At 41.4% G+C, this 112,743-nt stretch overlaps 4 protein-coding genes across 9 annotated transcripts in view; 3 read left to right on the top strand and 1 right to left on the bottom strand.

Annotated features, from left to right (window-relative positions):
* LOC133388895 (lipase member M-like) overlaps positions 1-3,462 on the top strand; it is a 26,072-nt gene extending 22,610 nt beyond the window's left edge. For 5 of the 6 annotated variants that reach the window (XM_061635408.1, XM_061635411.1, XM_061635409.1 and 2 more), the window contains 2 exons: positions 1,205-1,270; positions 3,021-3,462. In XM_061635408.1, coding sequence (XP_061491392.1) covers positions 1,205-1,270; positions 3,021-3,254 — 300 coding nt within the window. In that variant the 3' untranslated portion in view covers positions 3,255-3,462. Of the gene's footprint in view, positions 1,159-1,204; positions 1,271-3,020 lie in introns of those variants that run through there. The other variant, XM_061635413.1, reaches the window with a different exon arrangement.
* An 11,951-nt stretch (positions 3,463-15,413) lies between these two features.
* Positions 15,414-40,304, top strand: LOC133388370 (lipase member M-like). Its single transcript, XM_061634342.1, has 9 exons — positions 15,414-15,527; positions 17,110-17,227; positions 18,596-18,794; positions 20,050-20,159; positions 21,900-22,036; positions 22,284-22,430; positions 33,885-33,956; positions 36,443-36,514; positions 39,953-40,304. The coding sequence occupies exons 1-9, from the start codon at positions 15,423-15,425 to the stop codon at positions 40,184-40,186; spliced, it is 1,194 nt and encodes a 397-aa protein (XP_061490326.1). The 5' UTR covers positions 15,414-15,422; the 3' UTR covers positions 40,187-40,304.
* A 1,810-nt stretch (positions 40,305-42,114) lies between these two features.
* Positions 42,115-81,541, top strand: LOC133388896 (lysosomal acid lipase/cholesteryl ester hydrolase-like). Its single transcript, XM_061635414.1, has 10 exons — positions 42,115-42,319; positions 46,195-46,321; positions 51,483-51,600; positions 53,773-53,971; positions 56,766-56,875; positions 58,283-58,419; positions 62,286-62,426; positions 65,917-65,988; positions 66,232-66,303; positions 81,083-81,541. Exons 2-10 carry the CDS (start codon positions 46,202-46,204, stop codon positions 81,314-81,316), a joined length of 1,203 nt encoding a protein of 400 aa, XP_061491398.1. The 5' UTR covers positions 42,115-42,319; positions 46,195-46,201; the 3' UTR covers positions 81,317-81,541.
* On the bottom strand, positions 80,875-111,417 carry ANKRD22 (ankyrin repeat domain 22). The gene is made up of 6 exons (XM_061635415.1): positions 111,178-111,417; positions 88,049-88,240; positions 86,300-86,407; positions 85,234-85,311; positions 83,812-83,910; positions 80,875-82,582 (listed from the first exon to the last, which is right to left on the bottom strand). The coding sequence occupies exons 1-6, from the start codon at positions 111,196-111,198 to the stop codon at positions 82,505-82,507; spliced, it is 576 nt and encodes a 191-aa protein (XP_061491399.1). The 5' UTR covers positions 111,199-111,417; the 3' UTR covers positions 80,875-82,504.
* Positions 111,418-112,743: the final 1,326 nt, after the last annotated feature.

Below are 112,743 nucleotides of genomic sequence, written 5' to 3' on the forward strand. Positions count from 1 at the left end.
TTTTTTTTTGCAGGTCTTGTTTTTATGATAGCCACAATTCCCCCCCCCCATGCCCTTTGAAGTGTGACATTCTGGGAAATTTGATAGGGCAGCCACTAACTGAACAAACTTTGCAGGATTGCACTGGGCATGCCCAAGTCTCTGGAATGGCTACAGTAATTCTTTGAATCCTGTTATCCTTTTTACAGCAGTGGACCTCGTAGTGGGATTGCACTCCCCTGACCTCCCTCCAGCTGAGTTGCTGCTGCATACCAGGACAGAGGGGGGGAGGCAGCGGCATGGTCGGCACCTTGCAAATGCATCTGTGAAGCCAATCTGGTGCTCTTGCCAGTGTATTTGCACCATGCTGCCATTGCTGCTGCCTCCTCCTCCCCCTCTCCATCCTGCTATGCAGCAGCGAGGGAGGTCAGGTGAGCAGCATAGCCTGGCCCTGTTGCCCACCACTAGCTTTTCAATAAGTTAGGTATGTTTTTACCCATGTACGTTCATTCTGTGGTATGCACTCATGTATGCTCTTCCTTTGTAAGAGGCCATTAATGCCTCCTGTCAAACTTTTAAACATAAACTTTTTACCTTTTCTTTTGTAAACTACCTTTACATTTCTACACTATTGTCTATTTAGCTTTCTCAAAGTACACCAGTCATTAATTCTCTGCATGTAATATGGATCAATTGTCAATGGTTTGAGTGAATGGTAAGCTTAGAAAAGAATGTCCTGCTATCTGGAAAGAAGGAGCAGGCAATGCTAGTTTCATCACAAAGCTTGATTCACAAAACAGAACTGGCCAAAGATGCAGTTCAAAGTGTGAGATGCCTGATCTCCTTGGAACTACAAAGAACAGTGCCTGGCCAGCCAGGTCTTTGTAAGTGTGACTTCACTCCGAAGCAGCATCCCAAGATCTCCTGGTCACCAGTGTTACAGGACCATATGCTGACAGTCTATGGTCAAGGTAACAGAATGTGAAAGCAAGTCTGAGCAATTGATCCCCAGATAGCCAGGGAAAAAAACCAGAGCCTGGGCAGAAGATAGCCTGGGAGATATCTCTGCATTCACCTGGAACATCATAGCTTTTAAAAAATATTTTCAGTTTGCATTAAATTGAACTTGGTGTGATAATACCAGTAGTAAAGAGGTTTTCACAATGCTCAGTAAAATATGTATCATGCAATATGTAATACTATGGTTTTCTCATTCTTGTGATAGACAGGAGAATCAGGATTATTCAGATATTTTGACTATGGGAATGAGAATCTAGCAAAATATAACCAGGTAAGAGAGAGCAATTTTTATACAATTAACATGGTGAAAATAGACATTTACATCAAGAACACTTATTTACAGTGAAATGACATTTTCTGTCTCTGGGCACAATCCAAATAATATCAACAACTTTGATTTCTCATCAGTTTCAGTACAAATGGGCCAAAGCCTTTCAAGCTCTTAAAGTAGTGCTAAGTCTCTCATTCTGTTAGCACAAGGATCTACACTTGCACAATGGAACTCCCCCCTTTCCTCCGCAAGGGTGTATACATGGTCCTCCCCCTCCCCATTTCATTCTCATAACAACCCTGTGAGGTTAGGCTTAGAGACAGTGACTGACTGGCCCAACATCACCCAGGTCCGGATAGACAGATCTGTAGCGGGGCAGGTAGACCCCTGGTCAGGACAAGACAGATCTACCCACCCTGGGACCCACAGATAAGAGCCTTGGGGCAGATTTTTGGGGGGACTACTTCCATATTCAAAGAGAGTATATTTTTAACTACCAGTTACTAGGGATAACAAATGGCTATCATCACAGCTTGTAGCTGTTCTGGATATAATCAGCTGGCCACTGTGGAAGCCAGAATGCTTGAGCTTGGTCTGATCTGGCAGACAAAACCTTCTTAAGCAAGTGTGCAAACTCAGGATCACTTAGCACCAATTATTTATTTATTTATTTATTTATTTATTTATCAAACTTCTATCCCACCCTTCCTCCCAGAAGGAGCCCAGGGTGGCATTCATTAAAGATTAGGCATTCTTGAAGTATGGCATGTTCCACGAGATGTTCTTTTGCTTTGTAAATCTTGTAAGTAGGGGTGTGGTGGAAGCCTGGCTTGAAAACAATTCCAAGGTAAGGCAGACCCTCATAGGAATGCCTTACAGAGACTCAAACCATTGGTCCATCTAGCTCAGTCTTCTCACACTGACTGGCAGCAACTCTCCAACATTTCAGGCAGAGTCTTTCCCAGCTTCAGCTGCAGCTGCCAGGGTTTGAACCTGGGGCCTTCTGCATGCAAAGCAGATGCTGTATCACCTCCTCAAAATGTAAGGTGAATCTCCCAATTCCCAAACTCCTCACTCAGATCACGTTCCAAGTACTTGGAGAGAATGTTCTGCACACTCCTGCCTTTTTGGTCCCCCAAGCCATTCCCATCACCCAAAACCTCTCCCTTCCCTTTCCGGAGCAGTGGTGAGAGCAAATGAAAAAAAGGAGGGGAGAACTCTTCTCTTTCTTCCTCCCTGCCTGACATCATCCCATCTAAATGATAAACCACAATCTATTATGTGGAGTGTAGATCTTTCAGGGGAGCTTGCAATTGCCATTCAGATTCCTCTCCCCCACATTATTATTTATTTACACATTTTACAAATGTATAAACCCCTTTCAAAGCCTGAGGTCATCAAAGTGATGTACAAGATAAAAATAAGATAAAATACAAAATGAAATTTCTGAAAAGTAGGGCAAAACCATTCATAAACTCTAAAAACAACTCAAGCCATACCTACAGACGTGCATTCCTACATTAAAGTAATTCTTTCTGTGGTTTGGGGTGGAAAACTTGGAAAAATCAGGAGCCTCAGAGGATTCACCCATCCCTATGTAAAACATGTGAGGAGACCACGAGTGTTTGGGGGGGGGGAGGAATACTCTCTATATAAGCCTGTGAACCGCCTGTAAGTGGTTTACATTTTATCATTTTATTTATTTATTTGTTTGTTTATTTAAAATGATTCACTGTCTCCTACTTTCTAGACTTCTCCTCCTTCATATAAAGTAGAAGACATGACTGTACCAACTGTAGCATGGTCTGGTGGGAACGACTTGATTGCAAGTCCAGGAAATGTAGCCATCTTACTTCCTCATATCACTAACCTAGTTCATCACCACTATGTCTCGGACTGGAACCACTGGGATTTCATCTGGGGCCTCAATGGCCCTGAACGCATGTACTACAAAATCATAGAGTTGATGAGGACATCTGTGTAAATCAGCATTTTGCTATGACCAATTTCATTTCATTTCTTGCTGTTTCTTTCTTTTACACCTGTCACAACAAACATTGTGAAGTAAGCTAGGCTGGCATGGATGGTGATTTCTGTTTGAGGCTTTCTAGAGCTCTGAAATCCACAGTGTTTAAAAGTACTTCATTGTCATTGGATTGTGTCCAGGAATAATTACTGGGAATGGCCTTTTACTTCTTTTGCTGTTTCTTTTCCTTTCCCGATACAAGCAAAAGAGAACTTTGATGGCTCACCTCTGAATGGGGATGGGGGAGAAATTAGATTCTGTACTCATTTAAAGCCAAATTTATCAAATTTGCCCTTTCCAAACCAATATGAGAACTAAAACATAACCATTCTTCAAAATCCAAATTCAAATTTTACAGTGAAGTTCTCCAACCAATGTCTTCAGAAATGCATATATTAGATGGAAATATGTGTAAAAATGAATATATTAGTGAAAATAACATGGAAAGATGCATTACATCAGGAGAAATTGCTTGCAAAAATATGTAAATTAGTCAAAACTGTATATAAAAATGGCTTTGTCAGGAAAACGTAGCACTAAAATATTGAAGAATTTTCATGAGGATTTTTTTTTCAAAAAAATCACAGATTGTTGCAAAAATGTGGAGAACTGAATTTCAAATTGGAAAAAAATGAGAGAACTGAAATTGATGGATCTTTCCATCCCTACCCCAGATTCACTCTGTCCACTGGCTTCTTCTGTTTGCTGAGCAGGGAGTCATATCCACATGCTTCCTGCTCATCCACCACAAAAGCTCAGGATGAGTACTCTAATGCTGCTCTTGGCTGCTAGGGATGATCCTCAGTGGCTTGAGGGAAGTGAGCATGAGGAATTCTCCTCAAGAGGCATTCCTACCCTTACAGGGAAGCAAAGGTCTACATTCCCTAATGTTCTGTGCTCAGAGTGAGCATCAGACAGGAGCCTGATCTCAGTGGGATGAGTACATGTGCATGAGCTCAGCAACATAAAAAAAAAGCCACTGGGTATAATCATGGAAGCCCCCATGACATCCTAACGGTCCTATAGTACTGGATGTATTAGTTGCTTGCTTTCAGGGTCTCCAAGCAGCTTACATTTCAAAACACAAACCTAAATACATTGTACCATTACAAATTCATATAAAACAACATATTCATACAACATACAATTCACACACAACAGCCACAGGAAGCTTTGGCAGCACACTATCACCAGAGGAGATATGGCCTCTTTTCCTCACCAAAATGATCCCGACAGGACTGAATTTGGATTCTGGATTTGGATTTGGAGATTTTTAGCCTATATCTATAGATAGAGATATTGATAGATTTAGATTTCCATGATACAGGGTTTATTCTAACATGCAGCTGGACACATTTTTGGGCAGTTACAAAAAATTGTGCAGTGTGAAATAAATTTTTGTGCAGTTGAGCATATGGAAACTAGGTGGTTTCTAAATGCAAATAGATGAACAAAGATAAAAAGAAATAGAAAATGAAGATAAATACTGACCTTTCAAATCTTCATAGCCTTATGCTGATAGTCAGTGCTTTTTTGGTAAAAAATGAGGTGCAGTACTCATATCTTGATAAAAGTACTGTAGGTGCCAGCACAAAATGGTTGATATGGATAGCAAAAAAAAAAGTGCTTGTACTCTGTACTGGTAAGTAATGTCACAAAAAAGACCTGCTAATAGTATATTATGGGACAAATTACTTGACTAATTTGGGGGCAGGCAGTGTGCTGACTGCTTGTGCAATGGGGGGAGAAGCTTAGAATAAACCCTGCAATGATATCATAAGCAATGTGTTAGTGTATTGCACAGAGGGTGTGACGTCAATTTCTCAAAACCTATTAGTCAATAAATAAGCTGCAAGTTGTTCTGTTTTGGAACAGACATTTGCAAGAAACAAAATGATATTCCACCCACTAATTCTAAGAATGATAATTAACTCTGCTGGAACAATTTAGAACAATACCTGCTGAAGCCAGCAATCCAATATCTTTCTACCTTCAACCTCAAGGTAGGTGATTGTAATGGCCAAATGGCCATACCTTTTCTTCTTCTAAGTGCGACCAATTGGAGGCAATGAAGTGGGCTTTGGAACAAGCACAAGAAACTCCAAAGACACAGTTGCTAATGCTGCCAGGCCCAAATTCTACTAATTTAAACTGAGAACAGGCCTATCATAAAATAAATAAATAAATAAAAATCCTAGCATTTGATGGGCTCTAAAGAGATCTGCTTCTACTTTTTAATTTACTGGTGGATATTTTTTATCTTCATTGAATTGGAGGAAATATCTTTCAAGCTATCTGAAGAAACATTGGTTAATCTTTGGTCATTTATTGCATTTATTTCCCCCCTTTTCTTCCATCATGGATTTCCAAGCAGTCTCCCATCCAGGCACTGACCAAACCCAGACCTGTTTAGCTTTAGCCAAGTGGCTACCACATGTGCATTCACACCATACTCTGGAGCATAAATAAGTACATCACCATAATGTTCTGTATAGGGCTGTTTTTATTAGTGTTTTGATTTTATTATTAATTATAGTTGAAATTAGTGAAATGTACAGAATGTTCCATTTTTAAGCTTGTCACCTATTGTGTAAGCCATTTTGTGGGTTCTCTGGTATTGGCTGAAAGGCAGAGTATTAAATAAGCAAATAGCGCATTCCCTTCAACTGAGGTTTTTGGGGGTATACATTAAAATATATAAAAATCCAGATCTCCCCCAAATATAACACAGTCTCACTCGTGATATGGATCTTTAAATGCTAAAGATTACAAAAATCACCTTCCTTAAGTCATTTTCTCCTCTTTGCCTTTTCTAAATGAATAAAAACTCTCACAGCGCTGGCGTTTGTTTTTTCTCCGGGTCCAAAGTGTTAAGAAATATGTTTATGGATCTTCTGTCTCTTGCCCTTCAGCTGATGACGCAAGTATTTGTTCAAGAATGCACCTTAGGAACCAATGAAGGGTGATGACTAACTTCTTAGGACGCTTAAGTGTTCTTTTTCTTACATATAAGATATGAAAGGCCATGACAGAACAGATTCATTTTTATGGGTGCAGTTTGTCTCATGAAGGTCAGATGATGCCAATTCACATTCCCATTTTCTAGATCCTCTCTAAGAAATGACTACAATGCTAAAAATAACTAGCAAGATTCAGGGGCAAAACAACACCCCGTTTTCCATCAGTCAAGCAAAATGATAACCATGCAGCTAGAGCAATTTTTTCTTCATCAAGGTATTGCAATAGGAGGGGACAGGGGAGCAGGGAAGAGTCAGAGATAGGCTGGATATATATAGTCTAGAGGTAAGAATTTGAAACCAGGGTACATGAGTCTGGCTAGTAGTAATTTATATTTCAGCCAAAGACCAGCAAATGAGGGTACATGACTGTGCAAACACTTCTGCCCTTATTCCTACAGGCCAAATTGAGATGAGCACAACCGTCTGTGAGCAGTTTCGTCATCCATCTCTATTCTGTTACCACCCCCAGGGCACTCACTAGCAGCTCCTCCTTCTGTCCCTTGATCTTTCCCGAGAGAAGAGGTAAGGGGAGGTAGAGACAGGTGGTCCCATTAATGACTGAATCATTACTTTTTTCATACCTGGAGATCTGACTGCAAGTTACAGGATACCCAGTAGAAAAAGAAGTTCTATGCAAATATTGATCAGAGTATCAGTTCCCAACATTGTGGGACCAAATTGTCCTATACATCAGGCAGAAAAAAGTATTTTCCAAAAATTTCTGCTTTGAAAAAAGGAGAATGGGAAGGGAAATGGCACTTCAGATTATACACAGAAGGTGCATGACCCCAATTAAAATAACACAAGTTTCTGGATCATCCTCTCGGTCCTATTGGAGAGGCTGGGAGGGGCCCTTGGCTTTTGCCATCATATGTGGTGGGACTGTGGGACTGTCCAGAAATTCTGAGATGTGCAAGGTGAAATAAGCAAAATAATTGAACAAACAGTATGACTTAGATTGGAATTGGCTTTATTAAATCTTTTTGTTGGCAATAATTCAGATTTATTGTATAAAAAATGAGTTGGGTTTATGTTAGTAGCCGCTCATCATTCAGTTGCTTGCTGCTGAAGACTGTGGAGGGACTGTCATTGGACGATGGGATAGAAGGTTATGGGAATTTGCTCTGCTGAAGAAATTCACAAAATTTGAAATTAGCAGCCAGTACAAAGAAAAAAGGCACTTTTGTGAAGCATTGAATGTCTTCTACTGTATTTACATCTAGAGAGGAAAATTGTCAACAAGTGCCCAAACCATTTACCAGACTATGGATGGCTTGATGGATTCTTATGTTTGACTGTAAATCTCGTGGTAGCTCTTCTGCAGAATTGGGGGAGGTCGCCTGGGGTTTGGGGGCAGGGTGGGGGGTTCGTTGTCACTACTATTCTTGTATTTGAAAATGAAAATAAATATTTTTAAAAATATTTAAGTATTTAAATATGGCACAGGTGGGCCCAGTGACCTGAATTACCATCCCTCCCATACCATCCTGCCTCCGTTGACTTGAGATTTGCTGGAGTGTCCTCTTGGTAGCTCCATCTCTGATTAAATCTTGGGGGTCTGTGACCTGCCAAGGGGCATTCTCAGCAATAGCACCTTCATTATGGAATGCACTCTCCCTAGAGGTTTGCGGGATGCCAACACTGCAGATTTCAGCCTGCCTCTGAATGTTAAAGTTTGACCATTTATTGTCTCATCTTATATGTTTTATTGCTGGGATCTTTTGACAAAGGTTGGGATATAAATGTTTAAAATAAAATAAATAAAATATAAGCTCTGAGTTATTAAAGGGGGGTTAATGGGGAAGCAGAGCAGGTAGCAGGGACTCTGTAGGGCTTTTTGAGTGCTTTCAAACACTCAGAAAGACCAAGAACTTTCAGGGCAAGCAGGAGGGTCATTGTTCATCTCTAAACTAGTCTGCATTATCTTGGCACTGCTCTGCCTTTTCCAGTACTAATAGAAGCACAGCACATCTGTCATCCTAGAATTCACAAGGATAAAGAAACTGACTCCCTGGCAATTATTATGTATTTATTTTGTTGTTTTGTGCCTTCAAGTCGATAAATCCTCCTCTAGGATGCACACCTTACATGTTAATTTGTTTTCTTTTATTTATAAGAGTACTACTAAAGCACCAAACTGATTAAAAATATCATGATGGTGTACAATAAAACATAATAAAATCATAAAACCATAAAAAACAGAATAACCAACACTGAATCAAATTTATTCTCTAAAAATGCCTGACAACACAAAAACATTTTCAGCAGGTGATAAAATATCAAGAATGGTTGGTGCCTGTTTTATTTCAATGAGAACAGTGTTCTGAAGTACTGGTTCCACTATGCTAAAAGTCTTAGTTTGCTTAGAAACTAAATAAATATGTGGTAAGTGTGGAACCAGGAAGACTGTGGAGTCAAGAAGACTTCTCCAGGTGATCACAGCAATCTGAATGATGTATAAGAGACAAGGTAACCCGGTCCTAGGATGCATAGGCTTTACCAAGACCTGTACCACTGTGATCAAGCTATCCCTGCCCAGGAACAGCTGTAGTTGGTGTACTAACCAGAGCTGGAAGAAAGTACTCCTAGCTGCTGAGGACATCTCTGCCTCCAGTAACAGTGATGGATCTAAGAGTGCTTACAAGGAAGCTATGTACCTGCTCTTTCAAGGAGCATGCAACCCCATCAAAAATAGGCAACCTGCCAGTTTCCTGAACTAGGAACCACTCATCCCAAGGGCTTCTGTCTTATCTACACCCTAAGTTTATTGGTCCTCATTCAGCACATCACCTTTTCCAGACAGATTCAGATCTTATGGAGAAGTAGAACTGAGTGTCATTAGCATACTTGTGACACCTTGCTCCATATCTCCTAATGGCCACTGTCAAAGGCTTCAAGTAGATGTTATAAAGTATTGGGGAAAAGATTATACCCTGAGGAACCCCACAGCCACTCTCTGTGAATGGCCCTGCAGGTAGGAACAGAACCACTGGAGTACAGTGCCACCAGTTCTCATCCCACAGAGCTGGTCCAGGAAGCTACCATGGTCAATGGTACTGAAAGCCACTGAAACATTGTGTAACAGCAGCAGGTTCACACTGCTCTATCGCCTCTCATGATAAAGGTAATCCATCAAGGTGACCAAGGCTGATTCAGTCCAGAAAGCAGGCCCGAGGCCAGACTAAAATGGTTCAAGTTAATCAGTATCTTCCAAAAATATCTGTAGTTGCATCACTACTACTCTTACCCATTATTTTCTCTAACAGATTAAAGAACATTTGCCTTTTGTTTTTTTAACAAAGAAGGAAAAGATCAAGGAGAACCTTCCAGGTATAAAGGCCACCTCAGAAGACTCATTGAAAATACATTTTTAAGACAATTGGGGCTTGTTAGGCAAACTACTTTCCAGAAGGAATGTCCCATACCTGAGAACAATATAGGTAGACATATCTAAATTTACAGGGGCCTTGTTTGTTTGGTTTGCTTATCTATTTCTTTTAATGTGTTCCTTGCATGGCCATTAGAATATATCTTCCCTGGACAGAACAAAGCTGACTTTTGTCAGAGGCATTGAACCTCCTTCTCTTTGACAGCTAAGACATTTAGTTTAGAGACAAACTTACTGTTCTGCTGGTTCCAGTGCATCTCCACCTCCCTTTTCTGAAAACGGGCACACTACGCTAGTCAAATCCCACTCCTTTTTATTGTAAAACCTGGTGGGATGAGTTTAGTGTTGTTTTTTAATTTGCTTCAAAGAGATTTTGCAACTGATTGGCAGATTAACCTATTCGCCCTCCAGGTGTGGCCAATGGAAACACTTTTCTGTAGGCGACTAGTGTGCTCACAGCCTTACATTCATGGTATTTCAAGCTGAATACATATCTCAACACACACACCCCATCTGCTCCAAGGTTTGATCTTGCACTTTGGATCAGCCAGGGGTCTTTCTGGGCCAATCCAAACCAGATCTGGGTCCCAAATTGATTCAGAAGTCATCCCAAATTTTAATTAAACTTGCAGTCAAGGGAGAGGGGGAAGGAGGAGATGCTTTGTCTCCTTCCCCCATCTCCAGACCACACTGCTGAGAGCAAGACTGAACCTTCCACTCACCAGCTGGTGAACTGAGATTTCAGTCCTGCTGGGTGCTGCTTCCGCAGTGTGTTCCTTGTAGGGAACATGCTGGTGAAGCAGACCCTTTAGAGACTGCTTGACTCTTCTTCTCCCCGCTCCCCACCACACATCTGCCTTGCCTTTTTACAGCCTCAGATCACTCTGGTGTGCCAAACTGACCAGGGCGATCCAGGTCTGTCTCAACCCGATATGGTCAAAGCCTGGATCTGCCCGAATTGGCTCAATTTGGTTTGGGATCCTGGCTCTGGCCGGATCCAGTGCACAGCCCTATTCTGTAACATTTGGCTCTCAAAGATATGGATTAATCTAGAGAGATCAGTTTCTTAAGGATAATGAGATTTTGCCAGTGCATGCAGATGCACCATGAAACAAGGCTCACTGAGTCGTAGTTTATTTGTTTTCATCCATGGAGTGAGCTTAGATTCTCCACACTTTTGCTCTGCATTTTAAAGACATCTGAATCAAGCAATCATGATAATTCATTTATTTACTTGTTTCCCAAACACAACAGGGCATATTAGCTAAATTCTCAACACTGAAATTCAACCATTCTTTGACTTCAAACATAAATGGGAATACCTTTCAGATGCCTGCTGACAACATAATTCTTTGGCCCTTTCAAATCTTTCAGCAATGAGCCCAAATCTCTAGATCTCATGCTGGAAGCCTTACACAGATGGTTCTTGTGCAATGCAGTTGAGCAAAAGACATTCTTCAGGTTACAGGTCTGTCAGGTGAGACAAGATATTTGCATTTGAAATCCCTTCACCTTAACACCCCTCCTCATGTGAAGAGGCTTGAACTTTCCCCTAAAGTTACAAGAGCATTTGAGAGTATTACTGATTCTGGGTCTAGTTTTCAGTGGTTATCTTTCAAAGTCGGCAAACTGGAGTGGTAGCTGAAAGGCTAAAGAGATGGGATAGGATATGGATGTTCACTGCTAATACAGCTAAAATTTACAAGAAAGAGGTCATACATGATTAGTGCCACTTATCTATCACTTTTATCATATGCTTCTGATATAAATATTAAGCCAAGAATTTCCATCATCCCAGCATCTGAACCTCTCTGTGAAGCAAGTGAACTTCTTATAAGGTTAGTGTGACCTTTATTTTAGAATTGCATAGAGAAGCATGCAGAGATTAATGATATTAAACATATGGCCAGAGATTCCTCTCTTTTACACTGAAAACATTTGCATCTATTCTTGCAAGAATTTTTGAGATGAAAGAATTGCTGCTAGCTATACAAGAAATGTTATAACTTCTTTCCTTTGCTCTATATTTCTCTTTAAGGGAGTGTGAGAAAAGAATGAAAAGATGCTTCAGAATGAAATGTTAAGGGTATTCTGAATCCAAAGCAAAACAGATTAGAACAGAATACTGTTTGTGTGTATTTATAGATTGAAGATGGAAATCTTTTCTAAGGTGTATATTTATAAGTTGGATATAGAGGGTTATATTCAACTAAATCCTACTAAGAGTTAGGGATGCTGTAGAATATTCGCAAAATCGAATTTGGTATTGAATTCTGGGATAATCCACAAATTTGTCTCATCACTGAACATGCTTCCACTCTTTGCATGCATTTGTAGCTGTTAGCAATACTGTAATTTTTTTAAAACAGTCTGCAGTAAGAATTACATAGTTATTTACGTAATTATTTTGTAACCTGCTGCTATATACATTATATAAATATACAGCAGCATAAGGAAAAACAGAGAAAATTACATAATTTTTCAGAAAAAATAATGAAGAAAGAGGAAGAACCAGGAATTGTGATAACTAGCAGGACACAATTTATAGCAAATTGGAACTGTCAGCCTATTTGTCAAACTGAAAAATGGAACAGAATCAAATAGTGAACCCCATCCCTAAGAGTAGACCCATTGAAGTTAATGCAGCTAAGTTACTCGTGTGTATTAACATAAATGGTTCTGCTCTGAGTAGGACTAGCATTTAATACCACCCAGAGGAAATTAGTCACTCAGTCATAACTAATTTAAGTCCCATTGAATCACTGGATTTAAAGTGTGACTGACTACCTTAATTTTCTCTACTGTTGCTAGGAGTTTATTATCCTATGGGTTCATCACCATAGGTATGGACATCTGTATTCACTTGGAATTCTGTTTTGAGAATAAGTAGTTTTTACTTAAGCTCAAAATAGTTGGAAAGAATTAAACTAGTTTTAGTGAGATCCTTGCTGCGTTGTACACAAACAATCCAGATTCACATACAATCTGAGAGCTCTGTTTTTTGCATCTTCCTTTCTGGGTCTATAAATGCTCCTTGTTGGATGCACAAATTATCTGCTCATATAAGTTATAAGTTGAGCCACTATCAGTAGCATGTGCTCTCACAACCTCACATTCAGATTATTGCAATGCGCTTTATGCGGGGCTACCCTTGAAAGTGGTTTGGAGGTTGCAGCTAGTGCAGAATGCAGCTGCGAGGCTGATATCTTGGGCAGCAATGGGATCATGGAACACAAACTCTAAAAGCACTGCAATGGCTACCTGTGTGCTCCTGGGCCCAATTCAAGATATTAATATGATTTACAAAACCTTAAATGGCTTGAGATTTAAATATCTGCAGAAGCACCTCATTTATTACCAGCAAACTTGACCCTTAAGATAGGCCAAGGGGTGGGGGCCTTCTTGCAGTCTCCATCACAATTTGCAGGGATGGGATTCATAGAAGGGGCTTATCTGTTGTGGTGCCACAACTCTGGAATGATCTCCCCCTAGACAGAGGTATGTCTGTTATTCTCATTGCTGGTCATCAGATGCCATTTGGAAAACACTTTTCTTTATCTGGGCTTTTGCACTTTGATAATTAGATGGCTAATCTTCAGCAGAAAGATTTGAATCAGTTTTTGATGAGTTCTTAATATTTCTTTTTAGCACTATGTTTTTACTGTTTATGTTATGATGTTTATATGTTTATTCACAATGCCCTGAGAGCCTTTGGAAGAAGGGTGGTTTAGAAATATTTCAAATAAATAAATAAATACAAAGGTCTGTGCTCAGATCCAAGTATATCACAGGAACACAAGCATGGCTGCACCAGTGTGAAACTTTCTCATTCCCCCAATTTTTCATTCATTCGCTGGGCCTCTGAAATGCCTTTTGCTGCATGTTTTAAACCAGAGGTTCCCAAACGGTGGTCCATGGACTATCAGTGATTCATGAGCTTCACGCTGATGGTACACAGTATGACTTTGTAGAAGAGCAGGAGCAGGAGCTTCTCCATCATAACCTAAGCCTGGGCTTTGTCCTGTATGTTGCTTCCCCTGTGGCTAACAAAGTAATCAGCATTCCTCTTGTCCCTTTCCCCATCTTTTACCCAACCCTAGCTGCAGTAGCTGCAAAAAGCAGGCAGGTGGCTTTCCTGTGAGGATTGCTGTCAGTTCTGGTGGCCCTTCCAGTGCTTTCTCTCTTTTGCTGTTTATATGTGTGTGCCAAGGGTCTGTCCAGGCACAGGCAGACAAGTGAGGGCTTGACAAAGGTCATTTCTTACCTTACCGCAACTGCTGCCGTTCCTGTCTTATGCTCTTCATGCTCCTTCCTCCCCCTTTAATGCCTCACTTGAAACAGAAGTCTTCTCAACAGTCTGGATGTTCTTAGTATGACTGGTAATTTTGAGAGAGACAGGCTAAGGAGGGGTAAAACCAGTAAGGGTGTCCAGGCTGTGAACCATGATGCTTACTTGCAAGTAAGCGCCATATAGAATGCAGGCTTCCTGTTGAGTAAAGGTGTACGCGACCAAGCTTCTAAGGCTGCAGTCCTATGCGGATTTACCACTTATCTTGGTGAGGCTTATTTCTGAGTAAATGTGCAAGGGATAGGCTGCATGATTAAGATTGGGGAGAAAAAGAGACAAAACTGCAATTATGTTTGGGAGGGATAACAGAGGGCTCGTCCAAACTGACCTTGATAATCTATGTTTTCCATATGCGCTTTGTCATCTGACAGTCCCCACTATCCTGTTTGTTCACTCTTTGCTGATATAAAAACAACACTTTTTTTGTGCCCGCACACACAGTGGGGAGGACCCGTACTTCTTCTCGCTTTTTCCCAGCTCCACTCCTGATTGGTTCACTTTTCCCGGGCTTCTTCCCCCAGACATTCGCGCACATGCGCAAAAGTGATTGGACAGGAATGACGGAAGGGGTGTGGGGAAATGGCCAAGGACCGCCCATGAACCGCCTACATCGCTAAAGTCCGGGATATTGCATCCTAGCCCTATGTTGGAGTGGGTGATTCCCGGTTTAAAAAAAGGAAATCGCATTTTTTGCGATACTGCAGAAGCAGATTTAAACACTATAATATCTGCGAAAACAGGCAACATCATATGGACCATGGAAAATTAATGAAGACACAAAGCGATCATATCGCTGATTAAACAGTCGTTTGGACGAGCCCTAAGATTATAGCTGTGCAATCGTTTGAGTACAAGCCTTTTCAGCCCTTTCCCACGTCTTAAACCAGGAGTTCTGAAACTGTGGTCCATGGACCACCAGTGGTCCACAGGCTTCATTCAAGTGGTCTGCGCCAAGTCTGTGGATTTGTGGTTGAAGACACATTAAATGTTCATATTGATTTTTGCTTGTATTTTAAATGCTTCTTTCATTTATTATATTGTATTTTATTGTACTACGATTTGAATTCTAAGGAATACCTAAAAGACAGTATATCAGAAATAAAAGAAGCAGTCGAAATACAATTAGATGCCATAAGGCATCTAGCGCAGCGCATTACAATTGCTACAACAGGCAGAAAAATCTTTTAAGTGGTTCACCATGGCCCTTGGCAATTTTCAAGTGATCTGTGGGGGAAAAAGTTGGGGATCCACTAGCCATGAAAATTATCCTTTTCAGTACAATGTGCGAATAAGCAAATTACACTTCATTATGTTGCTTAGGCAGAACACCATTATTAATGCATCTGTGGTCTGTGTTACCTAGGGATAGGATGTGGACTTTTATCGCTTTGATATGCTTGTCCCAAGGACTTGTGCATTCAAAAGAACAAATGAGGACTAAGAGAGCTACTGATCCAGAAGCTTTTATGAGTATTGTAAGTAACCTAGTGGTATTTGTTCAAAATTAAAAGGATACATTTTCATTGCCACTTCTCCAACTCAAGCCCCCCCTCTAAATTCATTCTGTCTCCTAGACCATCCAAACCAAATATCAACCATCCATTTCAAGGGAAAGTGGGAAATGTCATGCACCAAGGTGCATTGGCATCTGCCAATAAAAGTGCAAGAATATTAAAGTTTTTCCTGACAGATGATGACCATGATGACTAAAATGTATATTCTGCCCTTCCTTCCAAAATGAGCCCAGAGTAGCAATGAAGTTGTACCCCTCTTCCCCCTGTCTTCTTTAGCTCACGCTTTCTCTCCTGGCTCCAGTCTTATTCATTTATCCACCTAGTCCAACCTGAAAGAGAAGGGTGAGTTGGGTTGGCAGTAATGCCAGATGAGGAGCTACCAGGCTAGCAGTGCATTTCTCCATTCAGTCACCTGCATGGTAAGTGGGAGGATAAAGGGGAAATCTGTCACTGTAACGCAGCCTTTGGCAACCTGGTACCCTCCAGATGTTTTGGACAGCAACTCCCATCAGTCCCAGCCAGCACGGCCAATGGTCAGGGACAATGGGAGATGCAGGCCACAACACCTAGAGGGCACCAAGTTGGCTGAGGCTGCTGTAATGAATATGCACATACCAAGCTTTGCTCTTTACAAATTTGATGATTAAATCTAGATTGCACTCGTCCTGGCAGTCAGGTCCTGTGGGGCTGGGAAAGAAGTCAGAAAAGTGCCTGGCTGCTGTAGTTAGTGACCGGAAGGCTGAGAAAGGAGTGGCTCCATCCACCAGTCCCAGCTTGTGGAAATCCTGTTCAAGGATCTGGCAAGCCTTCACATGTGCAACCCCCCCCATCCAAAGAGTCTCTCCTAAAATGCACCCATGCCGTTTGGGAACCTAGGTCCTACCTAATAAACTCATTGTTGTGGGGCCTCAGGCAGCCACATCTACTAATTGATCCAGAGCAACCAATACCTCTCATAGTCTAGTCAGAGTGTGCAGGGGTCAGGGATGATGGGAGTTATAGCCCAACAACATCTGGAGGGCACCACATTAGCTACCCTTCCATCAGAAATAGCCACCAATGATTAGTACTGCCCATCTTTGGTTCTATCTAAGCCAAATCATTCCGAATTGTGGAGCAAGCTGTATTTATGGCAAAACAATGTGTTACCATAATTGGGTGGCCCCTGCTGACTCATGTCTCTCCCTTTGTGATTAATGCTTAGTTTAAAAAGATGCTTGATCACTGACATGATGTTATAATTTCACTCAGCATTAAACTACAGTGGGTGGTGAACTGTTAGGTATGATGATTTCACGTCATGTATTCTCTTTTGCTAAACATTACTGAGGGGCTCCAGGTGGGCATAGATATGCATTTATAATAAAACACTAACATGCAGTGCAGTTCTTATTACAGCTTATCAGTCTCTGAAAAAAAAAACTTCACTGTTCAATACACTGTTGCAGGCAGAACTGTGATATCACTTCAGAAATCTAGATGAGATGCGTTGCAATATAAATCCTTCAAGAGGAAAAAAAAAATCACATTTTCCCCTTTGCAGAATGAACTTATTATCCACAAAGGCTACCCCAGTGAGGAGCATGAAGTGGTGACAGAAGATGGCTATATTCTTAGCATTAACAGAATACCATTTGGTGTTAAGAATCAGGGGAATTCAGGTACGATTAATTTATATGCTGTAAAGTAAGGCAGAAGATAGATGTAATATAAAAAGTGAGCTCAGTGCAACTTCTTCAGCCACATTCCAAGGCAAGCTTGCCTTCACAACTGAATGGGTAGACAAGCATACAATGCAGCAGATCTAATGGTGGTCAAAGCCGGGCACCCTTGGCCCTTTCTAGGGCAGTGTCAGCACTTGACACTCTTGGGCAACTTCTAGATAAAGCCTGCTGGCGCTGGCACTTGTCCTGATATCTGTGACTGTGATCCACCATTTTAATTTCACAACATAGTGACACTTCAAGGGATGCAATTTTCTGAAAATCTTGAACTTTTAAAAAATTCTAGTTTCACTCCCAAATCTCAAAGAAAAGTGTGGTTGTTGTTTTTCCTGGTTCTGTTAAAAATGCAAACTATTCTCACGTATTTTACACATTGTTGTATAATATTATACACATATACTCTCCTAAGTAACCAGCACATAAACAGATAACATACATCAAGGCATACCAGCGCTTGGAAAAGTTACTTTTTTGAACTACAACTCCCATCAGCCTCAGAGAGCATGGACACTGGATTGGGCTGATGGGAGTTGTAGTTCAAAAAAGTAACTTTTCCAAGCTCTGCATATAACTGTGTGTAAATATTTTTGTATGAATATACATATACTAGGGGCTGCCGCCTCTGTTCGCCAACTCTGCCTACCATCATCAAAGCTCCCCCTTCCCCCCCACAGGTCGCCAAAGCTCCCCCTTCCACCCACAGGTTGCCAAAGGCTCTAAATATCAGGCAGATAATGGCATTTGATATTTCAGGGTTGTTGTTTTTTTAAAATGACATGTTGGTGATGAGACCCACATTACTTTACTTTGAATAGTGTCACACATCCATGTTGCTTGGGGGGCAGGGATGGAGTTATGACATATATTTTGAAATTAATTCTTAGAACTTGAATTACTTTAACTCAGACCTCCCCCCCATGTGTAGAGTACATTAGCAGCTGGTGGGGCAGACCAGTAGGGCAGAGCAGCAGCAGCAGCAGGACCCTCCTGGCAGTGGCAGTGCTGTACTTGCTGGGACAGGGATGGAGTGGGTCAAGGCAGTGATGAGGTCAGGGGAATGCTGGATGGATGGCAACAGCAGCCCTGCAAGTGCATGCACACCTGTGGGCTACCGCCAACCCTAGCTTCCCCAACCTTACAACGTCATTGCCCCTCCTCATTCTGACCTCACAGCTACTGCTGGAAGAGCACCACTGCCACTCCACACCCTCATACACTGCTGCTGGAGTAGGTAAAACCCTAGCTACCTCTTGTTAATACCACACAGACTTAATAACTAAGGCAAATATTATGTTCCTACTGCAGTTTTGAAACCGGTGGTGTTTCTCCAGCATGGTTTGCTGGGAGATGGAAGCAACTGGGTCATAAACTTTGCCCACAACAGTCTGGGCTTCATCCTTGCAGATGCTGGCTATGACGTTTGGCTTGGAAACAGCAGAGGAAGCACTGAGTCCAGAAGTCACCAAAATCTGACTGTAGGTCAAGAAGAATTTTGGGCTTTTAGGTGTGTTTGTTTGTTTAAGCATTTTTACTCCATTTTTCAGTTGAAAAGGTTCTCAGGGTGGCTTACAGATCAATAAAAAACAAGACAATGCTTGTCCTCAGATATTCTAGGCCCACTTGCCTGTGAAAAAGCCCCATTGAACTTAGTAGGAGCTACTTCTGAGTTGACAGTTACAAGACTGCACTATTTATTAGGCACTGGTGCCAGACACGACTGTGCCCTTGGGCACCAGCCTGTCCCGGGCCCATGGCACGATAGCCCAACACACACATCATACAGGGGGTGTGGAACTAATAAGCCCACCTGTGTGCCCCACCTACCTCTTGTGTCATGTGATGGCAGTGGGGGCATCAGACCCTTAGGGAAGCCCCCACCACCATCTTGTGTGCCATTCATACTGACAGGAGAGGTAGGTGGGGTGTGCATGAGGGCTTATTGAAACCCACGCTGGGGAGAGAGCCTGGGAGCTCCTTCTCTGTGATCCGCGGCAGAGTCAGGTTGTAGGACCCGATGCTGCTGCAGATCACAGAACAGGAACACTACCCTCCCCCTCTGGGCCACAGGGACCATCGGCCAGGGCCCAACCTGACCACCCTCTGGCGCTGACCCTGTTGACCAATATAAAAGTGGCCCAAAGTTCACTGGTGGGCACTTCTGGTCCACTGATTGAGAAATAATGGCTTACAAGGTAGGAGGGGGGAAGGCAATTGGCACAGTGCAAACACGCTAGCAGAAGTGCCAGATTGGCTCTGCCAGTACATTTATACCATGGTAACCTCTCTGCTTCCTCCCCTCCCTCCTCCCTTTTGGTAAGCAACAGCAAACCACCTGTGAGGAAGGAGCAGCTCTGCCCAAACCGATGAGCCGTTTCTAATAAATAAGTACGGAAAGCCGTGCCCTAACCATACCAATATCTCTAGCTAAAGACATCTGGACTGCCCTTTCCCCTTTTTTCTGACTCATCACAGCGTCAACAGAGAGATTAGCTATAAGCAAAAGGAAAAAGAGCCAAGAGCTCAGTCTGTTTTCAGGATGGAAGTTGGAAGCAACAGGTGGGTTAGCTTTCTGGAGTAGCAGCAGAGAACAAGCCCAGCATAAGCCTGCAAATCAATAGCAGAACACTGCTTAGCCTTGACACCAACTCAGGTTCATAGTGTCATGGCTCAATCTAACTTCACTGTGTATTCCCATCTGTGGGACCAATTTCCTATTTTCATCGCTTTGTGAGTCTGTGTGTGTTCCCTTCCCTCTCTAGTTTTGATGAGATGGCCAAGTATGATCTTCCAGCTGTGCTCACCTTCATTCTGAAGACAACTAGACAACAGCAATTATACTACATTGGCTATTCACAAGGTGCTGCAGTTGGTATGTTACTTGGACTAAGGATTCACACATAACAATGACACCTTTGTAACACTGAGCAATGTACAATTAAAGGACTTTAAATAACTTTTATTTTGAAACATTAAACATCTAAATCATTTTTTAATTTTTTTAAAAATGACACTAAGTTAAAATCAGCAAGGGTACAGTACATAGTTATTAATGATTGACTCTTGGCTGAAAAGTTTGAAAGCTTTCGTTTGGGGATCTCCAGGCTCAGAAATAAAGCATACATTGCATAAAATGGATAAGGCGAAGTATTAAAGCATAAAATAAGAGAAAGCTCATTAGATCTTGCTTGAATGAGAACACACCTTACCAAGTCATGCCTCTAAGTCTGGGTAATCAGCCATGCCACCTTGCCCCTCCCCCTTCTGGTAAGTGGCAGAGACTTTGCTCCCAGGGCCAGGTACAGGATGCAGCCTCATCAACTGCTCCCGATTTCAAAGTCAGTCCCCAGTATCTAGATGTTCTGGATGCTCTACAGCAGGTGTGGCAAACCTTTACTCCCATCAGCCCCAGCAAGCATGGACAATGGACAAGGATGATGGGAGTTGTAATTCACCAACATCTGGAGGGCCAGTGGTTCCCTGCACGGGCTCTACAGTCATTTTTCACTCTTCCTTCAGCCTCTGCAGCTGCTTCATGTGAAACCCTTCTTCTGGTGACATCCACCTCAAAAAATAGACCTGTGTTGGACCAAAAAACAGACTTCTATGTTGGATTCCCCCCCCCAAAAAAAGTGTCAACGAGGATGTATGCAGGACAGTGTCAGTAAAGGTGCTTCAGGGACAGAGGAAGTAAAAAAGGATGGCCATTAATTTGAAAAATCTTACGCTAGGGAGGGTTCAGAGTTGATCATGTGGGGAGCCAAAAGGGCTTTTACATGATGTGATTTTTTATGAGTCAAAAAAACAATTTCTAGAATGGTGAGATTTGATACAATGCTCACTTATTGATAAAACCACTGGAAATTAGAGAGCCTAATTTGGTGTGTGGGTCTTTCGAGAAAAGAAAGCTCATAGTGAGCGTCAATGAAGACGGCGTCATGTCAGATAAAATGTGTTGGGATGCAAAAGTGCTTCCTTGATAAACAACAAGTTAAATTAATTATAAGTTGGTAGCCAATATTTAGACTGCAGTCCCATGCATGCTTATCAGACAGCAAGTCTCACTGAACTCAGTGGAAATTACTTGGGTAGATATGTCTAGGATTGCACTGTTATTGTTTGAAACATTGCTATGTAAGCTAAAGGTTTACAGTATGCCTGTCCATGGGCCCTCTAATCTGATTCGGGGCCTGATCCAGCACTTCAGAGCGACCCTGATTTGACCCAGGGCTGACCCAACCTGGATCCATGTCTTGAACTAATTCAGGGGCCCTGCATAGTCATGCAGTTAGAAGGGAAAGGGGAAAAGGAGATGCAGGCAGGCTGCCTGCATGTCTCCTTGCCCCCCCTTTTCTGAACACCAGACCCCCCCTTTGACAGCCCTGGATCACTGTGGGTGGTCCTGATCCAAACTAGTGTGACCTGGGGCTGCCTCAAACCAATCTGGCTGAATCCTGGGTCAACCAAAATCAGCCCAGTTTGGTTCAGGATCCAGGATTTGTCCATATATGTATAATCCTGGTTTAAAGAGATACTTTTGTTCTGTTCTGTTCTATGGACTTTGCTCAACCTCTTTCTTAGTCATTCTTTTTGTCTCTTTAATTTCTCTCAGCATTTATAGCATTTTCAACAATGCCAGAGTTGGCTCAAAAGGTCAAAATGTTTTTTGCCTTAGCTCCTGTGACTAGAATTAAGTATGCCAGAAGCCCTGCAATAAATGTTCTTCGCCTTCCAGAAAGACTCCTCAAGGTATGTTCTGTCTCTTCTTTCCAATACCTGCTCATCCACGTGGTCATAAAGCAAACTTGCTAAACCCTCTCCATTTCACTGGGTTTGTGAAGGCATCTGGCTGTGTGTCATACAGGGCAGTTTAAAGGTTATTGAGGAAAAGTACCGTATAGAGAGGATTGTGATAGTCTGCTTTTGTATGGCAACAGAAGACATCTAATAAAGGAGAAGGTCAAATTATTTTGAACATTCTCTTTGTATTTTACAGGCTGTGCTTGGGAAAAGAGAATTCCTTACCCAGAATGGATTGCTCAAAAAGATAGTTAGTGCCTTCTGTAGCCGGAGATTATTGAACAGTCTTTGTGGAAATGTCTTCTTCCTTTTCAGTGGATATAACACAGAAAATTTAAATATGGTAAGTGTGATCCATTATGTTGGTAACTAGGATTCTAGCTCCCAATTGTCTTTTTAATATTATTTCATATAAAAAGAAATAATAACTGTTATTCATAACTATTTATTCATAAAACACATTTTAAAAATACTATGCACACATAAAAACTAAGTATCACATCTGGAATGTTGTATTCATTTGTAATCTAATTTTTTTTAAAGAAACCTTAGTAAAACTATCTTTGTGAATTCTAATATGATATAACCAAATCTACACTTTCTATACTAGTTTACAGACTAGAACTTAGTTATCCAATAGCTTTCACACTTCCAGAATGTTCCAACACAGTTTGTGGCTGAAAAATATATCAGAATACATTTGAAATGATTATTTTGAGAGAAAATTGAATTAGAAATGTGTATTTCTGAGAGAAAAAATAATTTTAAGAATCAGATTTAAATGCAAATTATTGTGAGGATTTTTAAAAAGTGATATACTAATACATGAGGGGAGAGAGACTCTGTTGCCATCAGGGGAGGCTGCTTCCACCTGCCTTGCCCCACCTTCCAGCCTTCAAAAGGGAGCTGCCTCAAGAGAAGGACTATGAGGGGAGAGAGACTCTGTTGGCATCAGGGGAGGCTGCTTCCACCTGCCTTGCCCCACCCTCCAGCCTTCAAAAGGGAGCTGCCTCAAGAGAAGGACTATGAGGGGAGAGAGACTCTGTTGCCATCAGGGGAGGCTGCTTCCACCTGCCTTGCCCCACCCTCCAGCCTTCAAAAGGGAGCTCCTTTAGGAGGACTTTCTGATCTTTGGGTTGGGCTGTGTGGGTTGGGGGATAGCTTCTACTTTGTTGTTTAGTTTTATTGCTTCTTTTTTGATGTTTATATACTTTTATGTCTGATGTTTATATGCCTTTATTTTGTATGTCGCTCAGAGTGGCTGGGTTTCCAGCCAGATGAGCGACTAATAAATCGAATAAAATAAAATAAATAAATAAAAATAAATACAGATATAGGATGGAATTAATCTATGCCTAAACACACATGAAAGAGACTGATATAAAATAGTCTGATTTGTCCATCCCAGTATTCCTTGCAATACAGAGCTTGATTCCAAAACACCAACACCACCCTCTAGTGTTCAGTTGTCTGCATAGGATAACTATCCCAATTTCTCAAGTAACAATTAATTGTCCTACCAAGTAACAGCCCAAATCAAAGAGTCCCCACCTGGGAGGCCAAGGGCTGTATTACAAGTTCCAGGAAAATACAGAAATCTTTCTCCCAGTCTTGGTATCCAATTCCCAATGAGTTCATGGCTGCACTGATATTTCAGCTGGAGACCTTTTCAATTGAAGTTTTATATAAAACAACCAAAAAGAGTTATATATTTGTTTGTTTATGCTAACATTTATATCCCACCATTCCCGACAAAATGCCCACTCAAAGCAGCTTACAATATCATCATTTAAGACGACAATAACAACCACAACAGCCATACAATAAAAATACAATCAACAATCAAAATAAACAAGAATGATAACAAACCCCTCATAAAAACATCTCAGTTACCACTCTGGGATTTCTTATAGTTAAGAGTAGGCCAGAAATGACCAAGTTGCTATTTACCTGGCTTCCCAATGCAGATGTTGTTGCCAGTAACTTAGAGGGGGGAGAGGCGAGGCAGTGAGGAAGCTGACGAGGTGTGAGCACAATGGTGTGAGCACCACAGGCCTAACCACAAGTGTCAAAGACACTTGAAGAGAGACACTGCTTACAAGTGCCTGTACGCTAATGCTAGGAGCCTCCGAACCAAGATGGGAGAACTGGAGTGCTTGGTCTTAGAGAAGAGCATTGATATAGTGAGCATAACCGAGACCTGGTGGAATGGAGAAAACCAGTGGGATACGGTTATCCCTGGATATAAACTATATCGGAAGGACAGGGAAGGACGTATTGGTGGCGGAGTCGCTCTATACGTGAAAGAAGGCATTGAATCCAGCAAGCTCGAAACCCCAAAAGAGGCAGACTCCTCCACAGAATCGTTGTGGGTGGTGATACCGTGCCCCAGGAGGGACTTAATACTGGGAACGATCTATCGTCCCCCTGATCAAAATGCTCAGGGAGACCTTGAGATGAGATATGAAATTGAGGAAGCATCCAAACTAGGAAATGTGGTAGTAATGGGTGACTTCAACTACCCGGACATAGACTGGCTGCATATGTGTTCCAGTCATGACAAAGAAGCAAAGTTTCTAGATATTCTAAATGACTATTCCCTAGACCAGTTGGTCACGGAACCGACCAGAGGGACGGCAACCCTGGACTTAATCCTCAGTGGGGACCGGGACCTGGTGCGAGATGTAAGTGTTGTTGAACCGATTGGGAGCAGTGACCACAGTGCTATTAAATTAAACATACATGTAACTGGCCAATTGCCAAGAAAATCCAACACGGTCACTTTTGACTTCAAAAGAGGAAACTTCACAAAAATGAGGGGATTGGTAAAAAGAAAGCTGAAAAACAAAGTCCAGAGGGTCACATCACTCGAAAATGCTTGGAAGTTGTTTAAAAACACTATATTAGAAGCTCAACTGGAGTGCATACCACAGATCAGAAAAGGTACCGCCAGGGCCAAGAAGATGCCAGCATGGTTAACGAGCAAAGTCAAGGAAGCTCTTAGAGGCAAAAAGTCTTCCTTCAGAAAATGGAAGTCTTGTCCGAATGAAGAAAATAAAAAAGAACACAAACTCTGGCAAAAGAAATGCAAGAAGACAATAAGGGATGCTAAAAAAGAATTTGAGGAGCACATTGCTAAGAACATAAAAACCAACAACAAAAAATTCTATAAATACATTCAAAGCAGGAGACCATCTAGGGAGACAATTGGACCCTTGGATGATAAGGTGTACTAAAGAACGATAAGGAGATTGCAGAGAAGCTAAATAAATTCTTTGCATCTGTCTTCACAGTGGAAGATATAGGGCAGATCCCTGAACCTGAACTAACATTTGCAGGAAGGGATTCTGAGGAACTAAGACAAATAGTGGTAACGAGAGAGGAAGTTCTAAGCTTAATGGACAATATAAAAACTGACAAATCACCGGGCCCGGATGGCATCCACCCGAGAGTTCTCAAAGAACTCAAATGTGAAATTGCTGATCTGCTAACTAAAATATGTAACTTGTCCCTTGGGTCCTCCTCCGTGCCTGAGGACTGGAAAGTGGCAAATGTAACGCCAATCTTCAAAAAGGGATCCAGAGGGGATCCCGGAAATTACAGGCCAGTTAGCTTAACTTCTGTCCCTGGAAAACTGGTAGAAAGTATTATTAAAGCTAGATTAACTAAGCACATAGAAGAACAAGCCTTGCTGAAGCAGAGCTAGCATGGCTTCTGCAAGGGAAAGTCCTGTCTCAGTAACCTATTAGAATTCTTTGAGAGTGTCAACAAGCGTATAGATAGAGGTGATTCAGTGGACATAGTTTACTTAGACTTTCAAAAAGCGTTTGACAAGGTACCTCACCAAAGGCTTCTGAGGAAGCTTAGCAGTCATGGAATAAGAGGAGAGGTCCTCTTGTGGATAAGGAATTGGTTAAGAAGCAGAAAGCAGAGAGTAGGAATAAACGGACAGTTCTCCCAATGGAGGGCTGTAGAAAGTGGAGTCCCTCAAGGATCGGTATTGGGACCTGTACTTTTCAACTTGTTCATTAATGACCTAGAATTAGGAGTGAGCAGTGAAGTGGCCAAGTTTGCTGACGACACTAAATTGTTCAGGGTTGTTAAAACAAAAAGGGATTGCGAAGAGCTCCAAAAAGACCTCTCCAAACTGAGTGAATGGGCAGAAAAATGGCAAATGCAATTCAATATAAACAAGTGTAAAATTATGCATATTGGAGCAAACAATCTTAATTTCACATATACGCTCATGGGGTCTGAACTGGCGGTGACCGACCAGGAGAGAGACCTCAGGGTTGTAGTGGACAGCACGATGAAAATGTCGACCCAGTGTGCGGCAGCTGTGAAAAAGGCAAATTCCATGCTAGCAATAATTAGGAAAGGTATTGAAAATAAAACAGCCGATATCATAATGCCGTTGTATAAATCTATGGTGCGGCCGCATTTGGAATACTGTGTACAGTTCTGGTCGCCTCATCTCAAAAAGGACATTCTAGAGTTGGAAAAGGTTCAGAAGAGGGCAACCAGAATGATCAAGGGGATGGAGCGACTCCCTTACGAGGAAAGGTTGCAGCATTTGGGGCTTTTTAGTTTAGAGAAAAGGCGGGTCAGAGGAGACATGATAGAAGTGTATAAAATTATGCATGGCATTGAGAAAGTGGATAGAGAAAAGTTCTTCTCCCTCTCTCATAATACTAGAACTCATGGACATTCAAAGAAACTGAATGTTGGAAGATTCAGGACAGACAAAAGGAAGTACTTCTTTACTCAGCGCATAGTTAAACTATGGAATTTGCTCCCACAAGATGCAGTAATGGCCACCAGCTTGGATGGCTTTAAAAGAAGATTAGACAAATTCATGGAGGACAGGGCTATCAATGGCTACTAGCCATGATGGCTGTGCTGTGCCACCCTAGTCAGAGGCAGCATGCTTCTGAAAACCAGTTGCCGGAAGCCTCAGGAGGGGAGAGTGTTCTTGCACTCGGGTCCTGCTTGCGGGCTTCCCCCAGGCACCTGGTTGGCCACTGTGAGAACAGGATGCTGGACTAGATGGGCCACTGGCCTGATCCAGCAGGCTCTTCTTATGTTCTTATGTTCTTATGGTGAAGCCAAACTGCCACTCCTGTCACTGCGCCTGCACTGCACTGACCTCTCCACCACCTTCCCCCACCTCAGTTGGCCTGCTTGCATTGGCTGCCTGTATGTTTCCGAGCTCAATCCAAGGTGCTGGTTTTGACCTATAAAGCCTTACACAGCTTGGGACCACAATACCTGATGGAACGCCTCTCCTGATACAAACCCACCCGTACACTACATTCAAGATCAAAGGCCCTCCTCCAGGTGCCTACTCCAAGGGAAGCTCGGAGGGTGGCAACAAGGGAGAGGGCCTTCTCGGTGGTGGCCCCCAAATTATGGAATGATGTCTTTGATGAGGTGCGCCTGGCGCCAATACTGTTATCTTTTCAGTGCCAGGTCAAGACTTTCCCCTTCTCCCAGGCACTTTAGCATGTATTTTAAAATTATTTTTATATTGTTTTAAATTTTAAAATTGTGTTTTAAATTGTTTTTAAAATATGTGTTTTAAAATGTATATTTGTTTTAATGTTTTTGATTACTGTAAACTGCCCAGAGAGCTTTGGCTATGGGGCAGTATACAAGTGCAATAAATAGATAAATAAATAAATAAAAATAAACATTCCACAGAAATGGTAGCCGTTTCTGCCGCCCAGGTTTGGTTTTGTGCGGTGTCCTCGATTTTCCAAGCTTGTAGTATGGTTTTAGCAATGCTATATCCTCGGACCATGGCAATGCTCATCCTGTTGAAGTTTTTTCAAAAAGCAAATTATTACATTTGTGAATTCAAAGAAACAAGTGTTTGTGGTAAAATTAATATGCTTAGCAACTTTAGAGTTGTAGCGAACGTTTGACCAGGGGAGCTCATCGCTGTTCGAATGCTTGCAAGCAATATCAAAGGTGAGCACAGCACTGCTCTGCAAACAGGGTGAGCAGAGCTGTGCTTGCCTCAATCCTATACACCAGTTCTCCCACTGCTGCCTCCCCCTTCCCCAACCTGAGCAACTTATTGGAGTTTCATTCAAGAGAACACTGGATTCAGTAGGCGGCTGGATGGCCGCCTGTCGGATATGCATTAACTTGGATTCCTGCATTGAGCAGGGGGTTGGACTCGATGGCCTTCTGGTCCCTTCCAACTCTACTATGCTATGATTCTTTAATTAGCTTTTGATTAAGAGGGAGCCAGTAGTTGCAGAGCCCTGGCAGAGCAAGTTTTCTTGCCTGGGGTCAGACTTGGACGAGTATTAGCATCATTTGTACCAGCAAGAGCCTTCTCCCCATTAGAAATTGTTTTAATAGTGTTACTTTCTTGCCAGAGATGCTGGGACAGGGAATGCCTGTTCCGCCTCCAGAAAGAAAACATGCACTGCCAGGGCGGCCTCTGCCACCTTTTTTCTCTTCGCAAAAAAGCTTGAGTTGCTCAGGTTGAGGAAAGAGAAGGGTTGTGGCAGAAATGAACACCCTGGCTTTTGCAAACAGCTCAAACCAAGCACTTGCAAAAGGGCAATCAATTGGATGCTCATATATCTCTAAGCCACTTCTAACAAAAAAGTTGCCAAAACTTTACACGTTCATAAAAGTGAAATGAGCTTTGCTGCCACATCACCAGTACTATAATCTGAATGGGGGGGGGGAGGGAATCACCATATCACCACCTTGAATGAATGGGGGTGGGGGTGGATTAGCATAAAAGAGCCATGACTGTAAAAAAAAAAGAGCCAAGACAGAACTAATGGATACATACAGGATTGATATTTATTTATTTATTTATTGTATAAGTCTTATGTGTACCTTTAGTAAGAATTTAGATTTTTTTGCAGTACTTGGATCTGAAGTGAAGACTTGATTGCCTAGTGCGATTCTGAGCTCCAAATACACTTTGGTTGGTGAATCTCTGGCCTGTTAGGCCTCTCAGCCTAACCTGCTAAACTCTCTAACCTGCTAAACTCTCTCCCTTCTCCCCATGCTACAACCCTCACCGGCCCCCCACTGTGCTCTGCTAACTTTGTATCATATCTACATCCAGGCCTACCTTTTTCATTACATTATGAAATAGAGGGAAGACAATGCTGGATAAGGTGTTTGGCACAGTAGTGTAGTGACAAATTCAGAAGTGCAGGTTCCCTTCAAAATAGTCACAGCCACACACCCTCACAGCCACACACCCTTCTAGGATTATACATCCTTCTAATATTATAGAACAATCTGGCCAAGTTTGAATACTGCTTTCTGCTTCTCTATCACTGTCCCTAAAAAGTATTCTGAAGGAAAACGCCACACCAAGGATATACAATAAGAACTTTACTATCACTGATAATATGAAGAAAACAAGGCCCACAGCTTGGTGATACTTGTAGGCCAAAACTGCAACTCAGAACTGAAACAAAACTGCCACACCCCTGAGCAGACTCCGCAGTTCCTGGTATGGCAAGCCTGGAGGGCTAATACATAACAGTCCCCATTTGACTATCCTTTCTCATTGTCAGAGATATTGCTTGAATTACTGAATTCATTGTCTACACATTTATTTCCTGCTGCTATCCAACGACTTGATGGGATGCTATCATCAGGATTCACTGTCTCTTCTTCTGCAGTTACAGAATTCTCACTCAGCACAACTTGGCTTTTTGAAGTAGGAGTAAATAAGACCTCTTTTCACTCTGATTGGCTCCAATCAGCAGGAAACAACAAAGAAGCAAGTTAGATTACTCTTCTCAGTGGCTAACACACTCCCCTTTCATGCTGATTGGATCATAGGATGTTGGAGACATAGGAACCCTACTTGTCCTGGTTCCCAAAAAAGTAAGGAGTCTAAGACCGCACCCCCACCCTGAGACCCTGGACGACTACAGCACTGGTTTGGCATCTTCGTGAAAACAGTAATTGTGGAGCTCGTCTGAAACTGATCGGGTGTCCAGTGTACCACGGTGGTTAGTAATACATGAAACAACTAAATTTAATTATCAGGGAAGCCACTTCCATTTTATATCCCAGAAAGATGCTAGGGGATCTTGCAACATGATTATGATTGTGAGATCAAACCTCTCTGCGGAGGACTTTTGGGTTGTGTGGACAACGGAGGAGGGGTATGGTTGATTTCATGTGGAGTACATGTGAAATATCATTAAGGTTCAGGGCTGCTCACCCCTTTGAAGAAGCTGCCACTCCCCTCTTGCCCACTCTTCCCCCCCCCCAGTTCCCCTGGAATAAAAGAAAAAAACACCCAATCACTGCCTGCAAAGAAGGCTGCATATTTGGGAGCAGGGGTCAGCATTAGAATATCCCTGCAATTACATGCCTACTGTATTCATGGCTGAAGTAGGATTTGAAATTTAAGAAATTTCAGATTCACATGAGTAGCGACTAGGAATGGAATGACGTATCAGTTTCAGTTCTCTCAGTTCTGCGTTTTTCTAACCTTAAATTTGGTTTTCTACATTTCTGCAGATATTTTAAAAACCTTCATGAAAATTCTTCAGCATTTTAGTGCAAATTTCTCCTAATAAATACATTTTTATATGCAGATTTGACTTATGTACACATTTTTGCAAGCAATTTATCCTAATATAAATTGCGTTCTGGTATGTTATTTTCCCCAACATTTTTTATTTATTTATTTATTAAATTTATTAGTCGCCCATCTGGCTGGTTGTCCAGCCACTCTGGGAGACGTACAAGATAAAAAACAATACATTAAAACGTTAAAATTTAAAACCATAACAGTAAAAAACCTAACCCACCCCAAAAGCCTGCCTGAAGAGCCAGCTCTTCAAGGCCCGACGGAAGCTCATCATAGAAGGGGCATGGCGGAGATCATTTGGGAGAGAGTTCCACAGGGTGGGGGCCACTATTGAAAAAGCCCTCTCTCTAGTCCTCACCAGTCTAGCTGTTTTAACCAGTGGGATCGAGAGAAGGTCTTCTGAGGCTGATCTTGTTGAGCGGCATCCCTGACGATGCTGGAGGCGCTCCTTCAGATAGACTGGGCTAAAACCGTATAGGGTTTTAAAGGTCAAAACCAACACCTTGAATTGGGCCCGGTAAACAACCGGTAGCCAGTGCAACTCCTTCAGCACTGGAGTGATGTGATCTTGCCGGCGGCTGCCTTTAATCAGACGAGCCACCGCATTCTGTACCAGTTGCAGCTTCCGGACCGTTTTCAAGGGTAACCCCACGTAGAGCGCATTACAGTAGTCTAGGCGAGAGGTGACCAGGGCATGTACTTCCGGTGGGAGCAGATGGTTGGGAAGGTAGGGGCGCAGCCTCCGTATCAGATGGAGTTGATACAGCGCCGCCCGGCTTACAGCCGAGACTTGAGCCTCCATGGACAGTTGGGAGTCAAGAATGACCCCCAGGCTGCGGACCTGGTCTTTCAGGGGCAATCGTACCCCATTGAGCACCAGGTCCACATCCCCCAGCCTTCCCTTGTCTCCCACAAACAGTACCTCGGTTTTGTCAGGGTTCAGCTTCAGCTTATTCCTTCCCATCCAGCCACTCACCGACTCCAGGCACTTGGACAGGGTTTCTACAGCCAACCTCGGTGAAGATTTAAATGAGAGATAGAGCTGCGTGTCATCCGCATACTGATGACATTGCAGCCCAAATCTCCTGATGATTGCCCCCAGCGGCTTTATATAGATGTTGAACAGCATCGGGGAGAGGATGGAACCCTGTGGCACCCCACAGGTGAGAGGCCAAGGATCCGAAACCTCATCCTCCAATGCCACTCTTTGGTACCTACCAGAGAGGAAGGAATGGAACCAAAGCAATACAGTGCCCCCCATGCCTAAACTCTTTAGGCGGTCCAGGAGGATAGCGTGGTCAACGGTATCAAAAGCTGCTGAGAGATCAAGGAGGACAAGGAAGGTGCATTCGCCCCTATCCAACGCCCTCCTCATATCATCTACCAAGGCGACCAAGGCTGTTTCAGTCCCATGTCCAGGCCTGAAGCCCGATTGAAATAGATGTGTTGCATGTGCAACATATTGCATGTGCAGAGTTTCCCTAATATCTGTACTTTTGTAAACATTGCTTGGTTGGAGAACTGCATCACAAATTTGGATAAGTGTGAATTTCAAGGATGCCTGTGTTTCGGTTCTCATATTGTTTCAGAAAGTGCAAATTTGATAAATTCAGCTTTAAATGCAAATTGAATCAAATTTCTCACCCATCCCTAGTAGCCACCAGCATATGTTATGTCAGCTCTGGACATACTAGTGTTCCATAATCCTGCTCTGTTCCAGACATTTGCACTACTGTAAGATTCTTTATGGGCTTGTGATCATCACATTGCCACTACCTCATCCAACACTATGTGATCTAAACGTAGAACAGTATTATCAGGAGCCAAAAAAACCCAAAGAGCTCCCATTAATGGAGAAAAGAGTGCCAACTTCACTCAGGGCCTGTTCACATGGCGACTTGCTGTGAGATTGATGCTACTTGCATCCCCATTTAATTTGCATGGTTCATGTGACATTGCAGGCAAAGAGAAGCTAGGATGCAGTTTTTCCCTTTAAATCCGCATTAAACCAATCCGGAGATAATGTGAAAAGTGAAGGAAAAACCGTGTCCGCTTCACAGCGTTACTCCATGTAGGCACTTTGCTTTGCCGTTTTTTCTGGGCGGGTGGATCCAGCACTTTCAGATACTCCCCTTTCTCTGCCCACTGAACTTTCCATGAATTTCATTTTGTTCCCCACGGCTTAACCAACCACTTCCATCTCCCTCTCCTACATTGGAATTTGCTACAGCCTTTCTCCCCCCCTCGCTCTAATCAGTTTCTTGTCAATTGCACCCCCACACTCTGGGATTCAGCCCAGAAAGGTGTGCAATTGACAAGTAGAAACAATGAAACTAAGAAAAACCATCTCCCCACCCAAATCAGTATCATGTCAATTGCACCCCCAGGCTCTGGGCTTCAGTCAGGAGAGGCCTGCAGTTGACAAGAAGAAACAATGAAACTGACAAAAAAAACCCCATCTCTCCCCCCCCCCCCAGTATCTTGTCAATTGCACCTGAAAGCTGTCTGGCTTCAGCAGGGAGTGCAATTGACAAGAAACACTGACAAAAAACCCACCTTCCCCTTCTCCTTTAGCAATAGCGATACACCAGAGGGAGTAAACATGTAAACTTGGGGCCGGGGGCACGAAACAGCGACACCAATTCTTCCCAGAGGAACACCAACTAGTGTGAACAGAAAACAGCAGATTTGAAGGTAGGAAGTGTGAACCTTGCAAATCTATTGTGATGGCAAAAGCTGCGTCTTTGCTATGTCTTTTACTCCCATGTGAACAAGCCCTCAGTCAGGTGGAAAACTACTGCTGGCGGTTCTCCTCCCAGTGGTAGCAATTGGAAAGCCCTGGAACACTGGTAGCTTTGGATCCAGTGGATCCAAAGCCTTGAAGATCACCCAAAGGGGTCTGATCCTTGAACCCTTTAGCTACACTAGCCTAGAGCTGTCACATCACTCTCCCCAAATCCATTTAGGATTGCTCATTTAGGTCCCTTGAAATTAATGGGACAAGTTGGTCATGACTTAAATCCCACTGGTTTCAATAGAAAGTAAGTGTAAATAACTTAGTCTGGATCCAGCCCATTATCTTTAATAATGTTATTCATTATAGGTATTCCTTATTATCTACATAACTCTTTAAATATTAATTATAATGCTAGTCATTTTACTAACTGAGAATCACCCTTTGTTGACTTCCTTCCTTCTACCTTTCAGAGCCGAGTAAATGTGTATGTTGCTCGGCTACCAGCTGGAACATCTGCTCAGAATATACTGCACTGGAGCCAGGTATATTATTAATTTTTAAAAGGTTACAATTTGGAATAGTGTTACACATTTTATTTATTTATTTATTTAAAATATTTCTATCCCACCCTTCTACCCTATAATAGGGCACTCAGGGTGGCTTACAAAAATAAAATCAAACACGTACATAATACATATATATAGGGAGTGGTACTAAAGGGGACTACAAGGGTAAAAATTAATGCAGAAGGCATAAAATCAGTGTCAGGCTCTGCCTTCAGTCCCTCCCAAAGACTCTCCGGAACAAGATTGTTTTCAGAAGTCTCCAGAAAACCATCAGGGAGGGAGCAGAGCAGACTTCTTGGGGTAGGGTATTCCAAAGCTTGGGGGCCACAGCTGAAAAAGCTCTCTCCCGCATGCCTGTCAGTCTAACGTCTTTCACTCCAGGCACACAAAGGAGACCAGAGGTGTGACCATTTGAAAGAGTGTTACACATATGCCATAAAAAATCATATATTGTTGGCGATTATAACCAAAGCATGATGCATAAACTATGTACAAATCCTTGGATTTGCATATAGCAATATGTACATACAATAATATATGCAAATCATAGGATTTTGAATTTATCGGAGAAATGGCAATTCTCCATTAATATCAATATTGTTAAGTAGTTCACTCTTCCCTTTCCTAAGCCAGGATAAGGCCTGGACTGCACTGGTTCAGTTTTCTTTGGATGAAAGAACACTGGAAATGCCTGGTGTCTTTCTAGTGTCTACTTCTTTACAAAAGTGCAAGTAGAGAACAATGGAAGCAAACAAGTTCATTCAGTAGAGAACATAGATACTAATTCTGCTTCAGATTCTCAAAAAGCCACTGTATTTGTTTATAAAACTATTTATATGCCATCATCTTATATTAGGATGTCATAGAACAATATGTAAAAAATAAAAGGAGAAAAACCGTTAAAACAGTACAAAATAATAATTAAAATGCCTGAATAATCAAGAAGATTTTAAACAACCGCTTAGGTCTGTCAGCATAAAACATCCTTGTACCCTAAGGATTCTTCTATTTTAGCCATCCAGCTCAGAAGATCAAAGCAGTACTCTGTCTCTCTCTGTATGCCCAAATTCAAATTACAAACTGCTTCAAGATATATCACTTTTTCTTTCCCAAACTCTGAGGGAAGTCTCATTCTAAATGCTGGATAAAGAATCCAAGACTTCTGAGCTCTTTTTGATCACCTTTAAGTTATTAAATAGGCAAGCCATGCAGATAAACACAAACGCATAACTCATAGTAATATATTATTATTACTAGTAAATAAATAAGAGTGGGAGTTCATCCGACCCAGGCTTGGATTTGGAAGACCCTCCTCAAAACGGGAGGGAAGTCTCCCAATACCTGAACTTCTTTTCCCTGCTCAGATCATAATCTAAGTGCTCAGGAGAGGAAGCTCTGCACACACTGCCAACTTACACTATCTTTCAGTTCCTGCCAAAGCCATCTTTGTCACCTCCCAGCCCCACTAAATTCACTCTTCATTTTCCTGTTCTTGTCTGCAGGGCACAGGGACAGCAGCAATGACAGCAGAGGGGATGCAAAAGCTCCTCCTCCCTTTCTCCCCATCTAAGTGACAGAGTGATGTCTTGTCTAACAAGAGCCCTTAAAAGAACTACACTTCCCACAGTGCACCACACTCCAGAGTGTGTTTTTTTGCCAAAACTGGTGAAACAGTTCTATTCTTTTTAGTAGTTCTTTTCTACCTATTTAATAGACACTTTCTTACAGAGTTCAGGCTGCCAATTAGCTACTGGGCTAACTTCAGGGTGATGGTTTGGGTGTCTAATGCTCTATGTAGGGACCAGAATACCTGAAAGATTCTCTCACCCCTTATATACCCAGTTGATCACTGCACTCTGCAGGTGAGGGCCTCCTGCATATACCATCTCATCAGGTGGTCTATTCTGCACAACATAGGAAGTGGACTACCCTTTGGAATTCCCTTCCCTTACATAATAGACAGGTGTGTTCTCGGTTGTCTTTTCGGCACCTACTGAAGACCTTTCTCTTTCAACAAGCCTTTTAAGTAGAGACCTTTACCCCAGTCTACATGTGTTTTTAAGATGTTTTTAAGACGTTTTTCCTACTTTGTTGCTTGATTGCTGCCATGGGCTCCTTTATAACTCCAAGTCAGAAACCCAGGCAAGACTTTTGCAATGAACTCCTTTGCATGCCTACTCAGAAATAATCCCCATTGAGTTCAATGGGACTTACTCTCAGGCAAGGTATGTAGGACTGCAACCATAATAAAAATAACATGAATATAAAGCAAGAAGATATAAATCTAAACCCTACAGGAACAATGAGAGGTTTCACTGCAGATGAAACTTTTTTTTTTTTTTTTTTTAAAAGAATATAGACATTAAACGTGCCATAAGCTCAAACTAAATTTAGGTAATGGAGAAAAGAGTCTATATAATCCTTATTAGCCCTTAATTTTTATTCTTTGTCTTTCCTGCTAGGCTTTCCATTGTGGACTATTCAAAGGTTATGACTGGGGTGATGAGACCAAGAATAAAGAAAAGCACAATCAGGTATGCAATGCACATTTATTGAAAAGAAAAGCCTTTGAAAAAGAAAAGCAAGGGGGGAAAAGGATGGGAGAATGGGATCTATGTGCAGAACTGCCAAGTGGAGTTAGATAGGAACCTCTTGGCACAGGCCAAGTTCACATGTTTCCTTCATAATCAGCAACTCCGGATTCTAAATGGCCAGGTATGAATCCTGAAGAATGAGGCAACATATTTGCCATTAACTGGCCCTATAGAAAGTGAAAACTGCCTGGAGTGCACTTGAAGTACTAATTGCCTCTCAGTCACTTGACAACTAGTTAAGGATGGAGAAAAACCTGCATGTTAGGTGCAATGATGCATTAATATAACATGTAAATTAATATAACATGTAATTGAGCCCTGAGATAATGGGTGTGAAGTGCCTTAGACACTCAAAACGTATTGTGTAAATGCTAAGTGTTTTTATATAAGACCTTTTAAGAAGCTAGTGAGATATTATAGAAAAAGAACAGCCAGAAAAGATTGATTGGAGAAATGTCGTCAGAATGCTGCAGCAATACTGCATAGTAAACAATCAATAATGTTAAAGGAATCCTACACAGTGGGTGAAATCAGCCAGATTTGGCATTTCTTTGAGAAGTATCTAAGGACACAAAAGCAGCACCAAACTTCAGAGTTAAAACTTTAATCCAAATTTTGAGACATGCTCCAACTGTTTCAGTAACAACAGTGACACAAGGATGGAGTGACAGGGACACTTGTCCTGGGTTATATCTGGCTAGAGGAGATACAAAATTAGCACAAAAGACTGTGTAATATATTAACAACAATAAAAGCAATATTATGACTGCAGCCCTATGAATACTTACCTGAGGGTAAGTCCCACAGTAGGACTTGGTTCAGAGTAAACATGCATAGGATTGTACTGTAAAATGTACATATTTCTTTATATCAAATAATTAGACAGATTGGCTGGAATTCGATGCACTTTTCTGGGAGTAAATACCATTGAACTCTATGGGGCTTATTTTTCAGTAGGCATGGGGAAATAAATCCAGTTATTTTCTCATTTTCATATAAACCTATCTAATTCATACTTTCAGAAACAATGTACAAACTGAAACACAGCTATCCTTCAAAATTCACACTTCTCCAACAAAAAAACTGTGTACAAAAGAAAACACTAGGGGAAAGTATACATAAAATGCATATCTTTATGAAAATAACAAATGGAAATACATTGTGTTAGGCAAAATTGCATAGAAAAATAATTATATTCGTTGAAATACACACTGAAATGCTGATGAATTTTCATAAGGACTTTTTTTTTAAAAAAATTGCAAACTGACGAAGAAATGTGGAGAATTAAACAAGGTTGGAAAAGCAAGAAACTGAATTTGACAGATCTTCCCATTCCTACTGCCCATTGAAGGTGGTAGACAAAAAGCCCGGATATCAGTATATGCTTAGTGAGGGCAGGACGCCTAACCAAACAGCACATCAGAAGCTTTTCACTGGCTGTGTGCCTGGCATCTAAGGGCAAACCTGCATATAACACCCTGTTCTTAGCATTTGTTTCTGGCCCCAAATGTTCCTATTTAAGTTTCTGGCCCCAAATGTTAGCCATTTAAGACTATAGATTACTATTAGGTAGGCACCTTCTGTTCTGTTCTTGACATCTGTCCTGGTTTTGATGTCTGCTAAACTCTTTTTTGTTTTCATAAGCCTAGACAGGTGTGTAATTTTACATTTTTTATTTAATTTTACCTTTATTTAATTATATAAATAAATGTGGCAGAAAGGAGTTCTTAACCCTGTCCTTTCTGTCATTTTTCTGTCAAGAATTGCACCCACAGGTGATTCTTGCCACACAATGGGAAAGATGCAGCCACCCATATGTTTCTATTTCCACTGTCAGAAGCAGTATGCTCTTAAAAACCAGTGACTGGAAGGGAGCATGCTGTTGCCCTCTTGTTCTGCTTGTGGGATTCCAACAGGCATCTGGTTGGCCACTGTGAGAAAGGGTGCTGGACTAGATGGGCCACTGGCCTGAATCAGCAGGCTCTTATGTTCTTATGTTCCATTGCAGGAAAAAAAGAAGTGTGGGATGATTTTAGCAGAAAAACTGTATGCTGAGGAATCCTCTCCCCCATGCCACTTTTTGCATTTCAGGAAACAAATAAAATTGGAGAGGGGGGCAAAACACGTGTGACTGCACTATGCCTTAACACAGTAAAGCACATTTGGCAACTGAGTAGTACTGCTGGCTGAGGAGTTGGAGAATTGAAGACATGTGGCATTGGTTACCAGCAAGCAGAAGGGTATTTGGGGGGGGAGTTGCACAAGGGCTTGTGAGCTGATTTGTTGTAGAATGACGGGACCAATTGATCTGAGCCACGAGTAAGCTTCAGCAGAGGGAGATTTCAAAGCCAATAACCATTCTTAGCTCATCCCAACTTTTGCCAATCACTTCCTCAAAAGATCCATTCGAAGGTAACTTCTGTTTTATTGTTTTTCAAATTTCTTTACCTACTAATTTGTGGGGTTGGCAGGTTCTATGGCTGCAACGGGGGGCACTGAATTGTGAGCCTATATAGGACACAGAAATTATTATTTTGGGAATGGAACAATTTGTGGAGTAAAGGAGCTTGGATGAGAACTGAAGAGAAGGTTAAGATTAATGAGATGAGAAAGGCATTAAATTCCATAGTATTAAAAGAGTGAGTTTCACATGGTGCAGTCTTGGCATCATTGGAAGAAACAAAAGAAACACTTGATGGGAAATACTTAGTAAAGATGATCCACACCACACATTGAAAGTGCATGGCTTCTCCCAAAGAATCCTGGAAATTGTGGTTTGCCCCTCACAGAGCTACAACTTTCTACCACCCTTAACAAACTAAAGTTCCCATGATTCTTTGGGAGAAGTTCTGTGCCTTAAAGGAGGGTTGGGTGTTCTTTGAATGTGTGGTGTGGATCAGCCCTAAGTATCAGTAAAGTTGAGCAATGCTGCAAGTGATAAAATCAATTCAAAAGAAGAGATAAGGGAGAGTAGGAGCCAGTGTGGTGGAGCAGAGTTGTGGAGCCACCCTCCTGACACTGGCACTGCTACAGCTTACCTGGGATGGGGATGTGGGAATGGAAGGGCTGTGCAGACACCATTGTGGGAGCACCTGTTTGGTTCTACTGGTGCATCCATGCAACCCTGACTTTGCAGCTACTCACCCCATTCCAGCCTTCTCCAGGTAACATGTAGCACACCCTGGGCTGGGAGGACTGCTCCACAGCTCTCCACCCACCCACCCACCCACCCACACCTACCAGCACTGAGAGAGGATAATTATAATTCAAAAGATAAAATATGTGTTGGTCATCCATTTACTGAACGTTTTTTTTTTTAAAAGGAGGCAATGACTCAACAGGATTCTTTATATGTTATACACTTTCCCCCCCTTCTAGTTTATCCCTCCTTTATATAAAGTGGAAGATATGACTGTGCCAACTGCAGTATGGTCTGGAGGAAAAGACCTGCTCTCAGACTCCAAAGATGTTGCTATATTACTCAGCCAAATTAAAAACCTTGTTTCCCATCAATCAATTCCGGAATGGGCTCATCTGGATTTCATCTGGGGCATGGATGCACCTCACCGCATGTATAATGAAATCACTGATCTGATGAAGCAACATGCATAATCCAATGCAAAAATGTGGCAGCGTGGAGCAACAGTTTGACACTTTCCACATCAGCAGAAGCATCCTGAAGTTTTCTTCTTTTAAAAATGTACAGTCCACTGAGTTCAGTGGGACTTACTTGAGAGTAAGTGTGCATAGGACAACTGCCTTCATCATGGGACTGACAACATTGTTGCTTGGTCTTTGTGTCATTTGCTTCTGAATTGTATTGCCAACATGTCAGAAAAATTGTATAACAAATATAATATAAGCCATTTTAAAAATATTCCTTTTTGGATTATTGCAAACAACTCTGCTACCACACGTCTTGCATTTCTTCATGAAATGCAGCTGTTATTAAATTATTAACATGAATCTAAAGCTTTTTGCTTTTTAAACTCAAACTGGTTTAAAAATGGTCAAACATTTTAGAAACTCTTACAGCTCTAGAAGAGAGGCATCTAAGCTAGTTTCAAAGAACTTGAAGACCAAGTATCTTAACATTTTGGGATGTACCCAGTCGTATTGTTGCACTCAGTGGGCTCTTTCATCTAGCAATGGCTTCCATGAAGGGACGGGGGAGATAGGTGACTTCCTCCTTCCCCGTGCAGACCCCTGTGCCTCCCCATTCTGCTGCAGAGAGTTGGAGGACCCTCCAGAACATTCTGTTAGGTAGTGTAGGAGGCTACAGGGGCAAGGGGGAAATCTTGGTGTCTCTAGGTAAGGCTGGAAAAAGCTCCTGCCTGAAATCCTGGAGAGTGTCTGCCACAGTCAGTATCAACAGTACTGAGCTAAACAGACCATTCCTCCTATATTCCTATGAAGTATCAGATAAATACTGTTTTTTTTAAAAAAAAATGAAGCTACCATGATGGACAAGTAAAGAGCTATCTATGTGAGGTCAACAATCTATTCCAAGTGGGAACAGAAAAAAGCTGGCCAAATATGATAAAGGAGATCAGACAAAAAGTATTAGACAAGGGCTGGCTGACTAAATGACACCATAACTGAGGATATGCTCAGTTTTTCTTCCTTATTTAAAAAGATTAAGATACTGGCCTTCAGTGGAGCATCAGAGCAGTTTACGAAAACACCATAAAAAACACAAAACAAAGCAAGAGCATGTTTTTTTTTAAAGCCCAGAAGAATAAAATTGTCTTTGGCCGGCATCAAAAGGATAACAAAGTTGGTGCCAGGTGGGATTCCCTGCGGAGATAATCCCACAAATGGGATGCCACCTGTTGAGAAGGCACTTTCTCTCTGTTTACCACCCACCTTATATCAGATGATGAGTGCACCTGGAGGAAAGCCTTAGAAGATTATCTCAATGCACAAGCAGTTGGTACAGGGGCAGGGTTTAGTACCTGGAATAGGGCTTTAATGGTAAACACCAGTGCATTGAATTGTGCTCAGAAATGGATGAAAAGCTGGTGCAGTTCTTCTAACATTGGTGAGATCTGTTCCCACCAACTGGTCCCAGTCAACAGCTTGGCAACTGTATTTTGACCTAACCAATGTTTCAGAACAATCTTTAAAGGCAGCCCTCATAAAATGTATAACAGAAGTCAGTAGGCATGTTGTTACCAGAGCATGGGTAACCAGGGTATCCCTTTAAAGAAGAGGCTGTAGTTGGTGTAGCAATCCTAAATGATGCAAGACAATCCTTGCCACAGAGGCTACCTGGGCCTGCACTGACAAAGCTGTACCTGGGGGTGGTGGTCCTGGATTATGAACTTGATACTTTCAGAGAGGATTGGTATGTCCAAGAGCCTCAGTGTGCCCAGTAGGATTTTTTACTTATTTGAACATCAAGTCATCCATTTATTGCAGACTCAGTCTCGAGGTTATAAGTAGTTGAGCAATTCTTTGGATCCTGGCCCACTGTTCTGTGCTCATCCTGTTTTCCTCCACAGAGTAATTAAAGTTTTTTCTGGAGTGTGTCATTCGTCAAGAGCTTCCAAAGCATTCCTGCTTTACAAATGCTTCTGAGAAGCTCTCTGAGGTCTGTTTTCCCTTGAGAGAGGTCAATATACTAACTAAGGCTTTCAACTGGCATTAGTAATTGCATTGGGATTTCTCCCAAACCTGCTTTTACCACTTTGGGAAATCTAGCTCAGAAAACTGTAAGAAAGGAGAGTGCGAATCTTGTTTTGGGTGAGTAGTCTTTTTGTATATGTAGGCTGCTTTCACACATGGGGCTTATTTTTTATGGAATTTACAGATTAAAATAGTAGTGCTTCTGTCCTGATTTCTAACATTCCTTTCACACTTCAGTACCTGTTGCATTAAGGAACTGTGGTTTTTTTCCTGCCGATACACCGGTATTTTACACAATTGTCTTTTACACTGCTGTAACAAACAACTTCTTGTTTTTGTCCCTCATCTGTTATACACATGCATACTTAATTCCCCCATAATTCACTATGTGAGTTAATGTCTGGACACAGGGGTGTGTGTGGGAAAAGGAGGATGGGGAAGGTACTACCTGCACCTGTGCTAGAAAACTGGTACAATTTTCATCATGCAAAAAAATAAAAATAAAAATTGACACACACCTAAAGGGCAGAAATGCATTGCATGCCTGGATGCCTGTCACATGAGTGGCTGCAGCTTCTGCAAAACTTCCTCAATTTTCCAGGTTCCCAAACTTGCAAATTGATTATTTCTGGAATCATTTATCATGGAAATAAGCATTAAACTTCCACTATATTCCACAAGATTTCTGGAATAGCTTTTACATCGTATAAAAGAATAATTAAAATGTGCAAATTAGCAGGTAAGAACGTCAGAATAACAGAATAAAGTACAGTGTGAAAGCCGCCATAGATTTGCTTCCTTCTTCTCTAAGAATGTTTTTAATTTAAACTCCAGGATCTATAGCTCTAGTCACAGGGAAGGGAAGGTACCTGGATCAACAAATATACGGTTTCAGATATAGATATAGAAATAAAGATATAGATGTCTTTACAGGAGGAGGCAGTGCTCTGGGAAAGGTGAGAAGCAGACTTGCACTCTTTTTCTTTTGACTTTTTATAGAGCCACTATATGCTTATGTGACCATCCTTCAGTTCAGGGACAAAACTGAAATCTCTAAAGGGAGTTGTAAAGTTTTTGCAAGTATTGGATATGGGGGAGTATGTTACTCAATAGCAGTCTTTTCCTTGTGGGTTCCATTACGCACACATGTTCCTTCTTCACAATTATATAATTTATAAACTATACTTCATACCTATTACTTGACAAATATTTTCAAAATTTGTAATATCCCATACACCCATCCTTCTCATCTATGTTTCCTATGATTCTCTATCAGTTGAAGATATTATTGGAGAGAGAGAGAGAGAGTGTTCTGAGATATTTGAGGTAAAATTGCGCACAAGTCTTTTTTTTTAACGTGCATAATTAAGGTTCTGAAATCCTGTGGTCTCTGGGAGGACATTCCAGGGGCAATAGGAAGCATCAGATTTCCCTTCCCCAGAGAGGGTCGGGAGAGAGCGAGAGAGAGCGAGAGAGCGCACCTCTAAGGGGGAGATCTGATGTCATAGGCTTCCATGCCTACCATTTTTGGAGCTCTAATGTCAGTAAGACTTTAAAAGTTCCCTGTGGAAGGAAAATTGTATAAGGAAAAGAAGCCACTCTGTCCATAACTCCAAGCATGAGGCTGGCAGGGAACTCGGTGATCAGCCCTGGCAGTTCTCCCCCTCCCCCTCACTTTAGGATTACAGCCTGTTGTTTCAGGCTGCAAGATAAACTTGACAATGGAAATGATTTGATGTGGACAAAGGGGGGAGGGAAGATAAAATAGTAAAATGTAGTGGAATACCCTGGAGGGAAGACATAACAGGAGGAGCCAATGTGATGCCCTCCAGATGTGGCCCAACTCCCATCATCCCTGACTATTCAGCCATGCTGGCTGGGGCTGATGGGAACCATAGCTAACATCATCTGGAGGGCAGCATGTTGGCTGCCTAAGTGTGTATTATAAGCAAGGAGCATATGAATTACAAAAGATGTGGACAATTTAATTCAGCTGAAGCGTAATAATGGGTTTGTAAGAAGGTGCTATAGTCTACGTTATGCATGCATTTTAAAGAAAGCTTCTATAAAATAATCTTCATTACGACTTATGGCGACCCTATGAATCAGTGACCTCCAATAGCATCTGTTATAAACCATCCTGTTCAGATCTTATAAGTTCAGGTCTGTGGCTTCCTTTGTGGAATCAATTCATCTCTTGTTTTGTCTTCCTCTTTTTCTGCTCCCTTCTGTTTTTCCCAGCATTATTGTCTTTTCTGGTGAATCATGTCTTCTCATTATGTGTCCAAAGTATGATAACCTCAGTTTCATCATTCTAGCTTCTAGTGATAGTTGTCATTTAATTTGTTCTAACACCCAATTATTTGTCTTTGGCATTGTTGAGTGGTATGGTATGGTACAGGCAGATTTGAATCATGCTTCTTGGACTTGTCCTGAATTGTTAAATATTGGAATCTGATTCATGGCCAAATGGAAAAGAGGATGGTAAAATCTGCCATTAGATTCTTTTATGTTGTATGATTTGTTGCATTGCCAGAAGATGGAAGAGTGATTATGCATTTGCTGACAGCTGTAAGAATGGCTATTTGTCAGTTGAGGGAAGTTTTAAAGAATTTGCAAATAAATACAGATAAACAAGCACTTGCTATCCAAAATATTTAATATCTTGTTAAAACCTGAATGCAAAATGGAAGCAGTTTTTTAAAAAAAACATGTTAAAATTGGGCACAAGACATAGGATATAATATTAAAATACAAATCGGGGACCATCTGTAGTAAGTCGGAAACAGTGCTTGGAAAGCTCATGTTAAAAAGGAAGTAGTTCTAGTTCACCATGTCAAAAAAGGAACTAGTTCCACTTAAAGTCCATACTTTTACAAAATAAATTAGTTCAGTTTAAGTTCATCCAAATGAACTTTGTAGTTTATATAAAGTTCATCCTCAGAAAAAATAAAAACTCAGCATTTAGAATGATATATGTGCTGAAGTGTAAGGTCCAAAAGTAAATCAGAGGCCATACACAAGTAATAAAGTATTTTGATAGACAAAATGTCAACAGGTGAAGCTTTCCCCATAATTGATTTCCATATTAGCAAAAGCTCAATCTGTTTAATTTCTGCCTGGCACACAGCTGTTAAAGGCACAAAGCATCATTCTCTTTGTTCCTGTACCTGTACTTCTCACTGCAAGCTGCTCCTGTCAGAAGAGAATTAATTTCTTCAGCAGAGAAGATACAGGAAATGTCTCACATTCCTTCCTTCTGATTGCTGAGCAGCAGTGATTAAGTGACTAAGCATCTTTAGCAACAGCAGCACCTAAATATATGTCTAATTAACCTTAGAACATTGCCTCCATGTCTTTCTAACTTTCTTTATAAATATCTTATTGACTTAGTTTTCATTTTCAAAAGTAAATGACAGGGCCCCTGTTCTGTGTGTGTGTGTGTACTTATGAAGATGAACTAGAAATCATTCCAAGTTCTACACCAAAATGAACTTATTTCACCTTTAGTTCACAAGGCAATTATGGGAACTACTTTCTGGTGTGATTCAGAGATTTTTGAACCAGTTCAGTGAATTTCATTCAACTGAGGTAGTTCATTCCAAGCACTGGTAGTAAATCACTTTTCTTTCAACGCGAATATCAGAGAAAGCTGCTGTAAAATGATGCTCAGATGGTATGTTACACAGATTGAAACCAAAATCACAATTTTCCTATTCCTAACATTCCTATTTCCCACCCATTCCCAAACACTCTTGACTTCACCTTTGTGTCAAAAAGGATCCACTAGAGAACTACATTGATTGGCATTTATCCTTCACCTTTGACACCTTTGTGTCAAAAAGGATCCACTAGAGAACTACATTGATTGGCATTTATCCTTCATGTTAACTGAAAGCTGTGGCCACATCATTCTTGCTTTAAATCTGCATGAACCACAGATTATAAACCTTCATAGCATTCTTATCAAACAACTGTATTGTTCCATACAGGTTGAAGATGTGGGGCTTCATTTTAGTAGCATGTTTATGCCAAGGCATTTTCAGTTCAGAAGAATCCAAAACGTCAGAAGAACCTGTGGCTGAACATACAGTGGATCCTGAGTGCTTTATGAACATTGTAAGTCAGATATAATTTTGACCACTGTCCCTTTGCCATCAAGGTAAGAGAGATAAAAAGGAAGTATCAGCGACTGTGCCAAAAGCTAGCCAGACCATTACCCAATGAGCTTGCAATCTAAAGTTCAATACAGAGGAAACAACAGACAAAGGGGAGGAAGTGAAGGTAGGGGTAAATGGGGAAGGGCTGTGCCATCAGGTACATCAAGAGTGGGGACCTTTGGCCCTCCAGATGTTGCTGAACTGCAACTTCCATCAGCCCCAGCAAGCACGGACAATTGCCAGGGATGATGGGAATTGTAGTTCGGCAACATCTGGAGGGTCAGTAGTTCCCCATACTTGTGTTACATGCTCTTGGGCTTAGATACAGGCTGAGCAACAAGAGTAGGGCATAGCAATTAGGGAGAATCCCCTAAAGGTTTCATAGAAAAATATGGGTTTTGAGGAAGAGTTTGAAGAAAATAAGAGAGGAGGCATCACACAGGGGTTCCTGGAGGCAATTTCAGGCATATTTGGCAGCAAGGGAAGTGGTGTCTTTTGAGAGGTCAGGCTATCAATGGCTGCTAGCCATGATGGCGATATTCTGTCTCCTCTACAGCAGTTGCTCAGAATCACAAATGGGAAGAGCATTGTTGCATTCAGGTCCTGCTTGTAGGCTTCCCAGGGCATCTGGTTGGTCACTGGGAGAAGAGGATGGTAGACTAGATAGGATCTTGCTTCTTCTATCTTGGAAGTCAATCACTCCTCCCTGTGTGTGGGATTCTTAATTACAAATGCACTCCAGGTCAGACATAACCCTGACATTAATGAAACCTGTGTGTATATTTTGCACACAAATAGTCAATGCATGTAGCAATGAACACAGGTTCTGTAAGAAGCTCCACTGCAGGTAAATGTTTTATAGAGATCTGCATGTTCAGTAGCAATGTCTAGATCTATTTCCCCCATTTCTATATACAGTACACACATACATACTGTTGGATGGGCTTCTGATGCAGTAACTCCTTACAGTGCTATCACACTTCCCAGGGACTTCAGTAGCACAAAATGGGCTTTGAGCAGGCCCTCCCTTAGCATGTGCGGGGCCCGGGGCAAAAGCATAGTTGGGGCCCCCCCACATTTGCTCCAGGTCACCGTCTTGGTCTTGGCCGAGTCGTCGTAGGTGCGCAGGCACCAGTCCTAGAACTGCCAGCCCAGCTCGCTGTCCCCAAGGTGGCGACCGCTCGCTGACCGCAGCAAGAGCAGCGGTGGTGGCTTCGGCATGGCGGGTGGGCAGGCAAGCAAGCCCCTGTCCTGGGCGGAGAGAAAGAGAGCGAGCGAGCGCTGCACCCTGCCTGGCGTGGCGAAGGCGAGCAGGCAGGGAGGGAGGAGCCAGCTGGTGAGCAGATCACCAAGCGCAGGGCCCCCCCAAAGCACAGGGCCCGGGGCAACTGCCCCACTTCCCGGTGCCTAGGGGCGGCTCTGCCTTCGAGTGTTAAAACTGAAATGCTGGTATACCACTGCTATGTCCATATGCTTCAATGAAAAGAAAACCTGTTTGTTCTAAACTTTGCCAACCACCCTTTGATAAATTACTTAACTACCACCAGCCACCAAATTATGTTTGTTTGCTTTCTTACTTGTTTTTCGGTTAAACCCATGAAAAACAAAAAGGTAAAACATACATATTCAGAAATGTTTTGATCATCTTGCAGAATAGGAAAAACCCCCAGAAATAGTCCAAAAATGATGTACATTTTTACCCAGCCATTGCCTTAGGAATGAGGGATGATTTTACAAGTACAGAACAGCTTGCAAAGGGCAGGGGGTCATAATCACTGTCTTCTAGGGATGTGCTAGAATTCCACCCAATTAGACTTTGTATCGAAATTCCATTGATCCACTGCGACCCTACCTTCCGGTCCATCTGCTCCCACGGGTGGTGCATGCCTTGGTCTCCTCTCGCTTAGACTACTGTAATGCGCTCTACGTGGGGCTACCCTTGAAGACGGTCCGGAAATTACAACTGGTACAGAATGCGGCAGCACAGTTGATTAAAAACAGCCACCGCCGGGATCATATCACTCCAGTGCTGGAAGATCTGCACTGGCTACCAGTTGTGTACCGAGCCCAATTCAAGGTGTTGGTGTTAACCTTTAAAGCCCTATACGGTGTCGGTCCAGTCTATCTAAAGGAGCGCCTCCAGCATCACCAAATATGCCGCCTGACGAGATCTGCCTCACAAGACCTTCTCTCGGTCCCACCAGTTAAGACAGCTAGGCTGGTGCGGACCAGAGAGAGGGCATTCTCAGTTGTGGCCCCCACCCTCTGGAACTCTCTGCCATACGACCTTCGCCATGCCCCCTCCCTGGTAGGTTTCCGCCAAGGATTGAAAACTTGGTTGTTTCAGCGGGCATACAAGTCTCCTAGATAATTTTAGTTTACAGTGTATAGATGTAGGTTGGTGGATTATAATTGTTTTATATGTTAAAATTGTATTATATGTTGTATTTTTAATTATGTACGCCGCCTAGAGTGGCCGTTCATTCGGCCAGATAGGCGGCCTAAAAATAAAATTTTATTATTTATAATATTATTATTCTCTGTTATTGCGGATAGAATTTTTATGTAGCAATTTGGATTTAGCACTGGGTAGGTACTTCATTAAAAATATCTCTAAGGCACTTGGTGTTCTTATCTTGCCACAAAGGGAGGGATGGTTCCATTTATTTATTTAGTTTTCAGTCAGGTGAATGCAGCTACTCATGTAGATCACCTCAATACCATTAATGCACCAGGTTTTAATTTATTTATTAGATTTATATCCTGCCCTTCCTCCCAGTAGGAGCCCAGGACGGCAAACAAAAGCATTAAAAACACTTCAAAACATCATAAAAACAGGCTTTAAAATATATTAAAACAAAACATCTTTAAAAACATTTTTAAAAGCTTTAAAAACATCTTAAAAATATTTAACAACAAATTAAAAAGCAATTCCTACACAGACGCAGACTGGGATAAGGTCTCTACTTAAAAGGCTTGTTGAAAGAGGAAGGTCTTCAGTAGGTGGAAAAGAAAACAGAGATGGCCTGTTTAGGTGTTTAGGTGCCACTACAATAAACGTCTGTTTCGTATGTTGTGTGGAATGGACCTCCTGATAAGATGGTATCTGCAGAAGACCCTCACCTGCAGAGCGCAGTGATTGACTGGGTATATAAGGGATAAGATGGTCTTTCAGGTACAGTAGGGCCCCGCTTATATGGTGGTTTCCATTCCGGACCCCCGCCGTAAAGAGGAAACTGCCATAAAGCGGAACCCCGTTGACTTTAATGGGGCGCATTGCATGAAAATGATGCCAAAATGATGCAAAATTGGCTTTAAAAGAGGGGAGGAAAGCCACCGCATTAGCTGAACGCCAGTAAGCGGAACGCCGGTAAGCGGGGCCCTACTGTATCCTGGTCCCAAGCTGTATAGGGCTTTGTACACCAAAACTAGAACCTTGAACTTAGCATAGTAGCTAATAGCTTTTTGTGGGACCACCTTGGAATACGCATAATGTAGCCGAAGAGAGCACATCCAATCTAGCTCAAGATTCATCACATTCCAATGGCCATTATATACTGAAATCCTCGTATCTGATCTAATTTTGGATGCCATGAAAATGGCATATGGTTGGCAAACTCTTGGGCTACCTTTAAGGACAGTATTATTGTTGTTGTTGTTGTTGTTGTTGTTTATTTCTACCCTGCCTTTCAGCCAAAAGGCCCTCAAGGCGGCTTACAAAAGAACACAAATATAAGAATACATCAATACATCAATAAAATACATCAATACATCAAAATACATCAATAAAACAATACACTTTACAGTAGCCAAAACATAAATAAATAAATGTGGGTGAGAAGAAGGATGGGCACAGGAGAAGTCCAAAGAAATGGATCTTGAGGGAAAGACCTGGAGGTGAGATCCTTTCTCCATGGCGACTGAGATGATGGGTTAGCGATGCCATGCTACTCAGAGTGGATTTTAGTCCAGCCACCACCGACTGCCCCAACACAGATGATCAAATGGCACCAGTCTCTTTGCTCCGGGGTCCCTCCTCGGTGGTGGCAGCTTCCTCTCCGGCTCCTACGCCTCCTCCTGCCCCACCAGCAGCAGCGGTGGCTTGGGCAAGCCTGGTGTGTGCCTCGAGGGCCTCGCAGAACTGCTTGAGGCTAAAGGCGGGCTCCCCACGGCTCAGGCAGGCCTCCAGCCAGCGCATCAGTGCGGTGTAATGCCGAGAGAGGAGCAGCTCGGCCGGGGGAGCCTCGTGGGGTAGGCCGACTCCTCCTCCTCCCACAGCCAGGCTTGGCGACATCGGGGAAAACATAAGAAGAGTCCTGCTGGATCATACCAAAGGCCCATCTTGTCCAGCATTCTATTCTCATAGTGGCCAACTAGATGCATGTGGGAAGCACATTGGCAGGAAAGGGGGTGGAGAGATACTTCTGTTTTCTTTTTTACTATGCCAGAGCTGAGGGGCCTAAGAATCAGGGCCCTTGCAGGCTCTGCTGGGCTTTGGATCCTGCAGACCCACCCCAACTCATCCCCAAATGTCCTGTGGAATTCCCTCCCTTTGAATATTAGGCAGGCGCCATCTCTGCTATCTTTTCGGCGCCTTTTGAAGACTTTCCTCTTTCAACAAGCCTTTGAGGTTGAGACTTATCCCAGTCTGCGTCTGTGTTAGAATTGCTTAATATGTTTTTTAATAATGTTTTAACCCTTTTTTAAAGTTGATTTTTTAAAAATGTTTTTAATGCTGTTTTGTTTTAATGTATTTTAAGATCTGTTTTTATGATGTTTTAAAGTGTTTTTAGGGCTTTGTTTGCCGCCCTGGGCTGCTGCTGGGAGGAAGGGCGGGATACAAATTAAATAAATAAATAAATAAATAAAATGCCCCATTCCTACCACTGGCAGAAGCTTTCCATCTGCTTAGGTGAAGCTGGGAACTGTACCATGGTGGAGGGCCCGCTTGGTGGTGGTGTTCTTCTCTGCTGACAGAGTGTGGTGGAGGGGAGACTACACACAATCCAACTCCCCCAAACCATCATCACGCAGGGTGGTGGTGGTGGTGGTGCTAGGATAGTAGCAGTCACAAAGAGGATGCCTTCAAACAAGTCTACTCTGTTTTTCACTGACCCCAGAGTGAGATTATCCATCATCATGGCTATCCAAGTGAGGAACATCATGTTGAGACAGAAGATGGATATATACTTACAGTCTTCAGAATACCTCATGGAAGATACAATGGTGCAAGCAAAGGTAATGTCATGGGAACGGCTAAGAGAATAATATTGACAATTCCCACCCCACTTCACCCTAGGTTTGATTTGATTTGCAGGTTTTGGCTTCAGTTCTAATCCCATTTAGCTTGGAGTAAGCATCACTGAATTCAATAGAAGTTATTTCTGTATAGAAATGGTTAGGATTACACATATGTGAAGTGTAATTAAGTCTGTCATTATTCCACTAATTAAAAGTCTGGTATGGGAAGAGGTATAACTAAGTGGCAGAGCATCTGCTTTGCATGCAGAAGGTCCTGGATTGAATCTCTGGCATCTCCAGGTAGGGCTTGGAAAGACTCATGTCCAAAATCTAGAGACTCACTGCCAGTCAGTATAAATAATACCGAGCTAGATGGACCAATGGCTTGAGTATAAAGCAGCTTCCTAATCTGCTTTAAGATTTGCCTTCCCTGGTTGCTAATATTGTTGTTTTGTTGTTATGTGCCTTCAAGTCGATTATGACTTATGGCGACTCTATGAATCAGCGACCTCCAAGAGCATCTCTCATGAACCACCCTATTCAGATCTTGTAAGTTCAGGTCTGTGGCTTACTTTATGGAATCAAGCCATCTCTTGTTTGGCCTTCCTCTTTTTCTACTCCCTGCTGTTTTTCCCAGCATTATTGTCTTTTCTAGTGAATCATGTCTTCTCATGATGTGTCCAAAGTATGATAACCTCAGTTTCATCATTTTAGCTTCTAGTGATAGTTCTGGTTTAATTTGTTCTAACACCCAATTATTTGTCTTTTTCGCAGTCCATGGTATGCTAATATTGTTACTGCCCCTTTAAAACCAAGTGGAATTCTGGGAAAAGGAGAGAAAAAAAAGGACAGGTTGTTTAGGGGTTTTGTTGTTGTTGAGTGTAGAAGTCAGTTTAGATCGCTGCTGAGCTGATCTAAAAGTTGTGACACTGGCATTACGTGATTCAGGGAGTTGCATTGCTGTTTGTACTTTTCTTTCAGCATTATAGAACTGATCACCATTTCTCTTTAATGTTTAGAGCAGCAGTGTCCAACACTTCTTGCATACTTGCCAAAATTGTGGCAAATGTGTTAACATTTTTGCCGTATGACAAAAACCCCACTATGTTTCTGAGGGCAGAAAAATACACAGTAATGTTTTGAATTATTTATTGATAGAATTAGTGAGAAATCTGACGTATCTTTTCATTAAGTAGCGCAGAGAAATCGGGCATAAAATCAGTTAGATGACATCTCAACTCCGCCTCCCTATTTTCATCCAATATCTGTGACATTTATTTTGCTTTCACAATTTTTACCACAAAGCCACATTGAATCAAAAATTGAAAATAGTTTTGGAATACCTGCATTTAGAACCACAGATTCATTTCAGTTTAAAGTACAAGTCCATGTCGTAACAATCAAATAATCTTTCAAATGTTGAGTGCTTTGAAGTGAAATCACATCTATCTCAAAAAATTCCTCTCTAAACAAAGAAGCCTCACAATCTCTTGAGATAGTTCAGAAATGTAGATATCAAAGTACATTTTGCAGTGTAGAGGACTCAAGGACAAATCTGTGATTGTTAAGGGTAGAGGATACAGGCCCAGTGCTGGAAGCCGCAAAGGGGAAACTGCAAAGGACAATGCTGGGAGGATTGCCAGGCAGAAATAGGCTTCAGCTGTGGATGAGGATCCGCGGGGAGGCAGCCTTGTAACTAGCTACCTACAATTACTGCCACATGGTCAAGACTCCTCCTCCTTAATTGCTCCTGGACATCTGTCAACAAAGGCAGCTCAGGAGAAAATGGCTGACTGGCGGCAAGGCCTTAAATAGGCTCACTTGCTCCGCCCCTTTGAACCATTTCGTGAGGCCACCTAAGATCCTGGGCAGCTCCACAAAAGTTCCCACAGATAGGAGAGCATTCCTTCCGCCTGTCACTATAGGGACATGCTCCACTTCAAGAAGGATGCCTCACACGTAGATGCATAGGCTGGGGCTTCTTGAACATTGAGATTTACTCGTTTAAAAGTAAGTGTCTTAGACAGAACAAGTAAAAGAATGCTAATTTGACTACCTTCCATTGACAGTTAATGAGGAATCAAATTATTTCCTGTCCATACTGAAAACTGGAGCCACTTACATGCAATGTAATTGGGCAATAACAAAATATTTCTTCCTGACTTACAGGTCCATGGCCTGTTGTATTTTTGCAACATGCTGTGATTGAGGATGCTTCCTGCTGGATTTCAAACATGCCCAACAATAGTTTTGGCTTCATATTGGCAGATGCCAGCTATGATGTTTGGCTTGGAAACAGTAGAGGAAACATCTGGTCTTCAAAACATAAGACCATGCGGGAAAATGAGCAGAAATTCTGGGAGTTTAGGTAAGAAAACACAGAAATGGTAACACATGGGGAACTGTGATCATGTTCATGAAATGCTTGCTTGGTCTATGGGTGAAACAAAGCATGATTGGGGGCGGCCATGTTTGTTTACTGTGCCTGCTCAATTTATAAAAGGTGAGTGGGCCCAATCCTTACAACAAAAGGAGCAAGCAGATGAGGGGTGCTGAATCATCTCCCTTCCCTATCTTAACTTGCCACATGCCATTGCTTCAGGCCCTTCCCAGTTTAGCTCAAGTCTGTTTAGACAGCCAGGCTCATAGATCACAAGAAGTAATAGTTCCACTCTGTTCTGCACCAGTAAGGCTGCATCTGGAGTGCTGTGTCCAGTTCTGGGTCCCACATTTTAAAAAGAACATAGACCACTGGAGCATGTCCTAAAGACTGCAACGGGGATGGCAAAGAGTCTGGAAACCAAGTCCTGCTTCTCTGAAAATCTCATAAATTGTGTGCAGTCAGGAGATGTAGAACAAAAAAACACTGCAGGATCTTGGTAGGCAATTGTTTACAGTAAAGAATTTCATTAATGATTATAATAAAAGTGTATATGCAGGGTTTTTTAATTACTTGCATAAATAGCATGTTATATACATTTTATCTTTCAAATAATTTTTGAACAGAAATTTAAAAGAAGTGTACATGCAGCTTATGATTACAATGTGTTCTACTTCTCTAATTATGAGGAGCCAAACAAGTTCAATGTTTTCTGGGCTGCTGAAGAGGGCAATTTATTTGTCTAATTCACACCCTGTTTGGAAAACCTTCCCAATATGAAGCTTTAAATCCTATACTCACTTTTCTGGGACTAAAGCTGCAATGTTAATCCCACATACCGTGAGTAACCCCCATTTAATTCAATAGGACTTACTTTTGAGTAGATATGGTTAGGATTGTGCTGTAAATCAATGGGACTTTTGAGCGAACATAGCAAAGGATTGTGTTTGTGTTGTAAATCTTTCTCTCCCCCTCCAATCCTATTTTTAAAGCAATTAGGCACAGCTTAACTAGGTGTCACTGCTTTTATTTTGTAGGAAACTAATATTGATTTTATTTTTTAAAATGTTCTGCAATGATAACCAACTGATTTTGACAATGAACTATTAGATGGGGTGTATGCATTTTTACTTCTCCAGTGTGTGTGTGTATGGAATCTTTTCAACAACCCTGTGAGGTAGGGTTGGAAACCAAGGCAGCTCACTACAAGAAATAAATCCATTTAAAATCCAATAACCATAAAACAAATATAAAACAGTTGCAAAACAATTTAAAGTGGCATGATTATGAATTTTGGGTGGTGAGTGAAGTTCTTTATCATTTCAGGTTGTAGTCCTGTGCATGCTTCCCTATCTGAGTAAGCCCCATTGAATACATTGGGACTTGCTTCTGACTAAACACACACAGGATTGCGCTATAAATATTTTTACAGGTTGTGTAAATAATAAACATCTTTGACAGTCATGCTTATATAAATATTTCTTCATAATATGTTCCAATAAGTATCTGATTTCACACGATGGTTGTACTTTATTATTACCTCTACATTTTAAGTATGCCCTTCTTCCTTGGGTGGTCATGGTCCCCCTCTATTGTTTTCATCCTGAGGGGCAGATTAGACTGAGAGCTGGTGCTTTGCCCATGGTCACCCAGTAAACTCTGTAGCTGATTTCAATTTTTAAAATTAATTAAAATGATTTATATGCAGGCAAAGCTTACAAAGTAATGCAGATCCACATAATACGTTAAAAGTACATCCAAGCCACATTTAAAGTCCATGACTTCCCCCAAAGAATCCTGGGAAGTGTAGTTTCCCCCTCACAGTTACAGTTTCCAGCACCCTTAACAAGCTACAATTCCCATGATTCTGTGGTGTGATTCATCTGCTTCAAATGTATGTTGAATGTGCTTTAAATGCATAGGCAGAAAAGGGTAGAGAATCTTCTTAACTCTTACTCCTTTCTCAAACCACTTTCTGCAGTGAAGGGTTAAGTCTGTAAAGAAGTTTGGAACAGCCACATTAAAAAACAGGCATGGCATTCCAGACAAGGGGTTGCCAACCATGCTTCGATATTGATATATTTGCAGAGGATCCTGATCAAGCCTTACCAACAGCACAATCTTAACCATATCTACTCAGAGGTATGTCCTGTTGAGTTCTATGGGGCTTAGTCCCTTAGTAAGTGTGCTTAGAATTGCAGACTTCAGGAGCATCCATCTTTATTCCTGAGTGCTCCCATCTAACATTCCACAACACTAGGCTCCCTTCTTTCTTCAGTGGCCTTCTGGTGACTGGCCTGGTCTGAGGACACTTAAACCCTTTTTGCCAGAAGCAAGTAGGCTAGATTAAATGTCCCCTACGTAAGCAGGTGAGAAGGAATGATCTCATCACTTCAGCTGAACCTGGGAACACCCTCATTTAGCTAAGATTTCTATCTTAATTTTCCATCAGAGAATTTTTTTTGTTTGAGTAGTATGCTCCAAGCAACTGTGGTTGATGCTTAATGCTATCACTAGGGCCCATCCCATGACATCACTGGGGCCTACCCCTCTGACATCACTAAGGCCCACCCCTGAAATCTCAAGTTTTGGGATGCTTCTGACCTGGCAATCCTAAGAGTAACAGATAGATCTCAGATTATTCCATCATTTTTTCATTCATTTTTTCCACATACATCTTTTTCTGCAGTTTGTGCTGACCCTTGCCTCTTGTTTATACATGGTTAATGTTGATAAATCACCAACGTTGCTTATACATTGTTGTGTACATTTCTCTCTCTAGTATTCACGAGATGGGATACTATGACATTCCAGCAGTCCTGTACTTCATCCTGAATAAAACAAGGCAGCAACAACTATATTATGTAGGCCATTCTGAAGGCTCAGCAATTGGTATGCTACAGAATGCAGGCTGTATTCACATGAGCATCACAATGGGATGTGGTGATATTACTCCAATGATACATGGAAAAAAATTGGGTTTAGAAAGAAACAAAGCTGTGAGAAACAAAGCACCGCATACAGCCCTTTCCTCCATGCTATTGGGATTGTAAATTATTACAGTGTTGAAAGCAAAGAACTGTGATGTGTATGCCATCTTCTCAGTCCATACCCCCAGTGTGGGGAATCTTTGACCCTGCAGATGTTGCTCAACAGCCCCAGCCAGGGATGATTGTAGTTTTAGTTCAGCAATATCTGGTGGGTGGCAAGTTCCCCAAACTTTCCATAACCATCTGTGAACTGTTTAATACAGGGGAGGTGAACCTGTGGCCCATAGGCCTAATGAGGCCTGCCAAGTGTTCCTATTTGGCCCATGGCATTGTTTGACCTTAACCATGTCCACCAGACAGGAATATCTGCAGTGCTAAACTGAAGAAAAAATAGGAAAGGAAGAATTGGGAGTGCACTCCGAGTGCCCTCTTGTGGGAACAGAAAAGGATGCCAAATTCAAAAAGTGCCAAATTAAAGCTGGAAAGGAAGACTACAGAGGGTACTTACACTGTGCTCCCAATCCTTCCTTTGGAGCCACAACTTGATTTCAAGCCATAGCTGCGAAGGGAGAATCTTCCTGGCTTGGCTTTAAAGCCAGGGCTGCAAAGGAAGATTCCTCCTTTGCAGCCACAGGTTTGAACTTTGCATCATCTGACATGAAAAATGGTCCATGAAGGGTGGAGCAATTCTGGATCTGGCCTGTCAGAATGCTTCACTTCCCCACCTCTGGTGTACTACTAGGAAGCAGCCTGATACCAAGGCAAACCATTGATTCACGTGGGTCAGTCTTGTCCATACCAGGGATGGGGAACTTGTGGCCCTCATAATGTTGTTGAACTATGACTCCCATCATACTTGCTTATTAGCTATGCTGTCTGGGACTGATGGAGCCCAACAATGTCTGGAGGGCAACAGGGTCCCCATCCCTGGTCCGCACTGACTGGCAGCAGCTCTCCAGGATCTCAGACAGCTCTGGCATACACTGATATACATCTTCCCACTTAAAAAGAGAAAGCAGCAAACAGAGCTAAGCTATAAACTTCCAGGTTACTATGCAATAAGGCTCTCATCTTTCTACAAGGCTACTGCAGTCTTTAATTAATTAATTAAAAAGAGTTCTAGATTGCTTTTCAAACACAGTGCTTCCTAAAGGAGTTTACAAAAATGAACACAAACCAATAAACCATATCTAGTTTGACAACCAGATTAAAAGCAGACATCTCGTATTTTAAACAGGACAAAATATGAGTAAAACTAGTGTGAATTTCCAATTTCTTTGCTGACTTAGAATATCTTTTATTTTCTCAGGTTTCATAGCATTCTCTACTTGGCCAAAACTAGCTGAAAGAGTCAAAGTCTTTTTTGCTTTGGGACCTGTAACTACATTGACATTTTGTACAACCCCCATAATAAAAGCCGCATATATTCCCAATGTAATACTTCAAGTAAGTATTTCTAAGCATTACTTATATGACTTATATGAAGAGTTCCAGAGGATCATTTTTCAAGAAGAGCAGTGGACATTTTTTTTAAAAAAAGTTAAATGAAGCTTTTAACTTTTTAAAAAATCCTCTGCTACTCTGATTTAATGGGGGGGGAAACAACTCCAGAGGTCCTCAGTGGTCAGCAGGCAGCATTTGAACAGTCTTACTTCTTGCAGAGCACATAGACTCCGAGTAGAGAAACACAGTGACAGAGAAAAGCAGAGAGAGATAGTGTACAGAAAAGAAGAGGGTACAGAAAAACAGACCGACAGGCAGAGCAACACGAAGCTTTGTGGGCCCTCTGATCCAACTTAGGGCACTTTGTTGACATTGTAGCTTGGCTCAGGGAAGAGCAAAATCACCCTGACACCTTGTTTTCCAGACCCAGCACAGAATGGTTACACCCCCCCAATGCTTGTTGCCTAAGGAGGCATGCTCACTAGGAAATAAGTCCCATTGAAATCAGTAGTATATACTTCCAAGATGTGCATTTTGGAAACTGCAGGTGGTGCAGAATTTGGCAGCCAGATTGCTCATATAATCCCAATTTGGAGCACATAACCCCAATTTTGGCACAACTGCACTGGCTACCAGTTAGTTTATGGGCTCAATTCAAAGTGCTAGTTTTGACCTATAAAGCCTTACATGACTCAGGACCCCAATACCTCAAGGACCATCTGCCCCTATATGAACCAGCCTGGATGCTGCGTTCAGCATCTGAGGCCCTTCTTTGTGTGTCCCTCTGACAGAGCTGTGGAAGATGATAATATGAGAATGGGCCTTCTCAGTGGTGGCCTCCTGCTTACGAAACACTCTTCCCGGGAGGCACACCTGGCACCATGATTATCTATCTTTAGGTGCCAGGCAGAAACAATACTCTTCTCCGAGGCATTTGGAGGGTTTTTGTAGGGCTTTTGATGTTGTAGCCTATTTTAGAGGATGGACTGCCCCATTGCCTTTTTAATTTTTGTAGTGTTTTTTCCAATTTTTTATTTGTTTTAGTTTTTCATGTTGGGCCAGTCACTGCCTCTCAGCCTCATGAAAACCCTATTCATAGGGTCACCATAAGTTGGAATCAACTTGAAGGCGGTACATATATTTTTTATTTTGAATATGATGATTATGATAATAAATATGCAGCATTTCAAATTAATTCTGTATGAGAAGCATTCCATGCCAAGCTTGGAAAACCAAGGATGAGGTATAAAATGTAGACAAAAATACTTTTGACAAAATGCCGTTTATCTTTTATATCTATATCTATAATTAGCAATACAGCTGAATGATGTAAGTAAAGTATTTTTTTCTTTCCCTTTTCTTTTTTATTAATATTTTAGTACTACTGCTAAAGTTCTGATGAAAGAATAAAGCATTCATTAGCCAAATTCAAATGATTAGAACACATCACATAAATTCCACTGAAGTTGGAGTTTTTGCCATAGAAAATGAAAAAAACATATAACCTATGATAGCCCAATAGACAATCAGAACTAATATAAAACCCTATTGCTTCTCATTTGCAAATCTTGCAAGATCTAAGGTAACTGTAGATCATGTGAGTTCAGGTGATGCATGTTATGTACATTTGTATAGATATTAGCAGAGATTGTCAACAGTCGATCTCTCTCTGGGACTGGGAATCTCTCTCTTTCTCACAGAACATGAGTTTGAGAGCTGGGGGACTGAGAGGAGGAGCTGCAAGGACCCTACTTCTCACCTCATCTCTGCCAAGAACAAAAAAATCAGCCTTAAGCCATTTATTATACGCCTAATGATTTATTATTATTATTATTATTATCATTATCATTATCATTATCATTATTATTATTATTATTATTATTATTATTATTATTATTATTATTATTATTATTATTATTATTATTATTATTACTGAGACAGTTTTTGTCCCACATACAATTCAGTCTTGTGATTAAACAGGACAAAAATACAAATAAAAAGAAAGATGGAGTTCAAATAAATATACAATAAAAAGCTAGCCGGCATTTTAAAAGGCAGGAGTGCTCTGTCTGGATAAATACAGCACACAGGTAGGCATGGGAACAAGGGGGAGAGTTCAAAAAGGGGGGGAAGGAAGAGAAGTAGCCAGAGCTTGGAAAAGTTACTTTTTTGAACTACAGCTCCCATCAACCTAATCCAGTGGCCATGTTGCCTAGGGCTGATGGGAGTTGTAGTTCAAAAAAGTAACTTTTCCAAGCTCTGAGTAGGCCGAAGTTTCGGAAGTGCCTTGTGATTGATGGAGGGGCGGCAGAGGCAAGGAAAGGCAGTGGGGGGGCAGAACGGTGCCACGGGGGGGCACACACACACACACACACATCATCGTCACTCACTTCCACAGCTCTTCGCCATTCTGCTGCTGCCTTCTCCTCCATTGTCCTTGCCCTGGCTTTTTCCTCCGGCGTCCATTTTGTCCTCTCAGACGCTAGCAGGCCCTGCCTATTCACCTCTTCCCTCATGCATCCTAACACAGATCACAAGGGAAGAGAGAGTCTGTGCAGAGGTCCAATCAGTGTGAGGCACATGTCTTGTGTTAACCAATCACAGCCAGGAGCTGTCTTCCCCTTGTTCCCACCCCCAAGTAATGTGCAACCTAACGTGGAAACGTTAAAGTTGCAGCTGAAAAGTAGGGAAATTACTAGTCGTTCCGTTACTTGCCAAATGTAATGGAATTACCCACTCATTATTTAAAATTGTAACGAATTACAAGTAACTCGTTAAAAATAACGAGTTACTTCCAAGCTCTGCTCTGACCACAAAGGTAATGCTGGATCCAGTATGGGTAGGTGAGCAAATTCTCCTCCTCTCCAGCTCTCCTGAGGGAGTCATGCAGCATCTCCGCCTGAGATGCCCTCCAAAGTCTGGAGCCAGCTGAGCTATCCCAAGAGCAACCCAAGCTGGGCAGGAAGTGATGGGATAAATTTAATTTGGTTCACATTTAAAGCCAAATCTATCAAATTTGCACTTTCCAAAACAATATAACTGAAACACAGCCATCCTTCAAAATCCACACATCTGAATTTTGGATGCAGTTCACCAACAAAACAATGTTTACAAAAATTGCATATATCAGGGGGAAATGTGCATAAAAGTGAAAATAATATGTTTATATTAAGAGAAATTGCTTGCAAAACTGGGTGCATTAGTCAAAACTGCATACAAAAATGTGTTTATTAGGAAAAATGTGCTAAAATGCTGATGAATTTTCATGATGATTTTTTTAAAAAATCCCAAATTGCTGCAGAAATGTGGAGAACTGAATTTAAGGCCTGGAAAAATGAGCAGCTGAGGGAACCAAAATGGACAGATCCTTCCATCCCTACATCCTTCCTCTTATTCTTGAAGTGCATCTGCTCTCTCCCCCCTCACCTTAGCTCCTTGGGAGAAGGAATGGGATCTTGGCATAAGTGGTTTGAGGGGGGCACTGCCAGTTTGAAAATGGTGCTAACACAAAGCAGGAAGGGAGCTACAGTCCCTGATCCCCTACCTAGTAACTTAAGCACTGTGTGATTGTCCAGCTTGGCTGGCTCCCTTTTCACTTCCAGTCAGTGCCATTTGTAAAATGAGTGTCAGCTGGCCACTCAGGTGGCTGTTGTCAAGAAACACAGTAAAACCACGTTGGAGTCAGAGGTGGATTTGGTGAGATCTTGACAGCAGCCACAGCCTGGGCAACCACCATAAGTTTCATGTCTCCTGTCCTCTCTGCCACCCCCAGGGACCACTGAGAATCAGACGTTTACAACAGATGGCAGGCTTGAAGTGATATCTGATTTGGTTTGGTGGTAACTAATTGCAAATATATTATCTTTCAGGCTATATTTGGCCACAAAGGAATATTTCAATATGCTGTATATCTGAGAAACATACTCACTAAGTTTTGTACTAACCACCATGAATTCTGTGCCAGTGCCCTTTCCTTTATGGCTGGGAATAATGTCCCCAACTTAAACATGGTAAGTGGGATCCTTGTCTTTATAAGACTTAATGGAAATCTGAGGGGAGACAATATTCCATTGACGCAACTGAAACATTAAAATGAACTAAGCTGAAAGAAAAAAATGCTAAACGTGGAAATGTATCGCTTGGGGTTTTTTCTTTTCCATTATCCAGGCCCACTGTTCAGGGCCAGTTCTAAAGGGCGGCCAGGTTGGGCACTGGCCCGAGGGCCCCGGAGCTACAGGAGCCCCTGAGGGGCCCTCCACTCCCCTTCTGCAATCCGTGCCCCCCACGCCCCCCACTTACCTGTCAGCCGGCTTTTTAAAATTGCCCTTAATGAAGATGGTGGCCGCAGCTTCCCTAAAGTACTGAAGCCACTGCCGCCATCTTAGTTGATGGCAGAGGTGTGCGTGCGTAGCATGCATGTGTGCCATCAACAAAGATGTCGGTGGAGGCTTCATTCCCCTTAGGGAAACCACGGCCGCCATTTTCATTAAGGGAAATGGTAAAGACTAGACAGGGAGGGGGGCTCCGGGGGGGCACACACGCACATACGCATGGGGGGGCACACACCCACACACCCACTGGGGGGCCAGGGCAAGCTGATGCCCAAGGGTCCCCGCATGCCTGGAGCCGGCCCTGCCACTGTTCATTTTCCTTTACAATTGGCCGTGCCTAAGCAGGATATCAAAATGTGTTCAGGTGCTTTCCCCAAGGACTAGAAACTTGAAACATGGCATAGACATAATCTAAGACTAAAAATCAAACATTCATATGTCTCTTCTCCAAAATAAGATACTCCCAGACTTATCCCAGTTTAAGATACTACCATAAAAGTAAGGGCTCTTTCACACGGGAGCTGAACTCCCTTTTAAAGATGAAGCTTTTTCCATCATAATGGGAGTTTAAAGATCACACTTCCTACCTTCCAGTCACTGTTTTCCATTCATACTGAAGGTAAAGAGTCAATCACACAGCTTCCTCATGACCACACCCTCTTAAGGTCAAACTATCACTTCCTCTGGTTACCTTGGCATCCGAGCATGCTCAGTTTGTTCCAGAGTAAGTTTCATTAAAAAAAGAAAAAATCCTCAAGTTTGATTATTTGCATTTTCACTATCCAGCAGAAACACAAATGTTTGTTTGAACAATGTTATGCTTTTTTGCACAAGTTAAGAGGGAAAGAAAAGAAAGCACTATTTTCAGCAGGCTTGCAGAACTGGAGTTAGCAGGAAATGACATAACAAAGGGAGGAGGAGGGAGTGGGCATGGACTCACAAAAGCATCAGAGCTAAGCATCTACAAGCCCCTAGAGATGTGAAGTGCAAATGGTTTTTCCTTCCCTTTTTGGATTAAAATTGGATTGATTTGCTGTGGATTAAAAGCTGAAAGCACCGGGATGCCTTCCCTTTGCCTCCAACATCATGTGATCACTGCAAATTAAATGGGCATGCAAGTAGATCCCATCTCAGATTAAATCGCTATGTGAACTGGCCCTGTGAAAAATAATATTTGGTGCACACATAATTCCAAGGCATCTGAAAGGAAAATGTGCTTTAAGACTATATCTAGAAAAAGGGAGCAAGAACTGGATCCCCACAAATGGTTACGGTATTTTCAGACAACCCATAATTTTTTAGATAGAACAGTTTAAAAAGGGAATATTTTCTATGACAATTCTGTAGCAGTAGTTACTATAGATAATTTTAACAGTAGCAAACAGGGCCTCACTTAGAAGTTCCTTCTGCTGCTGGGCTTCTCTGGGGATGTGCCCTGATATGAAGAAATCCAGAACTCCTGTACTCACCTGCCCTTGCTACCAGGACCACAGTGGGTGGGTGTGTCAGCCATAGGGAGGGGATCCATTGGCTGGTGCCAGTTCGAAAGCATTCTGTCGACCTAACAGGCTGGTATCAATTCAAGTTCATTCTTTGTCTGCAAGCCGCTGCTTTTACTGATCCGTGGTTTTTCGCTGGGAAAAAATGTTGAAATTACTTTTAAAGGAAATATTGATATTTTGAAAGGGAATGTCAGTAAATTAAAGGAAATATCAATAAGCTGGATGAAATATTGATACTGACATCAATATTTTAGACTCAAATTTTTTTAAACAAAAAAAGTTTCTGAAAATAGCTGTGGGAAATCATTACCTAAAAATCTGATCTACGACTATAGTGAATAAGCAAATTAATGGAAAATTCGATACCAAATCCAAATTGGGCAGGATTCTAGCCCATCCCCAGTCAGCCATAAGGAGGGCTACCCAGCTGCCATCACCAAGGAGATGGCTGGATGGTGAAGCTTGTTTCCCCACCCACCCCCAAAGGACCACAGTACATGCAACAAATGGTTGCCCTGACTTTGACTCACCTCTTTACCCTAGTCTTTGACACCTTAGATGTATATTTTTGGAATCCACCCTATTTTGTGACATTTTTGTGGTGATTGTGATTTTAAATTGTTTAAGGAAATATTTTAAACTATTATAACCTGCCCTGAAATCTATGGGTGAAGAGTGAGTAGTAGTAGTAGTAGTAGTAGTAGTAGTAACAACAACAACAACAACTATCCAACAGCACACACCAGTTTCACAACACCTGAGTGCTAATCAGGGCTTTCCTACCAGCTCCCAAATGCACTCCAGAATCCATTTTGAACTCAGGAATTGCCATTTCAGCCTTGGAAATGGATCCTATAAAGGCCATTGCATTTGGTGATGCATGCATGTAGAAATCATGTATCTAATCCAGGTTGGCAATATCACTGACCCATGTCAGCCTATGAGGCCTCTGCAGCCACACATGCATGGAAGCAGTGGAGGTTGTTCTGCCCCACCAACTTCAGTCTGCCTTCAGCCTGCCCCCATCTGCTTGCCTTGTTGCTTACAGCCAGTCCAGGGGTGACCCTGGCTCTCATCTTTCTCCTTCTTAGTCTCAGTGTTACCCTTGTAGAGCTTACCAGGAAGGGGGGCAGAATTAGAATTGGTTGGCTTTGCCTGCCATTGGCTCTGGCTCCATCTACTGTTAGTCTCCCTGCCTTCTGCCCTACCAGCCCCAATAGACACCAACCACCACTGCATGGAGGCTTCTTGCACCAGAGTTGGGGAGCTGAAAGATAGACAATAAGCCCTAATGAACACTGGGCACTTTCTAGAACATGTCAGAACCCCTAGAATCCAATAAGACCCCTTTGAATTCTAGTCCTATAGTATAACAGGGATGGGAACCCTGTGCCCCTCTAGTTGTTGTTGGACTCCAAGTCCCATCATTTCCAACCAGCATGACTATAACATGTTTATTTCTCTTTTAAAAGCCTGGGAAAATAAAAAGGTCTTTCACTGGTGCAGAAAAGGTAATAGTGTAAATATCAGATGAGACTTCCAGAAGAGAGCATTATAGCCGTATAAGCTATTCATCCTTTTGGGAGAAGGGTAGGATTTAAATGTAGTAGTAGTAGTAGTAGTAGTAAGAAGGAGAAGGAAAAGATGAAAACCTTTTTTAATTTCAGAGCCGAATGGACATGTATGTAGCCCATGCTCTTGCTGGAACGTCTGTGCAAAATCTTCTTCATTGGATCCAGGTATATTCAATTTACAAATATTTTATTTATTAATTATTATATTTCTTGAAACACACATATCCTGCCTTTCCATCCCTAGCAGATTCTATTCAGAATGAGACAATTGTAGCAGCATATCTAAGGTGTGGGGATAATAATAATGGCCATCTTACAGGGCCATTGTCAAGATTGCTAAATCATACATTTTACACTGTGGATCCTTAGAAGTAATATGTTCTAGAACTATACACTCTTTATCTATAGATCCATCACACAAAGCAATTCCAAGCATATGACCATGGCTCCAAGGAAAAGAATATGGAAAAGTACAATCAGGTAGGACAGTGAAAGAATTATTAATCAAAATAATTACATGCATCTCTCATTGGTGTATTGCAGATGAATGAATTTGATGCTGTTCTCCAATTCATACAGATTCAATAGGGATAAAGTTAGACTAACGGCTCATCCAGATGACTGCAAAATGTGTGACACGCCCACTATGTGTGTTCATTACTTTTCAGTTGTCCAAATGACGTCTCGCACTGTTACGCATTTTTGCGGGTTAAATCCGCTCCTTGCAATACCAGCAAAAATGCAATTTGCTGTTTAAAATGGGGAATCATCCGCTGTGCCTTCAGGAGGTAGGATGCAATACCGTGGACTTTACAGCGGATGGGCGGTTCTTGGGCGTTTCCCCTTGCCCCTTCTCCTCATTCCAGCCAATCATGTATCTGCACTTTTGCGCATGTGCGAGAATAAGCCCGGGAAAATTGAACCAATCATCGCAATGGTGGGGTGTTTGGGGGGTGTCTGCAACTACTGCGCAGATGCATTTTATTTTTTGCCAGCCTGCAAACTGGGCAGTGGCTCTGGGTGAGATCTGCAATGCACAACAAGCAAGAAAGGGGGGGTCGGTTTCAGCCTGCCTCTGGAAAGCTTTGTCAATTTCATTGTACTTGCTGGGGGTTTTGCTTCAAATCAGAAAAGCAAACATTTGTTTAAGTGTAATATTGCAAATACAAACAAGAAACGGGCTGCTGGTTGGTTTCACGCCTGCTCCAGAAAGCTTTGTCAATTTCATTCTCCGTGGGAAGGAAAGGGAGAAGGAGGGGGGGTGACACGTTTCTTGCTTTTTTGGAGAAATAAGTGCAATTGCCAGCGTGTGTATCTCCTTAAATATCAATAAAGGCAGAAAAGCATACATTCATTTAAGCATAATATCGCAAATACAAACAAGGCAGGCGTGAAACCGACCAGCAGCCTTTCCTTCCGAGGCGAGAACTCCTTTACAGCCATATTTTGCTTCATTGCAAAGGGGGAGAGGAGCATACGTAATTTTTTTGCTGACCAATTGGTTGATAGGGGAAGTTTTAGAGGCGGAGCTTGGAAAAAGCGAAAAGAATGTAAGGGTCTTACCTCTGTGTGTGCGGGTGCAAAAAAGCGTTTTTTTTAATTGGGAAAGAGCGAACTAAAAGGCAAAGTGAGGACTATCAGATGACAAACCGAATATGGAAACCGTGGATTATCCTGCTCCGTTTGGATAAGCCCTAATATTGGACTAAACAAATGTTTATGTCAGGTAGTTAAGTACAGCACACCTCCTTGTAATTTTTATTTCTGCTGTTATCTAAAGTCTGTTTTATTCTCTTAGGTATTTTCTGGGTTGCACCCAATTTTAGTAATGACTTCTGTTAGGGGTTTTGTGCATATGTGTGTTTTGTATTTTGCTTGTTAATTGCTAGAGGGTTTTTTATTGTAGTTTGAAGTAGTTTTCATTTTCTTAGTTTTTATGCTGCTGTATATCATCTTGTACACTTTTTGGCTGGAATTGCAACTAACAAGTGTAATAATTAAAAGGTTGATTGTGAATCATTACCCATATTCCCAGACACACAGTGTACTGAGATACAATTTTTCTACCATAAACTATTGGGTTTTGGTTGTGCAGATGATTCAGTTATCTGATATCCCATGAATCTTGCCTCTGGATATATCGTACTGAATTTCTTCAAGTTTCCTGGTCAATGGGAAGTTAGGAGCAACCTGTTTGTATTCATGTATCATTTTTACTGATGTTTTTACATCATGTGCTTGGGTCTTTGGGAAGAGAGGGACCCAGATGCAGCTGCCCCAATTCTAGTGATTGTGGGTAGGGGGAAACATGGCCATGAACAGGCAATAGGTCACCATAGAAAATGAAGGTGAGGCTCCTTATGTCTTGTTTCTCACTCCCACCCTTCCCATGGCTGGGTTCATGGTTGCTCATCTGTTGTACCCCCCAGACTCTGTGTGTTGTTGCTTAACAGCAGATCAGTATGTAGTAACACCTCACTCATCATGGATGAGGGTGCCAATCTGGTGTGTATTACTGAGACCTGGGTTTGTGAGCTAGAAGGAGTTGATCTGACGCAGTGTGCCCACCTGGATACTCTTGGCAGTTTCAGCACATGCTTCACAGATGGAGAGGGGGAGTGGCTGTGGTCTACAGGACTTTCATCTCCATCAACAAGAAAACCCCTCTGTCTTGGAGATGGCTGTGAGGGCCTGCACCTCTTGGTGGGTCAAGGACATAATAAACTAGGAATGCTGCTGGTGTACCATCCAACCTGCTGCCCAGCAGTTTCTCTGGAGGTGGTCTGAGGTATGGTGATGAAGGAACCCAGAACAATAATTCTGGGAGATTTCAACATCTATGCTGAGACTGCGTCTATGTTCAAGTTTGGGACTTCATGGTCTCAATGATTACCATGGGGTTTGTCTCGAGTTGTCATCAGTTCAACAAACAGGGTAGGGCATACCCTCAACTTGGTCTTTACTCCAGATAGATGAAAGTGCGGTCTGGAAATAGGGAGTGGTGGATAACCTTGCTGTCATGGTTAGACCACTTCCTCATGAAGTTTAAATTTGCAGCTCCACCTCCCCTTGCAGGGGTGGTAGACCAATTTGGATGATCTGCCCCCAGAGACTATTGAAATCCAATGGATTTCTGAATGCTGGGGAGTGAGAGGCCCCATGGACAGAGCAGGTGACTCTGTTGAAGATCTTTCTAGGGAATAGTGAGAATAGTTAGATGTGTCAGATTCTTGACAGAGTCACCCCGAGTGCCCTCTCTGGCATTGTAGAGCCAAGTTCTGCATCTTCTTATACCAGACCCCTACAACTGATGAAACAAGATGGACAATGGCTAGAGTGCAAGTGGTGAAAGACACATTGCAAAGGTGACCAAACATAAGTGAGATCACATAATCATGCCTACTGTGTGGCAGTGAGGGTGGTGAAGAAGGTCCACTTCTCTTCCTCCATTGCATCCTCAAGTAGCTGTGCAGTGGAGCTTTTAGTATTGTCCGAAGCCTGTTGACATCTTCTCTAGGCAATGGAGTTTTAGATCCTCTGGAAGTCCACTGTGTCTTGTCTGCAAGGCACTGAGGTTAAAGTTGCTCACCTCCATAGCAATCCTGACACCACATCCACATTCACTGCAGTCTCCAATGAGGTGTCCAGTGCAACAGTTTCATTTGGTGCAGCCTAGTGACGTGGACAAAGTTCTTTGCAAATATGCAGTCAACTACATGTTTCCCAACCCTTGTGTCTCTTGGCTGATTAAAGCTTGCTGATGGAGTATGGTCAGGTGGTTCTAGGGTGAGGTTAACACATACTTGTGGGAAGGAGTGGTCCCAGCAGCCTTGAAAGAGGCAGTGATTTGACCATTCCTGGAAAAGCCCACCCTGCACCAATTGGTTTGTGACAACCACTACCCGGTCACAAATAACCCCTTTCTGAGAATGCTGATTGAGAAGGTTGTGGCACAAGTATTCTTGAATGAAAGTAATAATCTTGACCATTCAGGGTACAGGCCTCGTTGTGGGACTGAATTGGCCTTGGTTGCCCTGATGCCTTTTATCAATAAAAGGATAGGTAAGAATATGACACTGTTATTCATACTTGACCTCTTAGCAGCTTTTGATACAATAGACCCTCCTGAATTGGCTCTGTGAGATAGGTGATGGGTGCATTGGTTTACAGTGGTTTCAGTCCTATCTCCAAGGTCAGTTTCAGGGAATAGCATTGGGCTATCTCTCAGACACCTGGCAGTTTTTCTGTGGGGTGTTACAGGGTTCCCAATGTTATTTAACATCTACATGAAGCCATTCGGAGTGGTCATTAGATTTGGGGCAAGGTGTCATCAATACGCTGATCATACTCAGCTCTGTAGTATCTGAATCAGGAGAAGTTGTACAAGCCCTGGGCCAGTTCCCGGGCTTGCTAATGAGCTGAGTGAGAACCAATAAACTGTGTCTGAATCCTGGCAAAACAGAAGCACTGTGGATGGGCAGTTCCCAAGTCCAGATAATTGGTCAATTTCCTGCTTTGGGTGGAATTATACTCCTCCTTAAAGAGCAGGTTCATAGTCTGTGGATACTTCTGGACACATCTATGTTGCTAGAGGCCCAGGTGATCTGACCTCTGTGGCTAGGAGTGCCTTTTACCAGTTTTAGTTGGTAAGACAGCTACAGCCATTTCTGGATTGGGATAGTCTGACTACTGCTGTCCATGTACTGATAACCTCCATATTAGATTAGTGCAATGTGCTCTATATAGGTCTGCCCTTGAGGCTGACCCAGAACCTGCAGCTAGAGCAAAATGTGGTGGCTCAACTGCTCATTGGGGCAGAATACCACCATCATGCTATGCAATGGATGAAAAACATTCACCGGCTGCCAATTAGCTACCAGGCCAGGTTCAAGGTCCTGACTAGTGGTGAGTGGGCTTGCGTGTTCCAATGAACCCTGTGAGTGATGCCGTCAGGAGTCATGTACTCCCAGCAGGGTCACCTATGGCGGTAAGGTCAAGGGAGAGGAACCAGACAAAGAACGATCTAAGAAAGTCCTCAATGGCAGAACAGGCAGAGAATAACAATGTGTACGTTACAACTGCTATGAAGGCTGCAGCAGATAAAAGACTTCCAATTGTCGTGGTATTCATGCCATTGGATCAAAGCCTTTTTCTGTCAAGATTGTGTGTTGATCGTGGTGCGCCGATCTCCCCACATAAAACAAATACATGCACAGGCATCTTCCAACCAAATCATCTTGGAAGACAATCTTACTCGGTCACGAGTGATCACCAACCACCACATAGTTTGGGACCAGGATACCTAAAATAGTGTCATTTCCCACATACCCAACAGAATAGAATAGAATACTTTATTGCAAGCTTAGCCATAGGCCATGTGCAACCAAACATACATATACATACATATATACACAAAACCTCTAGTTGGTTTAGACAGCTAAACAAATGTAAAAATAAGGAAGGTCTTTTCAAGATATGATTCGTTTCACAAAGGCATCTCTCAGTTTTTGTGCAGCCAATGCAAAATTGGCGACTGCGCGGGTCACTGAAATGAAATTATCCATTAAAAGGTTGATTATCTTCTCACTATCTGAACTATGTACTAAAATATCTAAAAACGGAGATAAAAATTTCCTCCTGGGATCGTCGTAGAGTGGACAATGGAGTAAGTAGTGCACGATCTCCTCAATTGCATCGCAGCCGTAGATACACGCCTTACACGGTGTGGGACCACAATACCTTGTGGAACGCCTCTCCCGCTATGAACCTACCCGTTCACTTCGTTCAATATCCAAGGCCCTCCTCTGGGTACCAACTCATCAGGATGCCCGGAGGATTGTTATTAGATCTAGGGCCTTTTCTGTGGTGGCCCCCGAACTGTGGAACAGCCTACCTGTGGAGATACTCCTGGCGCCTTCGGTACTTTCTTTTAGGTGCCAGGTTAAGACCTGGCTATACTCCCAGGCATTTTAATGTTCAATGTGTTTCATTTAATTTTTTTTTCGTTTAACTTGTTGCTGATTTTATTGTAATTTTATTGTAATATTGTATTTTAATATTGTTTTGTTCACCGCCCAGAGAGCTATTCGCTATGGGCGGTTTAAAAATGAAATAAATGAAATGAAAATGAAATGAAATACAGAGACGCTGAGTCACTGGTATGCCACGATAACGGCCATCAAGATAGGCTGTGGGCATTACTTGGTACCGTAATGCAGTAAAAGCTTTTCTGATTGGTGCTCTATCAAGTACTTCTAGGTACTTTGCTGCCATATGATTCAGTTTAATATATGGGAACCAGGTTGAGAACGGGGCCAACACTATGGACGCACGGTCCTGAGCAGCATCATAATCATAAACCCAGTTGGTAAGTGCTGCTTTGCTTAGTTCCAATAATTTAGCTGGGGAAAGATCATATTTGGAGAATAGTGACTGGCATTCCATGGCCCACCCTTCCCGCAGCATTTGATCATACCAACATTTCTTTTTTTTTTTACAATAATTTTTATTCAAATTTTCATAAAACATACAAAACAAAATCATAAAACATTCAAAGACAAAAAACAAAACAAAACAAAAATGATTAAACAAAAAAATAAAATGTTGACTTCCCATTTGTCGCAGATCAAATCAGTTATAGGTCTACAATATATAACAATCCTGTCTCTTAAATTATATTATAAAATCACTTTCCTCCAGTAGTTATCTTAATTAATCATCAAATCTCATAAACATTACTTTATTCTTTCCACAAAAAGTCAAAGAGAGGTTTCAATTCTTTAAGAAATATATCTATCAATTTTTCTCCAAATAAACATGTCGATTAATCCATCTCATTAATAATAATAATAATCTTATTGTCATAACCATAGTCCAAATAAACATATCGATTAATCCATCTCATCAAAATCTGTTAGGTCCAATAATTTCAATAGCCATTATTCCATTATCCATATTAATTCCATCTTCCATCTTCAATAGTCCTGTTAAGTCCAGTAATTTCAGTGTCCAATCTTCCATTATCAGTATTCCATAATAATCTTGCTGTCATAGCCATAGTCATATAATAAGAGTCTGATGGGAATTTCCTCTATCCCAAATATTTTGTTGCCATCAATTCTGAATAAGTTGCTGAAATATTGTTGTAAAGTCATATCTGTGTTCTTCTTTTTTACAAAATACACTGGCTCATCTCTTGAGAGTTTTTCCATTGTCACATGGCTGCAGTTAATTCCATAGATTTTCTCTATATCAAGCTCCATCACGTCATTCCAGTCCAGAAGATTATCCAAGCCATTGATAACTTTATCTCTAATATCTTCATTAATTTCTTCAGAGATAACGTTAAATTCCAAACAGTAGATTTTATTTCTAATATCCATAAACTCCAGATCTTTTTCCAATTCCACATTTGGTCCAATCTCCAGGGCTTGTATCTTCCCTTTATTTTTTCTTTTCTCATCTCTGATCTCATTCTTCTCTCTCACAGGATCCCCTATTTCTTTAAGCTCCTGCGTCATTTTGCTCAGTTCAATTTTCAGCTCCTTACTGCCCTGTCGCAGGGTTTGTTTCGTTATCTCAATCTCATCCATTATTTTCTGAAGAACCACTTCTTATTTCAGCAACAATTGGGTTAATATTCCAGGCTTGATGACATCACAGTATAAACAGAGCAGCCTGCCTTATCTCTCTATGTTCAAGAATACAAAACAAATTTAGTTCCCAGCATCAAAACAGTTAGTGGCGTCGTGAAGAAGCAGATTCGTCAAAATAAAATAGACCAAAAAGAGAATAGTCCCAGACAATATAATGTTCCTCGGAATAGAAATCCCTCTTCTGTTTATATATTTAGAATGCACTTCCAGGACAGCTTTTTGCAATAGAAACAGAGATAAGCTGTTAATTTCGTGAATAACAGAGAAGAGTTATAGCTCACCCAGAAGTTCTTTAAAGCTGATTCATTTGACAAATCTCTTTTTGCTGCAACAATTTAAACCAAGTAAAAAAAATAATAGAAAGAAGGGTGCAAACGTATCGCATTAATCAGATAGAGCTTGTTCGGAAGTCCGTCCGGCATTGCTGGCTGGACCTTTTCTCATAAATTAATGAAATCCAGTCCTCCCAACAAAAGCAGGCTTTTGAGGTTGATCTCTACGTTTCTCCCTGCCCGGGAGAAATTTCATCAGTCAAAAAAAAAAATGTTCTGACTGATTTATATCTGAATAAGCTTCTTTTGAGGCGGGAGCCCGTCTCAAAAGCAGGCACAAGCGAAGTCACCCTTCCCGGAAGTCGCGAAGTCACCCTTCCCGGAAGTCGATCATACCAACATTTCTTAATCAAGGTTGAATCTTCACTGTTCAAGATTCGGATCCAATATCGTAAGTAAGTTAGATCAATTCGTGCCGTGACTGAGGGTAATCCCAGCTCAGCTCTAAGATGTGCTGACGGAGTCCCCGGGGGAAGACCTAGCACCAACCTCATAAAAGCGTTCTGAATTGACTCCAATTTAGTTCCTGCTGCCAATCCCCATAATTCTGCACCATATAAAATTTTGGGGAGAAATTTAGTTGTTAAAATTTTTATCATTGGCGTAACAAGTTGACCCCCTTTGGTAAAGAAAAACCTTTTTGCTAAGCCTAGGGTGCGTGTTCCAGCTAAGGTCACTGCTTTTAGCTGAGGGGTCCAGGATAGGTTGTTAGACAAAAAAATACCCAGGTATTTAAAAGAAGATACCTGGTTAATAGGGATCCCATTTAGTGACCAATTATTCTTTACTTTCCTGGCTTTACCACATACCATAATTTTGGTTTTAGTATGATTGATCTTAAGTTTCTGCGACTGACAATACTCCTCCAATTTGTGGAGCATGCATTTGAGTCCAATTTTCGTTAGAGAGCATAGAACTACATCATCTGCATATAGCAGAATAGAAATTTTTACCGCGCCAATAGAAGGAGAAAAAAAAGGAGATGATAATGTATCGACTAAATCATTTATAAAAAAATTAAAAAGAAAGGGAGCCAATAAGCACCCTTGCTTGACTCCTTTGTACACTGGGATTTTAGCAGACAGGGTACCTTTATTTCCTAGGTGGACTTGGATGGCATTAGTTTGATATAAAGCTCTAATCAACCAGAGCAATCTTCGATCTATGTTTGTCAAAGCCAATTTTTGCCACAGCAGCTCTCGGTCAACAGAATCAAAAGCCGCTGAAAAATCTACAAAGGCCATATATAAGGATGAGAAGACTTTGGATTTAGTTTTCCTTATTAAATGATGGAGTATAAATGCCTGGTCGATTGTGCATTTTTTGGGTCTGAACCCAGCTTGTTCATCATGTATTATTGACTCTATCTCATCCCACTCCTTTAATTTGTTCAGCAACAAACGACTATACAGCTTCAACGATACGTTTAACAAGCTTATGGGTCGATAGTTTGCTGGCTTAGTAGGGTCTCCTGATTTAAATATCGGGACCACTATGCTGGTTAACCAGCCTTGTGGAATCACTCCAGTATTGTTTATGTAAGTAAAAAGAGTGGCAAGAAGAGGCGCCCACCAAGATGTATTTTGAATAAAAAAGTCAGGAGGGAGCAAATCCTCTCTGGGGGCTTTTCCTGCTCTCAGGGAGGACACTAACCCCTCAATATCTTTGATAGTAACCGGAGGCCAAGACGGAAGATCAACCGGCTTCTCAGAAGTACAGGCCGAATTTGACAGGAGATATCCAAAAATTGAACTAAAATAAGCTTCCCACTCCTCCTTCATTATGGGGGGGGGAGGCTATATAGTTTGCTGGTTTCGGGTTCCCCTGTAACATTTTCCAGAATTCTATCTCATTCCCCTTCTGGGCAGCTTTTGCCAGCGCCCTCCAATTTTCCTGGTAAAAAGATTGTTTCTTATTCTTGAGAAGATATTTATAACCTCTTCTTTTCATTATTAGCTGATGAAAAATGACCGGATGGTTATTAGATCTAAATAATTTAATTTGCTTAGTCAATTGTTTCTTAGCCATCCTACACTCTTTATCATACCAGGTCTTGGGATAGGGGGAGACTGATGCCATAGTAAGATCTTCAATTCATGGAAAGAGTTCTGCAATTATGAGCTCATATAGTTTTAAGCTATATTGTGGGTCAGATAAGGCCAGTTGGCGTAAATGCATAATAGAGTTTGTTGACAGAACAAGGCTAGCTTTTTCCCCTATCTCCTGCGACCATTTTAATTGTTTGCGTCCATATTCAGGGTCTAAATAAGGGGCCTTTACAAGATCAGATCTATTATTTGCCGCGGTCTTGAAGGTTAGCCTTAGGGGGAGATGGTCACTTTCAGGCCTGGTTAAGACATTAAGTTCTTTAACGTTGTTTACCAAAAGCAAGGAGCCTAGAAATAAATCCACTAGGCTGGCCCCGGACCTTGCATGGTAAGTAAAAGAGCCTTTAGAAATATCTAATGGAGAGCCGTTTAGACATACCAGTTGGAATTTTTGAATTAATTGAAACAGGGCACAGCCATACTTGTTAATTACTCGATCTTTCGCTGATCTGTTTAAAAATGGAAGGCCCTCCAGGGGACCTGTCAAACCATCATCCCCTATAGGATAATTAATGCCCATTCTGGCATTAAAGTCACCTCCTAGGAGGAGCTCATAGGATGGAAACCTGTCCTGTAAACTTTCTAGAAAAGAGTCTAACACTAACCAGGGAGAATCTGGCAAGCTAGAATTTGCCGGGGGGGTGTAGATATTTACGCCTATGACCGGCGGTAGGCCCTGGAACTTCATACCCAGCGCTAGAGAGACTGACGAGGCCTGGGGGTTCAGATCTATTACTTGGCCATTTAGATGGGTGGAAACTAATATAGCCAATCCCCCTCGTCCGCGACCTCTAGAAGCGGATTTGATCGCTGGATTTAACCAAGTTTTATAGCCCCTAATCTCAAGGGACTCTCCCTCAGTTAACCACGTTTCCTGAAGGAAAATAATGTCAAATTGTTGAAGGAACTGTTTAAATGCCAGATCAGCCATCTTGCTCTTCCATCCAGCTATATTCCACGATAAGATGGAAAAGGAAGAGTCCCTTTCTCTGCCTCTAGAAATGTAAAATCCTTTTTGGGGACTGGGCGTAGTCATTGTATCCATTGAGATAACTGATGTTATTGGCCCTTGTCATGGGCATGGAGTGATGATATTTACTTCTGGATAGAGTGTGCTGACATTCGAAATAATCTGTGCGGGTAGGATCGTCATCTTTTGGGCAACATCTTTACTCCTCGATGTTACTCCCTAAACTGCGTCTGGCTTTTACGAAAGCCAGATTCAACTCATTACACTCTTCTCTTTTAATAGGGAGATACCAAGGAATACCATACGTAAATCGCCTATGTCCTTGTGAGTCTGAAAAAATTGAAACGCTTTATCATGTGATATTTGAATGCCATTTATACGATTCTATACGTGCTCAATTTTTATCAAGTAGTATAGATAATACATCCTCAATGTCTCCTGAGAATAGGTTGTGCTATTTATTATCCGGACTAAACAAACAAATCACTTTGAATATGGCTAAATTTGTATATACGGCTCAATTACAACGCTTGGAAATTTAGTAGACCCAGATCATGTAAAAATAATGTCGCTGTTTTTAAAAAAAACTTACTGTATTATTTTTAACTCTATTTTAACTAAATTGTCTGTACAATGTTTTGATAATTGTTGGGTCCATGACCGCAAATAAATAAAGTAAAGTAAAAAAAAAAAGTACTCCTCGATGTTTCATCCAAGGAACCCTGTTCCTCCGGTTGTAACTCACGCATCTCTATCCTAGTCGGATTGTTCGCCATCTTCCTGGGGATCTGGACCCATTCATGATATAGTAGACTTGGAGGTATCATATCATTGTCAGATGATGAGAAGCTATTAGTTTTGCTCGATTGTTTCATTTGACCGGGAAGGTTATTAACCGGACTTGTTAATTGAGAATCGAGACTATTGTCCCTGGCTAATAATTGTTTCACACCCTTAGGATCTTGAGTTCCTTTTGCTAATCTTTGCAGCAGATGAGTTAATCTATTGATGATTTCCTCTTGTTCGAGTTTCAGTAGGGAGTCATATGATTCCAAAAGGAGGAGCTCCTCCGGGACAAAGTCCACCTGTCTTGAAGGCCTACACTCCAAAGAAACTTTTATAACTAAATGTTGCTGGCCGCTTGACAAGGCGGAAGAAGATGGGCGTACTTGAGATCTCTGGTTAGTAGCAGGAGCCAACCTTCCCTGGTCCGGTTTCCCCAACTGTGGGGGAGGGAAGTTAAACAATGGTTGAGGGGAGGCCTTATTGATGAAATATCGATTCACTAGGATGCCTTGCGAAACCAGAGTGTCTTTGATTTTGTAAATCTGGTCCACCAGGTATGATGATTGTACTGTAAAAATAGTGCGTCTTTCAAAGTCATTAGAGAACAAATAGGTCACATGTTTAATACAATTTCTGCACTGTATGTGCAGCAGATAACGCTCTAGGCAGGTAATGAAAAACTGTCTTATCGAAGAAGTTGCTCTAAATTTCCTTATCTTCGATAAAAATGAAATTGCTAGCTTATCTCTTACTAGCTGTAGCTTCCAATTTGTATCCTCCCTGTGACTAGTTGGAGTCAGTGATGCATCAAGTGATTTATCATTGGCTTGATTATAGCAGACACTATTTGTTATCTCTACCACACTCTCAATGTCGGGTTTAGCTGCCCCTGGTGGGGGGCTTTGTTTACTCTGACTCAAAGGAATTGTACTTTTCGATGATGCTTCTTTCCCACCCAGTCGAGAGGCTTGGCGGCTTTTAGATGTAGACTCCAATAATTTAAATAAAGGCTTAAAATTCATTTTCTTTATTGGAGCTGATTTAAAATTTTTAATGTTCTTTGATTTTTTCAGTTTTTTTCCTCTCTGGGAAGCCACCTTTTTAGTCTTAACGTCCCTGTCATTCAATTTGAGCCCCTGGGAGGGGGGGGGTTGAATGTTATGATCACTCTCCAACATATCATGGGGTGTAGCTTTTCCAATAAGAAAAGGCCCTATAGAGCCAATCAACATATTTAATAAGTTGTTTGTTTCCTTAATATACACCTTTATTTGTCCCAGTTCTGTTGATACTGCCATTTCCCAGCCCCATGTTGTTAACGTGGATCCGTCCACAATCTGCAGGTTTTGGGCATCATTTGTAATCTGAATTTCTGTCGATGGATTCCTAGGCTCCTGGGACTCAGCTATGGAATCTATGGTTATTATTTCTGAAGGAAAGTCCTCATCCCTAGAATTTAGGGGACCTTTAAATCCCACATCTTGTAATTCCTCAGCTAAGGTTCTAGCTTGCAGGTCCTCTTTGGGTGGATTAATTTGCAGTTGTCGATCTAACGACCAGTCATGTCGACTTGTAGACTGGATGTTAGCTTTAAATTCGGTCTTAGATCCTGGCGCCGAATGCAGATAAGAACCATCCATCTTAGCCTGGAAAAAGTGAGTTATCTTGGATTGTCTAATCGGAGATACAAGTTTCTCTTCTACTAGGGAAATACCTAGTTCTTGACATTTTTCCCTTGTAAAAATCATCAAGGATCAATCGTAGAGGACTTAAATTGAATACAGACACTCACTAATTAGGTCAGGAGCAGGAAATTGCCGAGTTGTACGTTTAGAGAGAGAGAGAGAAAAAAAAAAGGATTTACAAACCCTTATACAATCCCTTATACCATCAGTTGACACAAGGCTAGAATAAAAATTTCCTAGAATTAAATTGCCTTTAGTTTCAGGGCTGTATCAGCAGAAAAGAGCAATTATTTTGCTTTAACAAGCACTTTGTCCGGCTCCCTGGTTGTCCTCTCGATTTTCGGTGTCGGCTTACAGTGAGAGTCAGTTTGTTATCTTTATCTTAGCCGAGAAGGAATTTTAAACATAGACTTAAGCACCCACAGATGGTCAATCTTCAAAGGCCCTCTTATGTCTTTTTAGGCTCCGTTAGTCAGGGAAAGATAAAGGATTTTAAAGCTTTTAGGAAAAGCTTCTCCCACATACCCAACAAATCACTGCGTTTTGCAGGAGAGGGCATCCTGCAGATACTATCCTGTCAGCAGGTCCATTCCACACAATATAATCATCAGGCCTTTAGTGTGGCAGCACCTGTTCTTTGGAACTTCCTCCCATTGCATATCAGACAGACTCCTTCTCTATTGTCTTTTCAGCACTTGCTTAAGACATTCGTCTTTCAACAGGCTTCTTAAACTTTTTATTTCAGTTGGTATCTGTATTGGATTTGAACTGATTTGATGTGCTGTTGTGTTTTTATTGTTTTATATATGCAATTTTAACTGCTTTAATAAATAATAATAATAATAATAATAATAATTTATTTGTATCCTGCATTTCTCCAGTAGGAGCCCAGGGCAGCAAACCAAAAGCACTAAAAACACTTTAAAATATTATAAAAACAGACTTTAAATACATAAAACAAAACATTTTTAAAAAATGTTTAAAACATATTAAAAAGCAATTCCAACACAGACTGCGTATATGGAGAGAGAGAGAGAGAGAGGAGAGAGAGAGAGAGAGAGAGAGAGAGAGAGAGAGAGAGAGAGAGAGAGAGAGAGAGAGAGAGAGAGAGAGAGAAGAGAGAGAGGAGAAGAGAGAGAGAGAGAGAGAGAGAGTGAGAGAGAGGAGAGAGAGAGAGAGAGAGAGAGAGAGAGAGAGAGAGAGAGAGAGGAGAGAGATGAGAGAGAGAGATGAGAGAAGAGAGAGAGATGAGAGAGTAAGAGAGAGAGAGATGAGAGAGAGAGAGAGAGAGAGAGATGAGAGAGAGAGAGAGAGACGAAGAAGAGAGAGAGAGAGAGGAGAGAGAGAGAGAGAGAGGAGAGAAGAGGAGGAAGAGAGAGGGAGAGAGAGAGAGAGGAGAGAGAGAGAGATTGTAAATCACTTTGGATACCTTATAGAGAGAGAGAGAGAGAGAGAGAGAGAGAGAGAGAGAGATTGTAAATCACTTTGGATACCTTATGGGAAGCAATTCATAAATGAAAAAATAAAATAATATTTATTTGTTGGAAATTGCTGTGGGTTCTTGAATACATAAACAAATATGTTTCTGTCTCTCATTTTCTTTTCAATTTTAAGTCAACTCCAAACATTTGTATCAGGTATTTAAAAAACCATGCGAAAAATTCTATATTGCTGTACATTTGGAAACAAAGCTTTATTATTGCTGTTGTTGTTTTATCCACAGACAAACCCTCCTAAATATAAGATAGAAGACATACAAATACCAATTGCACTCTGGACTGCAGGGCAAGACTCGTTTGTACACCCAACAGATGTTGCAATGTTACGCTCACGGATTAGTAACCTAATTTATGAAAACCACATTCCTGAATGGCAACACTTAGACTTTATCTGGGGAATTGATGCAACTGAGCGTATGTACATGAATATCATTGAGACAATGAAGAAGTATCCATAATGCCAGTCAGTGATGTTTGTAGATGAGTACATGTATACAGAGATTATGGATTATGATTAAAACCCAAAATACTATTCAGTACTGCTTTGATGTCTTGGTGCAACTAGTTATGATGAAGAAGGGTCTGTATAATTCACTAAATGGTGCTTTGGAGATGATTACCTGCTTGCTTTGTAATAGGGCAATCTTGCCAGTATTTAATAAAGTTATGTTCAAGGAGAGGTATTTATTTAGATGTTACCCCTTTGTGCAATTGTAGTATGTTTCATATGGCAAAACAGCACAATCTTAAATCGTCTCAGAACTCCTTTCTACTTTATGTTGTGGTATTGGTCTGGGGAAAAAGACAATAAACTAAAATAACTGTCTCCTTGGTTTCTTCAATATTCTGGAGAAAAGAATGGCCCATTGTACACCAGTCAGGCAAAAAATATTTCCCATGTTATCTTTCCAAAACATGTTGGGAAAGATTATATCTTTTATTTATCATCTTGCAGATGTCTGTTTGGGTCTTGAAGGTTTCTAATGTTCAGTCTGCTGTCTACTCCAACTTTCCTTCTGTTGACAACATTGATTTTGGGGGCCCTATCTCCCTACCTCATGGTCCCTTGGTGTGCTTTTTCCTCTGGTCTACCAAGACAGAAACAGTGCAGTATGAGAAAGACCAGCAATACTGCCATAGCCAGTTTCTCATGCTTTCTGCTCATGTCCAGGCATACCAACAAATCCTTTTGCTATGACACCCATGCCATAAGTTGGCAACACTTGGACAAGAAAGCCTTGCGCCTCCTTCCAATTCTATTTTTACTCTATGTATTTAATACTCATTGGATATAATGAAATACAAAAGAGGTCTTTATTGATGAATCTGTTTTGAATCACAACTTTTAGAGATAGTACAAATCAAATAAATTACGCTTTACAAATGTCTTACTTTGGCAGAGGGAAAATGAAAATCAAGAATAGTTCATAATGTTCATAGTGTTGACCGTGTCCTCTGGGTCAAATCACATTGCCCATCCATGCAGAGCAGCAGATTTATTACAGCCTACATTGTATAACCTTGGCAGCTGCAGTAAATGTGAGGTCACTTTAAACTATCAGCGCAATGGGACCTACAGTGTATTGCCCTCACAGATTCCAACACCCACACACACCATAAGAACCTTGACAACATATTATTATGGTCTAGGATTCCTTCTTTAACATGTTTTCTATGTTGGTGAATTTTAATCTTTTTGCTATGTCCAGTGGAGTCTCTTCTTCCTAAAATAAAGTGGTAAAATAAACAATGATATGATAAAAGTAATTAAAGAAGGTAGTATCAAAATACATATAATTATAGATGTAAATAGATACTGTTAGGCAAGAAGACCAATCTTTCAGTGTGTTTATCAGGAGAAATTCTCACTAAAATGCTGGAGAATTTTCATGAGGATTGCTGCAGGAATGTGGGGAACTAAATTTAAAATTGGAAAAATAAGAATCTGAGAGAAATGAAGTTGACAGATCTTCCCATCCGTACTTAAGATGCTGCACAGTTAAAAGAACATTTTTATGTGGATTTACCATTTTTATGTGGATTTACCAAAGATTGCTGAAGGCTCCAATTTCGTTAGCGTAGGAGCTCTTGAGAGGAGATATGGTGTGCAAAAACACCCATTCAAAACAAACTGCATGATCCTGCATGGTCCAGCTCTTGAGTTTCCTGTCATTCTCACCCATAATCAGTTGCCCATTTCAACATATATTTACTTATTTTTGGATTGTATGAATTGGCTTAAAATCAGAGGTGTAGTCAGGGTCTCGGGAGGGTCTTAGACTTCTTACTTTTTTGGAAGCAGGGTCTCTATATCTCCAGCATCCTATGGACCAATCAGCTTGTGTTAGCCACTGAGAAGAGTCTTCTAACATGCCTTTTTGTCCTTTCCTGCTGATTGGAGCTAATCAGAGTGAAAGGAGGTGAGTCAGCCACTGACAAAACACTTTTCAGTAGCTAACACTCACCCCTTTCACATTTATTGGCTCCTAGGGAATTCCATTGTTGTGGGAGGAGGCATTAACAAAGGTCTCATTCTCCAGCAGCAAAAGAAGGGGGGAGAGGCATAGCTGTGACTATCATGAACAAACCCAGCACTTCTGAATTTACCACCACACTACTGCTTAAAATGTCTATGGGTTGGGATTGTTTGTAAGATGTAAATCAGGAATGGGGAGTTGCAGTCCAACATTTCTGATGTAAATGTTCCCTATTCCTGATGTAAATGCTTGCTACAAAGTGTCAGGGCTTTCTTCAATCAGCAAGAGGGAAAACGATGAATAGCCTGTGCCCTCCAAAGGGATAAAACACTACCCTCCTTCATTCCAAAAACAAACAACTACCCGGGAGTACGTTCCCCCTTCACAAGTGTGCTAGACCAAAACAAAGGCTAAGCCCGATGCCTAGGCAAAGAAAATAAAAGCTGTAGCCTTATTAAGAGTTCTAACTTTCTTACCTTGTCCTTTATGGAAATATTAGACCCTGCTCCTACTAGTAAAGGTATGATGGACTGGTTCTTCATTTCACTGGCATAGTGGAGAGCTGTTCTTCCTGACTGAAAAGAACCAAAAATTATTCTTGAAAAATATGCATACTCAAAGCAGGGGTTTCAGTCATTTGCTAATGCTTCTCTATTAGTGCACCCTTTATTTTTACAGGAAAAGGAAGCTGGGGTTCTTGCAAACTCTGTAGCTATGTTATGCTTCTAATAATTTGGTCTGTTGCTTTTCCCCATAAAACTCTACACTGCCAACACTGTTTACGATGGGGCTGCCAAACCAGGAAGAAAATTACTGCTGTAATCTTGTGCAAATTTACCATGGGGGTAAGTCCTAGGGAACTCAAGGTTACATAAAATGGCACAACTTCTTCAGATTGCACAGAAAAGTGTAGCTAAAACATACATCAAGACCCCACCACCACCACCACCCCAAACTAGCCGCCACCGGGTTCTGTCCCCACACGATCTCAGTAATCAACAGTGCTGCTGCTGCAAGGAGACTGGCTCCACAGTGGTGTTCCACATTACCAGCCATTCCTGAATAGTTGTTTGTAAGAAGAATCTTACATAGACTGTATGTTTCTAGAAGAAATCTGGCTGTTTAAAAATTTCACAAAATACCTTGAACATTCATAGGAGTAATGTAATGCTAATAAGAATGAAGATCTCTTGCTCCCTCAAATGTCTCTGCTTTGTCCATGCCTGCTCCTTCTGTTCTGTTCTGTACTACCTACCAGAGTGCCTGCATGATGCCACCTCCTTTATTTTCCCCTCCTTAAAACCCACTTTTCCCACAAACTATTTGTCAGAACCCCCTTCTTTCCATGTTCTGCTACAACTAAATCTAAGTGTCATTGGAAAAACCCATTCTTTATATGTTTATTCCTGCCACCTCTTCTCTCTCTTCCCTCTGTTGTCAACCCTGTATCAAAAATTTAGACTGTATGTTTTCAGGACTTGTCCTCTTATACTTTGAAAATCCCTGACTGTGTGCTGAGGCTCAGTAGCGTGCCACAAAGAAAACTGCTATGAGAAACAAATGAATCATGAGCTGAAAGCACACATTCACACATTGTGAATTTGTGTTGTGTCTCTTCATAGGCTATGATTAGGTTCTTCGTTCACTCCCAGTGCAAAAACTCAGCAGAATTACACACTCTCAGATGAAGCTGAGGAACCCATTACATCTCTGCATGACAATGTGTTTCAGATCTGTATCCTTCCAGTCGAGAGACACATTCAATATACAGAGGGTGAGCACCTCTGAAGCAGAAAATTCTTACTTTGTCGCACTGCTTTACATGGCAGATGGACTTTTCTAAAGTCTAGATAATGTCACAGTCCTAGAACCTTCTATGTATGTATATGTCCACTTACATCATCTGTTGTATTAACATCTGCACCAGCTCTGAGTAACATCTTGATAAGGTTTTCATTCTGTTTACTTTTGGACACCTGTAACATTTGTTGGAATGGTAGTTTTTGTAACATTCACAATGAGCACTGTCATATTGAGTAGTCAGATAATTAAAACTTTATTTTATGCATCATTCAAATAATGACGTGGTCCTATTTAACATTTCATAGGCAAGATTGTGTCAAAATGTTTGCATTCTCTGAGGCTTTTGCCATTGTCTAAAACAGGCATTCGCTTAGTGAATCCAGTTTGCAGTCTACCACATTCAGTGCCAAATGTAATGTATTATAATGCTAAATTCATGTGACACCATCCTATGCACATCTACTGAGAAGTAAGTTCCATTCATTTCTGAGGTATGTAGTTACAAGCATGCACTACATCATGTATTATAACATCCTATGTGAAAGGCATGTCCTTGTGGTTTTGCCATGCACATGCCTATGAGGTAGGAAGCTATATCTGGCTTTATGGCTTCCTAGCTCACTTAGTTATTGTGAAAAACAACATGGCCTATTGTCACATGTGATAATCACTCAAGGGCTGTGGCTGCACACTGGCTTTCAGAAACATTTGAGGTGGTCCTGGTAAGCCAAGGATGAGATTCATTTGTATCAAGATTGATACCTTTTGTGCGCTCAGAGTGTAATAGCCATATACCAACAATTATACTTTCTGTACTGCTAAATTTGAGAGCAAAACAATTGTGTAGTTGAGTTGACCTTCCTTTCCTAATGCCCAAAAGGATACACCATTGTATTAAAATAAGGGAGTACCAGTAATAGATGGGCTCTTAAAACACGTCCAGCAAATACAGAGGGTGTGGAGTTGGCATAAAGCAGCTTTCACCAACCTGGTACCTTCCAGATGTTTTGGATGACCAGTCTCATCAGTCCCAGCCAGCAAGGCCATGCTGGTTGGGGCTCACGTAAATTGTAGTCCCAAACATCTGAAGGGCACCAGGTTAGTGAAGGCTGGCATGTAAGCATACAATTTTCACTCTTGGTTTTTTCTAACTGGACTTACCATGAGGAGATACCCAAGAAGCATAACAGGCATTAAGATGATAATGAGCAGGTAGTCAAGGAAGCTGAACCGTTTTTTCACAGCGTAATGTAAACATGTTCTTTTTTTCTAGAGGAAAACGGAAGAGCTATCATTATTAGACAGAATTTTAATTCTCTTCTTTATTTTATATAGGCTATATTAGACTTATTTTGGGCACATTTTCACTTTTTTTCTATATTGGAAATTGCCCCTGGGCGTTCCTCTAAAGATGGGGCTTGGCTTTGATGCAACTCTATTGAAGCAAAATGTATGAGGAAGCTAGAAAGCTGGTAGTTCTTGGAGGGGTGATGATGAGCCCAACAACAGCTAGCATGCTCCCAGATTTGCTATCAGCCTGTAATTTCACCCCCCCCCCCACTGATACAAATGAGAATAAAGGACAATATTCACGTTATGCCAGTAACTGGTGTGAATACACCAGTGTTTGCGGTGGCATATATTATAAAGCAGCTTCCCCAACCTGGTGCCCTCCAGATGTTTTGGAACACAACTTCCATGATCCCTGACTATTTGTCTAGTCATGCAGTCTAGGGCTGATAGGAGTAGGGGTTTCAAAACATCTGGAGGCCATCAGGTTGGGAAAGGTAAAGTTTGAAGCAGAGATGCAGGTTTCTGTTTACTTGCTTCAGTGGTGAGGAACCGGTGGCCCTCTACATGTTGTTGGACTACAACTCTCATTTCCGTGACTATTCTCGTGGCTGGGCTGTCTGAGGCTGATGGGAATTGGAGTTGAACCATCTGGAAGGCCATAGACTCCTCTTCCCTGACTTCATTTATTTAAAATATTTGTATACTTCTTCCCCCATTGTTCAACATGGCTCACAACAATCGGAATAGTAAGCACACCGGGACATAGGGATCTACAGTAGAGCCCAATTGGTGCTCCATAACAAATATCCACTGTGCTTCACTGTTGCTAGACACTGTGAGAGATTGGGGGGGGGATATTTCTTCTAGTGGTGGACCCTCTTTTTGTATAAGGCTTCTCCCACAAAAGCACTGGAGTAGGCTGCCACCAGACAGGATGAACCTCCTGGCACTTCCTAGGCCATCCAACTGCATGGGAAAGTTCTGAGCCCTGTGGCCAAGAGCCCTTTCCTTCAGCTAAAAGCAAACAAAGAGGGGAGCTTTGGGGTTTCTTTCCCAAAGCCTAGAAGACACAGAATTCAACAAACAATTTGAAACATTCTTCAAAGACAAGGGATAGCTTTAGGAACCTTGCACATAGGGAAGATTTTAGTGAAAAAAAATATTTTTAAACCAAATGTTCAAGTCGTGTCCAAACATAAAAAGAAGTGGAGGAAAGGGCAAAAAAGAGAAGGCAATAATCTCACACACAGACTTAAAATGCCATCAAAACGTCAATCTAACTTGGCTAGTTATATGTTACCAGCTGGAGCAGAGTCTTGATTTCAGAGCATGTGCAGTGTTCGTTGCAGTAACCAGCTGAAGCAGGCAGAATGCAATCCATGCCACAGAGGCCATCCGTGCCTCCAGCAACAGAAGTGGATCCCAGGAGTATCCCAAAATTACAAACCAGATCCTTCAGAGGGAATGTGGCCCCATCCAGATCTAGCTGAACACATATCCAGGCAGAGGAATCATCTACTTTTAAGGACCTTGTCTGGATGTTCTAGGAAGTTAAACTAAACATGTAATGAGAGGAAAATATCTTTCCTCCTCAGCTATATGCTTGCTGCGCCTCACCTTATTTTTGATGTTCACATCAGCATTTCTTTTCAGAAGATAACTGACAATTCTGTTGTGTCCCTGTTTGCAGGCACAGATTAATGGTGTGTCTCCACCAAAGCTGTCCTGAATGTTGAGATTATTGCTGTCTTCTTCCAGCAAGAGTTGCAGTTCATTGAAATCATTATTATACGCAGCCTGACAAATGGGCTGAGGAAGAAGAAGGGAGGGAAGGAAATGAGGACTTGTTCACAAAGGGCCCATCTACATGGGAGCATTTTTTTTTGTAGGAAAAACACTTCTTTTACCTTTGCTTTTCATTTGCATCATCGGCAGTTCCTGCTCAAAAGTTAGCTCCCAATTACTTTTTCCCATTCACACAAGCAGGCATTCCTTTGGGGAGGATTAGTCTCACTTTTTCCTTGTGGCCCTGCCCTCTAATTATACATTTCCACTCCATCTGGTTGCTAAGGTGACCAAGCATGCTCAGTCTATTCTACAGTTGCAATAGGTTCCTTTAAAAACAAACCAGAAGTGTGAATATCTGTGTTTTCCCTGGTAGGATACAGTTGAAATACAACTGTTTGTTTGAGCAGTGTTTTGCTTTTGGGCACAGGTTAGAGGAAAAAGAAAAGAAAAGCACTGTTTGCAGCAACATAAAAAAGACCAGCAGAATGGAGGAGAGCAACTGGAAGTTGCTTGTCAGCTTACAGGAAATGAAATGAATGAAGGGAGGAGGAGGAGGGAGTGGGCATGGAGAGGGGAATGATTGACACATCAACCTAAAAACATCAGAGCAAAGCATCTGCAAGCACTAGAGAAAAAGAGTGAAGACTTTTTTTCTTCCCTTTTGGATTGGGTTAGTACGGATTTACAGGGGGGAAACTGCACAATAGCTTCAGTTTGCTCATAAAATCATGTGAACCAAGCAATTTAAAGGAGATGTGAGTAGCACCAAACACACAGTAAACCACTGTGTAGATGAGTCAAAAGAGGCTTGAGTTTAACAAGCTTGTCCAATAGCCTTAGCCTTGTGGTGACTGGCTGATTAGTTGTGAGCATGCAGAGAGCTTTCATTCTTCCCCTGCCTGTTTCACTAGTTAACTACACACCTGTATTCCTCATGACTATAGCTGTGTAATTTCCAACATGACCAGGCTTGGTAGGGGATCTGGGTGTGTCTCAGAGAAGTCAAACAACTGTAAATAAATCTTTACAGAACACATACCCCTACTCCTAAACAATTCTTTTTTTGCTTGAGCATATTACCAGAGTAGTATGGTAGTCTGTGATGAAGAAACTCCATGCGTAGATGAAATCATCATCAATTTTATGTGCCCTCTTTCCACAGTTAAACCATGCTGAAGGCAGCTTCCAACATCAAAAAAATTACATAATTCACTCTAACAGTTACAAAAATACAGCAACATTTAAATAGGCATTAACAATAAAGTAGTGAAAATGTCTCAGTAAATATGGAATAAAATTAAACTATCCCCACATAATTCATAATAAGGCCTAACAATAAAAATACAAAAACAAACCCCAAAACAGCAAATATAAAGAATCTCCAAAATGATCCCCAACGAAAATCCTCAAACACTCCAATAGTCTCTAGACATCAGGTTTTTCTGGACTAAGAGCAAGGTAAAACGCTGATATAGACCATCTACCTATAAATTAAAACTGGTTCCAGGATTGCCATGAATACATATTAATTGTATTCCAGGGGAACACAGAGTGTCTCAGGAACGGACTCATACCTATTATCTTCAAATACAGTTTTTACTGTATTTTACTGACCACGGATTGAAATTTATGAACCTAAGTTAAAAATGTAAATGTACTGCCTTCAAGTCGATTCTGACTTATGGCGACCCTATGAATAGGGTTTTCATGAGGCTGAGAGGCAGTGACTGGTCCAAAGTTACCCAGTGAGCATCATGGCTATGTGGGGATTCAAATCCTGGTCTCCCAGGTCGTAGCCCAACACCTTAACCACTACACCACACTGGCTCAGAACCTAAGTTAGCCATGTCTATTAATTTCAATGGGTCTACTCTAAATAGGACTAGCAATGAATACTACCCCATATCTCCAAAGACAAACCCTATTTTGGAGAAAAAATACTCTGTTTGTAGGGATTGCTGGCAGTGAAGCAACTCTATAGAAAAACTCAGAAAAAGCTTGTACTCCAAACAAGCAAGCCATTTGGCCCCTGGCTTAGCTCCTTTCACATCTGAGATGTTTATTACAGATTTGTAGAATGTAAAAATGTAAGGGAATTTTGACATACGGTTTTAAACAAAAAACAAAAAACATCTAAGATATATATCCTGGATATATTGGATTTTTTTTTTTAAAAAAACCCAGTAGCATATTGTTAAATTCAGTTACTTAAGGCGCACACACCCTCCTGGTTTTAGTATTTACAGCCGGCACATCATATTCAACAAGACTCGAGGCACGGGAGTATGTTTAGATCCTTGTGGTAAGTTTAGCAGTTCACATTCTAAGATATATAAGATCACGTTGAGGCTTGCTGTAAAACAGAATGTGTACAAACTTAAATGGGAAGAGAATCTACAAGGCACTATTTCTGACAAGAATGAGGATTTTAAAATAGCAGCTGTGTCTAATGTGCAATACATATCTTGTTTAGATAAAATTGTGAAAAGCTTATGCCATTGGTAGCTTACTCTATGGAGACTTAGCAAATTTGTGGGCAAGTATTTACCTGATAGGGAAGCAGTGGCCACAGTGTTTCTCTTGACACACCTCTGTGCAAAGCCTTCTTCTCTTGCTGGTGCTAGAACACTAAAACTGCAGTGTCCCAGATCAATGAGCCCTAACAAATGTAGTACTCCAGGGCTCCTGAGTCCATAGTATGACTACCTTTCGTGGACTCTCCAGTATTTAAGATGCTGCCATGGCCAGACTGTAGGCACCAGACAAGGAGGCCTGACACAGAGGGACCTTGCCACTGCTTCACTGCTGTTGTTTCACCTTCAGGTAAGGTTAGGAGAAGGGAAGGAGATGGTGATGAAGGGCTTAAGGTGAGGAAGGGGTTAGGGTGCATGACAGAAAGGAGGCAGTTTAGGGGAGAGGTTAATGGGGGAGGTTTCAGACCCTGTTGAGCTCCAAATGACATCCCTGGAAGCGTGACAGGGTTTTCCAATTCAGACTTTTCTGAAGAACAGCCCAGTTTGCCATCCTGAGTTCCAAATTATGCTGAGGGGAGTCTACCTATCACTCATTAATACAGAGAAGCAGCCAATTCTGCCATTCAAGGTAAGTTGGGTGAAACAGTATGCAGTTAGTTCATTTTCTCATCTTGCTTATATCTATATTCTTTCAAAATGAAGAAAATAACAAGAGTACAACAAGCAAGTAGTAAGCAAGATCAGATGCAAATTAGGTTGAATAATCACATAAAGCAAGAATACAAATCCATTCTCCCCATTGCCACCACTTAAAATTTCTTAAGTTAAAAACACGTGTGCACACACTAGTGATGGCCTCCATTTCTTCAATAACCGGATTTGCCATCCAATTAATTATTGTTTCTTATGTTCTCTTATCCGTGTGGAGAGAATTTTGAAGTAGCAACTCTCCGCACCTGGTTTCCGATTCATTCGTCTTCTTTTTTCCCCTATTAATTTAAAAAAACATTTTTCTGTGAAATCATCGATGGTGAGAGTTATACTTTTATCAATCTACTTTCTTTGTGAGCTCTTCAAATGTGTATTGCCTTTCACTGATGTCAATGAAGTGTTGATTGTAACTGAGATAGAATGCAGCAGGGGGGAATGAGGTGTTGATTGTAAGGGGGGAGGCACTGGCTTGATACTACCTTAATCTGCTGCAATGCACTTTAAAGGGAATGTAATCAGGCAATAATTACAGAGTTCAGAATAAAAACTGATACCAGTGGAGACTTGTGAATAAATAGCTTATTATAATATCAATAATTCTCTGCAAAGCAAAAAAAAATCGGAGGAAATTGGAAAAATGAAAAGTTGTTGGAGGAAAAAGGAACTGGATTGTTAATGACCACTAGGTGGCCACACTTAAAAAAGAAAAGGAGAGGATTCCATCTCTAGCACACGTGTGCATACACACACGCACACACACACACAGAGGGCATCAAGACTGCACTTGCAGTTTAAATCTACAAAGTGGTGCTAGCAGATTAGTCGTCATATCCTAAATTCAAAAGGAAAGCTACACTAATCATATAGCTTGATTTGGGGATTTCGGGGACACGAGTCACTGTTGCCTCACTCTGAACCCGTTTCAACTGCCTGATGCAAAAACAGAATGAGTCCTATGTCCTTTAGCACTCATTTCAAATACTGTAGGGCCCCACTCATACAGCGGGTTACGTTCCAGACCCCCGCCTAAAAGCAAAACCCGCTGAAAAGCAGAACTCATTCAATAGAATGGTGCCCGACACCCAAAAAATGCCGTAAAAGCGGAACAAGCACTGTATGAGTGGGGCCTTACTCTGATTGAAAGCCGCCGTATTAGTGGAATGCCAAAAAGCGGGCCGCCGAAAATCGGGGCCCTACTGTACAAGGATTCCTGTACCTGTGTAGCCTCCCAAACAGAACTTGCTCTGTTTAGATCCAGTTTTCCAGATATTTCATGTTCCATACTGACATTGAGACAAATCCAACAAGTCTCTCTTGCACCATGTTGAATGCAGAAAAGTTTTATCAATTTTAATTTTGAGAAGCTATTTTCCCCACTAGCTACAGAATCTGGCAAAGTTAAAAATACATAGCCCTCTAAAATGTTTGGAAAATTGCCTGTGAATTCATTTTCACAAACAAACTTCATTAGTTCTTCAGTATTAATCAACCATCTCTCTTAAAGGCACACATTTACAGAGGAAGCAACTTATTCACGAGGTGGGAGGATAACTATGTATGGAGTCTCCACCTTTTTGGGCCCATGAACACATTTGGAATTTTGAACAAGAGCCATGGACTCTGCACAAAAGGGCTGCCATAGGCAAGGCAGGGTCAGTTACAAAATGTCTGTCATGGGGGTGTGAACAATACCAATATTTACTACAGTAAATAGTAATACAGTAAAAAGGATGGAATCCTCTTCTTTATGTTTCATTTTTAAGTGTGGGCCCCTAGGGGTCAGTTAACAAAGTAGATGCATTCCTGGACAGAAACTTTGGTGTCAGAGTTAGGAATAACATGGAAAGAACAGGGATAGGTTCCTACATCTACTCAGAGAAATGACCTTTCCTTCTTCCACTGAGGCACAGGTACAGCTGCTCCCTTGCTATCTTTCACTCCTCTTCTCCCCTTGAATCCACATGCTCTCCTGCTGATAGTGTCCAGTTAGAACTATTCTCTCTGCTGATCCTGTCCAATTAGAACTGTTCTCCAAATTAGTGTTCTCACTGGAGAAGAAAGGGGACAGTTTAATGAGCCTCTCTTCTCTCTGGTGCTGACAGTGTCCATTTCTGATTCTGTGGCCAATTATAATGGTAGAGGGCCTAATAAAACTGCATCAGTGAGAGTTAAGAAAAACTGGTGACCATTACAATTTATAATTTTGCAATGAAGGGAGCAAAGACCCTGGATAGCACTTTGGTAGGTCTCCGTGGGCACACTAGTGCCTTTAGGCTCTGCACTGAGGACCCTGGGCCCTTAGTGTATGTGTGGTAAGGATGGAATCCTCTCCTTTTTTACATTTCATTCTTAAGTGTGGGCCCCAAGTGGTCATTAACAATCCAATTCCTTTTTCCTCCGATATCATTTGAAGTTCAGATCAGGCAGATTAAAGCAGATAATTAAGTTAAGATAAACAAGGGGATCCCAGGGAATGCAGTAATTATCGAACTATTGCCTTAATATCCCATGCAAGTAAAGTAATGCTCAAGATTCTACAACAAAGGCTCTTACCATATATGGAGCGAGAAATGCCAGATGTCCAAGCTGGATTTAGAAAGGGAAGAGGCACAGAGATCATATCACAAACATACATTGGATAATGGAAAGAACCAAGGAATTTCAGAAGAAAATCACCCTGTTCTTTATAGATTACAGCAAAGCTTTTGACTGTGTAGATCATGAAAAACTACAAAAGTTTTAAAAGAAATGGGGGTGCCACAGCTTCTGATTGTCCTGATGCGCAACCTATACTGCGGACAAGAGGCTACTGTAAGGACAGAATATGGAGAAACCGATTGGTTCCCAATCGGAAAGGGTGTGAGACGGGTGTATTTTATCACCCTATTTATTTCATGTGTACGCAGAACATATCATACAGAAAGCGGGATTGGACCAAGATGAAGGAGGTGTGAAAACTGGAGGGGAAAATATCAATAATTTAAGATATGCAGACGATACCATACTACTAGCAGAAACCAGTAACGATTTGAAACGAATGCTGATGAAAGTTAAAGAGGAAAGCACAAAAGCAGGACTACAGCTGAACATCAAAAAGACTAAAATAATGACAACAGAAGATTTATGTAACTTTAAAGTTGACAATGAGGACACTGAACTTGTCAAGGATTATCAATACATTGGCACAGTCATTAATCAAAATGGAGACAATAGTGAAGAAATCAAAAGAAGGCTAGGACTGGGGAGGGCAGCTATGAGAGAACTAGAAAAGGTCCTCAAATGCAAAGATGTGTCACTGAACAATAAAATCAGGATCATTCAGACCATGGTATTCCTGATCTCTATGTATGGATGTATTGGACAGCGAAAAAAGCGGATAAAAGAAAAATCAACTCATTTGAAATGTGGTGTTGGAGGAGCGCTTTGTGCATACCGTGGACTGTGAAAAAGACAAATAATTGGGTGTTAGAACAAATTAAACCAGAACTATCACTAGAAGCTAAAATGATGAAACTGAGGTTATCCTACTTTGGACACATCATAAGAAGACATGATTCATTAGAAAAGACAATAATATTGGGAAAACCAGAAGGGAGTAGAAAGAGAGGAAGGCCAAACAAGAGATGGATTGATTCCATAAAGGAAGCCACAGACCTGAACTTACAAGATCTGAACAGGGTGGTTCACAACAGATGCTCTTGGAGGTCACTGATTCATAGGGTTACCATAAGTCATAGTCGACTTGAAGGCACACAACAACAACAACAATCAAGTCAGTGTCTTCCCCCTTGCTGTTTACAATCAACACCTCATTCCCCACTGCTGCTTTCTATCTGTCAGTTACAATCAACACTTCATTGACATCAGTGAAAGGGAATACTCATTTGAAGAGCTCACAAAGAAAGTAGATTGATAAAAGTATCACTCTCACTATCGATGATTTCAAAGCAATTTTTTTTAAAAATGAATCAAAAAAAGAACAATGAATTGGAAATCACGTGCGGAAAATTGCTACTTCAAAATTGTCTCCACAATGAGAAAGTCAGAAATAATAATTAATCTGATGTCAAATTTGATTATTGCAGAAATGGAACACATCGCTAATGTGGGGTCAATGTGATATAGTGGTTAGAGTGTTAGACTGGGGAAATCCAGGTTCAAGTCCCTGCTCGGCCATGAAGCTCACTGGGCGACTTCAATCACTGACTCTCAGCTTAACCTACCTCACAGGTTGTTGTGATGATAAAATGGAGAGGAGGAGGATCATGTAACCTGAGTTCCTTGGAGGAAAAAAGGCAAGATATAATTTTTTTAAAAGTCTAACTGATAGGGCCGGATTGCTACTGTTAGCCCTGCTGTGGCTGCAACCATCTTGCTCATGCTGGCATGACCAAAGGACACTACCACCAGTAGACTTTGTTTTGTGATTTTTTTCCCCATTAGGTTTATGGTGCCAAATTTTGAAAGAAAAGAATTGGCAATGATAGAGCAATGCCAATGTTCATATGACCCCCCCCATATGTGAGGCCTGAGCTAATTGCCGTCTATGCCCTCCCCCTCTTAAAAAGGCCCTTGTTAACACTGTTACTTTTTTATGGATCACCTTATTTATTATAATTATAATTCATATTCCCTTTGTATGTGCACTGGAATTGAAATGATGACAGATTCAACTAACTCTCCCATTAGCAGGAGCCATTGCAAGGATTCCTGCTAGTGGAACATGGCTCCCCCCTCTCCTCCCCTTGCACACACCCCCAATCAGCCCCACAGTGCACGCTCCATCAGGCAAGTGGAAATGTTTGTGCTGAGAGAGCAGTGTCAGTAGTGCTACGTAGAATTGAAATAATGACAACTTTGTTATTTTATTTGTATTTTTCATTTGCATTTTTTCCTTGAATTTGCCCCCCCCTTAACTTGGCACCCTGGGAGACTGCCTAGTTTGCCTATATGGACGGGCCAGGGTTTCAGACACAGGTTTCTGCCCCCACACACACACTTTATAGATGGCAAGGGTTAAATCTGGGACATTCTGCATGTACGGCATGTGCTCTACCCCTAGCCCTCTGCCATTTTAACTGGAAATTGCATTTTAATTTTTTTTATTGTTTATGTAAAAAACCAAAGAACCTGGTTGGATGGGCAATATATGAGTTTAATAAATAATAAAATAAAATCAGAAGAAGCTGCTATACCAGCTGCAGGCTCCAGGATTAACTACTGTACTATCATGTGCTGTATATGGGACTGCCAATGAAGATTCCCCAGAAACAGTAGTAAGTTTAGTTATCTCAACTGAATTCTGATCCAGATTTTGCAGTCTGTATTCTCAGCATGGTTTCCATATTGGAACTTGGTGGAGTTGAATCTATATTTTTAATCGAATTCTAGAGGAATATTTTCCAAATTTCCCCCAGAAACACTGAACTAGTGAAATGTTTAAATGTTTTGTGGTTCCTTACCTCACCTCCCACCCCCTTTTTTAAAAACTGTGCAAAATTGCATAATACTGCATTGGGCATTTTCCCTGAAATCAGCAGGGAGTCTGATGGGGTGCAAACAGAAATCTACTGAAGGGTGGGTTGTCTTTTGCTTTGAACCAAATGTTTTGGGGGCTGCAGTTATCTTTCCATCCACTCATTGAATTTAATGGAGACTGTAGTGAAATGTGTCATTAAGTTAGATGCACAGCGGACTTCCGGGAAGGGTGACTTAGCCTGTGCCTGCTTTTGAGACGGGCTCCTGCCTCAAAAGAAGCTTATTCAGATATATCAGTCAGTTTTTTCTTTTTTTTTTGACTGATTAAACTTCTCCCGGGTAGGGAGAAACGAAGAGATTAACCTCAAAGCCTATTTTTGTTGGGACGACCAGATCTCATTAATTTATGGGACGAGGTCCAGCCGACGAAGGTGGGACGGATTTTCAACAGCAAGCTCTATCTGTTAAAGCGAAAGTTCATCTTATCTTCTAAGAGAGAACGCACTAACAGGCAAGCACCCTTCTTTCTATATTTTTCTTTTACTTGACTTAAATTGTTGCTGTTTAAAAGAGATTTGCCAGATTGATCGGTTTTTGACATCTCACTGGGGAGCCGTAACTTCTCTCTGCTACGCACTAATTAATAGCTTATCTCTGTTTTTGTTGCAAAAAGCTGTCCTGGATTTGCATTCTAAAGATACACACAGAAGAGGGATTTCTATTCCAGATTTTTATTTTGAAAAATATTATACTGTTTTGAGACTACTCTCTTTTTGGTCTATTTTATTTTGACGAATCTGTTTCTTGACGATTGCCATTAATTGCTTCGATCCTGGGAACTGCATTTTGTTTACTTAACTATTGGAGAGATAAGGCTGTCTGCTCTGTTTATACTGTGATGTCACCAAGTTTGGAGTATTAACCCAATTGTTGCTGAAATAAGAAGTGGTTTTCCTATATTTTTCTTTTAAAATGGCAATTAAGAAAGTGGCTGAGAATCTGGAAATAACTATGTTTCAGAGAATAATGAATGAGATTGAGATAACGAAAATTGAATTGAGTAAAATGAAGCAGGAGATTAAAGATATAAGGGTCCCTGTGAGAGAGGTGACCCTGGAAGGGGTCCCTGTGAGAGAGGAGACCCCGGAGATTGGAATAGGGGTCCCTGTGAGAGAGGAGACCCTGGAGACTGGAATAGGGGTCCCTGTGAGAGAGGAGATCCCGGAGATTGGAACAAACGTGGAACAGGAACAAGATTTGGAGTCTATGGACTTTAGAAATAAAATCTATTGTTTGGAACTTAATGTTATCTCTGAAGAAATTAATGAAGATTCTAGAGATAAAGTTATCAATGGCATGGATTATCTTCTGGACTGGAATGATGTGATGGAGCCCAATATAGAGAAAATCTATGGAATTAACTGCAGCCATGTGACAATGGAAAAACTTTTAAGAGATGACCCAGTGTATTTTGAAAAAAAGAACAGAGATATGATTTTACAGCAGTATTTCAGCAACTTATTCAGAATGGATGGCAAGAAAATATTTGGGATAGAGGTAATTCCCATCAGACTCTTATTATATGACTATGGCTTTGACAGCAAGATTATTATGGAATACTGATAATGGAAGATTGGATATTGAAATTACTGGACTTAACAAGACTACTGAAGATGGAAGATGGAAAATGGAACTAATAGAGATAATAGAACAATGGCTACTGAAATTACTGAACCTAACAGATTCTGATGTGATGGATTAATTGAAATGTTTATTTTGACTATGGTTATGACAATAAGATTATCATAATTAGTAATGAGATGGATTAATCGATATGCTTATCTGGAAAAAAAAATTGATAGATATATTTCTTAAAGAATTGAAACCTCTCTTTGACTTTTTGTGGAAAGAATAAAGTAATGTTTATGAGATTTGATGATTAAGTAAGATAACTACTGGAGGAAAGTGATTTTATAATATGACTTAAGAGACAGGATTGCTATATATTATAGACTTATAACTGATTTGATCTTTGACAAATGGGAAGTCAATATTTTACTCTTTATTTTTTATTTTTATTTTTTTCTTCTTTTCTTTTTTTCTTTTTGTTTAACTATTTTTGATTTTGTTTTTTGTCTTTGAATGTTTTATGATTTTGTCTTGTATGTTTTATGAAAATCTGAATAAAAATTATTGAAAAAAAAAAAATTAAGTTAGATGCACAGCAAAGAAAGAGTTAACTTTCTCTAGCAGGTATTACACACCCTAGGGGGAGCTAGACTGATTTAGTTACTGTAGTTAGTTAGTGTGTGTGTGTGTGTGTGCTGGATGAGGCCCGCGTAGCACAGAACAAGGTCAGAAGTTTTACTGTTTAAGATTTACAGTAGGGCCCCGCTTTTCGGCGACCCGCTTTTCGGCGACCCACTTTTCGGCGTTCCACTAATACAGCAGTTTTCAATTAGAGTAAGGCCCCACTCATACGATACTTGTTCGGCTTTTATGGTGTTTTTTGGGCATCAGGCACCATTTTATTGACGGGGTTTCGCTTTTCGGTGGGGGTCTGGAACGTAACCCGCCATATGAGTGGGGCCCTACTGTATTAAATAAAGAAGCTCTATTTTATTCTTGATCTCATCCTGATCAATATAACAAAGACAGATGTGAAATGTTGCAAGAGTGAAATGGTGCGACTATACTATTTAAAAATAAATGATTTGAGGAATACCATACATAAAGCATCTGTTCTGCCCAATATTCAGATATTTTATTAGAATTTAACTAGAGCAGAACCAACTAGATGCTGGAATCCTGTAAGAATTATGGAGTGAAACTCTTCCATTTTGCTCTTTTCTACTTTACACCCAGATATGTGAAGAAACACCTGGTCCTATATCAACCTACTCATGCACAGAAATCTTATTTGGATGCTCTACTCTAGGTGTCCCAACTACAGATCCAAATAATCAGTGTGATCCTTGGCTAGATCTTGGAAGTCAAAATGGTCAAGCAGACAACTGGCCGGCTGCCTCTCTCAAAATACCGTCAATATTCTTAGGTTGCAACAACTGCAATTCATCCATACAACAAATAGATGGAGTTAAGGAAACAATCAGTATTTGTTCTGCATTCAGCATGGATTCTAAAGCAGAGTGGATATGACTGATTGCAAAATGCTTGGCAAAGGAGTCATAGCAAGTCCAAGGATCACAAGCTATGATCCCATGTTAAGAAGATCCCTCATCACTTAGAAAAGGTCCACTGGATGGCTCTCTGCAGATGCAATGGTGATAGGCCACCACCAAGTAGGCCTTTAAATAGGCTGTAGCCTGCGTTCTGTTGGCATTTTCTACTATTGCCCCTACACTATGGAATGCCCTTCCCTCTGTCACATATGAAGCAGCAGCCATCAGTTGCTTCAGACATTTGGAAAAGAGTTATTTTTTTGCCCAGTCTTTCCCTGACCCATAAGACCAGGCCCTGATTTTATGTATTTATTTACATTTGTACGCTGCTTTTCCATATAAATATGCTCAAAGCGTCATGCAAAAGAACACAACTGCAAATCACTAAATCAATAACAATCAAATACTAAATCATTTCAAAACATAATCCAACAAACAATTTGATTACATGAACATTATAACTGATGCTACACAAAGAACCCACCTGGGCATAATTGGAAAAGCTAACCGTGTGCTCACTGCTCAGTCAAGTCTCTATAATACAAGCCAGGTCAGTGTGCTTTTGGCCACACCCACTGGTGGCATGTGGCACCCAGAGGATTGGCCAAGGATGAATTTGGTCCTTGGACCAAAAAAGGTTAGCCACCCCTGAGCTAGATGATCAACTGATAGACAGTCAGGCAGAAACACACTAGCAGCTTTTACAGTAAGAGCAAATATCCCTGCAACTGCTTGATAAACCAGTTATTTTATTTATTTATTTATTTATTATTAGATTTATATCCTGCCCTTCCTTCCAGTAGGAGCCCAGGGGGGCATTGACATCCAGAATCCCAGTCAGGGCTCAAGAATAGGCTATACTTTCTGGGCAATGGTGCAAGGATCTTCCTGTTTCTGTCAGCTACAGCATGGGCTATTCTACAGAACTCTCATAGAATCATAGAATAGTAGAGTTGGAAGGGGCCTATAAGGCCATCAAGTCCAACTCCCTACTCAATGCAAGAATCCAAATCAAAGCATTCCCAACAGATGGCTGTCCAGCTGCCTTTTGAATGCCTCCAGTTTTTGAGAGCCCACTACCTCTCTAGGTAATTGGTTCCATTGTCGTATGGCTCTAACAGTTAGGAAGTTTTTCCTGATGTTCAGTCGAAAGCTGGCTTCCTGCAACTTGAGCCCATTATCCCGTGTCCTGCACTCTGGGACGATCGAGAAAAGATCACGGCCCTCCTCTGTGTGGCAACCTTTCATGTACTTGGAGAATGCTATCATATCTTCCCTCTTCTCCAGACTAAACATGTCCAGTTATTTCAGTCTCTCCTCACAGGGCTTTGTTTCCAGTCCCCTGATCATCTTTTTTGTCCTCTGAACCTGTTCCAGTTTGTCTGCATTCTTCCTGAACTGCGGAGACCAGAACTGGATGTAGTACTCAAGATGAGGCCTAACCAATGCTGAATGGAGGGGAACTAATACTTCACGTGATTTGGAAACTATACTTCTGTTAATGCAGCCTTAAATAGCATTTGACATTTTTGCAGCCACATCGCACTGTTGGCTCATATTCAGCTTCCGATCAACAACAATTCCAAGATCCTTCTTACATGTTGTATTGCTGAGACAAGTATCCCCCATCTTATAACTGTGCATTTGGTTTCTTTTTCCTAAGTGTAGAACTTTGCATTTATCCCTGTTGAATTTCATTCTGCTGTTTTCAGCCCAATGCTCCAGCCTATCAAGCTCCCTTTGAATTTTGTTTCTCTCTTCCATGGTATTAGCTGTGCCCCCCAATTTTGTATCATCTGCAAATTTGATAAGCATGCTCTGTACCTCCTCATCCAAGTTGTTAATAAAAATGTTGAAGAGCACTTGGCCCAGGACCGAGCCCTGTGGTACCCCACTCGTTACTTCTGCCCAGTTTGAGAAGGAACCATTGATAAGCACTCTTTGAGTACAATTCTGGAGTCAACAGTGGATCCACCTGATAGTTGCTCCATCCATCCCTAGCTTGCTAATCAGAGTATCATGGGGCACTTTGTCAAAAGCTTTGCTGAAGTCAAGATATATTATGTCCACAGCATTCCTACAGTCTACAAGGGAGGTTACCCGATCAAAAAAATGAGATAAGTTTAGTTTGGCAGGATTTGTTCTTGATAAATCCATGTTGACTCCTAGTAATCACTGCATTGTTTTCAAGGTGCTTACAGATTGACTGCTTTATAACCTGCTCCAGAGTTTTTCCAGGGATTGATGTTAGGCTGACTGGTCTGTACTTCCCCGGTTCCTCTTTTTTCCCCTTTTTTTGCCCTTGTTTTTTTGCCCTTTTTGCCCTCTGGTGGGTCCTCCTTTGTTGTGATGAAGTCACTTCCTTACTTTGGCATAGAAATAGAGGATCAGTGCTGCGTGAAGCTTCCATGCACCAATTGCCATAGAGTTGTGGATATCCAGTATGATGACTTTTTCCCCAGATTCTTTGTTTCAGATTCTTGCATGACACACAGTCTGAAGATCACTAGGTTAAGAAGTTTGCCAGCACTGATGTCACTCCTAGTTAAATCTACCCAAGGTTTTCCCTAAACCATGAACTTTTTTTGTGACCCATCATGGATTGAAAATGTTAAAATGCCACCCTGGGCTCCCACTGGGAGGAAGGGTGGGATATAAATTAAATAATAAATAAATAAAATTGGGGCTTATAAATAAATACACATATAATATGTGGCCAAAAAAAATTATCCATGATGGATTACTAGGGCCACCTAGTCAAACATGCTTATGAAAGGCAGGACACTTGACAATACCATCACAAGCAACTTTTTTTAAAAAATGTTAACAGTTATGAATTAACTGAATAAGCAATATAATCAATATGTTATTAAAGATCCAGTAAGGACATTTGCCCATTTATCTTCTAGAAGACCTCGTTCAGTTTGTTGCATGATATGCAACCAGCCTTTTTGCATATACATCAGAAGAGAAAGAACAAATACAAATAATAACTAAAAAGAATAAAATTAATCAGTTATATAAACGTACTAAAATGTAGTTCATTCATTAAAAAGGCCCTAGGCACAAATATTGTCACTTGGGGGAATAAAAACTTTCCTCCTCTCTAAGGCTAGTTTAATATATTTAGCAGACCAATATGACACACAAAAAATCCGTTCCTGCCAAGAAGAATACAAGTTTTGTGTTTTCGGTGTGGGGGAAGAGATAATTTTCAGTGGGAGTGTAGAGGCCCTGCCCCTTTGAACAAGCAGTCTCACAAACAAGAGTCACAGACAAAGAGATTTTAAAAACAAGCCCAGAGGAGCTTCAAAAAGCCATAGAGACTTTACAATAACACAACATAATCATGCAAAAACCACATGGCTAGTCGACTCTGGCGCAAGCTTGCATATGAGCTGCAATGAAACATTTTTCAATAAAATCAACAGAAATGAAAGTGGGTCTGTTTTTATAGCCAATGGAGAATCCAATAGGATAGTTGGATGTGGCACAGGTAGACTAAATTTTAAAGACCGCTCAGTTGATGTAACAAATATGATGTACCTTCCACAACAGGGTGCAAATGTACTTAGTGTCTCAAAAGTAAACAATAAAGTCTTTGATGTGAATTTAGTAATGAACTGTGTACTATAACTGCTGATGGACACAACTACGCAAAAGCTTTTGAGAAAAATGGTGTGTATAAACTAGACTGTATCCAAGAGCAAATAAACATAGTAAGATGTTGTGCAAACAAATCTTCTCTTTCTGTATGGCACTGACATCTTGGTCATCATGATACAAATGCCATACTGGATCTGGAAAGGAAAGACCTAGCCAGAAACATAGCAATAAAAGTGTGCAACAGCAGCACAGTGTGCAAACTGTATAAAAGGGAAGGGTACAAGGCCCCCATTCCAAAATAAAGTGAAACACACACCAAAAGACTATTGAAACTAGTACACTCAGACTTGTGTGGACCAATCCAGATGCCAAATAAGGCTGGAAATATTTACATCTTAATTTTTGTAGATGACTATTCCAGATACTGCATCACCTACCTGCTCAAGAAGAGCCAGACCCTGCAGATGCTTAAGCAGTACATAGCCACTGTCAGCAACAAATATAACAGGCAACCTGACACTCTACAAACAGACAATGGGGGTGAGTACCTCTCACACCAAACACAGACATACCTGAGAGAGTAGGACATAACACACAGGCACACAACCCCATATACCCCAGAGCAGAATGGAATTTCCGAGAGACAAAACAGGAGCGTGATTGTGATGGTTTGTTGCTTTTTTCTGGACTTTAATCTTCCTAACAAACTGGGGAGAAGTTGTGATGACAGCAACTTTCCTGCAAAACAGGTTGCCAGCCACGGCAACAGGCAGGACGCCATTTGAACTGTGACACTTGAGAAAGCCAAATATGGGATATATCCAAGTGCTTGCAGCCAATGCTTTCAGTGATGTACCAGAAGATAAGAGATCCAAACTAGATGACAGAGCTGAAGCAGGCATAATGGTTGGCTATGAGCCAGGAAGCAAAGGCTACAGGACATTGAACTTGACTACAGGAAAAACAACAGTGAGTAGTGTTGTTTATTTTGATGAGAATGAGAGAATCAGCACAAACCAAGCTGCTGCAGAGTGCTCAAGAGGTAGAACTCACTTACCTGCTAGCAGACATAGTTGTCAGAGAAGCAGAAGTAGAATGCTATACACAGGCAGAAAGAGGTGTACAGCAACCTGAGGAAAGTCCATAGCCAGAGGTCACTACACAAGCAGACAGGGCCACTGAACAAGAACCCAGACCTACTGTACAGGAACCCAGACACACTCATCTTGACTAAACATGACTATCTTGTCTATCTTGACTAGACCGCTCCTGAAGAAACCCTCCTTGGACCCAGATAACTTGAACAACTATAGACCTGTGGCGAATGTTCCGTTCCTGGGCAAGGTTCTGGAACGGGTGGTGGCCGGCCAGCTCCAGGGACTCTTGGATGACACTGATTATCTTGATCCGTTTCAATCCGGTTTTAGGCCTGGGTTTGGTACCGAAACAGCCTTGGTCGCCCTGTATGATGACCTTTGTCGGGAGAGGGACAGGGGGAGTGTGACCCTGTTGATTCTCCTTGATCTCTCAGCTGCTTTTGATACCATCGACCATGGTATCCTTCTGGGACGGCTCACGGAGTTGGGAGTTGGGGGTACTGCTTGGCGGTGGCTCCGCTCCTACTTGGTGGGTCGTCACCAGAAGGTAGTGCTTGGGGAACACTGCTCGACACCCTGGACTCTCCATTGTGGAGTCCCACAGGGATCGGTACTGTCCCCCATGCTTTTCAACATCTATATGAAGCCGCTGGGTGCGGTCATCAGGAGTTTTGGAGTGCGTTGTCACCAGTACGCTGATGACACGCAACTCTACTTCTCCTTTGCATCTTCCTCAGGTGAGGCTGTTAACGTACTAAACCGTTGCCTGGCCACGATAATGGATTGGATGGGAGCTAACAGACTGAAGCTTAATCCAGACAAGACCGAGACGCTGTTAGTGAGTGCCTTCTCTGCCCAGATGGTGGATGTTTACCCTGTTCTGGATGGGGTTACACTCCCCTTGAAAGAACAGGTTCGTAGCTTGGGAGTTCTTTTCGACCCTTCCCTGTCTCTTGAGGCTCAGGTAGCCTCAGTGGCACGGAATGCTTTCTACCATCTCCGATTGGTAGCCCAGCTACGTCCCTATCTGGACAGTGACGACCTTGCCTCAGTCGTTCATGCTCTGGTAACTTCTAGATTGGACTACTGCAATGCGCTCTACGTTGGGCTGCCCTTGAAGATAGTTTGGAAACTACAGTGAGTCCAGAATGCAGCGGCCAGATTGTTGACGCGGACCAGAAGGTCCGCTCATATAACACCTGTTTTGGCCCGTCTGCACTGGCTTCCTATTTGTTTCCGGGCTAAATTCAAAGTGCTGGTTTTGACCTATAAAGCCTTACACGGCATGGGACTGCAATACCTGGTGGAGCACCTCTCCCAATATGAAACTACCCGTACACTGCGCTCAACATCTAAGGCCCTCCTCCGAGTACCATCCCATCAAGAAGCTCGGAGGATGGTGACTAGAAATAGGGCCTTTTCGGTTGTGGCTCCCGAACTGTGGAATGGTCTCACCGATGAGGTGCGCCTGGCGCTGACGCTGCTATCTTTTCGGCGCCAGGTGAAAACCTTTTTATACTCCCAGGCATTTTAAAGTGTATTTTTATAGTATTTTATTACTATGTTGTATTCAGGATGTTGTTTGGTTCTTGTATTGTTTGTATGTTTTTGTTTTTTGAGTTATGGTATTTATTGTATTTATATATTGTCCTTGCTTTTACCTTTTATGTACACCGCCCAGAGAGCCTTCGGGCTTCGGGCGGTATATAAATTAAATAAAATAAAATAAATAAATAAATAAACAGAGAAATCCCACCTATACAACTGTCCTACCTTGCAAGAGTGGCAACAGTGCATGAGCCCTCAACTTGGGAAGAAATTGAGAGAATGCCTGCAGCTGAAGCACACAAGTGGAAGAAGGCTGCACAAGAGGAAATAGATGTACTACATAAGAACCAGACCTGGACTCTTACAGACCTGCCTGCCAGCAAGAAGGCCATAGGCTGCAAATGGGTCTTCAAAGCCGAGCCGGATGCAGAAGGGGAAATACAAAGATACAAAGCAAGGCTAGTCGCCAAAGGCTTTTCACAAAGACATAGAAAGGATTACAATGAGACATTTGCTCCAGCAGCGAAATGAATCACAACAAGAACATTCTTAATTATTTCAGCATCAGCAAAATACATGTTGAACATCTTGATGTAAAGACTGTATTCTTACATGGAGAAATTGAGGAGGAAACCTACATGGAACAGACTTCTGGATTTAGAGCAACAGGAAATGAGGAACTTTTGGTAAACTTCAGAAAAGCGCATATGATCTAAAGCAAGCTGCCAGAGCGTGGAATGAAAGACTGAACCAGTTATTTATTAGAGAAGGTTTCAGGCAGAGAGAGCTTGATCCATGTCTCTACACACAATTCAGAAATGGAAATTGGACTTATCTAGTGATTTATGTTGATGATCTATTCTTGGGTTGTGAGAACAGTATTGACTGTGAGGACATTGTACATCACTTAAACCAAGAGACAGAGATAAAACAACTGAGAGAAGTTGCCCACTGTCTTGGGATCCAAATGGAAGAGAGGAAGATGGGAGCTATCTCCTCAACCAAAAACAAAAGATCCAAGAAACTGTTGAGTACTTAGGGCTTATAGAAGCTTATACCTCAGCAACTCCCATGGACACAAATTACCCAAAAGGGAAAGGTGAGAGTGAACCCATTCCACAGAATGAACGGTACAGAACAACTACAGGAAAGCTGCTATACCTGGCCACCACAACCAAAGCAGACCAGATATAACCATCGCTGTAGGGATTCTGTGTAGGAGCACCAGTTCACCTACAGAGACTGGAGTGCTGAGAAGAGAATGGCCAGATATCTAAAAGGGGCTGCACATCTGAAATTAAGTTGCATACCCCCAATAGTCCCACACTAGTACCCCCAAATTGGGACCCCCAATAGTCTCACACTGATGCAGAATGGGTTGGGGACCCTGTAAGTCGCAAATCTGCTAGTGGCAATTTGTTTCTTCTATGGAGATGCAGCAATTGGCTGGATGAGCAAGAAGCAACCAACAGTGGCAGGCTCATTGACTGAGGCAGTACATTTCAGCTGCCCTGGCATGCCAAGAACTAAAATGGCTATCTGGCTTACTAAAGGACTTTGGAATAGATGACCCTAAGCTAATGTAGATCCTTGAAGACAACCAAAGTTGCATAAAGATTTCTCAAATGGAGAAAAACAGTGCATGCACCAAGTACATTGATTTGAAGCATCACATAATAAGAGGCATGTACAAGGAAGGACTTATTGAGATGCAGTATTGTCCAACAAAAGACATGATAGCAGACATTCTCACTAAGCCACTTCCTAGTGACCAGTTTCATCTTCTGCGACAGAAGATGAACTTTGTGGACCTGACCAAGCATGATTGAGAAGGGGTGCTGGAATGAAGCACCAATGCTTGTAGTTAGTTACCTGAACCAGTGGGAGGTGCTAAACAGAAAGTAACATTTTGTGTTCCTCTCACTGACCACCTTGTAACTTGTTTGAGCACCTTCTTCCTGCTTCTCCACAGAAGACACATGCTTCCTCTGTGCTCCCTCCAAGTTGTGAGGATGTGTCTCCCTGAGCTCTTCCTCAGAGAGATGGCTATGTATGTTCTTAGTGAATCAACCCTAATCTTTATCTTTCACCTTTACCAGAAGACTTAACAGACTGATTTGTTGCAACTGCTGTGTTAACTCTGCTGACCTTCCAATATCTAGAAGGGCTGAAAAGCAGGCAGTCCCTGGAGGAACCTCTTTGCCATAGCTAAACTTTTGGATTAGGATTGTTCACAGAGCTTGGGAAAGTTACTTTATTGAACTACAACTCCCATCAGCCCCAGCCAGCATGGCCACTGGATTGGGCTGATGGGAGTTGGAGTTCAAAAAAGTAACTTTTCCAAGCTCTGATTGTTCATTCCATGCTTGTAAGAAATCAGTTTTTCACTGTGGCAGCACCTACACTTTTGGAACCTGCAAAAAAAATGTTTTGTTCAAGCAAGCCTACGCAGACATATAACCTTGACAAGTATTTTAATATGTAGTATTAATTTAGAATGTATATTTTTAAACTGCTGGTTTTATTTACATTTTGATTTTGGGGGGGTTAATATCTGCTTTTAATATCTGATTTTATCAGTAATTTTAATGGTTATTTTATGGAAACCACTTAGATATTCTGATGATTAAGCTGTCTGTACATTCTATTCAATAAAATAAATAGATGCAGTCAAAGGGGAGACACATCTATCTGCAACCTATGTAGTTCAGTGGTAGAAAGCACATCCAATATTACACCAAAAGTAAAATCCAATATTACATCAAAAAAGTGGAAATTCTTGGTCTTTACACAATCTCATTATTCTAAGCCAATTGGGAGGCTGGCAAATCTTGGATAATGGCATTCAGTGCACAATTATCATCTGGCAAACTGCAACAATATTACAAACTCCTTAAATGATTAATGTGCATACAAATCAATGGATAGAAAATAATTGGCACTCCTCAGGACATGTAAAAATGTAGAAAAGGATGTCAGAGAATAATGTCATAATGCAGAGTGTGTCTCTACCCTGAGAAAGAAAAGAGGAAGCAGGAGCGGATGAACTGACATACACAAAAGGATGTGGGAGTGAAAGACATAGCAGCAGCAGAGAGAGTAAGGATGAATGGAAGCCCATGAAAGAGAAAGAGAGTGAAGGAGAACACATGCATGAAGTTGGATGGAAGCATGATATGAAGGAAAGGGTGAAGGAATGAGAGTGGAGGGAATGGAATGGAGGGCAGAAAGGGAGTGTGCATGTGTGAGTGAACAAAAAACAGGAGGAGAAACAAGCAGACAGTCAGATAGTAAGCAGGCAAAAACCATGGAAAGGAACAAGGGACAGGTGTAAGACCTGTCAGGAATAAGTTCAGGAATAAGGGAAAATAGCATCACCTGTGGTGAATTAAGAGAGGGGAGATTACAGGTGAGATGAGTAAAAGTAAATGGCAAGTATTATCAGAGGAGGAGGCAACAGTGAGAGGAAGGAGGTTTGTAAAGTCTAGGGCATCATAACCCAGTGGCAGTACCAGCTAACCAGGCTACTGATCAGAAGAGCTGCAACCCTGAAAGGGTGACTCGAATATCATAAGAGACATGCTGGAGTTCTGTAGGCACTTGTTGGAACCAACAAGGAAGTAAGATAGGAATCTTCACATGTGCTACATGTTTCAAATAAAAACCCTGAATTTCCACCTTTTGCATTTCAACAAGATGTGTAAGTAAAACATAGATCATAGACACAGAAACTAGATTTAAAAGAAACCAAATCACTTTATGAAGTGGAATGTAGTCTAGCCAGATGTGATGACTGGCTCATCTGTGTGGAAATATGGCAGAATCACCCCCGTCGATTCACTCTTAGCAAATATTCACATTTCCCCCACAAGTTGTACAGTTTAGATAATGGTCCTTTAAATTTAGAAACAGGATTTTCCTCAAGCTGTACAATAGTGCTACACCCAAAATTATAAAAACCTATAAGATCTTCTCTAAATTTGGGGATTAAATTTATACAGGTGGGCTCTGCAACAAAATGTTGTGGTGTATCTTCATCCCTTAACAGGTATGCTTCTGTTCAGGGTCCCAGACAAACAGGTTTGCCCTCCTCCGGGACATTGTAAGCTGTAAGAGTCTCAAGCAAACCAATCCCCTATTACCTATCCCTCCCCAGTTTTCTGGTTTTCTTTTCCAAATGAAGCTCAACATGCCATGGCTCCTGTTTAGGGTTTCTGCATATTTTGGGGCTTACCCAAGTATGCTGATACCTCCTCCTTGTTTCTCTACGACACTGTATCTGTCTGCACTCAACTACCTGAGTTTGCTAGTGGGGTAAAGATTTATACAAACTTATACGGATAGTTAGATATACAATTGTGTAAATATATAATTTGTTACAGGTCTTTAAAGCTTTTTTTAATAATGGCAAACATTTTGTGGCATGTTTAATTAACTCATTAATTCCCAAGACTCAAGCTTAGCTATGTGATGGATCTGCTGTGGGATGGATATGATGGGGGGAAAGGGATAAACTTTCATAACTTTTGCCCCTTTCATTAACAAACGTCTGCAGAAACATCCAGGTTGAGGACTGCAGGAGAGAACGCACAATTCACAGTTTCCAATTGCCAAAAACCACAACAGTCCTTCAAATGCCTGTTCTTCATATCTGCCATCTAATTCAAAGTGTGAAAAACTTACTATTAAACTTCCTATTATTTGTGCCTTAGCCCCTTAAGTCACGTTTAATGTTTTAGATCTTATAGGTGCTACTTGAATGAGATTTTTTAAGTCTTCTGAAATGGGCCTGATCGGTTTCTGTGGATATCCACTTCTGGAGACAGCAGTCTCGTGTTGTAGTCTAGGAAAAGGTTACATACCTGTGAATATAGTATCCCCATAGTTTTTCTTGGGATTCTGGCTGGAATCCTTTGCTGGAGCAGCAGGCTTTGGACTTTGTTCTGTCCTTCAATTTGATTAAATTGTAATCTGCTTTAGCTGTGTACTCTGAACAGCGAACAGGCTTAAGTAATTGTGCATGATCCTCAAGTGCTCCCTATGTTTGCTGTAAGTGCTTTCTTAATCAGGCATACTGAGAACCAATGGTGTTCTTAGAGGCCCAGCCCAGTGAGGCGGAGGTGACTGTGGGTTTACAGAAGGCTCCAGCGCTGTAGTAGTACAAGTTACAACAGAAAAGAGGGTTGGTTCACTATGTCAGTTTAGCAACATAAATTAGAGGTTTCCCTAAAGGAAGCTGTTGAAACAGAAGCAACAGAAAAATTGAGGCTTGCCCAGCTCTTAAAATGTATCTTTAAAGAGAGCTTAAATAGCAAAGGGAATGAAACTGTAGAACCAGAAACAGTAGAATGATTGCATTACTGTTTGAAGAGTATACAGACAAAACATAATGCACATGAATCTCATGTGCACACACATAAGCAATGATAAAGCATTAATTCCATTATGATTTGTGCAGGAGAAATACTCAGTGGCTAGTGCTGCCTTTACCACCAGGTATCTTACTTTTAGCTACCTGCATCCGCTAAATATTACAGGCAATGTCAGTCTGACATTTCTTTGTGAGTCATACATTTGGTTGTTCATTTTCGTTGAGGGGTGGCCACATGGAATGATATCACAAAGCATGTACAGAACTTGCAGAACAAGTTCAGCAGTCTCGCCCTAGTGCTAATAAACATGCTGTTTCTTAGGTCTTTAAGAGACTCGCTAGAGTCTGAGTCCAGTGAGAAGGAGCCCATCATTTCCAAGTGCTTTCTGTGTTCTCCTAGAAACTAGTATCTTGAACAGGTCTCAGTCAACTCAGAGAAATAAAATGGTGGGGTTCTCAATGTACCAAAAAGAAGTTGTTTCATAATGTTTAACCAAGCCAGTCAACTATTATGTCCTATGCTTAACTGCACACAGTCATCATTCTAGCCTGATTTATCTATTCCCCCAAAACTAAATAACAGGAGGCTTTTAAACCAAACTTTTTTTGGTCAGATTTTCTTGTTTTGTTATTAAGTTGCCAAGTAAGTTGCCAGAATTGTTTTCACTGTGTTCAAGAGATGATAGTTACTAAGAGAGATTTTCATTGCACACATGTGCAGTGGCTGAGATCTGCTGCATAGATTTTAGCCCACAGAGTTTGAAAACATTGCCAGCTCATTCTTATTTCATTTCTTGCTATGTTGTAGCAGCAGGAGTGTAGTCATCCAGGGTCTCGGGGAGTCTTAGACCCCTTACATTTTTGGGAGCAGGGTCCCTATGTCTCCAGCAACCTACAAGCCAATCAGCATGAAAGGGAAGTATGTTAGCCACTAAGAAGAGTCTTCTGACATGTTTCCTTGTTCTTTCCTGCTGATTGGAACCAATCAGAGTGAAATAAGATGAGTCAGCCACTGAGAGGCCTCTTCTCAGTAGCTAACACTTTCCTCTTTCTTGCT

The sequence above is a fragment of the Rhineura floridana genome, chromosome 7 (assembly GCF_030035675.1).
Source record: "Rhineura floridana isolate rRhiFlo1 chromosome 7, rRhiFlo1.hap2, whole genome shotgun sequence".
NCBI lineage: Eukaryota > Metazoa > Chordata > Lepidosauria > Squamata > Rhineuridae > Rhineura > Rhineura floridana.

Bases quoted from the DNA above. Each gene is read 5' to 3' on its own strand.
- ANKRD22 (XM_061635415.1), bottom strand. From the start codon at position 111,198: ATGGGGATACTATATTCACAG. The intron at 85,312-86,299 runs GTAAGTCCAGTT...CAAATGTTACAG, and splicing joins TTCTTGGGTATCTCCTCATG to GTGTCCAAAAGTAAACAGAA. The intron at 82,583-83,811 runs GTAAGAAAGTTA...ACTTTATTTTAG, and splicing joins ATATTTCCATAAAGGACAAG to GAAGAAGAGACTCCACTGGA.
- LOC133388896 (XM_061635414.1), top strand. From the start codon at position 46,202: ATGTGGGGCTTCATTTTAGTAGCATGTTTATGCCAAGGCATTTTCAGT. The intron at 46,322-51,482 runs GTAAGTCAGATA...CACTGACCCCAG, and splicing joins CTGAGTGCTTTATGAACATT to AGTGAGATTATCCATCATCA. The intron at 66,304-81,082 runs GTAGGACAGTGA...TTTTATCCACAG, and splicing joins ATATGGAAAAGTACAATCAG to ACAAACCCTCCTAAATATAA.
- LOC133388370 (XM_061634342.1), top strand. From the start codon at position 15,423: ATGTGGACTTTTATCGCTTTGATATGCTTGTCCCAAGGACTTGTGCAT. The intron at 20,160-21,899 runs GTATGTTACTTG...AATTTCTCTCAG, and splicing joins TTCACAAGGTGCTGCAGTTG to CATTTATAGCATTTTCAACA. The intron at 22,037-22,283 runs GTATGTTCTGTC...TGTATTTTACAG, and splicing joins TTCCAGAAAGACTCCTCAAG to GCTGTGCTTGGGAAAAGAGA.